The sequence below is a fragment of the Solea solea genome, chromosome 15, assembly GCF_958295425.1.
Source record: "Solea solea chromosome 15, fSolSol10.1, whole genome shotgun sequence".
Taxonomy (NCBI): Eukaryota; Metazoa; Chordata; class Actinopteri; order Pleuronectiformes; family Soleidae; genus Solea; species Solea solea.
Genome location: NC_081148.1, coordinates 6,480,717 through 6,602,866, shown reverse-complemented (window position 1 = coordinate 6,602,866; position 122,150 = coordinate 6,480,717). Strand labels below are relative to the sequence as shown.

Genomic DNA, 122,150 nt, shown 5'->3' with positions numbered 1-122,150 from the left:
GTATGGGGATGTATTAAACATACTTTGGGTCCATTTTAGGTCCTGACCTACTGGTGGTGTAAGAAGAAATGAGCAGAAACTGAGACAGAGAAACACACCATGAGGAAGGCTACTTGTCACAAAGGGACTGTCTGACAATTTTAATTGTTGATAGGTTTTGTTTTCCCTTAAGCACAACCAGCAAACTGTGCAAAAAAGAAAGAATTTGGGTGTGACTAAGTGACGGCTTTGTGGATGATACAAGTTCATAATGTGAGTAGGATAATAAGAGAAAGATGTGTGAGCTTTGTCCTATAATCACAAACCCCCTCCTCTGTGTCTATTGAAGGCAGCTGCATTTGCACAACAAGCACCCCAACAATTCAGGGGGAAAAAAAACACAACAAAGCGGATCAACTTGTAGTGTGACGCTATGCAACGTCACCTGGCAACAGACAGCACCGCAGTTGTTTAAACAAAAACACGAGCACACATTCCTGCCTGATTGCTTCATAAGACGGACAATTCCGCTGTTTATCTTGAAATCAGTAAAAATGAGGACAAAATGTTTGACAAAGCATGAGTTGTTTTTCTCAGGGTTTTTTGCCTTTTCACTAAATTTGAACAATTATTTAACTGTAGCAGCACACCCTGCTCTAGCAGATTGTTGATTTATTTTGTAGTTGCTCCTGTCAGCTCTCATCTCAGATACCTTTACTTCCTGTCTGCCTGATTACCTGCCCCGCCCTGATTAGATGCACCTGTGTCCCATGAGCACACGCCTGTGTATTTAGTTTCTCTGCTCCTTGTGTTTTCTGTCAGTTTTGCTTCTGCGCTCATGTGTTGCATATATCTCCGCTTTTTCTCTCTAGTCCTACCTTCTGCATTACTTGGCTGCAGTTCCGTGTACTGACAGTTGCTTGCTTGAAAAGCACATCAACTTTTACTCTAAATGGTTTGTGTATAGTTGACTTCTATGTTTGTGACCAGCCCTAAAAACTTAAAAATCATTACATCATTAAAGCGGTGTGTGTAATGTAACACACAAACAATTCATAATATTTACACTCTCAGTTCCAGCTGTGCTCAGTAAGGGAAGAATTCGAAAAGTGGGACTTTTGGTGGAATACCTTTAAACTGAAACCAAACTGGCACTTTTTTATGTATGATTTGAGTTTGATTTACAAGTTGTTTCAATGTCTTGCATCAGTTTGTCCTCCCTGTCAACAAGTTTAGCACCATTTAAGATGTTTCAGTACACAAACACCATATGACTCTGGTGAACTTGAGCTTTATGTCTGTCTGTCTGTCTCCCCCATCGTCCCCACGAGGCTCTATCTAATAAAGCAGAAATGGCAGAAAAATAATCTTCAAAACGTTTTAGTCTATATGTGCTCTGTACTCCGGCAGATATCTCAGTGCAGTCCTATTCTGTCCCAGTCGACAGATTAGTGCATCTTATTGTCTTCCAGCTATTAGCAGCAGAGAGGGAGAAAGAGAGATTATAATGAAGGGATTATACGGGCACAAATTCTTCCCTCTCTAATGGCCTAATCTCATATTTTGCCGACCTACCCTGACCTCTTCACACAGCTCCCCACAAATCAGCTCAAACAAAGACTCAACAGTGGTTTTTGGCCTTTAGTTCACATCCTTTTGTTTGTGTTTTGCTGTTCTCCTCATGTGTTTTCAATTTTTTAGTTGCCTTTCAGGAATTAATTAGTGTACCATCCTTTATTAAAAATGTACAGTGAAGGAAGTGTCGGCTCTTCTATAGAAGGCTATGGAGAGCCCCATATCTATGTCCCTATAAACTAGTAATAAACCAAAGCAAACAAACCACAATTAAAATCTAATACCAATGCGATTCTGTTTTGCCTCCTATCTCACTTGCTGCTAACCTTGTTGTTACTGTGTACTATGTAACTACTGCACAATAATGCACATCCATGTCTCTATGTGCAAAAGGGCCAGGATTTAAAAATGCACACTGATGGATCAACATCATTCTTGGACAGAACTTGCACTCACTTTCAATAAAGAATTAGTTAAATAATATAAGACTCGTCATGTGTGCACTGATTTTATAGGCAGCGGCATCGTGTGCTGCCTTGACACATGCAACTGCATCACAACCAAGGTGAAATGAAATGGAAGCAAGTAACACTTTTTGAGTGTTTTCGACAGCCTGGCCCTGAATCTACAACCCTTAACTTCTGTGTTTTTATTGTGCCAAACACATTCAAACAAACACCTGAAAAAAGTAACATTTTGTGACACTTTCACAGAGAGAGCAGTACTGGTGGCTGTGTTCAGCTTGACTGTCCCAGTATGACAGTGAACCAGCATGCGCTAGACTAGGACCCAGCGTTTTCCTGCTGTGACTTGTCTTGTGTGAATAAAAGGCCTGTACCGTAACAGCTTACTCACATGTACACAATAACATCCTAGAGTCTTTTTGCAATGACAAATAAGGGTATTCTCCCAAAAACAGCATTTCCTCCTTCACAGACCAACGTCTTACCCCTCCCCTTTTATCAGCAACAGGAAGCATATACACAATGTCTTCTGAGGTCTGTTAATGAGTGTTCATCATTGGCAGGAGGAAACACCCTTCCTGGTATTCACTTCAGTTGCTGACTACATGTCTGTCTCAGTTTCTGTCCCCGTCCCCAACTCTCTCTCTCTCATCGGTCCACTTATTCTTTCTTTTCTGCCTGACTGTGTCTCTCTCTTCCTTCACTCCTTCATTTTTCAGCTTGAATTCCAGAGCTGAACCTCTCAAGGTGAAAACCACACCTCCTTCTTTAAAAGTCTATTTCTGTCTCGTGTCTATCATGACTGTTTTTTTCCCTTTTCTCACCTTCTCTTCTTCACGTCTCTTCTTTTTCCATTCCCATCACTCTCTTGAAACCTGACCTTAAAAAGAGATTTAGCACCTTATAAGAAGGTGAGAAGGACAAACACATTAATAAACATGGCTTCAACTGTCGAAATCTTGCCTTTTAAATGTTTTACTGTTCCTTTAAAGTCAGTATCAAGCAAGTGATTATGTGTAAAGGGACAGGACTCTTTGCAGATTATCAAGAAAATAAGATGCAAATGTCATTTTTTTCATCACTTTTGTTTATGCTGATAAATAGTCTTAGGATGTAGACTTGCTAATATTTCATTTCAAACAGGCACCACGCATTCAAGCCTTATACACAGTTTATAAATAAATTATCAGTTGCATCTTTCAGAGGTAGGATGAAAAAAAAATGACACCCAGCAATATCTGTAATTACATCTGTACATTGTCCACAGGCAACAGAGTGAGGGAGTGTGATGGAGGAGCAGAAACAGACAGACGCAGAGATACAGTTGTCATTCTTTGGGAGGTTTTGTGACTGGCAGACAGGTCTGACCTACTTTAAATGTACCAAAGGCTAAAGCAGAGAAACAAGTCAACAAAGACTTCATAATCCTGGTAGTCGCTGAAGGGTCGGTGAAGATTCCACAATGAAAATCTGTGAAGTTTGAAAAATATGTCTCCCCTTTGGTTCAGCTGTGATTGTCTGAATATACATCATGTCCTCTGTCTTTTCCTCACTTATATGAATGACTGGACTATATAACTAATACAAAATGTATGTATACGTGACGGTCAAACAGCGACACATGCAGAACAATCCTCGACAGTGGCGCCCATGCCAAAACAATTATAGGAAATTGCACAGGGGAACAACTGCTACTTATAAGCTGACAGAAAATAAAATGGTGGATTTAGCTCCATCTGGATTTTGGCAAAAGCCAAAGAATGATAGGTGTGCTGGCTGGTGATCTGTTCTTCATCCAGTCCAACACTTTGGTTTAAAGCAAAATCTTTCAGTAACAACTAGACAGCTTACATCACTGTTTGCTGTGAATATGGACAGTCCCCAGACCATAATTCCTAAACTGGTGAATAGACAAACAACCAAATATCTAGGTTTGCACAAAACATCAAAGTAAATTCAGTATGTTTTGTCGTTTATTGAATGACTTGACATCCTATCCTTCAAGGCTATCCAAGAGGATGATCTTTGATGATGTTGATGGTAACATGACCTTTTCTCAGGTGCCACCTCCACCTAAAAATGTCTTCTCCTGCATAAGAATGTATCCTGTATAATGGCTGTCATTACATTGCTCTAAGCAGAACCAGCATACATAAATATGATGATTCTTCCCACAGAACCATTTTGGTTTATAATTCATAATTTACCACTGTATCGTTTAAAGCTTCAAGTATAACAAACTCATGACCATGATAGCTTACACTTCTTTATGAACACACTCACCCACTGCGAGGAACATCAGTCTTTGAATTGCAACATAAAACCCAGTCACAGCAGGGCGTCTTTGACACAGTTTGACTTCTTTACTTTTAACTCAACTTGGCCTAAATTCATAGGTTGTTTGTTTGTGTATTTGTGGCACTGCAGGAAGTGATTCCACTGCCTCAAATCTCTGATGTTTGACAGATGCATAGTGTGGTGTGCTGTCGAGATTAAAACAGGTTTAATCAAAGAGCGGCTTCTAACAATCTGTCTGCCAGCAAGACAAGAACTGCCACTTGTCACCAACACACACACACACACACACACATTTTAGTCAACCGTATTTTCTTTTACAATCAGACAAATCCAAGTTTCTTGGTGATACCAGCTTGTTTTAAAGGTACAGTAGACAACACATTTTGGATGTTATTAACCACATCCTGGAATGACTCCTGGTGAGGATATGTTTCTGTAATGCGAGGGCATTACAGATCAATAATACCATAGTAACCTTTCAGTATAACGTTGAGTGATCACTTGACTTCTGCATCTCCTCTACGCTGTTTCCAAATTGACCAATAACACAACAGTTCAGAGAGAAAGGGTGTTCCTATTGGCTGCTGTTCATACAAGTCATTCAGAGGAAAGATTGCCAATAAAAGAAACACAATGAAAAGGTTGTCAATATCAACGCAGTTTGGTAAAATAATCTGTAATTTAATAGAGCTCTATTAAAATTTTGCCATTCATCAATTCACACCCATTCACACACATTCATCTATTATTATTATTATCATTATTATTATTATTATTATTATAATTAAAAGTATATGCTATTCTGTCATACAAATTCAGCTGCCAGGAGCAACTTGGGCGTGACATTTTTAAGCTGATATGATACAAATTTTAATTATAAATATTATTTTTCTTATTATTATTATGTCTTTGTCATATTGTTCTGCAGCCACTGTAGCACTTTTGCCCAGGACACATTTCCCTGTGGTGAAAGTGTAGAAAATCAACCTTGAATTGATTTGAATTGTCTTGATTGGGGACACATGGGCATATAGAGGAGCGGCAGATTGAACCCCTGGTCTGAATGTTGGTCGATGACCGGCTCTACCTCTGACCCACAGTCACCCCGCAAACTACTTTCAGAAACTGAGAAACTGCCTCGGGTCATCTGTCGAAAGCGTGTGAGTCTGTCAGGGTGAGAGGAGTTCAGGGCAGAGAGCCACGTTCTGTTCCCAGAAATTGATTGTAGTTTGAAGTAAATGGAAAAAAATGTAATTCTGTTTTCCTCAGTGGATTTGACTCAGCGCTCAAACCCAATCTATCGTCAACTATGGAGTCTCAACATAATTACATTTCTAAAGAACCCAAATCTTTGAAACTAAGTATGATGAAATGATTGAACGGAACATTAGAGAGCACATAAGCCACCGACATAGTTTTAATAACTGTTTTTGTTAAGAAACACATGAGGTGCTGATTAGCTCTTGTAAATAGATTGACTTTAAACTCTCAAATAGGTTTTGAAAGCCCTTAACACACCATATGCATTTGGGGGTGAAGTCCAAAGACATTCAGGGTAGTCATTCAATAAATTCTCTTAAAATTATTGATGTTTCATGTTGCTGAATGTTGTTGCAGTTATCTTTTAGTGGGGACATAAGCCCCGTTTCCACCTACGGTCCCAGCTCGCCTTGACTCGCCTCGTTACAGAACGGTTTAGGTTGGTTTTCCACTACAAAATAGTACCTACTCGACAGATTCATCACTGCCGTGACTTCGTTTTACACGTGACACACACAAATGAGTGATTAATTAAAAATGTTTGTTCAATACCTCCATGACCGGAGCACAGACTCCGTCTGACACTGGGCTGAAGGGGTTTGTGATGCGGCTCGCCGGTCGCGATCAGCAGTGCTGTCGCTAAATACGCCAGACTCCTCTGTTAAATATTGAGATTTTAGACATTTCCCTAGTAATTGTTAGAGATTAACCCACGTTTTTAGGATTGCTAAGTCTTTTTCACTCATCTACAGTTCGGCATTGTTTGGCTAGATTCTTGTGTCAGACGTCTTTTCCTGTGACGGCACTCTGACCAATCAGAAGCCAGCAGTCTGACGACGTTACGCTGCTAGTGGAAACACAAAATAACCGTGCCGAGGCGAGTCAGCAGAAACACGCCAATAGTGTCTCCCAGTTCAACCATCCAATGGGGTGTGGGATGTGAAAAGTGTTTTATACTAGACAAAATTAAAACGTATTAAACACAAGGTGAAGTGTGGTATATTGTGTGAAATAGAGAATACAGGTTTGTCAGCTGTAATCAGCGACTTTAGCTGAGCTAACAACACCACAGCTGGACAGCCTGTCAACCACAGACATATATCTGAATGAATGAATGAATGGCTTTAATCGTCTGTGTGTGTGTGTGTGTGTGTGTGTGTGTGGGAGGGTAAAGTCTCCCAGATGGCACCCAAAGGATTTTCCCTGACAGTTTCCTCTCCAGGAATTAGACCACTGGGTTTAGTTGCATCAGTGGCTTTCGACATAACAACCAAATCGAATAACCTCTGTCCCTCAGAGCCATGGATCAAGATCCACAGATAAAATCTGCCGCTGCCAAGATACAGTTCTTGAATTCACACTTGGCAAAATAACAAAGACTTCCAGGACAACTGGCACAAATAACAGCACCACACATTATATGAATAACCCTAAATAATAAGATCCCCCATAAAAAAATCTCTTAAAAAGCAGGTTGTGTAATTACGATCAGAATGTGACAAATTAGTAAAAGAATAACTTGTAATTGTGTAACCAGGAATGTCTTCAGCTACACAATGATCACACTCAGATTTAATGTGGGTCATCAGCCACACCAACTTAACTACTAACTTACCAATAAAAAAAAATAAAAAAAAAATAAATGAAAAGCTTTTAATGCTTTTCAAAAAAGGACAGGGGAAAACCTGCTGTTAATTTTTTTTCTGTCCACAGATCATCCCGTATCATCTTAATGGCCACAACTGTCTGTCTTCAGCAGTGGCAGTCCAGCCTCTGGGGGGTAACAGCGCTCAATTACAGCATTCAAATCTACACTGAGCTGTCGGACATCATTGGCATAACATATGTGAACAGTGACGGGAGCTGACAGCCTGCCCTTAAAGGGGTTATAACCATCATTTCAGGTTATTTCTGTACCTTCTCTGTGACAGTTTGACCGGTATTCATGAGCGTTTCACCCTGGAGTGACTGGGAAAGTAGCCTGGGGTGATTTTATAAATGTACTGTATTTAATTTTTTATTTTTTAATGGTTGTGAGGAGCATCGTTAGAATATTTCCTTCCAGCCAAAAAAAATGTATATTCCAACCCCTATTGGCTGAAAATTAAGATTGTGGATGTATATATACATATCAATATATTTATATATGTATATATATATATATATATATACATATATATGTATATATATACTTAAGCACCTACTGAGGTGTTCTAGGCACATACAGACAACATATTATGTGTAGTATTTCTCTTAAAACATCATCAACCTAAGCTAGAATCAGAACAGAAAACTTACCACAGAGAAAGTGAATCCAAACCAGCAGGTGATCAGAGAAGACCAAATCCCTCAAGGTGCTCCCTTGCTCGGGCAAACTGTATTTGACAGGCTGTGGTTATAAATTAGTGGCTGGTAGGTGGTCGTGAGCTCAACAGAGGGTAAAACCGCCTACTGATTCTCCTACGCCTTCTTCTTCTTTTTGTCAGCTGATGTTCCCGATGAAAAAGAGAGACAGTAGCAGGTGATTTCTGTCTCTGTCTGATTTTTGTCCCCCAGGTTTTTATTCAAAATCCTTCTCTCCAGAGCAGATAATAAAGTGGGTGATGATGATGACACCTCTGTCTGTCTGTCTGTCTATGACAGACTCTTGGAGAGTCAGGAAAGAATAAAAAGCAAGTAATCAAAGTGATATATCACCCTGTTCACTCTCCTTTGTGTTTATTTTCCCAAAAAAAGTCTAGACTCCAGTCACTCCAACTCTTCAGTTTTTATCCCAAAATGTTGCTGTTGGTTTTTTCCTCCCTCAGGTTCTTGAGGTTTTTCTTCAGGTAAGAGTCCAAGAGTTTTCAAGTTCCTCTCTTTTCTTTCCCCCCTGTCACCTCTGATGTGATTTTCATCCACTGGCCAAAAGTGTTGAACGGCAGCTGTGTGAACACAATCCTCTCCCATACAGGTCACTGCCCACTTCCTCTTCCTGTTATTGTGATCAGTCCCCTTTGCTGGTGCTCCTGTCCTGCTTGGTAAAGCACAGAGAGCGAGGTATGGAGAGGTATGGGTTTAATGGAAAGACTTGGGAAAAGGAGCAGAGACGGAGCACATATGTCAAAACAGCTCAGAGACGCTCAGAGAGGCAGAGAAAGCAGCCGGCTCATGTTCATGAAGCAGATGGAATGAGAGTGTGAGAGTGAAGAAGAGAGGGAGGGGTGATGGAGAGTTAGGTGAGAGAGGCGTTACTTCTCAGTCCTTCTCAGGGAGAGGGAGAGAGACGGAGAGTGGAGGAGAGATTTATTATTCATGTGTGTGAGATAAGGATTAAGTTAAACAGGTTATTGGGGATAATCCTTCGAGATTTCCCCACATGAGGCTAGTAAATATTTCAGAGGGCTTTCAGAGTGTGTGTGTGTGTGTGTGTCTGACAGAGAGATTTGGTCTAACCAGTAAATGAGATGAGAGGGGGCTCCCCACACACATAAACTCCATCTATCTCACCCCCCTCCCCTCCTCTTCGGGGGGAGTCGGTCAGTGGTAATTTGCTGGATTGGACAGGAAAGCTGCCTGGGTGTTTTTACATGAAACCTCTCCTGTGGCAACAGCAGTCCTGCCTTTCTTTACACTTCTACTGCTGCTTTTTTTCCCCCCTTTCTTTTCACCCTCTCTGTTTTGCTTCCTCTTATTTGCAATTGTTTTCTACATACATCCATTTGATTATATCTGGGAGTAGCATTGCCATGTTGACAAAAAAATAAACCTTTATCTCAATGTAGTAGTGGTGTGTGTTGAATCAAATTTCTCCCTTTTCAACTGGTAATTCCATGTACAACGCTACATCTTTGTCTACATGCAGATTAGTGTCTCCTTCACCGCTCAGATGCTGCTCATTAAAATCACAAACATGTTTTCTCTCTGTTCTTTTAGCAACAAAGTGGATGATGTAGAAGCAACTCAGGCAGACGTTCAACACCTGGAACAAAGTAACCGTACAGTGTGTAATCATCAGGATGTATCTTGTTAATCACTCCAAACAACGCTCCAAATAAGCAACACAAGACTAGACTTTGATGGCCTTAGTAACCCTAAACAAGTCACATTTGACCTCCACAATACCAGGACACAGCATGGTGTGTCAGAGATATATACATGTGTATATGGTGAAACACTATGGAGATCAATGGTGCTCAAGTTGTAAGGACTATGTGAACTATGAAACCCTAACATTGGAGCATTCATGGTTCAGATTACAAGACTTAGATTTTTCTTTACAATGAGGTTTCTGAAATAAGTAACCTAATAATAGTAAAATATACCAGTATGTGTTTATTCGCTCATGACTTACCAATTTCTTTGTCAATGTATCCACTGATACACCGTTCCATTCCCTCTTGATGTGATGTGATGTGTGAGAGAGAGACAATCATTTTTTTTTAAGTACTCAACACAAATGGCCGCGCTGCCACACACTTTCATGTGTGCGTGCATGTGGCATTAGTAGCAGTTCCACCTGAGAATAGCGCTCCCTATAACAAACCAACACAGCGGTGCAAACAAACAGTGAACAGCTGAGACAAATACTAGTCCATCTGCATATTAACAACAGAGGATTTAACCCTTAGAACACAGAGCATTTTGGCTGCTTTTTTTCCATCACTATGTTAAAAAGTACAGGCTATAAGAATGTGCAACATAGTGTGTCTCATATATCCTTTTTTTCACCAACTATATAAACACACCACAGCAGAAAGTACTAATCGGATAGTATTAGTGAAATTTGGAAATATGTCACAGTTTAGTAGTTTTATGAACAAAAATAAAAGAAAAAACGTCTTGTGACTGCTGTACAATTATTGCAACTCAATATCACTACAAAAAAATTGATATTAAACGAATCATAACTTTGACTCAACAAAGAATGCATTTTTTAAAGCCAGAATATGTGATCTACAAACCCCCCCCCCCCCCCCCCCCCCCCCCCCCCCATGATGTCCACGTAAGGATTTGTGTATTATTCTGATGGCAAATTACCATGGGTGTTTACCATTTGTTTAATTAGCTTTATTAGCTTTAAGTAACATTCCAACGATGCCTTAAAAAATTGGCTTACAATTTTGATCCAATTTAGTATACAGAGTAAAAAAGAAAAAAAGAGAAGCAGAAGGGAATAAAAAAGAAAATCATGTCACCTGTCATGTACACAAGTGACGATTGTCTCGTGCTCAAACAACCACTAATGTCACAAATGTGATGGAAACTCTCCTGTTTACACATCTCTTTTTCTCCCCCCCTCTGTGGCTCTCTGTCATTCTGTCTGTCTGAAAACCCTCGTGCTCTTGGCCTAGTTTTCTAAAAGACTCTGTGGCACTAAAAATCACATCCTCGCTCCACTCATGACATGTTAGGAAAACGGGTGATATTCCCTCACCAGTGGTTTGAGTGGAAGAAGACCACTGGGAGCCTAAACATCAAGAAGCTGAGGACTGAGACAGAGAAGAGGAAGGAGAAAGAGACAGGCAAATGTCTAACATGACAGGTTTTTTTATAGAGACCTATATCTGCCTACAGGATCCACTTTCATCATTTAGAACTACAGCTCTTTTGCCATAAGCATGTTCAGGGGGCAAATAAATCACCACATCAAATCCTGGTGGAAAGGTAGGTCATATTTCACTCTTTTCACATTGCTCCAAAAACCCTCATACTGTATCATATCCCTTTAAGACCTAAGCCTTTTTTAAGGTCTCTGCTCGAAAATGTCATACTCATAATAAAATGAGTATATCTCTGCAACCACAAGGTCTATTTGAATAGTTTTCAATGTGTCATAGTAAAGGGAAAAATTGTTAAAATGTGTAAATATCAGTGTAAGTGTTACTGGTGAAGAGTAAATGAAGATGGCACACAAAGTAATTCAGCTTCGCCTAAAAAAGCATGAATATCTCTTTGGAATGATGGACAATAAGCTCTAAACTCACTCAAATAAAAGTACAACCTGTGAACATAATCTCTGCAAAGTTTGAGTTTGATCAAGTGAAGCAGAACAAAATTAGAGAGGTTTTAGTGCAGAAATTACAGGCGAGGACTCATTTGGCACATTTTGGAAACATCTGTGCCATTTGTATTAAAACCATATATTAAACTACTTTCTTCACTTTTATATAACTATTAATGTTCAATAAAAAACACCAAATGGGTCCATTGAGACTTGTCTCTCTTTGCTGGCCTGTATCTCAGCGAGGGAATGGTCTATATGAATGGACCACATCTCATTGGCTTCCTTACAGCCAATAGAATGACACTGTCGTTTTGATTGACAGCTTCTTTAGCCAATGACACGCCTGGCTGCTACCTTAGGATAGGGTAATGCTTCCCAAAGGGTACTTAAGTCAGCTAGAGAGGCCCGGACTGTTTTGAATGTAACACAGGAAGTCTGTCTAACAAGAGAGAGCTTTGTTGGCGCTGAAAAATCCATTTTTCATGGATAAACATCAAAGGTAAGAGCAATTTTACAGTTGTCGTTCGGTGAACTGGTTTCTGTTGTCTGTATTCTTTGGCTTTCATCTCCGTAATGCTTTATCGTACACTGCTTTAGCGTACACCGTAGGAAACAGCGGGGTCTCGGCTTTCATTTGAAAGTGTTTGATCTGTTTGATCTGAACTGTTTGATACTTATTCATTGAGGTGTTATTTGAGCTGTGTTTGTCACATTTAAAATAGCCTTGTAGCCCAGATTCCGCTGTTTAATTTGATGCTTCAAAATATTCTCTCAAAATTCATTATCGAAAATAGGCTGCACAGACTCTGTCAGGGTTCCCTAATTGGGGTACCTTCAGGTTTAATGGGATATGACTGACTTTTTTAAAAGTGAACAAATGTGGCTAACTGACACTACTACATGCTCATCTCCAGAGCAGCAGGACAGAGATTTGTCTTTTTTTCCAGCCTACATATCTGACCAATCACTGAGAGATATTTGTGATCACATGACATTTGTTACAATTTATAGTGCGTTTCAGATTTGCCTTTTCTCTAGTTAGCATGTTAGTGTAACATGCTCAGTGATAGTGGCAGAAAGTACTTCCAAGTGTCCGGCTGACGTTGATCCTACCAAAGAAACCCATTCTCCTCCTGGACTCTGGAAGTCATTCATGAATAAGTCTGTTTGTATGGTCAGTTTATGTGACACGCATGTATGCATGCAATCATGTTGCAGTTGTATTAATCTGACATGCCAGTGCTCAGCTCTGAATTTGGCTCCTTTAAATCTGTCAATAAAAAAAATATGTTTAAGATACTTTTTTATCGAGTTGTGTATGGAAACGACTTTTAAGAGGAATCTCTAGAGTAGATGAGCTCAGTTTTAATGACATCAAATGTAATTTTTATGTCACTAAATTAAAAAAATCATACTCTAATTTGCAGTGACTGTGTCAAACGTGTAGTCCTGACCGAGTGTTTGATGATGGGGTGGAAAAGGTGCACATTGAAGAGCAGCAGCAGGCTGCTGTTATAGGGTGATATGCCCATTTGTCATGCCTAACTATTACACAGAGCTTTGGTAAATAAAGTCATTACAGTGTGTGACGCTGAAATGACTGAACTGTAATTTCTTGCTGCTGTTAGGTCAGTATTTACATCATCAGTGTTTGAATGAACCCTGCAACCACTGTGAGATGGTTCCTTCAAAATTAAGGAGAGGCACCAAATCCTTCATGTCCTTGTTGAAAGTGAATCACTATGCTAACCAAAACGTCACGTTTGAAAGCATAACTAATACAATCCAATGTAAGCCTTGATAATACAACATTTTATTTTTTATAATTCCACATGACACTCTCTACTTCAATAAGCAATTTCAATGTCAGTGCTCATTAGTGCTCAAACAGAGCCGTACACAATTCCAGCGTGTACTTTAAGACACAATCCAGTAGTCACGCTGCACCACATTTGCTGATATGTGATAAGACATTTACACATTATGTAAATGTCAGTCAGTAAATTTCAGTGTCGTTATCTGAACGGTTCAATGCTTCTGATTTCCTTACTGTGACGTTGCATCAGGAGCATAAATCATTTCACGCAAGGGTTGTTAGTTCTCTTCACTGTAGAACAGATCGTTAATGGGAGTTGGGGTTTATTTATTTATTTATTTATTTATTTATTTACTTAATTAATTAAATCAAACTTGTTGTTTTGAAAACCGAGGACTCATTGTGTTGTTTAATTGGGAGTCCTCTTAGGGAATGAAAGCTTGGAAGTTGTAATAATTAATTTTTCAAATAAACCCAGTCCTCTGCTGGTGGCTGATTTGACACAGTCGGTGTTGTTTTGTTTTCTAAAGACGACATTATTTTACATCTAAAGTGAAACTTTAGCACCGTATGCCTCTATGCTGTGAAAATGTTGTGAAAATTGTGTTCATGGCAAACAAAGAAAAACAGCTAACTCTCCCATGACCTCACTTCTGAAACATCATTTCAGCTTCATCTGCTTGAATTGTTACAAAACACTGATTCAGGGATGGGACATTAGTCTCTACTGTGTGTGTGTGTGTGTGTGTGCGTATCACCAAAAATCCCAAAGGACAAACGATGAGGAGATGATATCTTGTGAAGTGTGCCCTTTAAAAATAGCAGGGTCGCTGTCAACATTACTCCACTCGAGATGAGCTTTCTGTCTCTGTGTGTGTGTGTGTGTGCGCGCACACGTGTGCACACTACTGCATGCCATGACGATCCCCGTGTGCATTGTTGTGTGTATTCGACCACATGTGCTGCTTCACTGTATTTGCCCGTGTGTCGACAAGCAACAGCTATTAAGATCTGTCATCACGCATGACTGAGCTTTTCATGCCCGGTGTGTGTGTCTGTGTGTGTGTGTGTGTGTGTGTGTGTGTGTGTGCGTGCACAGAGGTAGGAGATGCATGTAACTGGAGCTCCTGTGACTGATGTAAATGCTAATGTGAAACACTGCCTCAGGGTGACACAGACAGAGAGAAAGAGAGACAGATAAAGGGTTTGGGGCGCTTTAGAGGAGGAGGATGAAGTGACGTAGGGGTAGTATGAAATAAATAGTTTCATATTTATTTTATGTATGTCTTAATTCTAATCTTTTCTTAAGTGATTGCCTTGGTGTATTTTCATTTTATGTTGGCAAAGTATTGGAGTAGAAACAATTACTAAAACTGTGCAAAATGTTGTATTTTCAGTCTGTCTTTTTCAACACTATGGTTATACTGTAGTTACCTGACAGGTGATGATTCAGGCTTTGGCACTCGTTCCTAACTTGCTATTTTTACATGTTAGTTAAGCCTACAGAAGACCTATTAGTGTCTGGGAAAATTGTCAATCAATTTCAGAATGAGTGGTTGGAAGCCTGATAGTTTTCCTAACTTTCCAAAGCAGACACTTTCAAATATTTGACGACCGTTCCAACTTTATGCAGCGTTTGGCTCTGGAGTGCACAGTTAGAGAAGTAAGGCAGCACTGGAAGAAAAGAAAAAAACTATAATTATCGCTGCATGGTTGTAGGTTACCACCGATCATTCAAGCTGAAGTACATAAAGTAACAATTTCCTCTACTATTCCTAAGAGATGCCCCAGAATAAAGTCTACAAAATACATTTTGAAGACATTGCTGCAGAATAATAAATGAAGTCACGGTGATGCTGGGCTTTGGGATACAATAACGCTTTCACTGTTTGTTAAAGCCTGTTTGAATTTATAAAAACTGAACAGCGGAATGTTGTAGAAATTCCTTCCAAGGAATCCTACATGATGTATTCACAAAGAAATGTTTAAGTTCACAGACCATCAAAACCAGATATGTGATTCACATATTGGACAGACAGACGTGGTGATACCCAGAAACATGTTGGTCAGTCAAACTCAAGCTGTCAGATTTAGCTACATATTCCTGGCAATGTGAAACAACTTATTTTTACTTTTACTTTTTTACCCCGTGAGCATAGCATTGAAAGACAAAAATATTGGCTATATAGATGACTTTCCAGAAGAGTTAAAAATAATAAACTGCTGGTGTCTGATACACCATCGACCTCACAGATATATATAATCAAACAGATACTGAACCACAGAATTGTCTCACCTATACCTGATGCAAGATGCCCATCATCATCATCATCATCATCACCACAAAATGCATCCCTTTTCAAAAAAAAAAGCTGCCACCCACACATTCTATTTCAGTCTGGTAAATGAATGTGGTTTGAAAGGCAGTTTAAAGGGTTATTTTTAAAGGACGAGATTACTTGTAGAACATTTGAAAGAAATATGGAGGCATAGAAGGAAAGGTGGGGGTGGGGGGGTTAGAGGAGTGAGGAGGAGCTGAAGGATAGAGGTAACTGTCTCCCTCACACACACACAGACACACACACTGAAGATTTATATGCAACACACCCATTAAAATCCAGAGATAACGACCTACAAAATTCTCCCAAACGGACTCTCCACCCTGCTGCCTTGTCTTGTTGCACTCCCCCATCTCTCCTCACCTGTCTGTCTCTGATTGCATCTGTCTTTCATCACTCTCTCTGTTCTGTGGTCGAAAAACCTATCAGAAGGTTGAATCAATGACGAGATGTCTAAGGATGTCTCTGCGTGTCTTTGGGTGGGTATGTTAGATCTCAGTGAGAGAGAGAGAGAGACAGTGTGTCTATGCTTTTCCAAATTGTGGAGAGAAACATATGTGAGTGTATGTGAGTTTCCTCCTCGTGATGGAGAGAATATATTGTTATTTAATGTCCTCTGCTCGCCTCTCGTCTCCGTATTTCATATATCCAAAAGTGTAAAAAAAACACACTATGGGTGCATTTCTTTGAGGAAGCAAAGTAGTCTATGCTTCATAATGCAGCGCTCTCTGAATGCCTCTTCTCCCCAAACAACATCCTGATTAGTCATTTGGTGTTTGAAAATGTTAATGCTTTTAACACAGTCACTCCTCATTCCCATCAAACTATAGGAAATAACAGAGACAGAGCTGGAGAGGCTCGCACATGGAGTTTACACAAACATGGACAGAGTCAGAGCCAAATGCGACGTGATGTACTCGCAGAATCTACCACAGACGATGTATGAATGTAGATGAAGTACGGAGAAGTATGTACAGTCCAAAAAAGTTTGGGAAAGTGAAACAGTCGCTGAAATACCTACTCACAAAAAGAGGCCAAGTTTGTATGTTAATGTGGGAGAAAGCAAATGACTTAATTTATCATGAATTATAAATAGTTAGTCAGAAATTCTCTCCAAAGATTATTCTCTCAATCTTTTCGAGATTTTCAAGCTTGTTCACTACAGCATGATGTTAATTTTGTAAATTCTGATCCAATAAAGAACACATTCAATCCATCTTCTACCAAGGTTTTGTAAAAACTATATGTTATCTATTAATAGGAGATATAAGGGATGATACCAATGTAGAATTTGTATTTTTTCTTCTATGTCTATGGGTGAATATAGACAAAAACCAGGAGAACAGGATGGAGACAGTCTTGGATTTTGGTATCAGTTTCCATGACTCATGTCTTTTCAGGGTTATTACGGATAAAAACATTCAGAAAACCACATGGTTTATTGGAAATTTGATTAAAGTGTTTTGCTGTTGTTTTTAAGAAGCCTGTTGACATTAGTTTGATATAATCAAACAGTAATTAACCACAATAATTGGATTTTGTTCACTCACTCACTCACTGGTGCCAATCCCAGCTGACATAGAGCAAAGATTGTGTTGACATATAAGTATAATAAAAACGAAATCCATTGCTGCATGTTACAGCTTCACAGCCAGAGCAGCTCAGCGCTTTGTTTACAGGCAAACGCAGCGATGCACGACTTCTAACATGAGGCAATAGAAAACCAACTCACATCGGAGTTAGAGAGCATTAACATGCAGAACCGTGAAAACCGGCATGTGTTTTATTCCCCCACCCCCAGTTCAGCAAACAAGGTGAAAAGAAAAAGCTCTCCTGACTTAACCAGACCAGAAAAAACTGACAGAGAAAGACTTTATCTTTTCAAATGACTGAATTCAAATGAACTCATGGTGCAAGAGAAAATGTGTTCAGTTTCAACAGCCTCAGGCAGAAATGGAGAAATAAACATGCACCACACACTTCACTTTCTTTTGTGTGTGGTGCATGGTTTGGGGTAGAAAATGGAGCATCTTCATGAGGTTTCTAAATGCTACGTGTGTGGTTATGGTATATGCATGCTATATTTATATTTTTATTTACTGGATGTGATATTTATTTTTAGTTATTTGGTTATTACGAGTGTCTCTGGGATCCCTGCTCTTGGATTTGAATGTCAAATGTGTTCAAAGATAAAAATGTAAATGATTTCATTTCCAAGGTCATCACACTGTGTGATTTGCACTGACACGCAGCTGTACAGCTGTGATGCGGAGTATCAAGGTTAAACTGTTTTGATGTTTTCAGTAGGTGATCTCTCTCTCTCTCTCTCTCTCTCTCTCCTTGTCTCTGATGATGCAACCTTCCCTCATTCCTTGCCAGACAGTGCTAACTAGTGCCCAGACTCCAAGACGAGCTCCCATGTGCATTTACTTGTTTTTTCTTCTTTATTGGTATTTTTTCCCCCCCCGTCCGCGTGAGATTCAAATATCGTCTCCCCAGAAGCACGCACAACCAAGCCAAACAAATCTGACTGAGTTGTTTATCACAAGCGCTTGAATGTCAACTTGGCAAAACCTGCAGCTATAGCTGCTGTGTGGAGAGGAATGAGAGTAATTACACAGACTGACAGACGCAAACACACATAAAAAAAAAGCTTGCAAGAAATGCAACAGTGCAATCAGAGACACAAACACACATAGGTTTTTTTAATAAACAGACTGAGGCGATGCTTTCATGTTGTCTCAGTTTACTGTATGATGAAGCCATTAATTCTCTCTGTCTCTCTCTTTCTTTATTTCATTCTTCGCTGCCTCATCCATGCAATCCCCTGTTAACTCTTGCCCTTCTGCAGTCTCACCTATTTCTCTCTTACCCCCTTTCCCCCCCTTTTTTTCCTCATTCTTTAGTTCAATGATGGGAGACGTTAAATTGCCAGTGAATTTCATCATGAAACCCCACTCTGCTCTTATACTGCCCTTGTTGCCTCCTGCCAAACACACAGAGACGTGCAAGCACACACTCAAGCTCATTCTAACATGCAGTATATACCAGAATCCACAATTCAGGGGAACCATCGACTAATCCAAGTCACAAAGACAGAGGGGGCAACTCGGGGGGGGGGGGGGAACACAATGAAATGTGCATTTTTTTGTATGCAAATAGTAAAAAAATATATATTGAAGCATCAGCTGCACACAAATCAGCAAAAGTACACAGAGTGCGATAAGAATTAGTAATGCAAGTAATGTGTTTGAAGCTAAGTTATCTCCCTCCAGCTGCAACTAACTACAACATGCATATACACAACCAAACTGACGTGCAGTTGTAAATGCAAAAGCACAAGATGGAGCTCAGTGTCACATTAATGCTGAGGGGCAATACGGCACACTATATTCACCATCGTCTGGCGTCTCTGTTTGATAGTGTCATGACCAAGAAAGCTGGTCGTGTTTAGTTTTCTTATGTGAATGTTTCAGGGAACTTGCCCCTTCCCCCCTGTGTTTTTCCCACCCGTCTGATTGTCTTCCTCGTCCTGATTGCTTCCACCTGTTCCCCATTACCGTGCGTGTGTATATATGGTCTGCGTCGTCCTTTGTCTGTTGCCAGTTCATCTTGTGAACCGGCGTAAACCTCTGTGCCGTCGTCTTGTCGTGATTTGCCAGCGTTTGCTCCGTGCCCCTGACTCGTCAGGTTTTGTACTTTTGTTTGCTACTTTATCAAGCCCTTGTTTTTGCCAGTAGTTTTTCCCTCATATGAGTGGTTTTTCATTGCACTTTCAAAATAAAAGATTGTTTATTTTTGTTCACTTTGTCTCCCGAGTCGTGCGATTGGGTCCACGTCCTTGTTCAGTTGTGACAGATGGCTTACAAGCTGAAATGCTTTCAATCACCATTTTGAATTTTTAAGGTTTTTTTTATGCAGCCAGCCATTGTCAAGTTCTATTATGATCACACCATGAGAAAATTATACCGTGTATTGTGAATGGTTGATTTTTGAGTGACTACTATTGTAGTTTCTCTGTAATTGGATGAACCTTGGATCAAATAGAACAACATTGTTTAGCTGTAAAATCTTTATGCACATGAGGGTCAATTAAGGTTGATTTAACTTGACATTATAAAGGTATTTAATGTTAAACATCAGTGAAAATCTCAAGCCTATCTGGTGTTACTTAAACTCTAACCCTTCATCCTCTGGAGGGTCCAAATGTGACATTTATTGTCTAAGCTGGACAGTTTAGAGAATTTTTGGTCAATTTTCAAGTGCAAGTGTTTCTCAGATAAACTAACAGACCCCCGCCTCCACAGACACACGGTTCTGAAAACTCCGCTTCAGTTCTTTCATCCTACAAGTGAGGTCACCTCATTGTTGTACTGTGTTGAAGGATATTGGTCACAGAGGTGACGCAGACCTTCACAATTGAGTAAAATGTCACGGCGGCTTCTGTCACAGACTGGTCAGCTGACCGTCTGCTATCGTTAACTCATGCTGTTAGATTTCCATTGAGGGAAATGACATCAGAAGTCATGTCCATAAAAGCATTTTCCTCCCTACTCGCGTTTGTGTGCGTGTGTGTGTGTAAACTGATTTCATCTAGCCAATCCTTAATCACGTCTCTCCAGTCTTTCCCCTAGTTTCCGTAGCAACAACCCTTAACTTCCTTCAAGTAGCCTCTAATCTGTGTGTGTGGGTGTGTCTGCATGTGTGTGAGAGATTGTGTGTCTTAAATTCACTGTGTGTTCTATATGTTCTGTATGTATGTGTATACATAAACTTTAATTACTGGGTTAAAGAGTCACTGCATTGCAATGGCTTTTGATATTGTACTTATCTTATATTTATGGTATTTACATTTTTTGTTTACCTTTTCCTGTTACCGTTATTATGTTTTATGCTCTATTAACTTGTATTTTGAGCCTGTTTAGCATCCGTTCCCAGCCGTGACACTAAATCACTTCAAATTCAACAAACTAACCAAAGTGATGCATTTTCGGAAGATCTCAGATGTCTTAAATTAGGGAACTGAACTTGAGTTGCTGAATATCGCGGTTCCCGATACAGCAGTGTGAGAAGTGTGGTAAGCTGTTTGCACCCTTGCAGAGTTTTTTTTTTACATTGAAGTTTAAATGATGCTTGTCCAGCTGTGGACCGGTCAGAAGTTTCCACTGGCTCAACAGGAAGAGAAAGGTCACAAGGTTTCACAGTGCTTTGTGTATGTGTGTGTTGCAAAGTGCTACTGTTTCAATAGGAGGAAGTCAGTGTGACCTATAGGCAGCAGAAGAATTCCTCGCAGCGGCACAACATTCCACTCATAGTCACTGATTTGTTTTACATATCGCTCCTCTTACGTCACTCGATTGATGCAACATATGGCACACTCACATTTACTGCACTGCATGTGAGCGGCTGTTGGTGATTCACGTAAGAAGAATTAGCGAGTGATTCACTTCGATGAACTCTAAGTGAGGCGGCGTATGATCAGATGAAAGCCGTGTACAGACCTGCTGCCAAAAGCAGAGGAAATGATATCTGTACTGCCGAGAACCACAGGGAGATGCACAGAGAATATGTAATCAACTGAAATAACATGTCAAATCAATGAAAAGAGAAATCATATAACATACAAACATATCAGCGTGTGTATAATACTAATAATCTCAGAATTGGTGCTGGCATTAGTGTGAAAACTGCACGGAATTATAATTCAAGTCATAAGTTTTAGAATTAAATTGCCCAGATATGATTCAGTCTTAATTATAATTTTGATGATTTGATTAAATTAGACTGGAATGTATATTTAAATGCCCCTAAAACACATTTTGAGTTTAAGGAGATAAAAAAAATACTGTGTGAATTAAAAGTTAATTTCTTATCTCGTATACTGTCACTATCTTCCGTGGCTTTTAATGCCCTTATGACTTGTGTTCCCTCTCTTGTCACTGTTTCTTTCACATCGTCTTTTTCCCTATCATTTGCAGTTTCTCTTCTTTATTCAGTGAACTTCATGAATATAATCAAAAGTGCTGAGTTGTACCTTTGTATTCACTGTTACCACACTACCCAGAATGAGCTGAAAGAAATGAAAAAAAATGATGTGTGAAATTGTCTGCGTGTGTGTGTGTGTGTGTGTGTGTTTTTACACTGAAGAATCTCTCAGCCTCTTCTTATGCACAGATTATCTCATTATGTTTCAGAGTCAGTGGCAGCCAGAGTGATTTCAGCCATGTACGACTGATATGGTCCAACAAGATGAGTCAAACAGGATGCCGTTAAGTGCCTTTCAGTTTCACACCATAACTTTCTTTTTTGTTTTATAAAAGAAAGAAAAAGTCAGACTCCTCTTCTATTAGTTTAAATGTAATCTTTGAATCTGACCATGCAAGCAACATGGTTATTTTTGTAAAAAACAACATTGCAGGGTAAAAACATGTTTAAAAAACAAAACAAAACAGCAAGATACTATGACATTTGCTCTCAAATTGTTATCTAATGCTTTACAGCCATGTTAGACACCACCACCTTCTCCTTTTTTCATATATGTCACATTTTGCAATTTCTTATCCCCAAAGTACGAACTGAGCTGCATGGCAAGAAAGCATTTAGATTTTCAGCACCTAATACATGGAACAAATCTGGTGAAATCATTTCAGTCTAGTGTTTTATGTAACTTTAATGTTATCTGTGGTTTGTTGTTTATAATGTAATTATGCTGCTGAACCTCTTGGCCAGGTCTCCCTTGCAAAAGTGATATGATTTGATCTCAATGGGACCAACCTGGTTAAATAAAGGTTAAAGAAAATAAATCAAAATATAATTAACAACTGCATTACTTTACAACATTTGAAATGACACTAAGGAAACAATTTGGCCAAACAGTACACTGTTGCTTCTCTGTACAGAATGTACAAATGCAACATTTTTGGATGTACAAGGTCCCAGCAGGACAGAGCTTGCCCACTCACATAATCCTGAATTTTCTTTCGAGCCATCATTGTTTTTTTCCCCCACATTGACTCTTTCAACTGTCAGGCCTCCCTGGCCTACTGTAATTTTCCATTAGTGCTATCATCAGGTTTTAGGTTTCAGTTTCTGAAATACTTTGTTAAATGACCACATGCAATACCAGCAAAGGCAATAACATCAGGATTTCTATCAGTGCAGGTTCAAACAGTGTAGTGCAATACCTGTTGATGATGATGATAATAACGATAATAATTTACCTATGATAGTCATATTTTCTATTGATTTAAAAAAGGTAAATTACCATTTTGAAATCAAGAAGAAAACATGATATATTGCGACTATATGGACCACAAACAGCCAGAGAAAAATACGTTTTATTTGGAGCATGAATATTATTCTGGTAAAATGAAGTTCCTACCAAAGAAAATACAATAAAAAAATACCAGAACAAATGTATACTCTTCTATTGCCTCTATAAAACACTCTATTCAGTAGGTTTTCTTTTCACTTTTATGATTTATTTTCCTTGCTAATTATAGGCAACGTTAGCACATAAGCATGTGTTGTTAATAGACATTTTCACTTTCAAACCCAGGTGTAACTAATAACATTAATAGTGGCTCAATGAGGTGAAGCCAGCTCCAAGGATCCCCTCATACTAAACTGGCTCACGAGCATGACTTCCTGGCACACTCGTATGGAATGGAGCAACCATTAATGTTATTAGTTACACCAGTGTTGCACCTTTTTCCTGCTATAATGAGCCAAGATACACAAAGTGATTTTAATTCAATCACATTTTCCTGAACAAATCATGTGGCAAACATCCTGACTTCATAAGTATAGGGTTCTCCCAAACACTGGCTGACTCTGACGCGGTTTCACCTCATCTGTTATTAGTTTACTTTGTAATAGCAGCTACATTTATACCCCCGTGTTCATATTATTCTTTGCCGTTTTCCTTCGCTTTACAAGACAGCTCCATGGTATCGACACTGGTATCAGTAGATCAGGTGATGCTTAAGTAAGCAATAGAGTAATTTATTAAAAATGATAATAAAGAGGCAGCCAACGGCCCACACAGTGTCTGGGTGTGGTTCTAGGACTTCTCTTTCCTTTTCCTGATCCACAGCATCAAGGAGTTCTTTTGAAAGGAGCGACACAGCTTTTACATGCTGCAAATCCTCTTTCTTTTTACACAAATCCTCACCTCTATCTCTGCCTTTACCCCATCACCCCCACTTAATACTTGTTACTCATAGAGGCTTTGCGTTTATGCTACCACGGCAATCCACTGCAGACTTTGATGTGGTAAATGTGCAGTTGTAGTTGGTTTGGTAGAAGTCAGTTCAGTTGGCCTTTCCTTACCTATACATGCAAGTTTACAGACAGGAATCTACAGTGATAAGTGCAAGTATTTTCAGATACTTTCAGATTCCAGTCAAGACTATTACAATCTGTGAGAGAAGAAACTAAAATACATTTATAAAAGGTCCCAGTTGCACACACAGTTCAAAAGAAATCACTGAAGTTCTGCCAGATTGAGCAATCCTTCTTCCTCTTCCTCCTCTTCCTCCTCCTCCTCCTCCTCCTCACAACATCTGTGTAACAGCAACAACCTCAGAGTTCATGCACCAGCAGCAGCAGAGAGGTCTGTCATGACAACGCCACTCACTGGACACAACACTGACACAATGTAACCCGTCTCCAAAGGGTGTGTCAAAGAGGTGGAGGTGTGAGAAGCAGGGCTTGTGTTCATGTGTGCTTGTAATATTATTGACTGCATTTTCCAAGTCAAGGATCAAAAGTTTGCACGTGAGTGTTAAGAAGATGAAAGAGGGTTTGTTTTTCAAAAAGCTATCATATGCATTCAGTGCACTTAAGTGATCAATCTTTCATTTTAACTTAGTATTTTTGTTTTGTTTTGTTTTTATCGATAGGGACAGATGCAGTGACAAAATAAAGACCGCTGTCAAAAATGCCAAAAAATATCATATTACTAACAGCAGATGGTAATTTGCAACATCCATCTCCAGAGGGGCTCTTATGAAAATATTAACAACATAGTACAACAGCTGAATAAAACATGATCTGCTGTTTTTCTTAAAGCTGGTGAAGTTTGCAGTTTGCAGTGAACTCCAGGTGCTCAGGTGGGACAGAGCTTTGCTCTTTAAACAGAGAGAGTCATCTGAGCAAAGGGTTTTTATTCATTCATTCATTCATTGTCTACCACTTTATACTCCATGCGAGGGTTACGGGGAGTTGGAGCCAGTCCCAGCTGACATGGGTCAACACCCTGGACAGGGCCAACTTATAGAGATGAACTATTCACTCTCACATTCACACCAAAGGTCAGTTTGGAGTGGACTGTGGGAGGAAACTGGAGAGCCTGGAGAAAACCCACACACAAACACAGGGAGAACACGCAAACTCCATACAGAAAGGCCGCCAAACTGTGACCTTCTTGAGAGATGAAGCTACTTAGTTGAGCTCTGTGTTTGGATATATTTACAGAAAGATTGAAGAGCAAGACCATTCAAATATTTAAAAGCAGACTTAACACAGTTGAACTAAGTTTGTATTATGCAGCAAAAGAAGCACCTTATTTGCTTTTTTCAAGATTTTCAAGTCCAGATCATATTTCTTTTGTCTTGCATTTTTGTATTTTGTATTTATTTGTTTGATTTCTACAAATTCATAGCTAAATGACTCTCACACAAGGGCCATATCATTCACTTCCAGCATTTTCTCTTTATTTGTCCATCTTGTTTTGACACTGGGTGGGCTCGGTGCCTCCCAAAGGACATTTAGCATGTGATTGACACAGGTCAGGGGTCACCTTAGTACCACCCATTCCACTTATGTCTGAAAAAATAAGAATCAAGCACTGCAAAATGTACTGTGTACTACCTTGACATTTTACACCAAAGACACCTCTCTGATTAATCATGAGACCAAGTGCAGCCGTTACAGCACCATTTTTTTCTGTAGAATCAGTCTATATTTTTCTTTACTAGACTGGGACACACCCTAAATGTACTCATGCGTCATGCAATTTAGACCGTGAGCCTTTGTGGGTTTCAGTTTTGGTGTCATGTGCACACAGTTAACATTTGGTCCCGGGATGACCTCATTCATTTCTTGAAACTATTATGACAGCTGTCAAGATTCCAAAAAAACAAGCAAAAATACTTTTTGAGGCTTTTTGTTATGTTTTTTTTCCCCCTGCATTATTCAAGATCTGTGTAGAGCATCACAGTCCCAGTCACCGCCACCATGAGAAGATCAGACAAAGCCTGCAGGTAGAAGACAAAAACATCCCATCATGAAGTCAGAGGCTTTACTCCAGGCGACAACAGCATCTGGAGTGAGTGTGTGTGTGTGTGTGTGTGTGTGTGTGTGTGTGTTTTAATCTTAACAAAGTGTGTGTTTAAATGTTAGTGGGATGATCTTGCCTCATATCTGGCAGCAGGGGGAAGGAATGGGGGGGTGGGTCTAAGCTTGTTAATAGAAACACCAATCAGATTCTCTGGACAGGGACTGGAAATCCCTCTCTGTTTGTGTAATTGTCTCTTTATCCCTCTCTCTCTCTTTGGATTTGGAGCCTGCACTCCCCCACACCCATCTATCTTCCATCACCACTCCCAAATGTTATAAGCGTCACTTCCCAGAAAGCACCAGAAAATTGATTGTGATAGGTTTAAGCCAGTGCTGTTGTCCACACTCTCAGAAATCCCCCTCCTCTTCCAAAGAAACGGGATTAAAACAAAGTGCAGCACAAGCTGAAAGACCTGCTTCCTGTTTTTCATCATCTACAGATGAAGGGATTCATAAAAATATAAGAGGTGGACATAAAGACGACGTTGTTAATCCCCAAATCTGCTACCAGCCTATGGACAAACCAAAACGCCTGCAGTATTTTTCAGAGAAAAATAAGTTTGACAGAAACTAATTCTGATTTTGACCTCTGTACATACTGTACAGAGAATACTTAAAAGTATGTCTTAGTGACCACTAAATGTACTTTAGCAGAATATATTGTTTCCCTCAAATTGATCCCAACATCTGGAAGATAATTTGAGATAATCTGCTTGTATGCCTTTTGTTTTCACTAGTCTTCACTTTTTTTTCCAGCTCTAGGACCACTGATGATTAACTTTTTACTTTTAATAATACATTGTTTTACGTATTGTGATGAAAATGAAGAAGATACAAGTAGCTCTACCAAATGCACTATACAGATATTTCCCTCTTAAATATGTGGGTTAAACTCAAACTACTAAAACCATGATGTTTGCTGAAACTCTACAATATACTTTTTAACCGAGACAACTTTTGAACCTAAACTTCACCAAAGCTACATAAAACTCATTTTTAATCATTAAAAGTTGCGAAAGGCACAGTCAAATTATGCCGCCTTGCCAAATAGTTGCAAAATTAAAAATACTTTTTTCATTCTTGGTGGAACGAGAGTTTTATCATCAGGGACAGCTCAACAAATACAAGACACACACAGAAACACACTAAAGAAAGGAGGCTGTAGCTGCTGAGCTGGAAACTATCAAACTACATAAACGTGAAATGGGGCAATGCTGAAAAAGAGCCAGCGTACCACTCAGTCAAACAAATAGAGGATAGCAATAAATAAAACAGAGCTAACAGAGCAAGGAGGAGATTCAAGGCCAGAAGGCAGTGTTTACATAGCATACAAAAGCATGACAAGTTAACCTAGTGGGTATTTCTGGCAAAGCAGCTCACATCGCAGGCGGAAGGATTGGATTTCAGTGCCAAGGTCCAGTGTCTCTGGGCTAAAGGCTAATCGGGCACAGGAGATGATCAGTCAGCCGTGTTGAGAAGGTAGACAGAAAAAAAAAAGTGAGACAGCGAGTAACAAAAACAAGGGAGGATTTTTTTTTATTATTATTATTATTATTTTTGGCTGCACACGAGCCCCATGCAGACACCCAGGGGGGATGAGGTTTTAGTCAGTGGCTGGGGGCAGCAGTTGAATTTGATGCCTGATTAAAAAAAATTAATCTGCAGTCCCACTCAATATGGATTAATGAGATATAAATAGCTCTCATTAATCTTCTACAGGAATAATGACATTAACAACATTAAGAGGATCTGCATAGTTAGCGTCACTTGAGTTTAGTAAACCGCCGCCAACTGTGCGTGTGCGCGCGCGTTTGTGTGTGTGTGTGTGTGAACATGCGTGCATGCATGCGGTGAAAGTCAAACCCACCCAGTTCAGATTTGAAAAGGTAGAACAACTAAATCACATAAAACCAATTAATTCATAATGGAGAGTAATGTTCACGTGTATTGTTGAGTGTGTTTCTCAACATAGTTCACAGGAAGCCATTTGTTTTCTGTCATGACAGATGGAGACAATGGCGACATTTGAATAGAAGAATGAAATGGCTGCAAACAGGCCGGCGTGTGACTGGAAACACAAAGAAAGACCCACACAAAGTTGCTCCTGCACTGCCTCTACAAACTCTCCCTCCCTTAGCTCTGATAGTATTGCTTGATTTCAGATAAAGGATTGAGCATACTGTAACATTCTGTTCACAAAGACAGGTAAAAACTGATGTTTATGTGCTAGAGAGATGGAATTTTGTGTGTGAGGACTATTTCAAGATGTATACCTTCAGATGAAGTGTTTGGACAGTGAGGACAAGCTCATGTTTGGCTTTAACTGCTCTCACATTTCCTGTGACTTTATTTTCCAGAGACCTGATTGTCTCCTCCCTGCACACCTTTCCCTTATTATCCAATCAGCCACCTGGTTTATATACTGGTCCTCCATCTGCTTTGCTAAATTTGCCATTGTGTTTTTGTCTCCCTTGCAACCTGTTGGTAATCCCACTTGGTATATTTATTGTTTTCTTTACCTGGCAACCTCTCTCTTTTCCTAAAATGCAGTGTTTTATTTAAATTAGCAGGAAGTCACTTTAAGATTAAAACATCGCTTACAAGCTTAAGACCTGGTTTGTTAGTAGCAAACATGGAAATGACATTGCTCCACAAAGTAGGAATTACCCCCAACAAGTCTATGAGCCATAAATGCAGTAGATTCCACTCATTTTTTGCAATTTTATTATTTTTCCTTGCTTATGTTTCTGAATAGTAAGATTTCTACAGTGGAGAAAGCGACTGCCATTATTCTTAGATGCAGAATTGCCTCATTGTGTCACATCCTACTGCGCTGAAAGCCTTTGTCTCTTTGTCTTTTCTCTGATGGACCTTTTTCTGTATGTTTTTATTACTTCAGCTCTAGAAGAGCACACTCTGCTTTTTTTAATCAACATAACAAAATAAAAAAGCTGAAATGCCAGTGAACTCAGTTGTAACGTTACATCTTTTTCTTCACACGTTATTTCATCGATGATGAAAATGGACCTAAAAAAATCTAAATGCATCTAAAGTGCATTGTGTGTGTGTGTGTGTGTGTGTGTGTGTGTGTGTAGAAGGAATATTGAGCAGAAGATAAGGAAGTAGGAAATATGAAAAATGAAACAGTGGACCACTTAAAGCGCACACTCACATCAAAGTGACATGTAGGCTACATGAGAAACACATTTCTCCACAAGTGAGCGCCTGCACTCTCACTGTTGTTCCAGCTGTGCTGATCACAGCCAGCCAAAATGTAACATGAGGAAAAAAAACACACATATACATGCGCATGCACATACTATTGAAATGCAGCATTGTCTTCCTCTGGATTATGTAGGATATAGACAGTGGTGTTTGCGTGCATGCCAATTTTCAAAGTCAAAAACCAGAAATGAGAGAAGATCAGACTGAGTCAGTGATGTGGAATTGTGTTAGATGTGTTTGCAGGACAAAAAAAAAGAGGTTCAGCTTTTTAAAAGCACATTGTCCCTGTCCCTGCAGTCTTCTTCTGTCTATCTTTGGTGCCATTCGAATTAAAGTGGGAGAAATTCACTTACCTTTTCAATAAAATGTGACAACAGCACCCAACACCCACCGACCCTAACCAGACAAAGAGTATGTTCTGCTTTCTGCAGACTGGATCGAGGGCAATCGTAGACCGCTGAGGGGTATTGTCTATGTGTGTGTGTGCATGTGTGTTTAAGGTCTGATGTTAATAGGTTGCTCATTATGAACAACCTCTAATCAGTAAAAATAGCAATGTAGGCCAATGTTTAGTCTGCGTACACATCCATGAAGTGCAACACACAGACACACACACACACATTCTTTATGTTTCACATGATCATTAAATTTCAAGGCACATATGTGCTTATGATTACATGGTGCTGGGGTCTCTGAGGCCACTTAAGCCCTATGGTCACAGAGGGCCTCCACACACACACACACACACACACACATGCATTGCATGCACACTGTCAGAGTGAGGTCATTGAGGAAAGAGTGACAGCTTCAGGAAATGAAACACACCTCAGATTACAGCTAAACAACATTAACTAACATTTAAAACATGTGCCTTCGCATGACTTGCTCTCTCCACCAGAGCCGTGTGGCTCTTGATTGAAACCTTTTCCCTCTTCGCTTGTTTTCACTTTAAATACAAACAGCATAGTGTGAAAATGTCACTCTGAGAACACCCATGACTTTCTCTCCTGCTCAGATACAGTGGTGGTTTTTAGTTCTCACTGCCATAGTTTCTTCTTCTCCTTCTCCTTCACATTTCTCCTGCTGGTGTCTGCACAGGGGGAGATATCAAGGCTTATTTCCCTTTAGAGGAAGAAGCCATCTGCTGCTGTTTAATATTAAAGTCAAGTTTTAAAGTTAAGTAAACTATCATAGAAAAGTTTCTGTTGGCTGTCTCCATACGAACACACAAGCATCAATTGACTCTTTGCCTGCTGCCAGTCACGCAGCATCACAACAGGAGTTCTCCACCAGGAAATCATCCTTTTAAAACCTGAGGATGCCTCACATGCTTTGTTGTTACATTCATGCAGGGTTTGCACTGGAAGATAAAAGGTTTCTTAACTCCAAAGCAGCAACTGCACAGCACACAGCCTCATGTTCATGACGGCTTTATGTGTGTCAGGCATCTCAATATCTCGATGGTCTCTTTAATAAAAAAAAAAAAATCTCAAGGCCTGAGCCCTTTGTAGGGGAGAGTCTTCTTTTATTAAGACATGGTACTTCTTTGGAGAATTACAGTGACAATGTGTTGGTTCAGCTAGTCTAATATCCTTTTGTTAATCATTTCTCCTCTCTGCAACAGCCCTTTAATGTAAAGTGTCTGCTGACTGTCAGCTAACACTAACTCTGAACCCAAGACATCTTAGGTCCACTTCACAAGAGTTCACTCTGCAGTGAATTTCTATTACTCTGCGCAACGGTGTTGTTTTTGTGCCTCGTATTTGTGTACTGGGATTTACCTAGCTACAAAATAATAAGGATTATAATTTAACTACAGAACATTTTGGATTAATTCTGCCTATAGAGCATTATTAGTATAGGTCCAACTCTCATGTGGAAAGCAGGACATTGTCCAACCTCTAAGTGATGCACTAAATTGGTACAGCCCATTAAAAAAAAAATCTGCTATTTTATTTTTAATATTTTTAAAGATCATGTTTCCCATACATAAAACAATGAATTATATGGTTTACAATGCTAATGAACATGTGTTCCGCCCTAATAATGAGGCTTTCATGCTGATATTTACTGACCAGTCAATGTTTCCTTTTTACAGCAGTATGACACTCAAAATAATCCAAATAAACTATGACTTTAAAAGGTTTAATGTGGTTTTAACTTCCATGATGTTACTGTAACAGAAGACTGCTCAAAGATGAATCCCCTCTCACCAGTTTGCATCTCCCTGCTTTTTCTTTCAGCTTGTATAAGTAAATTAAACAACAAAGATCTGATTAATGAAATCATTATTAACTGTCTTCAGATAAAACAAATTACAGGCTACACTAATCAGAAAAAAAAAACATCCTGTGTTCTTTCATAAGCCGGTGGCTTTCATTACAACTTTGCCAAATTGCCCATGTGAATGTGAAGCCCTCAGACTCTGCAGTGCTCAGAGGTGGACATTAAAAGTTAGTGGTTTTCTCCTTCACTGATAATGGAGGCTGGGATCAGTTGTCTATGGTTAAAGTGGATTCCAGCAGTGACAAGCTGTCATGGTGGAGAAAGTATCAAAAACCGGCTCATATGAGATAATCCACTTAACTGCCAGTCATCCGTGGACTCATTATCCTCTAAACACTTTTGCCAGAATGTGGCTAAATGCGCCACTTCCATCTCAGTTTACACGTATGACTTTGTGGCTTAGACACTGATTATACTGTAAACTAGACACAGGCTGTTGTAAATGGATCACACTGATGCTAAATGACTTGTTTGAAACAGCCAAAATAATGGCTGCATGGTCCACAACACCAATCATAAATCATCTTTGGAGTTGCTGACTGATTTACAGGAAAGCCACATTTCAGGCTCTGAAATTACCAACAAACAAACAGGGCTCTAATCCCTGTGCCTGTGTGTGTTTAAAGAAAATGGCAAATGGCAAATCTGCATCACAGGAAAACCACACACACACACAGGTAGGCAGCGTCATCTCAAGTGTGTCTTTGTTGGTCTTGTCTCCAAAAATGATGCTCTCACATCTTATTTACATGCCTACAGACAATAATGTTTGCAGTTTTTTTTTTTGCCATGTTTAAGGAAATAAAGGTGATGATAACCATGGTTGTGGGTATGGTTAGGTTCAGCCACAAAAAGCACCATTTTGGAGTGTTTGTCCTCATAATACCATAACAATGGACAGTAAAGTTGTACCGGTTTCTTGGTGTCAACAGTAGTCTGCTGCTTGGCAGAGCTATCACTTTTCTTTAGACTGATATGTCTAAAGAAAATTAATCTGGGAGAAAATATGTTCTTTACCGAACATAATTCAGATTACAGTGTAGCTGTGTGAGATAGTTTTTTTTTTGGAGGCAGCCCCCCCCCGTATAATGGATATATGAAATATGATTCATTAAACAAATTCATTTAATTGATGTAATTTTGTCCGAAAAAATTGTGATCATTCCGTGAGAAGAGTAGTTTGGTTTGCTCATTGAAAGCAGCTGCCCACTCATAGTTTGAGTTTTTGTTCATGCCATGAGTGTGTAATGTGAGTGGAGGAGGGCAAAGTTGTCCGTTCCTCTTTTTTTCCGGCAGCTCTCTCGTGGCACCAAGCCTGGGCAGGATGGTGGTAAATCACTGTGTGATTGTGGAGGGCTGGTACCATGATATGTTTTGGAAACGCAGACACTCAGCCTTGATGAAATTATGATTTCGAGGGTGGAATGATTCTGCCATGTCCAAATACATTCTTTAACATTCGGTGGATATGCTTAACACATGCGCACGCACACACACACACGCACACACAGAGCCTCATCTCAGGCTCTGTCTGCCTCGGGCCTTCATGGATATTATGGAGAGTGTCCCTGTGCTTTGACACCTGAGAAGTCAGGCTGATCCTATTTATGTGAATTAGATTAAAGATACAGTGGATCACTGCATCAGGAAAGCTCTGTCAAATTGTTTTTTTTTTTAAATGTACGTATGCCATAAGCATCTAACCCAACAGACACAATAAAAACTATCTCTCTCTCTCCCCCTCTCTCTCTTGCTCTCACACACACACACAAACTCCAGATTATGCCTCATGACTCACTCTGATATTCAAGCTGTGTAATTATCACCCTCCGGTTGTATTGTCTAATCTGACACTTCACATCACAGCACGTTTACAAATGCATGTAGCTCACACACACAAACTCACACTAAAGCAACCACCCCACCAACCACACACACACACACACACACACACACACATGTCTGCGTGAGGTCTTTTCACTGAATCTCCATGTATCAAACACCTGCCTGAAACCAACAGTACAGTGACCAAGGTTCAGTTTGAAAATGAAGCACATAACAGTGGGCTGTTGTTCACTCACTTCACATAAATAACAAAGTTAAAAAAAATAAAAATAAATAAAGCATCTGGTCAGAAATACTGTATGAACATTTAAAATCGAAGCACATCCAAACCCTTCTAGACGATAACAGGAAGCTCATCTGATTGTATTTGCAAAGCCTTTGTTAGGCTCTGCTCTGCTGCTAATGTATCTATTACATGCATGGCTCGACAAAACATCACCATCATCATCATCATCGTCATCGCTGTTTTGGCCTGTTTTTGCTGCATGATTGTTGTGAAGTTTAATGTGGTCCATATGTGATGATGTGGGCGAATTCTTGAATGGGGATTTTATTCCCTCTCCGCCCCTGCCTGCAACCAGTGCTCAGCCCAAGTAGAAATAATTATGCTGTTTGCAGTTAGACTCTGCTGCTCCACCCATTTCTCTATGTGATGTTTTTTGTTTTTTTGTTCCTGCATGTTTTTGCATCATAGTCCAGCATGCATCAAGACACTGAATTATAACCAGTGCAGATATAGCTGTGTTACACACAGCTCAGTGGCGCAAACAGGTTTAGAAAAAGTAATAATAAGAAAAAATAATAAGATTTGTATTTATTTTATAGTTTTTTTTATATCAATGCAACAAGACAGAAACTGACAATTAACCAGCTCTCTGAACTGAAAATATCCCAGTCATGAAGCAGCAATTCAGTTTATTGAATACATTATATAGCCAAATATATATGCAATGGTTATCGAGGTATTAAAACCCTAAAAGACCAAGCCTCTGCATCTGGAGGACTCTTTCCTGTCTTAGTGCTGCCATCTCATGGAGGAATTTAGTAATTACAATGTTCAGAAAGAACCACATTCAGTCGACAGTGGACTCAGTTTTCACACAACTCTGATCATTTATATACAGTTTGAAAGAAAAGTCTGAAGTCTCCTGAGTTCAGCTGCCCCTTTTTGGATCTCTATATCACTGCAACAATTACTTAGACAAAACCAAAAGATGGGCCACTCCTACACACATTTTTATTTCAAAACTTATATTTTTGTCCGTTTTCTACACAGAAATCAGGGTGTCTTGTCCTGTTATGTTTGTTTGTCAGGAACAGCAATGATGTTTTCGATGCACATTTATCCAAAAAAAAATAAACAAAAAATAATAACAGTAAACCCTATTCATATCTCATTAATAACTCCATTACAAACATTTCCACCACTATTTTTTGACTGCCAGGCCAGATTTACCCAAACAGTATAACTATCTGTGATATAAACATTTAGGGGGTTGGAAAATATGTGAAATTAACCATTTGCATTCTATATGTTGATTAAACTAATTAAGGCAAGCAGGAGAAGTTTCATACTGAAAAAAATACTTTATTACTTAATCTTCAAACTTCAAAATGGGTCAATTTGTTAACCAAACAAACACATTTACTATATATTGTATTTACAAAGCAAAGCCCTTAAAACTACTACCAGTGGACCAGAAATACCCTAACCTATTGGACAGGGCATACACTATACACTAGGACACTATACTCACAAATGTACTCATGAATAAAATTAAATAAACACGTTAAGATGAATAACACATGCAATGCTGCTCTCAGTCCCTGCCCTGTGTCGTTATAGTTATCCTTACACAAATGCAGTGAAGATATGGAATACAAGCATGTTGATGATGAAATCTAAAGTGGTTCAACGTGTCACTGGACATAAACAGAACACAACAAGCTCTTATCTTCTGGCGGGCGATATGGCTGCAAATACAAACTCGATTGCTTTAAATCTATATTGTGTCATCCTCCATCAGCATCCTAAATGAGACTCCAGCCAATAGAAGAAAAAGAAACAGCTGTTTTTCATGTGCTGTATGTGTAATGTGTTCAATATGTTCTTCTTAAGTAGTTTTTCTTTCACATTGATAGCTTTTATTTATTCACTGTGATGTATGCAGCACCACTGAGTCTAAAACCAACTTCCCTGAGGTGACAATAAACTATATTGCATCATGTCATATTGTATTACAAGGGATTTAAAATGTTATTTCTCAGGAGAGAGGGTTGGTGTGGGTGTGGATAATGACAGCTTTATCTCACAGGATAAACAAAGTTCTCACTCTGCAATTGTAAAGAAACAAAATCGAAACACTGCACTGACATTATATCAAAATAACACATCATCTGCTTATGATGTATTACCTTACAAAATGTGAATAATACACAAATAAAGGAAGAAATAGACCTCCAAACAGCGAGTGTATCATGGGGTTTTTTAACTTCCCAGGCTTTTGGTGACCTGAGGCTTCGTGTCATGTGATGATACCTCACAAATGACACTGAACGGCCACTTCTTTTTCATCCTTCTGTTTATTTCTCTCTGTCTGCTTTCTGTCTGATGACCTCTTTAACTGTGCAGGCACTGGTCACTGCAAATCATCATTCATGATGTCACAGGTCCCGGAAGTTTAAAGGTCAATGTCTGACCTCGGAGGAAACCCAGAACTCGCGCCGTCTATTAAAACACATGAACTGCTCAACTGGAGGGCGATCAGAGGTGATCAGACATGACCATTGAGCTTGAACACACACACACACGGGGGATTTTCTCACAGACTTTAAATACTATGCCATTCTCACCTCTGCAATGTACGTTTGTTGTCTACACAGACACTGTTGAACCTTTAATCAGTAATGATTTAATACTATAGCCACAGAGTTCTAGAAATAATTGAAATCCATTCTCAAACAACAAAAAACACAGTATGTTGGGTTGAGTGACATTTATTTTGGAGTCAAAAACAGTCAAAAAACTTGAATCACATCCTCACCATCATTATCTTCACATAATGTGTTTGTTATTTGTACAAGGGAAAAGAAACATCTGGATGTTTAATCCATGCCAACATCCCTTACAAGTCTCTGGTGAAAACAGACAGAGTTTAAATGGAGCACCACCTTCTGAGAGCAACCACATTGCACAGCAAAACAATTTACAATGCAAATTGTGAATAAATAAGTCTAAGCCTGTGTGTCAAGAGGCTTTTACCCTGAGCCTGGCACAAACTCCCTGTAAGATTTGGGAGCTCCAACATCTGGAAATTCAGTATGAGCATCCATATTTTGTCTCAAAAGTCTCAAACCTGTGATACATAATGTTATTATTGTGGAGAAAAAGTTCATCTTGCAGAAATTATTATTTGGTAATACAATACGTGTTGCTCATACTACTAAGAATCTTTACTTTGACTTTAAGATACTAAGGTACCTGCACTGGTGAGTAAAGTCATCACTTATGTGCAATTGTCACATCTTAGTCCTTTAGGGGACTGATCATTTGAACTCTGGTCAGCAGCAGTTTACAGCATACAAGCAGGGAGAAAAATGGGAAGACGAGGAGATGATCACAGTGTGTGAATACAATTACTTTTAATCTTCTCGGTGCAACAGAGAGGGAATGACAGACAAGAATGTACAAGATGAAATAATACACAAACAGACAGGGGTATTCTCAGTCCTTCAAGAGCTCTTGCCCTCAAAGTAGGACTGTTCAACACGTCTGCAGAACGACAGCAGGTTGCTGTTGCTCTTGATCCTCTCTGCCAGCTCAGTGCTGGTCAGTCTGGTTGTCAGTATAGTGAAAAGGTGACCAAACACCAACGCATCCAGCTCTGTGGGCCTGCGACAAACACAGAAACACACCCAATTTTTATTCAACATGAAGTTATTAAGAGTATTTAAAATATTGTTTATCACCTGTGGTAGAAACGTGTACCAATAATGGAAGGATTTTAAAGATCTCTGCTTATAAAACATTGGACATGTTCTTCAAGGAGACAGTTAAAAGATCAGAAGATCAGGATGTCATGATACAATTCCACCACCAGGTGGTGCTAATATGCATTCTGTTTCAGTTGCCTCCAAACATTTTAGTCCTTTTTGGCTATCAATATGCAATCATGTTGCTGTCTTGTCACTGAGTTTCAATGATAAATGAATTCTTCAAAAAGATAACACCATGGACATGCCTTCCAATTTTACATAATTTTTCTTTTATGTGTACTATAGCATCAATCTCATTGAAGTGTATCATTAATTACGCCACAATTATGTTGGATTTGAGCTGTAATCTGTAAGACTTCACTCAAACAAAGCATTATCTATAACATTAAGCATAACCAGTTAATGCCTAACCTCAGCCAGTTTTGGTATCCATGAGGACTACTGGTCCTGACAAGGTCAGTGTGTATGCCAGAAAGGGTCCTTAAGAAGTAACAAATACAAGCACACACATAAAAAGAGAACGAGGTAGATACGTACTGTTTATTAAAGAAGTATGGTTGTGTTCCCAGCCTTTGAGAGAGAGCCTGACAGCATTGACTCACATCTTCATAAACCTGAAAAACATGAGCAGAAAAAAATCTTTTTGTGAATTTTTTGCCAATATTTTATGAAACTAAATAAAAACAAAATCAAAAGTGTCTATGAAAACCTAAAAAAAAAAAATAATAACAATTTAAATGTCCATTCCTATGTGGTTTCTAACCTGCTCCAGGGTTTTCTTTCCCCAGCCAATGGCGTTCATCTTCCTGCGAACCTCCAACTGCTTCTGATAGGCGAGGATGTTATTCAGAGGCCACGAGTAAGGACTGCTGTATCGAGGGCGGGAAATCTACACAAAACAAGACTGTGTGATTAACAGGTAACGCATGACTTCTGAACATATTAAATAGTGTATTGAACACACCTCATTAGCTGTGGCATCATCACACCACTGAATGTACAGCTGAAGACAGGAGAGAGGAACAATTAAAGATTGGTTCATATTATCCTGAAATATTGATATCTTTTTTGTGTTATTGTTCCAATACTACTCTATAATCCATGACCTGTGCATGTGCGTGTGTGTATTTGTCTACCTCAGCAGTAAGCAGCATGTTGTTGACCAATTCCATGTATGCTTTCATTTCAGCTCTTTGAATATCGTCCAAACCATCGCTCAGAGAATGACCCTGAAAAGTCCCGACACACAAAGACAGATGAGTTCTCCTCCAAACCTGAATGCATTATAATCTCTGCTACACAAAGAGGCAAGTGATGTGAATTCATTTTATGGTAATCCAAGAAAATGACTTCTATATTCAGGCAGTGAGCAATCCAGTCACAATATCAATGACAGTTTTTGTGGTTCTCACCTTTGCTTTGGTGAACTGCACGATTGGCCCAAGTTCAGACACCACCTGGTTCCCTACATGGATAAAGGGGATTTTACCTGCAGAGAGAGACAGTAACAAAGAAGCAAAGAAAGGCAGGCAATTTAAAATCATTACACTCACTTTCACACCTATAGTCTCATGTTTTCTAAAAAAAAAAGCTAAATATCAATTTCCAAATCACTAAAATGAATGAATATAAATATCTTAGGCATTCCTATGAACATACTTCAACACTCAAATGTGTCAATAAATTAAGCTATTTTAAGCTAATTAAGCAACTAACCAGAGGGTGACATGTATTCAGCATTTGCTCGGCAAACCACCTGCACTGGTAAACCACACATCCTGAGGTAGGCCTGCACAAGAGGGGGAAAAAGAAGCAAGATCATGAAATTGACAACAATGTGATGCAATTAAAATAGTAATGAGGGTTTGATTGATTAAGCCATCTATAAAACAGCATAAACCTTCATAAAGTGCTATATAATGCCAACACACACATAAAATACACTGATAGAACTGTCAATTCTCCATGATGCTTGGAACAAACAACCTGCCAAGCATCTTGAAAACTGTGAGCAAGTGACCTCAGGTGAAGTGTTATGAATAATTAATTATTTGTTTTTATTTTTACTGCACTTTGTATGCAATTAATACTAATCATGGTAGTGAGTTACCCTCACTTGACTCTCAGTGGCCTAAAACCTTTACAATGTTTTGAGTATAAAGATGTGTTTAACTCAAATGCACTTAAACAGGACTTCACCTGGACAGCGAGAGATGAGGCACAGTCTGACAGTAGAATTTGATCCTCTGAAAATTAAACAACAATGAATAAATGCTGCAAACAACTACATAAAAAGAGGCAATTCATTCACCATTGTGTCACCATGTCACACTTACCCCTCAAGGGCTGGTACAAGGTTGCATTTTCAGGCCAAGGCTCAGCAGCTGTCAATGTCAACACACACGAATTAAAAACACACCTATGATTAACTGTTGACTTACAAACAGGTACAGACATATTTTATATCATTGTAACTAGCCCGGTGTTATTCACAAATTAAAATAAACCAATTCACTGTAGAGGTCAATAATTCAGTACGGAAAGAAAACACGATTTATCGCGTTAAAATGCAGGTATGTCCCTTTAATTTCTACAAATCACGCGCAGATTCCAAAATGGCACTTTGTTTGTCCTCTCATCCAGAGGACAGCTGCTCGAATCTGCAGCCCGTGTTTGTAGTTGAATTCCACATAATTAAGCAACATTTCCTTGGACTAAATGTGATGGTTGTCACTTAACAACAGACGGCATTCCTCTGAACAGGTTTGTATTTCTAACACGAGTCTTTTAGCGGCGCTGTTTCTATGAAGATGTGTAGGACAAACGTCAGGGGTGTTAGCTGGTTGGCTAAAAGGTAGACAGGCTAAATAAACAACAACAGAAGCACCGGGCAAAGTCAGCGCGTTCTTTACCCGCCATCTGCGACACGAAGGCCTCTGCCGCGAGAGACATTGTGCTGATGTGATATCCTAAGGACTGCACAGCGGTTATGATGCGAGTTCAGATCAGATCCACAGCAAGTTTAAGGGCAAGTGCTTCTTCTGCTCGCAGAGCGACCGGTCCTGCACGATTAAACGTCCGTGTAGAAACGGAGCCCGAGCGGACTTTAGTTCCCGTGTTGGTGAACTGCTGTGTTTTCATTTACCAATGCGCTACTTAAATACTTTACAAAGTGTGTAAGAGTAAAATATACGCACATATAGTCTTATATAGATAGACATATATATATATATATATAGATAGATAGATAGATAGATAGATAGATAGATAGATTAAATTGGGCGAAAAGCAAATGCGTTCATAATATAATGTTTACTGCCATGTCTGTAACACGTGATATTGTGTTGCACGGCTATCTCCATTATACGTGTTTGATAACTTAATTTACGCATATACTTCTTTAGTTGTGTTTACTTTGTTTAATAAATGGATGAATAAATAAATAAATAAATAAATAAAGCGAGCCATCTTTGCTCCTATGGTCTATGACTGGAGACTGATGCTGTTTTTTTTGTCTCTTTCAGGCTGCGGTACTTCGTTCAACCAGTTGGGGGCATCACTGCTTTACCGCGGTCAGACTGTAAAGAGGCAGGTAGGTTTGAGGGCGCAAACACACACACACACACACACACATATGCATCCCTGTAACTGTATAATATTGAATGCCTGTGAACAGACATAAAAGAGACTATTTAAATGGTATAACCAGACGTTTGCATAGTTGGCAATTTTAGTACACGCTCTACCGCCAGTTTTATTGGCTACTTTGAAGATATATGGACAGAATAGAGAACCGAGAATTAAGGATTTATAGTTGGACATTTACTGTGGCTGTGCTGTGGAGCTGCAGAGCAAAACAAGTAAAGCAGCCATCTTTCCCCGTCTGTTTTTTTGGTGTATATTTTCAAGTTGCAGACACACACTGTCCCTTTAGAGGCCTTGCAGTTGGTATGAGTGGTCATCTTTGTGGATGATTGGTTGCGCAACATCAGACACGCTATGCCTTTCCTGCACATTTAACCACGTCTCGGCCGGAAGCCACCAATTAATGGCTTCCTTTTACATCCTACACACATACACACACAGGTTAAATGAGGAGCTGTACCGCTGTCTATTCAATCTATGCCTTCCATGTGTGATCTTACTAAAAGCTATGCACTGTGTTATTTTGACATTTTTACATTCAATCAATCTTTATTTATCAAGCACTTTTCATGAAGAGTGTATCACAAAGTGCATCACATAATCCTCCACCCTCAGCCCATCCCGGCGACTTCACAGGAAAAAAAACACATGATACGTATCCGTTTATCCCGTGTTAACTTCACGGCAGCCCTTCTGTCAACCTCGCAGACGGATGGCTCTCAACACTGGGACATTCGGCTACGATGTCTCTGTCTTGGCTGCAGACCCTGTAGCTGTAGCCGCTGATGATAAAATGTCCAGGATCGCAGTTTATCTGCGGGAATAATTCAGAGCACATTGTAAAAAACCTCCCATGGGGAGAAAATGGTCGTTTAAGTAGCGCCTCAGTTCAAGCTGCACGCACGGGGGATTTGTCTTAAATGATAAGTCTAACATAGATCGTGTGTAGGCTACAAGACAGAGGTTCACTCCGAAAACCACCTTTAGCCTGTTCCTGTATGAAGAAACGCTCAGTGGATGACGATTCAATCCTTTGTTTGAGCTGAAGATGTGTGTGTGCGCGTGTGTGTGTGAGAGAGAGAGTGTGTGTGTGTGTGTGTGTGTGTGTGTGTACTTGTATTTGTTGCCTCTTTAGGACCTATTCTGTAAGGGCCAATAGGACTCATGGAGACCAAAATCTGGTTTTAGCCTAATTTCTGAGTTTCTGGTTATGTTTGGAGCTTAGATTTGAATTGTGGTCAGGTTACGGAATGAACTGGTTATGTAAACTCTTAATTTAGGCTGTATATAGACTGTTTATAGTGTCCTAAAAAATAGTGTGTGTGCGCGTGTGTGTGTGTGAGAGAGAGAGAGAGAATTTCAGAGCATTTTTACTTTTTATTAAAAACATTTGCACATATAAACTTTTTTTTATTCACAAACATTTTTGTATTTTTTTTTTATCCAAAAAAACGAACGCGTACAAAAGGACAGAGACGATGTTTGCTACAGGAATAAAATATGTATCTAAATGATACAAAAATAAAAGTAAGTACTGGCGTATAAGCTAAAATACAAATCAATAGCATATTAAACTGGAATCAAACAGAGAACACACTCTTTGAAAATGCAACGTTGCCCTTATTCAAAGAGATTTAATTAAAGAAGAAAACAAACTCTCGGTGCTGGTTTAAACTAGAACATTTCAGAAAGTTGTACATGTTAAAAACCCTGTAACCCTGAGAACATATGTCGGACCTACAGTCACTATCGTACATGTAATAAACCTGTATATCCAATTTGGCTGTGTTTAAGTCGATTCTATAGAACAAATAGATGTGACTGCTCCCCTAAAACACTTGTTTACCTTATGGAAATAGAAATCTGAATATGGCTACTTGTCCTAATTAATGCTTTGTTCTCGAAGCTTCTCTATATGTACAAAATAAAAGCTAAAAACGTTATTGTCCAACCAATCTGCAGGTCAGCATTTTGGTGTTTCTGGTCATTTTTTTGTTATTTCTTTTCGCCTTCTGTGGAGACAACATTTTGGTAATGTGCATATTCATAAGTTAGTCTATTTTATCTTTAAGGTATCTATTATTTAAAAAAAAAACAAAAAACAACAACCCTGTATTATATTTACCCTGTCGAAATAAAACCCTGTTTTCTCCAAAAGACACAATCTACCTTCATTCACCGCAGATGGAGAGAGTTTGGTTAGACACCATGCCTCCGTGTGCTGTTTGTGTCTAAACTTGAAACACTTTATTTAATTGCACCAGGAATGTCAGACCATTAACAACTTCCTTTAATCATTTACTACGAGCAGGAACATAATAATAATTTGACTGTATTAATAATAATTTGGTTTTCTGACTTTCAATATACTAAAGGGTTAATTGATTAACTGAGGGGAAAAATAACTGATAATAAAATAGGTTAATCATTAATTGCAGACTCAAGTGAAAGAACCAACGACTTTCTCTTAATGAATTAAATCTGTACAGTAGAAAAATAAAACAAATCGGAGGCAAAAATACACTGACGTGTTTTAAAGCCTTTGCTGGTCTATGGATGGACGCTTTCAAAGCAGTTAGGAATTGTTTCAGGACCAGTGAGCTTGGATGAATGAATTCAACATCAGTTTTGGTGGGTGAAGGTGCTAAAATGGCTGACTCAAGCGGCCAAACAGGCTTTTTTTACACAGTTATCACCGCCTTCAGGACACTGCTGCTGCTGCTGCTGCTACTGCTACTACTACTGCTGCTGCTGCTGACGCTGCTGTCACTGCCGCTGTTGTTGTTGCTGCTGCTGCTGTTGTTGTTGTTGTTGTCGTCCGTTGCTCTCTTGTTTTTGCTCCTTCCTTTGGTATTGGGCAGCTTGTTGTCCTTCTTCCAGCGCATGCGCCGGTTCTGGAACCACACCTTTACCTGGCGCTCGGACAGGCAGAGCGTGTGGGCCACCTCCACGCGGCGGCGGCGCGTGAGGTAACGGCTGAAGTGGAACTCTTTCTCGAGCTCCAGCACCTGCTGGCGCGTGTAGGCCGTCCGCAGCCGCTTTGGCTCTGGTCCCACGTGGTTTGGATTAACTATATGGACAAAATAAACGAATAAATAAAGACATAGGCAAATATTAAAGTAAAATATATAGATTCAAATATACAAAATGACCTGGTTTAATTAATATACGCTATTCGCTAAATTTAAATATTTAGAATGAATAATTAACGCATTTGAATATCAATGACAGTTTTTTTTTCTCAAATTGTGAATTGACTGGGAAGAGATCCAAGAAACAATTTTACTCTTAACTTTTTTGATGAACTGCACTCACACTCACACACACACACACACACACACACACACACGGAGAGAGACACACGCACACATAAAAACAAAGCAACACACACACATTCACGGCGAGAGAAACACACACACACACACACACACACACACACACCATGGCAGGGCCATAAAACTTTATAGGGGCTGTAATTCTCTCTGACTCTCACTAAGCTCATAAATTACTCGACAACAAAAAATGGTCCTCACAAATGGACAAAAGAAAGAAAGAAAGAAAGAAAGAAAAGAATGAAAATAAAAGGAAAGAAAGAAAGGAAAGAAAAGAAAAGAAAGAAAGAAAGAAATAAATAATGCCAGTTGCAGATAAAAACATAAACGAGAGAAAATTGTCAGACTTGGACAAAGTGATGTGATGGAGATATGAAACGCAGAGAGAAGGATGGAGGATGAAGAAGATGACAATCTTGAGGCTGTATCTCTCACCGTGAGCGATGTGCACTTTCTTCATCCACGGGTAGACAACAATAGGCGGCTTGTCTTTGCTCTGGCAGGCCGTTCTCCTCTGCACCTGAACGGGCTTCGCACAGGTCATCCAGGTCTGGCACTGCAGGTCACCCACAGGGAACCTGTCCTTCCTGGAGGCGTCTGTCTCTCTGAATCCGGGGAAAGGCGCATCCTGGTGCTGCGAGATCTCCTCGCCATCCTCCCGGTGCTGACCCTGCAATGAGTGTTGATAACCGGTTTGTTGTGGTGTGTATGGAGGCGGAGGGGGCTGCATGGGTTGGAAGCCCCTTCCATAACTGCCACTGTCCTGAGGGTTGTTATAATACCCCCCTTGGTCACTAAAATTACTGTAATCTTCTTCACAAGGCGGGAACTGCGGCTCAGCATATTTACAGCTCACCACGTAGGACTCCATGATTGATTTATAGCGAAGCTGGTAGGAGAATACTAATTTTTCTTTCTCTCCCCTCTCTGTGTCTCTTTTTCCCCCTCTGGCACCAAGCCATCCTGCGGCTGTCAAATAGACGGACGGCCGCACGGGCCACGTGACCCTTCTGCCAGCCAATCAGAAGCGGCACTTTGGGTTGTTTATGTCAGACGTAATGGGATAATTTGACGGAAGGGGGGGCGAAGTGTTCATTATGGGACTAATGAAGATTTGCCTTAGTGGGAAAATAGTTTGAAATAGATGTTTGTGGACTTATAAAATAAGGTAAAGAATTAAAGAGTGCTGGATATCTAATCCTGTCGCTTGATGTGCACACTCCCCACCCCCTCACACACCTATTGAAAAGGCAGGGACTGTAGATTTATGACTCTGGGCTGACTGACTTTTACCCCCACAGATGGCCGGAGCTGAAAAATTAATCTCGGCCATATTGACGGACCGCGGGGCCATATTTGGCCTTGTGGACAGTCAAAGGACGGACAACAAAACGTGGCCGGTCAGAAAGGCCTCTGATAAAAGAATGGGAATAAAAGGTTCCCAGACAGTGACTAGTAGTTGGCTTTGTTCGTGCTGGGGTCAGCCCGAGGTGCCCCGTTCACCACCAACAACTCTGCTTAGAAAAGGATCGAAAAATGCATCACTGGGCTTAAAAAATGATTCCAGAGAGAGAAAAATGCGACAGGTCTAAAGAAAAAAAATGAAGGCAAATTATGTTGGGATGCAAAATCGAAAAGGGGTGAAAGAGATTAATGTGCTAAATATAAGCCCCCACACGAAGATAACATCATATTAAAACGATGCGGCTATTCCGCGCGCGCCGCGCGAGTGAATATTTTGTCTTTCATTAAAATGAAATCGTTTCTGTCGAAAATGCAAAATCACAAATGCCAAGTTTCGCAACAAATCATCTTTGCGCCGAGGAATACGCCATAAATCTGAGTTAGATCCACGAGGATTTTATGAGTTTTCCCTCTGAGGCTGCAGCTGCACTCTAAGGATGCTGAAGGTCTGATGCTCAGCCAAAACCTCTTAACAACTCCTGTGATGCAGCCGTACCATTACTTCTGACTTACTTATCCTGTAATGATGCTCTAATAAAGAGCGTGAGGGGAGTAAATGCTTTTGCTTGGCTGGGGATTTAAAGGCACCCATGTGCAGGTTTGCAGGAGATTTTGTCATGGCTGACAGAGTCTAAGTGAGCTAGAGATTATCTATGCTTAATCTGTCAGATTGTATGACTCATTTGTTGAGACTAGTTAACAATGATTGACAGAAAAAGTCTTACTTTGTGTCATTTTTGTCACATTGTGGTAGTATACCATTTAATAATACAGCTTTTTTTCCCCCCTTTGGATTCTTATTATACTCAAAGAAAGCTACATTTAAATTAAGGAGGATGCTCCGCCTTGTATACTTTATTTCCCACTCCTATTTTCTATCAGGCAATAAATCAGTGTTCATGAATATTTGTTTCCATTTGAATGGGCTGCAGAAGTGATGTAGCTCTGGTAAATCCTATATTTCATTTTGATTAGGAATCGCAGGCTTCCCTGTGTTGTGTTGTGTTGTTGTTGTGTGCTTGTGATGCAGATTTCACTACAAAGTTGTTTGTGTAAGTGTATAATGTAGCTAGCTTTAGCCTTTAGGGCAAGGGTTGTGCTTTAACAAAGTCTGCCATTCTGCACCACCATGTTCCTACAACAGCACAAACAGACATTTTGAAGTTGAGAGCAGCTCCACTTTTATGCATAAACCAACAAACAAGAACAACATCTGTTGTGAGTGACAGTTGAATATCTGTTTTTTTTATTGTTGAAATGTGTGACCATGTTGTTATGCTGCCTTCTTGGCCATGTTTTTGTTTCAATGAGGCTTTTTCCCTGGTTAAATAAAAGACAGATAGTCAGTGACATCTGGATTTGGAGCTCCAGACGTCATGTGACTCACTTTGCTCGCACCACCATGCTGGCAGGAAAAGCCTCGTGAAAAATTGAAAGGCACCAGTGCCAGTTTCCAGCTTTAAGAGTTCACTGTGCACAGAGATTGAGCGATATATCACACAACCTGACACACTGACTATATCTGATCTTCACAGTACCCTGGGGTGCTTTTCACGAATATATGGAAACAGCCGGAGTGGACGTTATTCCAGACCTACAGCGTTACAACATGCTCAACTTTCTGATAAGACTTAACATGGTGAACTGACAGTTTGTACATGCACCTTTGGCGAAGCAAACAGCACAGTGTTCAGTGTTTTTCCCCTTCACCTTCCGTGGACTTTGATGGATGGTTAGTCATCGCCCATAGACTCCCCTAGAACCCAATCTGTGACTGAGGCAGCTCCACACACATTCGGTTCTACAGGGTATATATAGGCGACGGCTGACTTCACGGCTGGCTGCTGATGACTTCTTTTGGTCGTTGACGGAGATTTACACTCGCGTGTTCTCACTCTCGGAGCTTATTTGTCTTTGAAGACACTTGTGTCTCTACCTCGACATAATTACAGTATCCAACATCACTATTCATCCCGGCCCCTCGTTTTTTAAGAGGTGCATGTTTCCTTGTTCAACATGTGATGCATCAGTGTCACTGTATGATTTATTGAAACCATTAATGCTTCTGTATAGCACGTAGCTCTTTTTTTGCATCAATAACTCATTATGGGCATTGCACATTAATTCTGATACATATGTGCAATTACTGCATGTAATTGAGTCTATCATCTAAATGGCTGCGTGTATACTATTTTAACAGAGCACCGTGGATGAGGTGGATGTCCAGTTGTGAAATCTGCATCAAATCTGTTGTGTGTAGCACATCAGAAGTGATATGCAGAGTAAAGCAGGTACTAGATGTGCAGCTCAATGAAATATGGCCAGCATTATCAACACAGAGTGTCAGAGGCATCAGCTATGATGTCACAGCTACGTTCTCATTTGTTAGAAATCAGAAATACTGCAATAAACTGAGCAAACTTACTATCAATCTCTATACTGCTTGACCACTTTATTATACCCCATTCCCACACGGTCAAAAAACCCATTAACCTTCATTGGGAATGTGTTTAATCAGCATTCAGTCCTGTGTCACATGACTCTGCAATGCAAACGTACAGTTTTTTTTTTAACAAGAGTTCTCAGTTCAGCTCATACTGACGGTTGGACTCCATTATATAGAATTGTGTTCCTTTCCACCTCATTAGAAAAACATCAGAAACACGTCTCTTTGTAATGCAACCCAGTTCAACTCCACTGCAAATCACAGCCTCGTAAATACACAGTTAAAACACGACATTCACAGAGAGTGACATTGCATTTCTTTTTATCTTTGTTAAAGGTGGAATTTATGGCGTATACCTGCTGCATTGGAGTGCATTAGATTTTACAGGTGTGCCTAATCAGTGAGGGGCACACATCCGTGTCACTACACGATGGTAAAAATGTCACTGGTGTAAATAAAATTGTAAGAAACTGTTAAGGAGAAAAACCTGAATTAGCATTAAAATGTCAACACACTTTGATGACTGACGGGGAAATAAAAACAGTTTACAGGCCTCAGCAGTCTTTAAATACGAGTCTTTCAGTAGTCGTGTGGGCTTTATGTGGATGGAACAGGACGCCTTCAAGGCAACTGGTCACCTGCCAAAAGTGCTGGTAAACAAGCTACCAGTCGCAGTGCAGGCGTGATGTGAATGTTTAATGGTGAATAATGGGAGGATTCTTGAATTCTTGATTCTTAATCAGGTCCTGCTGAAACACACTGATGATGGTCTACAGCTCCCATAGAGGTTTATAATGCTGCCATCAGTGAAGCTAGTTACAGATTCTGAAGATTCTGAATCAGACAGCAATGAAAGGCACCTATTTAATGATATCATTTGGCTTCATATCACCTTTTATGTCTGATACCGATATCATAACTGAGACAGTTGATAGTACTGATAGGAGTGACACTGATACGTTTTATATCTTTCAAACTACTAAACTGTACATTTGTGTTTATGCATTTAGCAAATTAAGCTTCAGCTGTGTAACAAATATTTTACATTTTTTAGATTTTTACAATCTCACGTTTCTTTTTTCCAATATCTGATCCACTGATTTGACCTGTATTGGACTGCACTGACAATTAGCAGGTCATCATTAAAACAACAATAGGTATTCATTTCTGATTGGTTACACATTAAATAAATGGGCTAAATTATATGTATATGTATATGTATATATATGTGTATATGTATGTGTGTATATATATATATATATGTGTATATATATATATATATATATATATATATATATATATATATACATATATATATACATACATATACACATATATATGTATATATATGATGTATTGATTTTCATCCTCAATCAATGTCAAGGCAACATTTTCCTCATCTTTTTCCATGCCACCATTATTCACACACTCTAATTTGTTAAACGCACTGTTTACGGTTGCTTGCAACATAATGCACAAGGAAGATGTGTGTATTTACTATAAATGTTACATTTCTGTTTCCATTCTTGCCCTGCAGTGCTCTGCAGTGTTCTGGCAGAGACTCATTTTTTTGGTTGTTTACATTTACTAAGTTCCCATGGCCATTTGAGTGAGTGGCTGGTGAAAACTCTGCTCTGAACCATTTGTTCATGAAGTTAAAAAGCCTCAGTTTGCATGGAGGGAGAGGAGCTTTACGTGGAGGGGACGGTGAACACAAAAAAGCATTTAAGATCTGAGCTAAACATTGATTTTTTTGTCTGACATCACTGATTCATTTGAATAATGAAGGTGTAGTATTTAGAGCATCTTTCTACACATGCTGAAAAATACAAATGTCAAAGTGTCTATTCAGTTCAGGACTATTAATCCAAGTAGAAAGAAGAGGACTTTGACCTAAAACTTTCATTTTTCACAATTATTCCTGCTGAAATTCTTCTGCTAAATGGGGTTTGAGAGCTGGAGTCATTAGCTCGCACCTTTTGAATGGGATTCTGCTCTGAACTTTAGTGGACGCCTTTTAGAGGCAACACCAACAACAGGAGTGATGTTTCGCTTTTTGAAAGAGCATTCTTCTTTTAAGAATGTAGCCTAGCTGCCGTCAGGTCGTCAGAGGGTCAATCAGAATCATTGACCGCTGCTTCACCGTTTCATTAGTCCTGGAGCTGGACAGGGCCACGCAGGGGCTCGAGCTGGGGACCATACAGAGTTCACGCGGACTGCGGGAGTCGCGAGCCCATTGTTCCAGCGGTTTCTCCCTCTCCGAGATGATTGTTGTGCAAAGCCAATGGCCAGTGCGAAATTAAAGGGGCTGAGAGCGACAAAACAGGGCTCTTTTTCAGATATTATACGTGTGATGTGTTGTTTTTCTTCGTTTTCCTTTGTTGAATCGCCTCTCAAACTTCAATTTATTAATGTTTTTTTTTTGTTTTTTTTAAATATAAGGTTTTATTATTATATTGAATTCATTCATTTGCATGTAGACCACGTTCTTTCTTCTGCATCTCTCTGCCAGACACATACTCACTCATGTCGTATACACATTTTATTACCTTTCTTTTTTATTAATATTAAATTAATTGAAATCAATTCTCTTCTCGTCCCAGGTTGGGTTTGTCATATAAAGCCATTCAAATGTGTCTTTTCTCTCGGGGGTCGTTTCACTTTTTCATCTTAGACAGGCTGACCGCCGGCTCACCCCTCCGCCCCCGGCCTTCTGCCGGGTCAAAGCCGAGCTGAGAGCAGCTTTAACCCGGTTTAGACATTAACTTCGACCTCAAGCCCCTTCATGGGAACCCGCATGCACCGTCACGGACTGACCGGTCACTATACGAGCACGTGGACACTGCGATCTCTGACCGCAGTGTTTTGAAAATAAAATTGAAATCAAAACAATTGAATACAAATTTAAGATTGTGGAATATTATAATGTCTTATGCCCAACGCTACTGAACTTTTGCGCACAAATGTATTCATCTGAATAATCACAATGACATAGACTAATTTCATATTATATAGGAAACTACACGTAATTTTCAAGTATTATTTTCTCACCATAAAATCGAAAGTAATGCAGTAGAGTAGGAAACACATTTATACTTTTAAACTACGAACATTACAAAACAAACCCGGCACAGATGTGAGCAGCTGTGTAAGAAAAAAATACGTGGACTTTTCTGAGTCGCCTTTATCTAGAACATTAAAATAATAATATTGCTATAGTTTTTATTTCTCCTTTCGAGTCACAACCTAACATTCAGACGTCTGTACTAATAAAGCCCAAACTACCTGCTTTATACGAAATAAATATTTTTGTAACGTATAAATCCTGTGCCGCTGTGTTTTTAACCAGTCAAGTTAAATGCGATGAGGTTGTTTTAAAAGATTGATGCCACCGTTTTAATCTGCCAAGCAGTTACGGAGCAGAGTGTCCAGCTGCGACTATAATCATAATAAAAAAAGACTTTCTCTTTGTCATAAAACTGTTGCTGTATCGTTCTGTGTCTGCTCGCCTCTGTTTATAGGCCGCATAAAGAGGGAGCCTCGGTTTTATCAGAGGGAGCTGTAACCTTAGTGCCATAACTCTTCATAACTCAGACATTGTTTACATATACACACAAAGCGCTCTCCATCTGTGTGTATAACAATCTCCACTGTGCCGTGTGTAAACCTAACGAAACGTTTTACTGATCACCTGAACACCTACAAAGAATTATTATTACTTTTATTGTAATAATATTATAATTAAAAGGTTTAGTTAGTGACAAAACCAGCCTATATTGTGTGCTAAAAATCTAAATATCATCTTAATTTAGAAAATGTGTCGTCAAATAGGAACACACACATACTAAGGGGCGCGCGCATACTTCCAAGGGCTTTCTTTACATAAAAAAAAAAACAGACGCCTTTTCAAAAAATTAAATCAACATTGTACTGATTTTTGCTTTACAAATAAATGAAGTTATATAGGTTATTTTAATTTTAATTAATTAAATTGAAATATCCCTGCACCTGGTAAGACTCTCATCTTGTATTAAATAGTTGTGATTATGAAGACAATAATTTAAGTTAACAAAATTAACAATTAACTATCTTAACAAAACATTTAAAAAAAGCCAGCAGCAACAAAATAAGAAATTGTATTTAAACCTGTGTTAAGTCTTACCCCCAAATGAGCCTTGACTTTGAGCAGATGTGATTGAAAATGCTGCCACTGTCATGTAAAAGATCAACAATATTAGTTTAAGTGCATTTTCACTGAATCAATAATCTGCAGAAATGTAATTAGAACAAATGTGTACTGGACTACAGGTGAATTTCTGGACCCATCACACCAAGAGGCCCTTGGGCGGTCCCCGGACCATCGCTTTAAGTCTGGGTCCACTCCTCCCCACACCACCACCACCACCACACCTGGCCCCCCTCGCTCCTAACTGTCATAACTTCATATCTGTGCCAAATATGAAATCATCACACACTTACTTGTTCTGGCCTGATCTCGCGTGAAGACACGACCGTTCGTTACAGTAAAATCCCGTTGGAGCGGATGGAGGCTGATTACTGCAGGCGCGTCCGTTGTTTCTCTCAGCGACACAAAGAGCATTCTGTTGATTTCGGACAAATATCAGCTACCAATCCCATCTGGCCGCCTGTCGGCTATTCTCTCTGAGTTATATTTTGGGGCTTGTCAAACCACCGGCAATAAAACACACTTTATTACCGTCACGTGCTCAGCTTTTTTTTTTTCCTCTACTCCCACGCGGGTTCATAAATTATTAGGTGCTGCACCAAGAGCCACTTTATTCGATAATGGCGCCAAAGAAAAACACACCCTTTAAGCTCTGGATTGTCTTTCGTTGAAGATTGCTTTATGTGATCGAATGCATGTGTTTAAATCAAACAATTGGAATGATCGCAGCTTCTTTTTCTGCTTTTATTCTGCAATTCTCAATGTTATTTCTATTTTTTATGATTCCTTTAGGATTTTTTTTTTTATCTTTTCTGTAACTGGAGTATCTTTGGTTGCTATAATAATTAAGGACAGACATTAAATAAAGTGTATGCGTAATAGCACTCGGCCTATAGTTTTTGTGCGTAAAACGGTGAGACTGTGTGACGCTGTCAGCCAGTCGTGTTGCTTTTCACGGCGCTGCTTTCCTCCTAAACAAGCAGGAGACTACACGCAGTTTGCATTTTTCCGGATGTTTCTGGAATGCTGTTTGGAGCATTTGTTTCCTGCTTTGATTTCCGTAAAAGGGGAGCAATAAAACCATAAACGGGCTCTGTGAAAACACTCTGTGTCTGTGTGTGTGTGTGTCTGTGTGTGTGTTTGTGTGGCTGTGTGTCAAACTGGACACCGCTTTGCTTGCTTTAGCAGCTCTACGCCTGCTGTGAACATTCAAGTGTCAAAATAATCTATTTCACCAAAAACCTGTACATCCTAAAATATTTTAAATATTTCAAATGATCATTTAAAAACAAACAAACAAAAAACATACATTGGCTGATTATAATAATGAAGAACACCTTTTAGAATTAAACACATGATTAAAAAAAGAAGCTTTGGTCTACAATAATAATTCTTAAATTGCAATTGTAATAAAAAAACGTTTTCTTGTCTGTCTGTAACCAACGTTTAACCTTCATTTATTCATGCTGGTTAAGAATAAATACTGCAAAGAAGCCAAATTGTTCCAGAATCCAGTGTAAAACCATCCTAACTTTACTTAAGAAAATATCACCGCTGTGTTTTTGTTTGAAAAAAACACAACCCACAAGCCTCTGGAAGCCATTATTTATGGCTTCTTGGCTTGGCGTCCTGCCCAATAACGCCTCCTAGCTGCTGTAGGCGGGAATCACGTCCAGGTCTAATAAAAATTAAAAAAACTATCCGGGGACAGCAGAGGGGATGAAGTCACTGCACTGATTTGAAATGTATTCAGGGAGACGGAAAGAAGAGAGAATCCCCTCACCTTCCAGGCTGAATGGAGCTCAGAGTAAATGGTGTCGTTACTACATGATTCGTCTCTGAGGCTATAGCGCCATCCAGTGTTCACAAGAGACACAACCGTGAATAGAGGCAGACATGAGTACATTATATCCATCCTTCCATCCATCTTCTACCGCTTTATCCTCCACAGGAGGGTCTATCTATATTAAAATTTACACATTTTAGTTATTTGTGACACATTATGTGTCACTACTAAACCACGCAAATATGAGTCCAGAAACAATGTAATCGTTTTGGGGTTTTTTGTTTTGTTTTTCACATTTCTTAAATGAATCCAGAGAGTTGTAGCTCTCGAAGGATTCTGTGAAAGGTAGAATATTCTTGTCACATCTGCAGTGTGCGCCACAGCTGTGCAGGCCTGACGCCTTAACCTGACCGATAGCACCCTCTAGTGGCTCATAGCAACAACTGCACTCTGTTATAGAAAATGTAAAAAAAAAAAAAAAAGATTGTTTAACCATTGCACCAATGAAAATGTAAAAAATGTGCTGCAAAAAGTGCTGAAACATGCTTATTGTATCTCATACAACACTGTTCATTGATGCTATGTAAAACAGGGTCATTACTAAATAGATCAATTATTTGTTCAAAAAACTGTTTTTCCTTTTTATATATCTGATGATAATGACCACAGTCCTGAAGCGATGAGACTTCTGGACAATTAGTGCAAAGGTTAACATGAAAGGTTAACCAGACAGACAAGCCTTTAGAACAACAACGATCATCTATCCTTAAATTCTGTTTAGTTTTTATTCTGTGCCTGTGTGATTTAATAGATTCCATCAAGTGATGTTAGTAAAAATCAGTCTCTTTTAGCTTTTAGGACAAACCTGCAGGATGTTTTCTTCTTTTCTTCTTCTTCTTCTTCATAGGCGTCCAGATGAACCTGAGGTGTCCTGTGTGAGAGACAGAGGGACATGTTGTTTTGTCTGTTTCTGTCTTTATTCTTGTCCATCTCCCTGTCTCTGTTTTTGTCTCTTGTGTGACTTTCTGTCTGTGTCAAGCTTTAATTTAATGTTTTCTCTCATTCTCTTCATTCTCTGCATCACTGTCTTCCACATCTCCCTTTGTCTCTTTGCCCCCCCCCCCCCCCCCCCCCTCCACACACACACACACACACACACACTCAGAATCCCTGCCGCATTGCAGTAGGTTGTAAATACTGAGTGCCAGCTGAGTTCGACTGAGCAGCCCCAGTGAAATACTGTCTTTGTCTCCCTCTTTCCCTCACACCCCGCCTGCTGCTGCCCTCTTGGGAAATATAAAAAAGAAGAGAGAAAGAAATGTAAAATTCAAAACAGGGAGAAAATACTGTGTTTCAGCCTCTTTGTCTCTGTCTGACACTGAGGCTGCCCTCCATAAAAAAAGCACGTCAATGAAAACAAAAACCATGGAGGAGAGGATTTCTCCTGTCTCTTTCTGTCCATCTGTCCAAGTAAAAGCAGAGCAGAGACAGATAATGTCTCCTGAGAGGACAGACAAAAAAAAGGATCAGCAGCTTTTATTTTCTTTCACATTAAGACACACTAACCTATACTTTCATTTTATCTTATTGCTCAATGAACCTCAGGGCTACGCTTTCCTTCAACTTGCATGAGTTAAATTCTTCATGCGTGTGTTTAAACACTGAAGGACCTTTCATTTGTCCTCAGGCCTGTGATGGTGATCACACATAATTGTCTTATTGAATCACAAAAAATGTACTGCTCTTGTTTTTCTGCTTAATTATAAGCCTTTTACCAGGAACCTTGTGCTTTGTGTTTGGAGCATTTCACACTCAACACACACACACACACATACACATATACCTGTTTCTAACTATTCATGATGGATTTGTGTTTGCATTTTTTTTAATCTAACCCTTAAACAGACACACAGCAGTGCAGACACAATGGAGCCTATATTTATACATAATGCATGATTACAGTTACAAATCCTGACGTCATACGATTCACAGTTAAAAAAAAGCCTCCGTTAATCTATTATTCAACGTGGAGATTAAACCCCATCGATCCACGGACATTAATAACACCCCAATCCCAGCATATTCACACACACACACACACACACACACACGCAGCAGTGATTGGCTGTCACCTTATACGTGACTGTTGGTGCAGTTGACATGTTCGGTGCTGGTACCTGATAATATGGGCAGTCTGCTGGACTCCATGTCCCTCTGCAGCATCCTGTTTTCAACTGAAAACAACATGGAAACAAAATATCAGCACAAAAAACACAAAACAAATCCCACACAGACACGATCGAAAAGACACAATTTTTCCCCTTGTGAACACTTTTTTCATAGCTTGTCGATAATACATTTTAGTTTGTCTAGGATGTGACTCAAATGTGTTACTTTGAACTGTTCTTTAAGGTTTAACACTAAATATTTGAACGAATAAATATTAGCATTACATTTTTTTTTGTTCATGGATGGAGAAACTAGAGAGAGAGAGATGAGGATTTGTTTACCGTACATGGAGGCGCGCGCGGGTGCCGATGAGCCCTTCTGTGCTACCGAGAGCGCGCGACTTGAGGCTGGCCGTGAGGGTATCCACTGTGCGCGCACACATGACCGTTAGCGGCCAATGGCGAGCTGTGTAGGCTCATAAAATGGTTTTATGGCCTGTGTACGTGCGGGTGTGTGTGTGTGTGTGTGTATGTGTGTGTGTGTGTGTGTGTCGTCAGAAAGGGAATTTATGGCAGCTGCACTCAAGAGAACGCTGTATTTCCAAATAAATAAACACATACACGTTTGCACAGCTATTCTTGTGAGGACACTGCATTGAATTCGATTCAATTGAACACCATATACAAAGTGTTGTCCCTAACCTTCACTATAACCAGTTAAGGCTTTATCCTAACCTTAACCTAATCACAATTTAAATAGTGTCCCTAAACAAGACCTATAACCAGTTCCTCAGAAATAAGGTTCTGCCCTATTAGGACCAGATTTTGGTCTTCTTGAGGATATTGGACCTGACAAGGTCAGTGTTTACGCCAGAAAAGTTCTCTCTGCTCTCTCTCTCTCTCTCTCTCAAACACACACACACACACACACTTTCATTTCAAAGGCCTTTTGAGCATTTTTGGTCAGTGTCTGTTTTGTCGACAGCCATGATGATGATGCTGCTGCTGCTGATTATGATGATGATGTCAAATATGTATTGAAACAGCACCAAAATGGACGTCAGTGTCATTTGCGTCCTACAAAAACAAAAGAAAACGATCCAGGCCGGCTAAGGAAAATCGAGGCCGTAAACTCTGAAATGTCCTCGACTCCTCTGTATCTTGTCCACTTGCACAAACATGGAATTCGGATTATTTTGTTGCTTATTCGGGTTCTATTTCCTTCTCAGATGTGTATATGTATATATATATATATATATATATGTATATATATATATATATATATATATATATATGTGTGTATATATATGTATGTATATATATATATATATATATATATATATATATATATATATATATATATACATACATACATAAATACATATGCATGTATGTAACGATGGAAACAATGGATTCATGTAAACTAAAGCGGCTGCTTGTATTTTCCGACCCTGCAGTACCTTGTATTCTTAGGAAATATCTATTCTCACAAAATACAGTAATAACCACTCACTCAGTACTGACACTCATCCATAAGAAGACTATTTCTTTTTTTCTCCGTTATCATTGTTTTTCCTTGCACTGTGGTAAATACAGCGTGTAATAAACACTGGGTTCGGGTTTCTGTTGGTTTTTCTACGCTCGAGTTTCCGTTTGGTAATCTCAATGCTGTCTGCAGACAATTTAATGTAAAGGTAGAATTCATCCTTATTTTTATTTTCTTGTTTTTTTTCTTATTTGTTCCCAATATCTCTGCCCCCTGTGGCCACTCTGCTGTGCTGCAACTAAAAAATAACAAGCAATACGGTAGTCAACAGTGGGTAGGTTGTCCAGTGTCTTATTGGGAGTACTAATCAAAAAAAACAATAATAATTAATACATTCATACGATGATATTTACCTTCAATAAGAGGTTGTTGTTGTTTTAAAAAAATGATGTTTCTCACCTCACAGCCGACTGCATTATTAATATTCCTAAGTGACTTTCGTCACGTATTATACCTAAGTGAATATGGCTGTGATAACACAAACTGCAAGGCTGTGTCATTTTAATTTCACTGGCATTTTAATTAGTGTTGCCGACCCCAGTTAAAAAGAATAAAAAGTATTAATTTGAATTTTAATAAAGAGGTCAACTCAGGAAAAACGAAAATAATTTTGCTCAGCATCTTGGATTTTAATTGTTCTGCAATGATTTAATTGAAACATTTTTATTCCTTTAGTCACTGCATTCTCTGATTTATTTTATGATATATATATATGTATATACAAATATATACATATAAATATAAATATTTATATATATATATATATATATATATATGTACATATACACACATACATATATATGTATATTAAGGGTAAACAAATGTTCAAATGTCTCTCTCTGATGCAGCTGCAGCGTCGTTGTTTCCCCTCGTGCGTTTGTCACCTTGTCCCGAGGAAACATTGTGTGACATTTATGACGGACACAAACTGCAGCACTGCTACATGGCTGCTTGGAACAGAAGATGGCAGCATTACCTGTAAAACAACCGATTAGGTGGCACTGCTGCTGACAGTTATAGTGAGACAATATAACAAAGGGGTTGTGTGATATTTTCATGGCCACAAAGAAAACGCTCAGTCGATGCTGTTATTTTGTTGACTTGTGGATTTGTTTTTACATACGATCAGAAATATCTGATGACATTTTAATGTTAAATGTTACTATTTACTTTGTTTTTTTTGCACACATTATTGACTCCAGGCTGAACACTGAATTTCGCTGTGAGGCTATTCCCCACAATCCAGAGGCATAAACTAATCAGTCCTGCTCCATCCTGACTCTCCGTATGTTTAGGAATTGATTGTAAGGGTTTGCTGATTACTTCTAAGGCGTTTCTGTCACTTACATTTATGGCCTCTCAAGATCATATGAACCAATGTGAGTCTTTTATCTTTTCAGTGGCCCAGTTGAAAAATAAAAGGCTTTTCAGTGTTTGTTGTCAGGCCCCGAGGCTCAGCAATGACAGGGAGGATCAGCATGGAATGAAGCTAATGTTATCAATTTAAACACAGTCTTTTTTTAAATCACGTTGTTTGAGTTTTACTTGATTTGGTTTAATCCATTTTAATCTCATGGATCTGATTTTTAAAATGTTTGTTAACAGCTTCAAACTATAGTATCTGAATAATTAATCAGTATTGAACTATAGTGACATTTGATTTTATTACAATGTTTTATTATAAGTTAATTTCAAAAAATGAAATAGTTTGAGTTTAGATGCTATGAGACTTCTCTCTATGCGGTTTTGTTTGAGTTTGTCCCTGAACTGATTTCAAGGTCACGATTGTTAGGTCAAGATGACTGCACGAGATTTTATTTTGAAGAGGAATCAGAAAGCGGATGTGGCATCACACACCCCTCTGAGGACGGCCATGGTCTTAAATGCCAGCAAAGTGTTTTCAAATGTAAACCTGTTTGCAAGATATGTCTCTTATTCAATAATCAAATGTTCATTTAAAGGCTTTTTTATCCATCATATTTACCAAGTTAATGACTTCAACTAAAAGTCTAAATGTATAATGTATTTTCATTTTAGATTGGATTATTTAATGAATATATTTCACTGGTCTATTGACTATTATATCTAGATCTTCACAGACAAATATAACTGGTTAAATATCAATATTTTACATGTCTGTACAATAAAGTTTTTCATTCATTTTCACTTGCCGAAAAAGAATAAGCAGCAACATCGTGTGATCCTGAGTGCTGTCAGACAACTGAAGCTCATAAAACACAACACCGCCACCCAGCGGACAAAGTTGGTAACTACATATATAATTGTGATGTCCAAACCCAGAGGCGTCACTCTGACACAACATAATCAGCAGGCTCGGATTTTCTGATTAATAATCCGACTATCCCTTTTATTACACTTTGAAACAAGGATTGACAAATTAAATAACCCACATGTTAAAGCGTTAATCTCCTAAAATGAAAATGCACAGCTGTACAGTGTCGTTCAGAACAAACGTTGAATCACGGAGGGAAATTCGTCCTTCGCTATGAGCTGCTGACTTTGTATGTGACCCTCATTTTGTTGTCACTGACTTTGTTATTTATTTATTTGTTTAATTTTTTCTTCAGAAAATGTATCTATAAAAATATTAATAGAGACCAAAGGACCCGTAGTTGTATTTATGTGTTCATATATTTATTTATTTAGTGACACATTAAGTTTTCTCTCTTACTGCGCTTCTAGCACACGTGTGTTGCACGCACATCAATTCTCATCAAGATTGAAAACCCTTCTTATTTTTTTGCTCAAACTTTATATATTTGAAAGGAAGCCGTGCTCTTTTTTTAATTACTGTTTTACGGCCATAATTAAGAAAAACATAACATAATACACAATAATAGGCCTTTATACTTATATATATATATATATATATTCTCTTTCTTTCCGTCTCCCTCGGCTGTAATTGCAACATATTCGTAATAGTAGTTTTGCAGTGCTCCGTTTTGTAGCAACACGTAAAAACTTTTGTTTTCTTTTTTTTAATTGTAGAACTTTAAATTAAAAACTAAGAGGAAATAGAAGTATTTATATTGCGTGTTTCTCATTTATTCAAAACTGGTAATTTGTGGCCTTGTGGCGTGTTTTTTTAATTTTTGTTTTTAAATATTTGGCCCTAGACTGCTTGATGTTGAATTATCTTCTCTCTGAAAAAGGCAATAATCGGGTTTTGTACGTGTAGACAGGCCTGTGTTAGGGACGAGAAATCCAGACTGCAATGCTTCGTTTTCGGGCATGAAATCCTTTTGTTTTACCTTTTAATTCACCGAATAATGAAATTTCCTGTGTGCGCTGTCTGGTCTCAGACAATGACTTTAACATTTAGAAGGACACTTGAGGCTCCCAGGGAGGAAGAAGTGTCCAATAAAACCATATAGCCCAGTCAGGATGACTGTCTGGGCTAAATTACTTTATGGTACCTTTCTATCTCTCTTTCTCTCTCTCTCTCTCCCTCACTATGTGTGTGTGTGTGTGTGTGTGTGTGTGTCTGTCTTGAGTTGGGGGAGAAAGTCACGTTTATTCTCCAAATGCATGCTGTTGGTTTATGACCCTGCAGGATGAGCACTGAGCGCATTATATGGCCGCAATAAATGAGGGAAGCTACGAGGCGCTGCACTGACTTTGACGAAAGCAGGAGTCAGAAATGTCTCTCTGTGGACTGAATCCCTGAGACTTTACATGGAAACAGTGAAACACCTTGACGTTGGAATAATCATAATAAAAAGCACAATAAAGCATTGGTGAACCATAATCCAGTAAAACAAAAACAAATATGACATACTGCTCTTGTTTCCTCTAGGTGGCTCTAACCATTACATGTAAAATCAAACACGTTTTAACACTGTGTGTTGTTGTGGCACAATGCAGTTGTTTAGTATTCAATACAAAGTATGAACGTTTTAAAAAAAAAAAAAATAACAATAATAATAATAAGACAACGACTTTTTTATGAGGCCAGTGTAAAATAGGTTACTTATCATATAGTGCGGTAGTTTTATGATTATTATGTCTGCGTAATATCATATAAATCCGCGCCGCTGCGGCCTCTACAGCTATCCCGCTATTTCTAATAGAAATGTCATGTAAAAGCCTCCCCACTCCCCCCCAAAAAAACGATTACAACTAAAAACTATTCCGTTTCACAAAAACACATCAATTCAAACACAACGGAAGACTCACAGTGAACAACAAACAGTGTTGTAATTCGTCTTTTATTTCATTAAAAAAAACCACCACGAGCAGCATATTTAGCCTACATGAGCAGATGAAGGCCATTTTCTTTTATCACATCTTGCCTCCAGGTAAATCACAGCACAGACTAACATAGCCTGTTGTGTTGCTTTTTTTCCCCCTCTCTCAACGACCATGTGTTGTTTGTGAGTCAAAGCTCATCCTCGTGAAAACGAACACAAAAAAACGAACAAAACTAAATTACCTTCACCATCCTCTTCCTGTCTATCTGTAATGGATTAAAGTGGTTGTTATGCTACTTTACATTCCAAGGTGACACTGGGTTGTGCGCTGGTCACTGTATGTAAGATGTCTTCTGTTGATTGCAGCTGTTTATTCGTACAGGAAACAATTAAAACAACCACCAGACTGCTGCTGCTGTCACACCATAGCTTAGCCATGACTGGTGTGTGTGTGTGTGTGTGTGTGTGTGTGTGTGTGTGTGTGTGTGACAGACAGAGAGAGAAATAGAGATAAAGGAATATTGGCATGACCATAATCTGCATATTAGACCCACAGGAAAAACACATACACATATAGCAACAACAACAGCAACAACAACAACAACAACATTAACAACATATATATACACATAAGGCTACATGCACAGTTTATAAAAAATAAAAAATAAAAGACAAAAAAACAGGAACAAGAAAGGAAACTTTTGCTATTTCAAGAATAAAACAATTCCATTTTGGATATAGGGGAGACCAGCATTTGTTGTAACACGTGACTGTCAGTCAGTTCCAAAGCATATGGAGACAACACTGCTCACACCTGACAGTTTGTGTATGCTCATCTATTTTAGGGGTGACATTTTTTATTGCAACCCTGATATAAGTTTAATTTCTGGACATTTAATTAACACTTAATTCATCCTATATCTTCCATGTGAAAGTAGCCAACTTAAAGCTGTAGTAAAGTAATAATCTGTACGGTTATAGACAGATTTATTTGAGCAAATATACAAAACTAAAGGAGGAAACATGAGTATATCTGTTTGAGGTCATGGACCAGATCATGACAACAGCAACTGAAAGTGCACTCGGGAGAGGAAAAGAGGTCAACATGGCAGAGTGTTCAGAGTCCCTGTGTTGTTGTGTTCATGTCACTCACAGCCTGCAGAGAGAAAATGTCCATGATCAATATGTTGTGTGATGTTGGATGTTTCACTTCAAAGGGAAGCGCTCAGGGACTTCCATTGAAACATTTGTGTTTGAAGACCATCACAAATGTGGAAGAATGCACATGGTTCATCACATGTGGAGCCGCATTCACTCGGACTGATCTCAAATATAGGTATTTGTTCTTATCTGGGGTTTTTTTTTTAATCATGTGAAAAGAGCAATTTCACATGTGCTTTCTTTTATGGCGGGAGCAATGGCATTGTTGATCAGAGGCAATGAGACTGAACAGCAGCACAGCATGTGCTGCCACACTGAGTGTGCTTTGTGTCTCATGGTCCAGTAACAGTAAACCGTGCAAATCCTTTAAATTAAAGCCAATAAACCGATCAGTGAAGTACATCAAACTCTCATGTTCGTGTTTCCATCAGTTAAACTTCCCCCATCCCTTCCCCTCCTCGGTTGTATCTTCTTCTATTGTCTCTTTTGGGTCATTATTGTCATAAGGTGTCAGGTTTCTGTTTTCCACGAGTATTTTATTGTGAAATTTCTTATAAATGGTCTGCCACTATATATTTTTTCCAAAATAAAAGACAGGAGTTCAGTCATTTATCTCTTTATAGTTGAACAGACTTGCCTGGCACACTGAAAGCAATTTTTATGAGGATGATAGTTTTAGCATTAAATCATAAAACACAATACGCATTTGGCAGACAGTACAGACAATTTATGTGAACGCAAGTATGTGTCAAGTATTTCCAGTTAGGACATGTGAGATATACAACCTTATCGAAAACAGATGTGTCCTCAAATGAGTTAAGTCTTTGATATCAACTAGTATGTTTTCTTGTTTCAATTTATGGATCTCTCTGTAAAAGTGTAGCGTTTCATTCTGAGCATTATTTACAACTATATCCCAGATTACTGGACGATTGTGATTTTTCTAACATGCGACTAAAGGATTGATACAAGATGATGAGGTCAAAAGACATTGATTCAATTTTTTTTTTTTTTTTTTTTTGGAAGTGTTACAACACATCTCGGTCCTCCCTACAGAATTTCACCTCTGCAGTTTTTTTCCAAGGCAGCCATGTTGGCCTCACTGATCATGCCAGTTGATGTTAGAGATGTTAGGAATCTTGGAGCACAGCGTCTCTTTTATCAGCTAGAACCTCACCACCTCCTCGCCTATGCTGGGGTGAAGAAAGAACCCCAGCCTCCCTCTCAGTCCATCATTCATTCATACTCCTCCTCTCCCTGATCATCAGCTTCTTCATCTTCATCCGTCTGTTCTGGAACCAGATTTTGACCTGTCTCTCTGTTAGATTTAAGAGTCCTGCCACCTCCAGGCGCCGGTCCCTGGTCAGATACATGTTGTAGAGGAACTCCTTCTCCAGCTCCAGGGTCTGGTGTTTGGTGTATGGACACCTCTTCTTCCGGGTTGACTTGGCATGGATCCAGCTGGCTGATGGATTTTCTGCAGAAGAAGGAGAAGAGACATTCCAGTAATGTCACATCGGAATTCCAAGGATAAATTTATTATACTTCAGCTTTTATCTCAACACAAAGTGCCACAAAGAAAATGCATAATATTATTTTAAAAACATAGCAAAAACAACACATTCCAGCTTTACCCTTCCTTAATTTTTATAACCCTATAATGTGATTTCATGTTAGCTTATATCTATGTTTTCGTTCAGGTGATAATGCTTTTAGGAGAACAGCAAACACAAAAAGCTGCATGCAGACTACACAGTCTACATCTCTGTCTGGGTTCAGTGCTGATGAACAGCCAGACGGAGCCTCATTTCTAGAATTATTAAACTGCAGTTGGGGAGGGATATTTAGACCTTTGAGTGATGTGAAATGTTTTATTGGCCACTTAAAAAAAGTAAAGCATCCACCAAGCTGTGAAATTATAGCTAGAGAGACCGCCAGCAAGACAGCAACAAGTATTTGGTTTGGTAGAGACACATAGACTCACTGCCTTCAAACACTGAGGGTGGGGGGGGTGGAGCCAGTCCCTATTCATTATTCATCTATTATGGAGTGGATTTCAGGTTGACCAAGAAAGAATACATCTCTAGTTTAAATATATTATCAAAACAGTATACTGTATAAAAGTGCATCATTTGTCTTACTCAGGTTCACATTTTAACAATAAAGCAAACATGAACAAAGTCATATACTGTAATGTGAGGATGGAAATTGTTCCAACATAAAGTAATAAGTAATATGATAGTAAAAAAAAATTGTGAAATTCCATTGTTAATGTTATTACTATTGTTGTTGGCCCAGCTGCACCTTGTTTTTTTATAATTCAAATTTCCCAAAACTAAAATGTATTAAATAATAACAATAACAACAACACTAAAAATAAAAAGAATAATGATAATACTACGAACAACAATAATAACAATAATAGTAAAAATTAAAACAATAATAATAATAATTGCCAAAACGTTTAAGAGATGCTTCAAGTTAACATGCACATCTTGTATTAATTATTGAGGATTTAAAATAGACCCGCATAACAAGTTGTTTTTTTTTTTATTATTTTTCAAAATAAGTTTGGAGTATTTATTCTTGAAATAAACAAATAAAAAATAAATAAACTCACCCTAGTTTACTTCCTGCACAAGTTAAATCAACAGAGATGGAGTGCAAGTCTCTACCTGCGTTTTCCCTTTAGTGACAAATTGCTTAATAACAGCAATAGCACCTTAATTATTTTAATGGACAATAAAGTTTTATATTTTACAGTTTACAAGACATTTATAGGCCTATAAAAGTCACACACACTTACTTAGGCCGCATTCTCCCTCTCGTTTACACACTGACACACTCACAGAAACACACACACTCACAGAAGCACACACACACACACACACTCACACACCTGTGTAATGCCACTTTTTGGGCGCTAATAAACATTCATGAGTTTGGGAGCTTCTTTCTGTCCTTACCCGGGTCAAACTGCTGCTGTGTCTTCCTCTCCTCGTCCTCTTTCTTGGGCTCGGTCTTCCTCCCCAGCTCTTCCACGGTGCCGAGCCGCTCGAGGACCACCTCAGCCGGGCTGGCGAAGCTGGGATCCCCGGGGCTGTCGTGTGGCGGCGGTGAGTTCTCGGGTTTGACCGCCTCGTACCTGGAGCTCGGAGTGGAGAGGTCACCCTGAGCGGACAGACACCCGGGGAAAGTGGTCGGTGTTTGTGACAGAGCGGCGTCCGTGCTGGGAGTCACTCCCTCCCAGCAGCGGACGAACCTGCTCTCCGGAGCTGCCGAGGATGCGAGGTGTTCGGCGGCGTGGCTCTGCGTCTGTGCGCCGTAGTAGGGGTGGTGATGGCTGAGGAGGTGATGCGGATGAAAAAGACCCGGGATGGAAGCGCCGGGGGCGGACTGCAGCTGTGGGGAAGGAGATGAAGAGGAAGTCGATGTGTTTGTCCAAGGGGAAAAGCCATTTAAACTGGTTTGTTTGTTGGAAAAATGTGAAAAATCCGGAATGTGTGAGCCGGGGGTCCCCTCCTCCTCCTCCTCCGTTCCCCGGGCTGACTTTGCGCAGCCAGCCGTCGAACCCTGCAAGCTTCCCGGGATGAAATGTGCACCGTACGGCTCCTCGGTCTGAAGCCCCATCATGGAATAATAATTCGTTAGCGACATGTTTATTTTATTATTTCAATAAAAAGACACTTAAGTGCGACTGTAAAACGTTAGATGGGCTGGTATAGTGGCTTACATCCTCCCCTAAAATGGTAGTAATTTTTTTCCTGCCCTTACCTTCTCCTCGGCTGCCCATTGGTTACACTGTGGACCACATGGTTAGACTGTATTTACCCAGTATGGGAAATAAATCAAATCATTCTTTTGTCTTCAGAAACGCGATAGAAGGCCCACAGGACTGTTGCCAGATGGAGCTGAATGTAGCAGATATGTACATATGTTTTTAAAAAACTGGGGACCCGAACCACAGTTTTACAAGCGAAATTTAAAAAAAATAGTGGCAAGGAGCCGTTTATGAGCTCGTTGGAGGAGAGAGTGAGAGAAATCTAATTCCTGCCAAACCACTGTCTCAGTATAGGTCCACAAAATGAGTGGCTTCCACTACATTTGTAATTAGTGACTGAAATGTTCTTTTTCTGGCACGTCTTAGGACGCAATATAGTGTGATTCTCCAAAAAAGTCAGGAGAAAAATCTCAAAGAAAGCAATGGCTGATTTCAGTTTGCATCTGCCTGTGTCTGATATCTCTTTGTTTCAGCCGCCTTGTCATTTTTTTATTATTTTATTTATTTATTACTCGTTGACCTATATCCTACTGCTCAAATGAAAAAAAATCCCATTGATCTATCTATCTATCTATCTATCTATTTATCTATCGTTACATTATTTAATCAGTAGCCTCACTGAATATTTTTTGAAAAATTTAAATGAAAAGAAATTGCTCTTTCAAAGCCTCTTCTCCAGTGTCTGTGTTGGTGAAAGTGATCGTCCAATGGTCGGGGACACAGACAGACTTTCTTCCTTTGGGTTCAAGAAAAAAGAGTCTCAACCTTCTAACGTAGACCTTGATCGCTGCCTCCTTGCGCCATCTGCTGGATGAATGAGTTCAGAATCCAGAGGGAATCCCACAGTCCCAAAACTATTTGCTTATTTGACCTGAGTACTTCCATTTCATGCTACATTATGCTCACCACCTTTCAAAATGGTGGCATTGTATCTCCTTTTTTTAAAATTTTATTTTATTGCTCCATCACATATAGTTAGAAGCTTTATACAGTGAAAGCCATTTCTTGTAAAACTGCTGCTTCTTTTCTGGCACACACAATGTCCTTTTTGTTGAGTCTTTCAGTTGTAATTGAATCACTGTCAGGGCTTATTGAATTATTTCTTATTAAATGCTACATATTTTCACTGTAGTTTCACATGTTTTCTAAAGCTGTCTAATTCAACAATGCAGAGTCAAAGTGATCGTCACTAAAACACCCAATAAGCTGCTGTGGGCACATTTGTTAGAATTACATTTTTATTCAAAATTCAAAATTTAACAATCAATTATTTTATTTGTACTAGTATTATTATTATTGTTATTATTATTGTTATTATTATTATTATTATTATTATCATTATTATTATTATTATTATTATCTGCAGTGATGAATTAGACTGTTAAAATATGTTAAACTACAGTGAAAATATTAAATAAGCACAAATAGTGATTCATTTATAACTGAAAGACTCAACAAAAAGAAATTCACCTATTCAACAAATAAATACTCCCCCATTCTGGATGTTCAAGGTGTTTTTTTCTCTCCATTAAAAAACAAACACACAATGTGAATAACCACCATAAATATTGAATTTGGGAATTTCTCTGTGAGATGAATAAAGTATCTATCTATCTATCTATCTATCTATCTATCTATCTATCTATCTATCTATCTATCTATCTATCTATCTATCTATCTATCTATCTATCTATCTATCTATCTAAATATAGTATACATTATTCTGCAGTTCACAGACTGACTTTAATTTGGCTCAGTATTTAAATATACCCAATTCCAGTGAAATGTGACATAAAGAAGGGTGGGTGGCGCCTGTTTTTATTCTTTAGCAGATGCCAGACTTATGTGTATAAATTGTAAGGTAAATATCCCATACGTTGTGGTTTTGTACTACCTAGTTCCTCTAAACTGTTCCACGCAACATTGATGTTGAATATTGCACATTTTCCTTATTGGATAAAACAAATCTAATAACGTCTCCTGCTTCAGCCCTTGTCCACTTTTCAGCACAAGTATTTAGGATGCTAACCCACACAACCAGCCCCACCATGCCGGACACTTTAATGCCTTTTTATTTACCACATGATCAAGTTAGTATAACCACTGGCAACGAGTTTGGGAAATAAAATAAATAAACACATGAATCAACAGTCATGATTAAATCTAGCCAGACCTGAAGGGTTTCAGGTATAAGTCTGTGACTGAGCGAAAGCTTCTGTGAGCCGCCTTTAGGTGGCGGTGTCATCATGGCTGCTCTTTGAGAGTCTGAAATGTTTGCAGTGTGAAAGTCATGCAGACTTGCCATATAAATGTATAGGACAGGCTATAAGAGGAAATGGAAAGACTCCAGCAGCATTTGCCATGAGCAGAGGCCGGCGAGCATTACGAAAAGCAATTAGTTTATGAATGCATTTACCACTATTACTTCGACTGTTACATTACTGCTCTGCTGTTCCTGCTGCAGCTTCACTGTTTTTAATGAAAGGATCTAGATCTAAGCTGCTGTGGGCACATTTGTGAGAATTGAATGTATATTCAACATTATTGCAACTGTATCATCATTAATTATCTTTCCTTCCCTTGTGAGTGGCTCACAGCAAGAGTCATATTGGTGATATTAATTATATAATAAACTATTTATTGTGTAGAGCTCACTAATACTAAATGACAGGGTGTTACATTTTTTCCCATTTTATTCTATGCACTGAAAAAAGGCAATGGTTAAGTTCATTCATTTTTTTCAATGTAGGCTAATAATACTGTATTTGAATATATTACTGTATTGCATGTGCTGTTAATGCTACATCTACTATATGCTAATTGAGTCTGAAGACACTATCAGTATTGCAGTGTCGTGCTGCAGCTGTCACTGTTTCTCCTCCCACTGAAAATGCTGCTGCTGATAATATAATCCTACACGTTCTCACTCCTGCGAAGCAATAACTGCATAAATGCCATCGCTACTTCCTTTAATATGTGCTAGACGAGGCTACAGTATTGTACGTTCTTCATAACGTGTGTGTTACTGCAATGCACATTTCTTTAAGAATTTAAACAGAAAAATGTAAAGGTAAATTCAGAACAATAGCACATGAAACAACATGCTCAGGGGACAAACAGGCTTGTCGTCTAGTTTATTGTGGGCCATTAGGGTGAATGCCTTTAGTTCCAACCAGAAACACAAGCTCTCCTTTCATCTCCCCGTCTTTCTTGACGTCACACGCACACAAACAGACACACACTCGTGCACTGTCCCACTCACACACAGGGGACTTGAGTGAATGTGTGAGACAAAGAAAGAGGGAGCAAGAGACAGCAGACCGTCTGTATTGCCCCAATAAAAGTCATTGAGGAAATGGTGGTTGTGACGGTGTGGTGTGTTGTGGTTACGCTGCGGTTCAAGGTTCACCAGCAGCCTTGGACTCACTGTTTTCTGCTGTCTGGGCCCATGTTGTTCAAAGTCTGGGTCGAGATCCCAGTGTGGAAAAGAAAAAAGAGAGAACGAGAGGGAGACCACAACACAGAGAACCTCCTTTCTCTGCTTTTTCTTATTTCCACCTCAAGTTTGACACTCTCTACTTTTTTTTACTGTGGCAACGTTACATTTTGTAGCATTTTATAGCATAGTAACCAGAAGGCATAATAACCTGCTTTTCCATTTGTGCGGTTGTGTTTACGATTTTGGGCCACGGCTATCTAAAATGTAGGCCTATTTAAATGTGCTTCTGGGTGTACTGTGTTTTTGGTTGCACATGGAAGTGATCACACATGACATTCATTTCATTTTATTGCTATATTAACATCACCCTGTATATGGCTTCAGATGGCACTGTACACTTTCATGAGCTGTATATGCCCATTTTTTGTCTAAATATATCCTTTTTCATTGATTTGAGAACCATCTGAACTGATTTGTGCCTTTCTCGATGTGACGGTATAATTAATTACAAAGATTTTACCCCTAATTTAGGATCACACATAAGCTTGTCAAATATTGTAATATAGGTACATTTTTAAGTGATTGTGTAATGAAGTACAATAAATATTTGATGCAAAGATAGATAGATAGATAGATAGATAGATAGATAGATAGATAGATAGATAGATAGATAGATAGATGCAGCAGTGCAAATAAACAAAATAACGACAAAAAAGTCCACTGACGTGTATATAAGGGGCTACTGTACATTTGCGTTTGATGTTTCCCTGTTTACATTTTTCAAAGAATGTACACAATGAAGGTCCCATCTCAGTATTTACAGAACATGACAGCCAAAGGCAGAGAGAGACTATTCATTTCTTCACAGTGAGCCGCATGACTTCAGAGAGAAGATGAGTCCAAGTAAGGCCAATTTTAAACACTTACTTGATTCATTGTCAAGAGAGGTATGGGACTGGTTGTTTAAAAGGTTGTTTAAAAAAGTCTCTGATGCTGTAACAGGGTCTAAACCTGAGATTTTGAGTTCTGTACTGGAGTACTTTGTTTGTTTTTCCCCCTCCTCATGTCTCTATTGGCCTGCATATGTGACTGGAATGAAACGACGTTTGCAGGGTTGTCCCTTTGGGAATGTGCTCATCCATCTGTCAGAAAAGGTGGTATTGTGTGTAGTACTGCAGTCTTTCTCGTTTCAGTTTCTTCTCTTTCATTCTTCTGTTCTGGAACCAGATTTTCACCTGTCTTTAAAAGGGCATAGCACACAAAAGGACGTGCTATTATTCCTTATCATGTGGTCATAGAAGAGTTACTTCTATACAGTATAAGACATGATCATGCAGGGACATAAAAAACAGAATTGCAGAATTGATTTAGTAAAAAACAAATATTTGTTGGTGGAAAAAAAAAACGTTTTCAAAAATTCAATTCATTTTCTATCCAATGGTGAATTGATATTTTTATTTTAGGGAGACACAAAAACAGTCTAGCATGGTGAAAAATACTTTTACGGTGATATGAATCAAATAAACACATAAAGTCAGAAAAAGCCACATTATGGGCGGCGGAGCCACAAAACGTTTAATGGCTTTTGCATGAAAATGACATGGTAATTTTATAGCTCTCACCTATTTGATTCATCGTCTAACTATAGCAGATATAACTGATTATGCCACTGAATTAGTCCGAGTTTTGCCAAGATGAATATGTCTAAGCTTTGTTAACATTGTGTTTTCTCCTAGCAGCTAAAAAAAATAAGAAGAATATCTTCTTTAGTGTTTGTAAAATAACAGATGAAGGCTATGGCTGCTGCATTTGGCACTGCTGCAGTGTATAAGATTTTAATGAGTGTTTCACTGCAGCCATAGGCTTAAAGGGCCTAAATAACACCTGGTGAACATGTATCACTTTAATATAAACCCTAATAATATTACAACATGCACGCACCGATCTGTCAGGAACAGAAGGCGGGACAGCTGCATCCGTCTGTCTTTGTTGATGTAAATGTTGAAGAGAAACTCTCTCTCCAGCTCTCTGATCTGCTGCTTGGAGTAAGGACAACGTTTCTTCCTCTTTAGTGAAGACTCTGCTGAGACAAAGTAAAAAAAGACAAAGAAAAACAATGCAGTCAATACCTGAAATGGAATAATATTACTATACTCACACTTACATGATATAAAAAGGTCAAGTATATAACAAAATCTAGTCATTGGAGAAAAGGTCAGATGAGGCCCATGTCTTCCAAACATCCAACACATCAGCAACACATTTAAAACTGACCCACAAATTAGATTGAATTAATTGAACGTTTGAATTAAAATTGTGAATGTCAAGGTCCAAGTTGAAACAATGAGTTCAAAAACCCTACTGTGATCTGCAGTAAACACAATGCTCTTACACACGCTAATTTTAGCCTCTTTTTTTTTCCTCATGCATTTCTTTTGATTTTCAGTTACAGAGGGAGAAAAAACATGGCCCCACAGGCATGGTTGTGACATCTTCACATTCCATCAGCCATGCAAATAAAATTACAACAAACAAACAGGGATAACATTTTGAATTTTAAGTAACTTTATTGCTTAAATTGATTACAATATAACACATTTACCAGCAAAATTGCAGCGGTAGAATTAGTACATTTGCAGAATACATAATCAAACATAAAAAAGAAAAATATTCTATAGAATTATTTCAAATCCTGTTTATTTTAAGCAAATTGTATTTGTAAATGTGTCATATTAGATTGAATAAAGGCATAATAAAGCCATTCATCACACACAGGTTTTAAGTAAGAAGCAAAAGGGCCACCGGAAATCTTTTAGTTTTTAATTGATGATGTGAAATCAATATAATGGGTTTGATTTTTGATCTAATTAAGACCAAAATGAAGACCAACGATGGGCGAGTGGATAAAGAATAGTTAGGTCTGACTCGTCACTGAAAATAAATCAAGTGAGTTTGTGTTAAACCGTAGCCTACACTTTAGGCCTAAATCGCAGGGTTTAGGACTTCTTTAATGATAGAAAAAAAAACACAGGAATGTAATATTTTTTGTTGATATTACAGATTATTAATCATAGATAATGACTCAGTTGTATAAATGTTATCATATGTCTAGTCAGGACTCCACAAACTGTTGGATGAACTACATTTATTAATACTAATATGAAAACAATCACTCGTATTGTCTTGATAAAACAATGACTTCCACTTACTCTGTGTTCCGCTGGATGAAGACGGCGCCTCCTCCTCCTCCTCCTCCTCTTCCACGTCCTCCTTCCCCGCCAGCGGTGACTCCGACACCGGCCTTACCTCGCCGCTCTCCCCGCTGCTGGCGCTCAAACATTCGGTCCTATTATTCGCCTCTTTTTCACGTTGGTCCCCTGCTGCGTTGACCGTTTTCGGGCTCCTTGATTCGTCTGTGTAGTCGGTAAACTTGTCGAACAGCGGCAGCAGGAGTGTACCGCCTCGGCCTGCCGCCGGGAAGAAGAGATGTGACTCCGGGTTGTAGGTCGTGTATCTGCAGTGGAAGCTGCGCGGGTTACCTCCGGCAAACGCCTGTGCGTGAAAACGGGGGGCAGACGCTCCGTAGAGCGCCCCGCCACCCACAAAGCAGTCCTTACTGCCTTTGAATATGGCTTCCGAAGGAGATGGGATTCCCTGGTACTCGTGATAAACAGCTTCTGCAGACAGGTTGAAGCAGGGCGGCGGTGGAGAGGTGATGGGCCGGTTGGACTGGTAGAAAGTCCACTTGGCCGCAGCAGCAGGAGGAAGAGGAGGAGGAGGATACTGTTGCTGCTGCTGCTGCTGCTGCAGAGGCTCATGATAGCAGCAGCCCCGGTACTCCGACAGTCTCCTCACTGATGCGTTATTGTGCTCCAACAAAGCGCTGCCAGTCTCCGGTAAAAACGGTGACGTGACGGAGCCAAAGTCAGACTTTGACGGGAACGTGCAGCTCGGTAAATACATAACACGATTTCAAATTTAACAAGCTGTTATTTGGTCGGCGTCCAAACGATGTCTAACCCTGGTGTATCTATTTCCACACGAGGGGCAGCGAACCCCACACAGTCATAAAATCAACCTATAAACTTCATGTAAACTTAGCTCTGCACTGAAGCACTGGAAGTTTAAGGTGTGTGTACGATAGAAATAAAAATAACAAAAACTCCGAGCACCTCGTTTCTTCATTGGAACCCACGACCACAGTGGAAGCTGCTCTCAGTTTCCTTTAAGTCAGGAAAACATTGTCTTTGACCTTGTGCCTGCTCAAACTGAGTCTACTGAGAACAATTAACTCGACGTAAAGGCTGTGCTGCATGTTTTTGTAGTCAGGCCATGTCAAATATAAGCCGTGCCAAGCTACACACACACACACACACACACACACACACACACACATACACACACATACATGCTATAAATATACACCACATGCATGCAGACACAAGCCTGTAAGACAAATGAAAGTCCACACACAAACACACACACACTATATATGTATATATCCTATAAATATACACACACATATGCAGATACACAAACATGCAAACACATACTGTATACAAATATATAGTTTGTACACACACAAACACTCTTTTACACACACACACACACACACACACACTCACACACACATGCAAAACCACATGCAAATACTGCAGTTCTTTTAGAAATCTAAATCTAAAAAAAATAAATACAAATACATTAAATTGTGATGAAATGCTAAACTAAAGCTTGCAGGAAAAGTAGGAATCCGTCATCTTCAGACATTTATGTATACGTGCTAAAGAAACACATCCCTCTGGCATGTTGATTGATGATCTACATGTGTGTATACATGCCATAAGATTTAATGGATAAGCTTAGAAAAGCTTAGCCCAGTGTTCCAAAGCTAATTTCCAAGAGCCTAAAAGGATAGTGGACACAAACAGGTCATACTAAAAGCTGGAAAGCCCATTAGAGCGTTGTTGATGGAGGCCTGTAAGCTTTAACGTCCTTGGCTGAACAGAAAAAGCATTTCTAAGGGTTTTCTATCCTCTAAAAAGATGCTTCTTTGTCTGTATGTGGCCAGACCGAGGCCATTTAAAGGAAAACATCTCAACAACTGAGCTTTAATAGGAAATGTGCTGCTCTGTCTCAGATTTGTGTTCTTTTTTTGAAGAAAAATGTGGCTTTGCTTGCATTGTTGTGTCCTTTTGGACATTCTACATATTCTACAAACACCAACATAATAAGATCTTTTGTAGAAAATAAAATAAATCTGTGTGAGGAATCTTGAAAAACCTTTTGAAGACATTGTACAAAAGTCAAAGCCGATATGTTATGGAATCCCAGTGTTGCCTCAAAATTGTATCTTTAGCATCAAAAGTGTTGTGTTGTATAGTTTTTACTCGAGTTATTGTGCTATACACAAGACATAACTGATTTAAGCAAAGTATTTAAACCATAATAAGTCTTGAGATCAGTATTGTAAACAATGATACATAAATATAGAATATATATTGTGCATGCAGTGATTAAAAATTAAGAGTTGAAATTCATGAAATCAATCTGTATATATCTACCTTTGTATCTATTTTTATTATGTTTTGATTTCTACCTCCTTCTCCGGCAGTCCATCACTCTCCTGTCTTGTGAGTATAGTATACAGTAGCAACAGTAGCACAGCCAACACTTGTAATAAACAAGTAGCTGACCAGTAGAAACAGAATTAGTCAAGCCAGTCTTTCTCAGATTACATCTCTGACATTTTCCTATGAAGTGCATTATTTAAGACCTCTGTAAAAAGGGGAGAGAAAAAAACCCGTGCTGAAGGGGATTTTTTTCCCCCAGTTATTTACTGCCTAATGCATATATGTGTGAAATCAAAAGATACTTCCCATGTCATGCATTCACTCATCATGATGGCATTTCGCAGAAACGCATGTGTTACCCTGCTGGAAAGGTCAGTGGCTCTTTAATGCCTTTAGTTTTTTTTGTCTTTTTGACGTATACTTGCTGTATATATTAGTCTGACCCACCCTTTAATCAGCTGCTGATATCATTAGTGTTGTGTGAACTGAAGTGACTGCAGGACCAGAAAGGAATGACTCACTGAGGTTGTTCAAGGCCTTCGAGGATGCATGTGCCACACTGGTCTCCAAGAAAATGTTGCTATTTACTTTTTCCACAAATGGGAGCAAGAAATGTCTAAAGTTTTGGCAAATGGTTACATCAACGTGGCATGTCAACAAATATAGTGATATAGTTCATAGTTCACATCGTGGGCCAGGTGGAGGGTTTAGTAGTGGCCACACAGTGGGTGAGAGTGAGATGTCCACTAAGCAGCAGACCATAGGTTGACACATCCTCCTTTTCATGCAACAACACAGCGTGTTTTAATTGATTGTAAATGTGATGATTACATCCTTGTGAGTTTTACTTTCAAACCTGTGTCACATTGTGTTTTTCTTTGAAGAGAATCTTGATTCCTGTACAGTTATAGCCTTAACCAGCTGCTTTCTGTACCAATACTTACCCATATTAATTATGAGGAAATTGCCAACATCACTGTCACTCTCATTTATTTTATGCCAGAAAAGCCACAAGCCTTAGAAACACTATCACGACATATAGACTTATATGTAATCCACCAGCCAAGTTCCCATCTGAGCAAAAGTATGGTATAGCTGGCTCATCATATAGACATCAAACATAAAAAACAATTAATAAAAACCCAATATAAACTACAGCACAGTGTGTACGTATGTAAACATATAAAAGACATTTGTTTACAAATTGTAGCTGCTTTTATCTTAATTACTCCTGCTTCTTTCTCTTCTCCTTCCAACTTTTCAATTTTCCCCTATTGTACCTTTTAACAATGGCAACATGCGATCCTATAGCAAATGGGTTGTGCACACACACACACACACACACACACACACACACACACACACACATGCATACACACAAAGGTTTGTGCAGCTATTTTCTGAGGACACTGCATTGACTTCCATTCATTTGCACAGCCTCAACAAAGCCTTATCCCTAACCTTCACCATAACCACTTAAAGCCGAATACAAAGCGTAACCAATGCAAATCAAACTCAACTTAACCAGTTCCTCAGAAATGAGGACCTGCTTCTTTAGGATCAGGTTTTGGTCTCCATGAGGACTACTTAGGTCGGTGTTTATGCCAGAAAAGGCCTAAGAGGTAAAAAATACAAAAACACAAACTCACACAGACACACACAAACAAAGGTATGTGCAACTATTCTTCTTAGGTCACTCCATTGACTTCTATTCATTTAAACAGACTAAACAAAGCGTTATCTCTAACCTCAACCTAACCACAATTCAAACCGTAGCCCTGAACATTACCAGTTCCTCAGAAATGGTCTGCCTCATTAGACCTAGGTTCTAGTTCTCACTGAGGACTACTAGTCCTGACAAAGTCAGTGTTTATGCCAGAAACACACACACACTCACACACACACACACACTCACAAGTACGACGACAATGTATTTGATACTTAAAGTCACAATTTATAGACAAATGTCAGGCTGCTGCCAAAAGGAGGAAACAGGGAAAACCCACCCTTCTCCCGCATAGAGCTTTAGGCTCAACCATCACAGTCCATAAATATCATCAATAATCATCTGTACTTCACAAACCATAATTATTCATGCCAGAGGAAATTATACCTGCACAACTGAGGTTATAATTTCCCTTTTAACATGCTGCAGGAGTGCACTATAAAAAAGACTGCCCTCCTGCCCTTAGCAAAGACAATTAATGATATATACCTGACCGCAGTCAAGTGGCAGAGTGCAAAATTCTATATTTAATGATCATTTTAATCATTATTGACTTCTAAATGCAGATAGATAAATATCCTAATGAAAGTACTGTCATTTTGTCTCTAGCTATTTTCTTTACAACTGACATCAAAGCTCCTGCCGCAGCATTGCTGGATATCCCCTACCCTTACATGCAAACCAAGAATACTTTTATTTCCCCTTGTGTCACTACAGGAACTCTGTGATGTAGTATCACATAATATATACAGTACACAAGTGAGCAGCTCACCCTCCCCCTTTTCCTCTTTTCCTCTTTTCCTCTTTTCCTGCATGCATTCATTCCCCTGAAATGTCCCGCACTGGATCTGGCTGATGTGCACAATTCTCAGCTTGTTTCCAAGTTGTTATTTATTTCAAACAGATCACAGAGAGTGTGGTAGTACTTGGAACAAAGCTATGGAACAGAACAATTCTGAGTAGTGTTTTTATTAGATACACAGTGCCTCCATCATGTGACAAATGACTTCACTGGCTGCATACTCTGGACTCTGCTCTGTCTTCAGTGATGCGTGCACATAAGGGAGACTTTGACATCATGTGGAACACAATTCATAGTGAGAGACTAATGAAAGGAACCAGAGGAGGGTCATGACAGTGGTTCTCCTCTTACCTGGAAGTTTGTTTTTTGTCTTCATCCAGGATTGTAAATGTTAGCATTGGATATACTCTGTAGCCATGTTTATTCTCACTGTACATGCTGCTCCTTGCATGTATTATACATGAATATCAAGAACTGGATGGCAGAAAATTTGGTAATTTAAAAAGAAAAAAAATCTTGATCTATGGTCCAACAAACATTGGCTAATTTAGCACCAATGTCAAGTCCATGGCAAAGAACCTGATGGTAACCTTTGATAGATCTATTGAACCGCAGACCAGAAATATCAAGGTTGTTTTTATCTAGTAAAACATCGAGTGAAAAAAAAAGAAGAAAAAACAAGAATTTTTAAACCCAGTTTTTTTATGACACATAAAAAGACATAAACATTTTATGTCATCACACCTGGACAACTCTCTATTCACCCGCCTAAAATCCCACTGACTCACATTCACTTGCAGCCAGACAGTTAACTGTAGTGGGTCCTGTCATATCCCTCTCTAGTTTTAGCATCACTGCACAATGGCTGCCCATTAAGTTTAGAATACATTTTAAAGTTTTATTAATCACCAATAAAGTCATCTATGGCCAGGCCCCTGGGTATATGAAGGAGCATTTAACCCCACATCACAGCCGGGCCTCGACTCAAGCTGATCAAAAACTTCTAGCTGTCCCATTTAAAAAGTGAAATCGTATAAGGTGTCTGTGCATTTTCAGTTATGGCCCCTCATCTAAAGAAACTGCCTCTTCTCAGTGTGAGATCGGCCAGCTATATACTGCAGCGTCCTAACAACCTCCTTAAAAGTTTCATTTGCAAGTCGCCCTTCACTTTATTGTTTCCCTTCCCTTTTTTACTGTTGTTCAGTTATGTTGTTGTGTTTTCTGTAATACCATTGTTTTTACAAATCCCAGCTCTTTCATATACATATATTTATTATCAGGATAATAACAATAACTACATTTTCAACAGCTAATGTGGATCTATAAAATGTATAAAATGTTTATTTATATTGCATGAGAACATCTTCTTTCCGTTGTTATATTTTTTATAATTCCACTTATATTTTTAGTTGCATTTATTATTAATAATATTATTATCTCATCTAATCTTAATAACATATCACTGATGTCGTTAACCTCTCCCCTCCATTTCAGTTTTCAACATATTTCACAAAAAAATGTATTGCACCTGTGTTGGAAATGTTAAAAAAAAAAGATCCTTTTGATGTGCTGTTACATGACTGCACACCTTAGTCACGCATTACAGCATGCATGGTAGTTTTTCATGACTGTATTGTTATATACAGTATGTGACCAATGTACCTGCCAGCTTTTAGGCCTCTGTAACAGGAGTCATTCTGTTACAGTAGTTAAAGCACAGATGTCAATAATAAAAGTGTGGCTGAATTCCCTTTAGCTGCTTTAAATTCAGCATGTTGTCATTGGTCATTTGGCCTCACTGTCATAATATAGCTTACACTTTGTCTCCTCAGCTGAACAGTGTGCTCGCTGTGTATTCTGGTGTGCCATAGTGCAATAGAAATGGCCACAGTGTCTCAGCCAGTGTCTGGTGTGCTGTTACACTTCACACCTCCATGTCTGAGAAAGTGGTGGCAGTGATGGCTGATTTTCTTTTTTTTTTCTTTTTTTTTAAATGGTCTCCACACCTTTGAGGTGAGGACAGGACTGGACAGTGTCTCTCACAACACAGCTGTTCACAGATGCTTCCCTCACCACATAATAACAAATATACTGAAGACAAACATGTCATTGCTTGATCAAAATGGCTGAACTGGTCTTGGTTTCAGTTACAGCTCATAAATGCGGGTAATGTGAGAGTCATTTAAAGCGACCAAATCAGTGAAAGCACTGTATGGATATATAATGGCCTAAAATGTGCATTAAAGCTACATTCAGTGCATCGCTATAGGCAGACTGGAGTCTTAAGCAGCAGCGGAAACTCAACACAGGTCGGTGCAAGCGGATTTATCCCATTTATTATATAATAAATAATTCTGTCTAATGTCGAATTAAAGGACTGCTCAGCACGAGGACGGATGCATGAAATATGCACTGTCCTAATGGAAAGGTCATCTACTTCACTTAGACTGCAACAAGTCTCCCTCCTGGTTTTGATCTTGATATCCTGAACATGTTGTGCTCTTAATTGGGACCTAAAAGCTTTAATGTTAAACATCCCACAACACACGTGACGGTAAACCTGCTCCACTCTACCTCAGCGCGTGCGCCCATGCGTATACGCGCTTTGCTTGTGAGTGCCGCGGCCTACATCTAACAGCCTGCCTCTAAAATTAAAAACAGTTTTAAAAATATGTTTTCCTTTTTTCTTCTTCTTCTTCTTTTAATTATCAAATATGATTGTAATATACTCACGCCACGCGGGGACAACCTGCAGTTAATATCGCACAATGTTCTAAATCTAAATGAGGGAATGTTTTTAAGCAGATTTTTGTTTTATTGATCTCCTTGATCGGTTATTCCGAAATAATCAACACGACAATAATTATTTCTAGTATATTATTAATATGATTATTTACAGTGGAGGTAATGTTAGTGGTGCAGTAAGGCCTACAATTTATTCAAGGGCATCTCTAAAGTCAAAACACTATTTTGGGCCAAAATCCTGCCAAGAACCGTTTTCCTCTTTGAATTTAAAATCATACTTTTTATTAATTTAGCACACATTGGTCCAATTTCTCTGCATTCGTTCACTGGCGTGCCGATAGTTTTAATTTTTGTACATTGGTCGACAAAGCAGACAACCGCATGTTCTAAATTAAAACCCAAGTTTAACCGTTCTTTTAGGACTCGTTCCTCCAGCGGTAAAATTAATGTATTTAATTAACCGAATAAACGAACCAATTTTAACAAAACATGACGTCAATGTGCTTATTTCCCTACAAGGACAACAAGTAACAATTCAATTAAAACAAAAAGATCTCACTCCAATGATTCCAACAAGGCAGAGCAAAGGAAGATAAGAACTGGAAAATGCATACAAATGAACACATACAATGTGTGCGGAAGTGTATACAGTACATTAATAATATATGCGTTAATAAGCAGAGGGACGGAGGTTTACCTTGTGGCATGAATGAAAGGCCGAGCAGCAACATGTCCAGCATGGCTGCGCGTCCACATGGACATCCGTCCTAAAGCAGGTGTCTCGCTGTTTGGACAGACAAACAGTGACTGTCAAGTCCAATAAACGTGTGTGTCACTGTCTACCCATGTGTCGTCCATGTGAAACCCAGCCAACAAATGGTGGCTTGAAGGCCGTTCACTCTCACCGCAAACACCAACGTGGTTTCACTGGAGACAGTCATATTTAGTAACTGTTCCTTATATGCGCCACAATCTCACCCGGTTGTATTCATATAAATGAGAGATTGCGCATGAAAATCAACCAAGAAATCGAGATTTTATTGAGATTTGGTGTGGGTTTATCGCAACAACGAGGCTGTTATTTGGACTTTTGCGCAGCTTTACTGTGGTATTTAATTTCTATCATCCCTATCATCCATTTACCTCACATTTCCCCACACTACGAAATAAAGCCTTCAGTAAATACACTCATATGTCTCATTTTAAATCTGATCAGCGCAGTGTGTATCAACAAACGAATGTGAGTTTGATAAGTCTAATGAATGAGACGCATCGTCTTTTTACAATATCATCATCTCATAATATATATTATATAGTCTTATCGCCCATAATTCCAAATCGATACATTAATGCACATGATCATCTCTATTTTCATGTTCCCTCACTTCAATATTTTATTTTGTTTTATTTTATTATAGATAATAAAATAAAACACACACACACACACACACACACACACATGTAAACGCAAGCCTATAAAACATGCATGCAGATACACGCAGGATTAGGTTTTGGTTTTGATAGTAGTCTGTGTGTGTGTGTATGTGTGTGTGTATAAGAAATGTTGGCTGACCCTCACGTTGTCACCCATTAAAATGGCTTTTCGGGGGTTAAGACTTATGTATAGGGTTAGAAATGGGTTTAGGTTAAGGGTTAGGCATTTAAATTGTTTTAATTAAGGTTAGGGTAAGGGGCTAGAGAATGCAGTTGTGTCCTCACTATGAATGCTGCGCAAACATTCATACATGTGTGTATGTGTGTGTACTTTGGTTCTTGAGGAACAGTATTGGGAAAAATCCCTGCTGTTCATTCAGAGTGATTAATTTATTACGGGTTAATGAATCGGAAATAACATCAGCATCTGGATTATACTCACCAGCTATAATATATACATCAACAACATATCGTGTCTGCAGAGTGTGTGATTGTACGAGAGAGAAACAGAGAGAGAGAGAGAGAGATAGACAGAGAGAGAGAGAGAGAGAGAGGGAGAGAGAGAGAGTTTTATTAGGCTCATAACTCTTCAAACTCTAGAGGAAGCTGTGCGCATTAAAGCTGAAGGCCAGCTCTCTGCACACTGCAGCCTAATCTGAAACAGCTCAAATGGGAGTTGAGAATATGCTGCTGAATATTCGTGAGATGCCACAACATCACAACACTGTAACCACTCATTTGAGGGTTTTGAGGAGCTGCAGGGACACTGCTTTGCTTTGGTGCATGTGTGACCTTCTGATTTTCTTGTGAAATTATTCACATAAGTCCATATTAAATGAAAACAACAATAACTCAAATTCTAAATGTAAATTTGAGCCCCTAAAGGGCTAAAGATATACCTGTTTTGACGAGGACATGCCCATTAATGCCAGCGTGACTACATCCTGGAAAGGAAATACTGTTTTAAGTGATGACACTAATTGAACTTACTCTAATGGTTCCATAAAAGACTCGAAAGCTCCTGATCAGAAAGCATATAATGTATGCATACAATACACTGTGCTCTACCCCGTGGCTCCGCTCATATTTGCCCTGAGCTCAGCAGAAAATGAAGAAAGGCCATGTTAAATAATGAAATTGCGACATCTAGGGGTCAAATAGTGAAATGGAAAACGCATGAACCTGCAGACACACATGATATGTTTACATATTTGGCATTTAAATGTATTTTAAAATACCAAATACACAACTAATAAATGTATCAAAGTAAACTACAAAATACAGCAGCCACATGTATCAAAATAAACGACTGTATTTTTGTAAATACATTTTTAATGATTAAAAATCACAACATAGAATTTAACTATTCTATACTATGTTCCTTCTGATTTCTTTTTTTGTGAATCATTGTTTGTATTTTGTAATAGGCATTCTTTTGTTGTCGTGGCCATTTGTTATTTCATCAGATTTAGTGTTCAGCATCGCATATTTACATTTACAAGGCATGAGCAAGGCAAGTAAAATATTGTTACACGTTTTTATCAAAACTACTTTAGTTAATAAATACGCAACTGCAAGTTATTTCGACATGTAATGTATTTAATGCGACGAAGAGTAGTTTGTATTGACTACAAAAAGACTACAACGCGAAGGACTCTGGGTAAGTAAGTCCACCTTTGCCCCTAGTGACGTCATCTCTATGTCCACGGTACGTCCCTTACGTGTTAACGTCGCGGCAAGCTTCGCTCCAGTAGTAGAGAAGTACAGATGTCAGTGTAGAGCAAACGTCTGCTGTTAGCTTCTTTCAGCGTCAGTCAGACTGAACAGAGACGCGCCAACACTGCACAATGTAAGTATTTATTTCAGCGTATGCTGATTACAAAAGTCAAACAGAGATAACTAATATTAACAGGAGTCTGTTGTTGATGTCAGTGCTAGCTTCTCTGTGTGTTGGAGTAGCTCACTGGATGTCAGTTAACAAATACTAATAGCGTGGTGTGTTTAACTTCACAACAGATGTATTTTGCATGTTTAAATTAAGTTAAATACAAGTATTTCTGTCTAGCATAGTGTTTTTTGTTTGTTTTTTTACCTTTGTTTGCTTGCAACGGTATAGTGTCGTGGTTTGGTAGAGGAGCTAACGTTAGCTTCATTGCTATCAACATGAATATGTCACCATTCAATTCTCTCATTTATTAGATAGATAGATAGATACTTTATTCATCTCACAGAGAAATTCACAGTTCAGCAGCTCCAGAATATGTTACAAAATAGAAACATAAGAGGCATGCAAGTCTATGTACAGTCTAAATATAAACTGAAACATATGTATAAAAAAAGAAAAAAAATATAAAAAATATAAAGACGTTTAAAAAGAATGAAATGTGTGCTTGCGTGTATGTGTCATGTATGATGCAGGTTGAAGAGTCTGATAGCATGGGGGGGGAATGATCTCCTCAGTCTTTCTGTGGAGCAAGAGCTAAACAGAAAATGATTTACTATCCTGGAGTTCTTAATCATTTTTTTGATATCATGTGCGTCTACCCTGAGACCATAAACATAAACCGTATTCCTCTTTCACTTACAGATGTTACAGATGCAATTTCTAACTCAGTGTTTCCCAATCCTGGTCCTTGGGGACCCCTGCCCTGCATGTAAAATTCAAATAGTCAGCACATCATCAAGTTCTGCAAAAGCCTGACAACCCACTCATTTGATCAGGTGTGTTGGAGCAGGGAAAAATCTAAAACATGCAGGACCGGGGTCCCTGAGGACCAGGATTGGGAAATACTGATCTAACCGATACCTTGTTGTCAAGAAATAAACTCGTAATTCAAAATTCAATTCGACACATATCTAGTCATTTGAGGTAAATGGTAACAATTTCATTGCATATTGCCATCTAGGGTATTTTGGGTTGATTCCTACATGACTTGCTTGTATTTTGTCTCAAATACACATCTGCCAAAAGAAGGGACACTACAACAATTGTGAGTCAGCTTATATGGTACACTTAACTTAATACAAAACAACACATAAAAACCCAGCAACAATAAAAATAACCCTAATGCAGTATGTTAATCGATTTGTTTTTTTGGTCTAGTGTTTTATTTTAACAAACCAAAATTATTAAGTTGTTAATGATTTATTTGTGATATGGAGCAAAGGAATAATGTTATAATATAGCAAAAATATTAACATTTAACAATATTTTCACATTATAATAACTGGATATAATTACTTATAATAACTGGGAATATGTCCAATGCATTATCTCTGTGTCTAAATATACTTTGAGTTTAATTTTTGCACCAAATTGAATTTATAGGGACATTTCTGCAATCAAAAGATTCAGCAGGTGCAGAGGGAGGTTTATAGATGTTACAGATGAATAGATGGAGCAGTATTGGGAAAAATAGATAAAATGTGTCCTCGATGAAACAGTTGTTGAGCAGCTTTTAAGTAGATCAAAGTCACAGAAGGGATAGACTTGGCTATGTATATTATAGCACACCCTAGGACTTAGTGGTGTTATATATTGTGTAACTATAAGATCATGTGCGTTGATTGTGTCATACTCATTTAACAGAGACCTTCTGTTCACAGCCGTAATTACCATCATGGGGGCACTGATATCTCGATGGAAGGTATGTGGATTACTGAAAAATAAGAGGCACACATATAAGAACATTTTTTGAAATGGAGCCGTTAACGCTGCAAAATGAAACAGAATTAATTAGAAATAAACCATAATATAGCAGTTATGAGAAGTTGGTATAGCTTTCAGAAAATCTTAATAAACATTTTACAACAGCAATTACAACTACTTTATTTTACCTTTTTACTATATCATTAGTGCATAACAATATTCTGCACGATAAACAAACATTATCAAGAGTTTTTGCTTCAAAGGTCCAGTGTGTATAAAAATCTGACACACTTGGGGGGTGTTCAGCTGGAACTTTTAAAGGCAAGCAGTTTTTTTCTTTAATTGTACTGAAAGAAGGATTTGTATATTGTTTATATTGGACGACAACAATATTTTTGAGATAATTTGTGTTTGTTAGCTGTCCACACACTGATTCCTGTACCCAGGCTAGATGGAATACATATGCTATTTTTGGACATACTAGAGAAGTCAAAGGTTAAGCAAGGTCACCTGACACATAGGCAGCAAGAGAGGGATAAAGCAATAGAAAGAGAAACCCGTGTATCTACCCCTTTTTTATGTTTTAATTTTTCAGACAGAGAGAAGGAAGTATATACACACTGGGATATTCATAGGTACAGATGTAGAGAATTGTGATTCGCTTTGGTTTATATGTTCACGCAAGTCGAGGGTTGGCTGTTAACTGAGAGATCAATTATGTGTTAAGTTCCTAATGATTTACTGATGTTTATCCTCAATCAAGACAAAGCCAACCACAGTGGAGCAACTGGAGATCCTGGACAAGGTACTGGTTAAACACTGTATAATTTAAGCACAGTTAATATTTCTATAAGTCCAGTTTGCAGATTGATATTTTTTTAATGGATAGTATTTTATTTATTTACTTAACTCTAACTGAATCATCTGATCGTTTGAGAACTGCTGCACTGTTTACATAATCTTTGACCTCCTTGCTTCCCTTGTAGGAGATTAAAGAGCTGGAAGAGTTCAGAGCCAAAAACCAACGTCTGCGAAAGGTGAAATTGCCAAACATCAACAACAATGCGTTGTCGTTTCATATTCTTCATCACTGTAATTGTGGGACTCTGTCTGCAGCTGTGGGTCGGCCGGTTGCTTCTCTACTCGTCAGTCCTTTACCTCCTGACCTCTCTGGTTGTTTACTGCCTCTACCTGCCTGAGCAATGGTTGCACAGACTGGCCATGGCGCTGCCTTTCTTCATATACCCTGTGCTGTGAGTGCCCATGTTGTTTGCTAAGATCCTTCTTAATCTTGTACAAATGTGTCACTATTTGTATGTTTGGTATTTTTGCATTTTATTTGATTATGGTTGTGAAAACATTTTCACTTGGCTTCTTTTTCTTTTCCACCAGGGTGTGGTTTCTCAGGAAATTACTGATTTTCCTCTTTTACAAACGCACAGAGAGAAACAGTAAGTTGACAGTCTGTATCTGCTCATCTGTCTAATCATTTAACATCTAACAATATAAGATCTTTGTCGAAGTTACCAAATTGCATTCCTTGAATTTTGGAAAACTCTATTTTCGTACATTTGTTACGGTAGTAAACTGTTTTGTTGTATCACGTTGAACAGTATCATTTGAAACTACATTGATTATTGCCTTTCATTAAAAGCAGTAATCGATTAATCAGCACTGTAAAAATACAATATCTCTAATAAACCTTGATGGTAATAATAGTACAAACCAGTGAACCTATTAATTTATGTGTCCACCACCTTTAAATATGTCTGTCAAAATAGATTTTCAGGGATTGATTGAGGATCAACTGGGATGACTAAAGTTCATGTTTCTGTTTTTCAGATGATAAACTAGAAGATTTAAAGGATTTCAAGAGAAAGATTGTAAGCTTTCAATTTGTCAACATTTCATTTAAGAGTCATTGTTGTGACTGAGTCTTAACTAAGTGACCACAACTCATTCTGCGTATTACAACGTACGTTTCTGTGGTTTGTGTTTGCAGCTGGAAGAAGTCATGGAGACAGAGACATATAAAAATGCCAAACTCATCCTGGAGCGCTTTGATCCTGAATCTAGGAGGAGGGCTGTGAGTGCTGTTGTGTACTTTAGTTTTTGTTGCAGCTGTATGTTTATGTTGTAAAAGTTGTGTGTTTAATCAATCTGTTGTTTAACTGAGTTAGCTTTGTTTGCTGTTGTTTGTAGGAGCTGGAGTTGACTCCAGTGCTTCCTCAGATGCTTCCCAGGGCAGGGCAAGGTGTGACACACTTCATATACTAGACATACACATCAGAAAGCAAAAGCATTACATTTTAAGGTTAGAATGGTTGTGTTGTATGGGCCAGAGTTTCACCCAGAGCTACACTGAGGTTAAAAGTATCACTGCGTCTGTAAACGATCAATCCTGTAATGATTCTCTCTCCTCTATGCAGAGCTCAGACAACGGGTTGCAATTAGACCCATGCCAATGGGTACATCAATGGGTACACCAATGGGTACACCACTGGCTGCACCAATGGGTACACCACTGGCTGCACCAATGGCTACACCAATGGGTGCACCAGTTGCCATGGCAATGACTCCACTACCTGTAGCAAGGACCCCATTAGGACCAGGGGGCACACCTGTGGGTAAGGGGAGATGCAGAGATATTTACTATGAAGTATATTTTCCAGTAAATGTTACAAGTGGGCGGCCTATGGCCAAGTGGAGTCACTGGAGGGTCGTTGTTTACAACCCTGAGCAAGGTACTCAATCCTCATTGCTTCTCCATGTGGTCCTCAGTGTCTGTCCACTGCTCCTGGTTTCTTGGAAAGTTTCTTGTAGGTAAAAAAAAAAAAAATGCAGAGGAGTAAAATTTCCCCACAGGGATTTAGAAAGTTAAAATGTCAAATCTCAAGCTGCTGTCCGATCACAGCAAGTGACTGGAGTTGGTTTACATTGATTTACATTTGATGGATTTTATTCAGACAGTTTCTGGGTGTGTGAAAGGTGAACAATGTCAGAGAATCAGGTCTGGACATTTTCTGGAATGAGAAAGTAGTTTTTGTGGTCTCTATGAACTTGGGCATCCAGGTCATGATCATAGTTCTAAGTCAAAGGCAGCTAAATTGGACTACAAATCCAGGTACCTTTGACTTCTTTTAGACATTAGTATGTCTTTATTACAAGTTGCTCTCCTGACAGAACCTATCCCTCTCTCAGCTCCAGGAGGACCACCCGAGAGATCTGCTCTGTCTCCCTCAGTTCTACAAGGGGCAGTACCCAGGATCCACTGCTCTCCAATACCAGGAGTGGGTAAGTTGTAACGTTACAACAGTCATCATAAATTTCAGGCTACTTGGGTTGAAACGGTAAATCTATTCAGAGCATATAGTTCCTTACCGTTTGGACTGTTTCTGCAGGCATGCACCCTCCAGGTCCTCCACTAGCAAGACCTATTCTCCCCAGAGACAGAGGAGCTGTAGATCGAGTCATTGAGTACCTGGTAGGGGACGGACCGCAGAACAGGTAAAGACCCTTTTTCTGCCTTTCATGCTCACGATAACTAGATACATTTAATAAGTCATGATGATTTAAGTCCAACATGTCAAGGGTCAACCTCAATGTGAAATTATCATTTACTGCAAAAGCCCTTTGTGGCCTTTATTCAATGCTATTATTCAGGTACAAAAGGGGAGATTTCATACAGCTTGATTGATAGAGGAATGCAGCCATGAGGTGGTAATTCTACTTAAGATGTAAAGCACTTTGTGGACTGGCGTAGTCATTTATTGGTTGTGTGTTGTTCAGAAATTGTCAAACCAGGTCTACTACAGGTGTATAGGATTGTGAAGTGATAGCAATAGCAATTTAGCCCTCTAGCCTTTACAAAGTCACATAACTCTTGAATCAAATTGTCTCTCTGCCTCTATTCCACTTTCTGTCCTACAGATACGCATTAATCTGCCAGCAGTGTTTTTCTCACAATGGCATGGCTCTGAAAGAAGAGTTTGAATACTTGGGTAAGGACACAAACTCACTAGAATTATACTGTCATGGGGTTCTATCTGTTACATTCAAACCATTGTCACCCGAGTCTTGCACTGCCTTGCTGCTTTCTCGCACTGCTCACAGGAAGTGATTTGTTTTATGCCAAGACAAATGTAGGCAACAGCAACACGGTATTAGTAGAGACAGACGGCTGAAAACAGGTTGGTGTGTGACAGAAAACACGCTTAGGTGCCCACGAAAAGATTCAGAAGTTAATTCTACTCCTCAAAATTTGACCGAGTAAATGTTTCTTGTCCATGTCTGCCCCTGTGTTGCTGGTGTATACACATGAATGCTCCCTCAGTCAGGTCTGATAGCATTGCTTGACAGTGCCTGCTTTCAGATAAAGGAAGCAACTTTTAAATATTTCATGGTTTTTGTTCACAAGGCCAACAGAGGCAGAATAATAACATAAACAACACCAAAAGTTACGGATTGTAACTTTGTACTGCAAAGGGGATTCACACATTTTGGAAATGTCCTCACTTCACACAATTATATATTTGTCTCGGTCCCTCTCCCTGCAGCATTTCGTTGTGCATATTGCTACTTCCTGAATCCGGCTAGGAAGACGCGTCCTCAGGCTCCAAGGCTTCCAGAGTTCAGCTTTGAGAGGAGACTTCGGTCAGAATCACATTCACCTGGACCAAGACTGCGTTCTGCAACAGACACAGAGGAGAGTGCGCCCCCCTCTGGAGGTACAGACAAGCACACACAAGCAGCAAACCAAAACTCTTTAAGTTTGTCTTTAAGTTCAGGACTTAGAACTGATTCATAGAATAAAAATCAGACATTGTTTGAGTGAAAAATAAATATCTGAAAACATAGGAAAGTAAATCAGGTCTGATGAATCACATGATAACCTCTCATGATAAATTGCTTCTTAGTAGAGTGCTTCACTTAACCATCTCATTTGTTTGTGTTTGATTATTTTCTTAACTTAAATGATGCCAACATTTATCCCTTTGTCTTTTATGAAAAAGAGCCAGCAGATACAACTGGAAGGGAGTTTATGATGAGCGCGACCATCTCTATTGTTCTCATTATTTTTTAACCAAGTGAAACAGTTAAAAAGTTGTACCCAGTAAACAGTTTTTACTGGGTACAGTCACCTTTTAATGATTATTGTCATTGTTGTCCAACAAGATTCAACTAGTAGGAAGGAAATATAAACATATTAATTTCCCTGTTGGCATTTAAATAATTGGTAAATATAGATCTAGTAAATAGGGGGTATCATTTGAAAATTGAGTTCCAAAAGAATTTGTAGTAGGGCTGCAACTAACGATTATTTTATAATCGATTAATCTGAGGATTAATTGAATTCAAACCTGTCTTGTTTTGTCTGCAAATCAAAGTCTTAATGATTTCTTTGGTATATGAAGCGAAGAAAGTGGAACATATTCACATTTAAGAAGCTGACCAAAAATAGAACTTGTTTTAATCATAAAAAAATAAAAATAAACCAATGAATCCACTATAAAATTACGATTCAATGACGATTAATTTATTAATTGATTAATCGATGAATCGTTGCAACCCTAGTGTAGAAGTAGAAGCAACAAGATCTGAGCATGTTTTTAGTTCCCTCAACAGTGTCAATTGGTGAAATTCCTCTTTCATCAAAGTTCCACTGCTCATTTCTAGTGTAGCGTCACAGAGACCAGTAGAGGTGTAACTGTGTGGTCTTGCCTCTAGCCAAGGCTCCAGCTCCATGGAATCTGGTCCACAGCTTCTCCACTTTCCAGATCCAGCGTCCAAAGAACCCCCAGACCCGACCTCCGCAGAGTCCAGGTTCCCCAGCCCCTCCTCTTTGTGCAATGTCTGATCTGGCTTAATTAGAACTGATTTAATCAATTTGATTTCTCTTGAATGGGTCAGTTTTATTCACTGTAGAGTCCATAACATTGTAGAATGCAGGCATGTAACTTCACCCAAATTGCTAATTAATCGAACTAAAACAACCATGGAAACGGTTTGTATTTTCTTACAATTTAAGCAAACGACAATGATTGAAAATCAAAATTCCTTACTCTTCTCTTAAAAAAATTCATGTTTCTGTTGACAGTTAATCTCATATTGTCTGAGTTGCCTTGTTTTATGATAAATTCTAACAAATGCCAAAAAATATTTAGGTCTTCCTCAAATTAGTTAAATTTTATATAATTTTCACCAAGCCAAAATTGAGAGTACACTACAGTACAATTTTATGTCTGAACCCTCCTTGTTCAGATGGGATCTATTTCTCAAGGGGAGCTTGAGTAATTTTATTATGAACACAATTTTTTGCCTCATACTTTTTTACTCACTTGTCCCAGGTTTAGTTATAGTGTCGTATGTACTGTCCGTGCTAAGGCACTGATTGTTTTCACATCTAAACTTCAGTTCAGAAAGTTTGACTCATAATGAACCAGTCTCCCCCTGGAATATCATTCCTGTCTGAATGCAGCTCAGATTTTTCTTCTGATCACTTAAATAATCGATCAGGTTTTTTGAATAATGGTTAAATGAGTTGCTGATTTATAGCCTGTGCTGTCTGCACTGTGCAAGATCCCAGCAGACTGGCTTTCACTGAAAACACGACTGTTAACGGGGACACAGGAAAAACAGATTTTAGCCACTTATGAAAGGCTCCCCTAAAGAAATAAATGACTTCTTAAGTGTAAAGCATCTTAATTTGACAGCCTCTGCCGACAGGAAAATTAAGTTTGTGTTGCTCCATAAAACACTTACTCTCATTACCAACAAAACTAACCAAACAAACAGTAGACTGGTAGCTCCTGTGCCCCCACAATCTAACAACACTGATTTTCTCTATGGCCTTTGGTGTGGGGAGTGAGTGTTTTACAAAATGGAACAGACTTCAGTTTCCAGTTAGAAAAGACTGTATAATGTCAAGATAAAACGGCTAACTTATTCATAAGCTTGTGACACTTAATATGGTGTAGATTAAGTCGATTAAGTGGTTTGGAACTGTGCACCTTGATCTGGTGTGTTGGCTCTGTAAGCAGGATAAGTCAATCAAGTCGCTTCATAACAGCTCGAGACAGTGCAGCTCGCCAACAAATTCCACAAAGTGACAAAAAAACGAAGAAAAGTCAGCATTCTGTGTTGTTTCTTCTTGGCAAGTGGCTGTTTATCACAAGAAGAAGACGACAAGCTTTGTTTGAGGAAAGACTGCAGGCTGCACAGAAAAACACGGCTGATGTTCTGTGATGATTCCCTGCTAACAAATCAATCCACTGCAATATGTGTTTGCTACCCCAGTGGAAGGATGCCAAAATGTGGCACGGCAGAGATTGTTTACACTGGTATTCTCCTCAAAAACGCACATAATTGCATGATGCACCAAACTGAATTGAACTGTACTGCTTCGTGGAAACCGGGCTTAGGTGAGGAGGGTGTGCATAGCACAATCAGCCTTGACTTCAACTCATATAATCACATCATACAATCAATCATGTATAACATCAGTGTCTCTGGCAATGTTGATCAGTTCAAATTCTCTGTATTGTGAAAACTGTATTGTCAGTGGTGGCAGCTTTTCTGTTCTTCTCCTTCCAATGCTGCACATTTCTCTGATCTCTTGCTGATTTTAACTCACAATCATTTTATTGTGTTCTAAATCATTCTAATTATGTTTGATACCTTCTCCCAACGTCTTCTGTCTCTTTGCTGATTGCTGTTATTCTGTCTTACCGATATCATCTCTCTTTAGATGAGAAAGAAATGGAAGAAGATGCAGAATCCACTAAAGAAGTAGTGAATGAAAGTCAGTCAGAGGAGCAGCTGCATCAGCAGGAGGAGGAAGAGTTAAATCAGGAGGAGGAAGAGGAGGAGGAAGAAGAGGAGATGGTAGAGGAGACACACCGCGCCCCTTATGAGACAGAGTCTCGACCAGCGTAGGTGCGGGACATCCAGAAGAGGATGATCAGGGGTGTCTGATCAATGTGTCCATGCTAAAGGTGTTGTTGTTGTTGGCCATGACAGACGGGTGACATTTAAAGCAAGACAAATGGACTAGGATAGTTTGATCTGATCTTTCGTCCTTGTAACCAAAAACCAATTTCAACTGCAATTTAGTTATTCATCACAAAAAGACCAACATAGGTAAGACTCTGAGGAGATTATTCTTTACAAATATTTAATATTCAATATTGCTTGATTCATGCCAACATAGCATGGCCTTGACACTTTGACTGGCTCCCTGCAAACATGTTGATGATTGTAGTTTTAATCCTAAGGCTGATCCTCAGTAGTATGTTTACTAATGCTCCTCTGTATGTCATTACATGGTGACAATCTGACTTAGTTTTAATATTTTAAGATTCACATAGGTTTTTTTTAGGTTTTAAGTTGCTGGCTGTTATATAATGTTAATGAAAAGTGTTATGATTTTAGATGGACAAACTCACAATGAAATCTAAATTTCTTCCTGGAACCTTATTTTCACTCCACTAGTTCTCACTGAGGTTAAGGAGAAACAAAGTGCATTTAAAAACAAACCTTGAGTGAATCAGGACATGCTCAGTTGTGTTTACAGTATACGGATACAAGTTTCAAGGTTTGGCTGTAGCTTTTTTCTCTTCCTAGTTTTAATCCCTCAGTCAGACTTTTCGCCTAAAACTTTTACTCCCAAGCACTGATGCTTGCACATATTTTATTGTAATTTCTTGAGTGTTTCTTTTTTATATATATTTGAGCGCCTTCTCTCTGACCAGACGGGCTTTAAATTATATACTAACAATCAACTGCAGTGTGTGCATTTGGAGCAAATGCACTGCAGTTGTGCATAAATCACCAGTAGCACTGTGTCCATAGATAGCACAGTCAAACAGTCCAAATCAGAGGGGGGGAAGTATAGTATAGAAGGCATTTATGGATAAGTGGCAGCAACATTGGGATCTAGTAAGAGATGTTTACTCTGTGCTTGAGTGTGGTGACAATGGTCAGGGTACAATGTGGCTGGATAATGTAGGAGTCTTTTAAATCCAGAAGATGGCAGTGGTGTAACATCATGGATGCAAACTGCTGTGAAACCACATGGAAGAAGGATGACCGTAGCAAAAAGAAACTAGCTTCTAGAAATGGGTACATTGACTATTGTGTTTACGCTTTTATTGTATTACAAAAGTTATAGAACAAATATCAATTTATTTTAGCCATGTTAAATGTCCTACATGCTCATGCATCTGTCTGGCACACTATGCTGATCTCTCTGCTTCAACCAAACAAAAAAATGAAGCCATCCACTGTTGACACAAAACAGACAAGTGTGTGTAGGGCAGAGTTGTTTATGTTTTAAGACTAATTTCCTAATAACAATTATAATGATCTTTATTTATATGGCACTTTTCACAAAGTGCATTCAAAATGAAGTAAGGTATCAGCTTTGAAGCACTGGGGGTAATGCTGCTGGTTGTGGTTGTGTAGAATGAGTCAGGATGAGTTTGCTTTCCTCATCAAGTTTTTGTTTTGCACTTTTATAAAAAAGAAAAAATTTTTTATTTCAGATGTGTTTTTTACCTGAGCTAATTATTACCTTGAGTGCATCAATGTTGATGGACATCACTGAGTGTGAAGCCACTGAATTAACTGTGACAAACATATCAGAACAAAATGGAGCTACAACTGCCATTTTCTCTATTTGGTCATTGCCACTCTTGATTCTACAGGTGATTTTTTTATATGCCAAATGCATCGTTGTTTTATCTGAATTCTCTGACATGAATTGCACTGATTTTCTGTTTGTATTTATTTGGCCATATTTTGTTTTAACCTGTAGTTCAAGCATTGCGCCACTGTTTATCCGGAACTTCCACACTTGGGTTCTGTAGCGTCAGGAAGATTAGCAGGTATAGAAATACCAACATGATAGCTGTGGTGCCATCATGACATTTGCCTGGGTTGCTGCTGATATATTCATTATATCCCCTGATATACCCCTTTGTCGAAGACCCAGAAGCAAAGATTGGTGCTGTGAACAGCACAAGTATCCTTGTTTTTACACATGCACCCACAAAATATGTCCATGTTTCTTTTTAGTGTTTGACCTCTCAAAACCTGCAGCAACCCAGAATCCTTTGGCAAAGATTTGTCAGAAGGATTTTAGACTCTGAATCAGTACCGGGCAGGATTGGATTAATGTTATTTGTTGAGGAAAGACCATGCTGTGGATTACATGTCACCTGCCACCACAGCTTTACATTTGATTTTATTCCAATTGTTTCCTTGCATGAGGCCCCTGTCTCTCTAGCAACAGCAAATGGTTGCATCATGGCACCTTTACCACCTCACTATTGTGTTTAGCTGGTACATTCCTGCCAGTGCTCCTGTCAAGTGCAGGCATAGTACGTCTAATAAAGTTCTTATAACAACAAAATAAAACAATTGCACTTTCATGATTCCAAAATGCGTTATTGTCCATGTCCGTTTCACTCATCACAATAAACGAAAGGAAACTTGTGTGAATGACAAATCCACTATTATACCACTTCAAATGTCTTAATTAAATAATAATTTTTATTTTTCACCCTATTTCACAACTACACAATTTGAAATAGACATACAAAAGACACCAATGTTCAGCGCAATATCAGTTCATTGAACATCACTGTATTATTCAGTGGTCTTGTTGCTCAACTAAAGAAAACAGCTGCAAAATAAATGAAGTTGCCTTCAGCTGGTTGGTGTAAACACATGCAGTAACGTCAAGTCAAATGTTATGGAATTTCAACAATCTTGCTCTGTTATATCACTTAAAGCTGCACAAAAACATTCCTCATCAGCTTTAATCCTGTGACAATGAACCAATTACACCGTTTTGATATCAGGTACAGACACAGGGGAAAGATCTCTGCACATAAAGTCTAATCTAAACTACCTAAAACCGAGTGTTAACAGAAAAAGCCAGAGCCACCGTACTTTTTCAAGGACCAGCACATCAGCTTTGAAGTGGCTTTCTTGGCTCCACATTCACCAGTAACATTGTGTTAAAAAGAAAAAAAAAAAGAAAAAGGGTACAACAGAGTAAAGAGGAATTCACATGCGTCAGTGACAAAGTCCCTGACCCATGAATATCTGAAGTGTTTTTCTTTTTATGAATCAACACTTGCGATCTAAAATTTACACCACATTTCACAACCTTAATACATAAATATAAATGAGACATTTAAAAGTCAGTTGAGTGTCAGGCCAAACACAACAATAAAACTTCCAGACAGGAAATAATCTTGGCGGCACTCAAAGACCAAGACAGTGTTATTATCATTGGCAGTAATTTCACTCAGAGTGATTGCAGCAATAAAACACTGTAGAAAAACAAGAACAATAGACAAGTGGTTAGTGGTAAAAATAACTTCAAGTATGACCCATGTAGATCAACAGACTCATGCCTTTCAGATAGACGCCTGGACTTTCTCCTCACTTTCCAGTTTAAATCCACAAACATGGACATTTGAAGCTGACACCAGAGCGAGAGACGAGACGAGTCAGCTCAAAGTGTGTCCACCTGTGTCTGAGAGACAGAGGGAGAAAGCAACAAAACAAACACAACCTGGACCTGTCTAATGATGGAAACTTGTCTTCTCATGCGTCTCCCCAAATGACAATGCTTTTTTTTTCTGATATCACACGCATTCCTTCATGGGTCAGGGGCCCTACAGCGTGTTGAGCTCAATGAGCCTTCCAGCAAAGACAGCGAGTGTCCCAATGATGCACACAGCCATGAAGACACAGAGCAGGATGTGGTCCAAAACCATGGCGACAAACTTCCACTCCTCCGCCGCCTGGGATAAGATGAGACGATCAGAAATCAGTTCTCAATCAGTCATGTTGTCGGAGCTTTGACTTTGAAAGTGCATGTTCAGTTTCATTAATAAGTGACACTGACTGATGGTACAATTCTGATCCAGTGATAGAGTCTGTCAACTGTTTAGCACTGCCTTGGTTTACCTTGATAAAAACACTATGGATGATGTTTTGATAAGCATTATCAAGAATGGTCATGTTGGTTGCTTATTGACTGTTGCTGATGTGACGTGTTTAGCTTGATGCATGCCAATCTCAGTGTCACAGCTGGTGGCTGTTCTTTGCCACTGGTCTGACCATCATTGGTGATGGGTCCCAGGCCTTGTAGATCAGATATTAATGGGAGATTTTGACCAATAACAGGGCGAGGGCGCTCCTATTGGTTGTTCTAGTCTAACTACTCTGCATACAAGTCCTCTCTGTGGCCTGGTTGTTATTTCAGCACCAGCAAATTTCTACACTGCAAAGAAACCTAAAAAAGTAAAGAGTCTACAAGAGAATGGACAACAGATGCAACAAAGCACGTCAGTATGAGCAGAGAGTTTCAAAGATGAGAGATTGTCTTGCGTCACCTGTCACGCATGAAATGAGTGTGTCTGACAGACACCTGCAACAATCCCAAAACATTAGTATTTCAATGACCCAAGAATGAAACAATTTCTCTGGTGGTGACGTCTTACATTGTTTGATTCCTCGTCTGATTTCATGGTCTCAGCGATGTATTTCACCCCTTCAATGGCGGTGCGAACGTCTGGGTTTTTAATGATAGGAGACTGGTAGGTGACACTCGTGGGGGTGGGGTTTCCTGCAGAAGAGAAAGCAAGGACAGGTTGTAGCTAACATCGCGAGTATTCTCTGAGTACACTGTCTTAATACTCCTGTTATTGACTGTTTTAATTTGTGTGTTTGTTACTTGTCTGTTACATTAACAGGTCAGTAGTCTAGAAAATGTTCCTCCGTAATCATTCATTTAGCGGTGCAGTCTTGCCTGAGATGTCAGAAATGTCCATGTCAGTGGGGAACAGTGTCTTCTGTCTGATCTCCTGACTTGGACGCTTCATTGTTGAGAAGAACATCAAGTTGGGAATGGTTTCAATGAAGACCTAAAACAGGTAGATGCAGCCCCTGGTTACATTCCTGTCAAATGCATCAGTCATGTACAACAACAGTGGGATAAAAAAAAAAGACGAACCTTGCGGATCCACGCAGGCATGGTGTGTGTGCTGGGTGAGCGGTGATGCGTGTTAATGACGATGACGGTGATGATGATGGAGGCGATGACAAACACCATTGTGAAAAGCATGTATTTCCCTATGAGAGGAACAGCACTGGAGGTGGAGGGTATAAGCTCCACGATGACCAGCAGGAAGACAGTCAGAGACAGCAAGACAGAGATGGAGAGAGTCATCTTTTCACCTGGACACACACAAAGACAGAGGTTTACATTGCACGTCGTAAAGCCCAAGCCTTGCATGTGCAGTTTTGCAAATACATACTAACTGGTGCCCCAAAAAGCATCTACATACATTCCAAAAAATACACATTTAACACTGATTTACTTTATATTAAATTCATTTTTCCTCCAAATCCTAACATGAGCTACATACCAGAGTCAGTAGGCAGGTAGAAGACCAGGCCAGTGAGAAAAGAAAACAGCATACAGGGAATGATGACATTGACAATGAAATAAAGAGGCAATCGCAACATCAGGAAATGGTAGGTGATGTCCAGGTATGGTGTGTCGGGACAGCAGGTGTAGAAAACCCAGTGTTTCCAGCTCCTGCAGTCCTTTAACACCCACTCTCCCGACTCCATGAAGTTACTGGTGTCTGGTCGATCACTGTCCTAAAAGAAAGAGAAGAAGAAAATGATGCAGCGGTGATCATTTGTGCTAATCTGTCACATTTCATTTCAAAAATAACACTCACTGGGTTGATGACGACCAGCAGTCCATCATACGTCCAGGTTCCCAGCTTCATGCTACAGTTCTGCAGGTCGAAGGGGAAATGGAGGACAATGATCTCACAGTAGCTCTTAAAGATGGCAGGAGGGTTCCATGTAATTAGGCCAGTGTACTCCAGCAGGACTTTAGTTTCGTGGATGATGGCAAAGTCACCATCAGCACTGCAGTGGAGAAGAAGAAGAAGAATAGGAAATGAGCAGCATGACATGTCAGCACAGCTGTAAATGTAACGTGTTCATCTGACTATATACAAGCAGGGAACGTGTGTGTACTTGTTGTATAGCACCAGGTCAGGTTTCCATATATCAGTTGAAGGTATTCTGATTTTTTTAATGCCTCCATAATCGTCTGGATTCCACTTCAGGTTCACATCTATCCATTGCTAAGGGGGAAAAAAGAAATTAGATGTACAAATTCATCTACTGTATATTAATCATTTTATTTGAATTCATAATGAATTACATTTCTGACTCCATTTGAATGTGTAATTTCGATTTTGTGCTGTGCTATATAAAAGGTAATTATTAAGTATTATTATGATAATTGCATTTTAAAGTATTTTTTTATTTGATATGTCTTTGTTTTTTGAAAGTAGTTCCTTGTTCTATTCTATTCTGTAGACACACAATTATAACAGGCTGATTTGATTTTACTGTGTTAGTGACAAAAAACAGTAAAAGGAGCCAGTGAAGTAAATAAATTATAATTATTGTAAGCTATTTGCCACTGTTATTGTGGTGGAAAGTACAATATATTTTCAAAGAAATAAAGACAGGGAAGGTAGAGTCATAATAGTCAATATTCTAAAAACCACAGGTCATAAAAAACATTAACCAACTCAACAGCAGGCTGTAATTTATTTGTTATTATTATATTATTTTATTCTCTTTTCAGTAACAATCACATTTACCACATTTACCTGTTTAAGGCGGACATTACTGGTCACAATCTGGTTAACTTCATCCTGGAGAAAAGTAGAAAAAGACAAAACATGTTATTGTAGGAATACAGAAAAATGATATTTAGCATGTTGAAACTGTAAAAGCAGAGGCAACGTTTCCCTCTGTTCCTCTGTCACGTCAAAGTTGGGGCGCGCGCGCGCGCAGGCGCTCTCTAATCAACGGTGGACTTAATTAGCGTCAGGTGTGTTCTCTGTCGCGTGGTCTCAGAGGACAGTAAACCACCTTGTTTCGAATTGAAATGAACGAACACAAGACTGAAAACAAAGATAAAACATTGAGGTAACAACACATTTTTATTCAAACTGTAATTTTAATGGAACTAAAAATGGCCCAAGTTATAAGGCTTCTGTTTGTTTGTCTGCTTGTTCACTAGCTAGCTACGAAGTGTGGGAAAAGTGGACGCTGCAGAGAAGACGAGAAGAACTTTCCAGCTTTTAAAAGAGGTTCAGACTCGTCAACGGAGCTGTCAAGAATGGATTCGAGCGGTGAAGGCGCAGAAGGAGAGCTACAAATAGTAAGGGCGTCATTGTTTTTTTGCATTGAGCTGTTTGTGGCTGTTGTGCGTTTGGTTGTGACTTGTCGATTGATATGTGCCGTGTGCAAAGACAACAGGCCTCACGCAAGAACCAGAAATTAACCAGATTTATCACATGCATAATTTCCTTAGTTATAAATTGTATTAAAATCAATCAGTGAATCTGTCTTTTACATTAGACATGATTCAACAGGTAAAGCACATGTGTTTGCTGATTACATTAATGATGGCTCAGTTCATGTAACTCAACACTGTGACAGTAAGCACCATGAAACCGAGGAAACTAAATGGAACAAATAGTCTGCCGTTAAACAGCCCGCTGCATAATTATTATGAAGCAATTGCTATGTTATTCTACAAGTCAACTTATAACTCAGACTTTCATAATGCACATGAACACTACTTTTACACCTCGCTTCCCTTTGACCCTCCCTCCTTTGTTGATATCAGTTGTCTTCCTGTGGCAAGGCGTTCTTTTTTTAGAACACATTTTCATATCAAAACAATTCCTCTTTATTTTCGTATCAGAATGACTCACAGGCGACATTAGATTCTAAAGCAGAGCGGTTGCTGACGTTCCCTGTCACTTGCCTGAAGTTTATATATTTTAATTCCATTGCCCTCTGAAAAGAGCAGACTTTTTCTTTGTGAATCCTCAAATCAAGACTTAAATTTAGTTTGCACTCTTTGATGCAATTTTCAGGAAGAACACATAGGGCAGGAAGTAAGCGTAGACTTGTATGTTTTTTTTTTAATGGGGCCTGTAGGATAATTTACTATTCACATCTGTCATCTATACACTTAGAAGCACTTTGCTGAATCTGATTTGCCATATGAAAAACTGAAGAAAAACATTTAAGATAAAACAGTTCTTGCATGAGAGATCCATTGTCGAGGGCATCACTTGTGCCGTGCTTAAAGGGCATCTTTTCTGTATTGACTGACAAGGTTGTCGGTGCATTGCTTTATGTGATCATTGGTTGAGAAAAAGGTAAATATTGTCATCATTCACTTACTAGTCAAAGAGTCACTTGCATCCCTGAAAGGCATCTTCATTGACCAAAGCTACCAGATGCAGGAGGAGAGCTATGAATGATAACAGCTGCTTTTTATATTTTTAAATGTGCTGTTTCTGGTTTTGGGCCACCGTGCCATCGCTGAACGTAAAAAGTTGCTTTAATAATAATAATAATAATAATAATAATAATAATAATAACGCTTCTGTCACTTGTCGTCTTGTTGCTTTGCGCTCTTATTCTCACACGTCAGATTGTTGTGCATTGTCTTGGCTGTCATATCATCATGTGGTATAAAAGCTGTGACTTTGTTTGCATTTGACATTTCAATATTGATATTCTTTGAATGTATTGCAGAATTGACCACTAGGAAGAAATGCACATCTTCTGTTATTTCACATCACTTGGTCACTAAATAACCATGATCCTTTTCTGTGACACTAACAAAGTTCTCTGACCTCCCTTCAGTTTTAGTTTTTTTTATTTATTTCAGTATCTAATACTGTGACGTAACTTCATATTGTTGTGAGCCATTGGTTGTGGATTTTTCTCTTGTAGGTGGGACTTTCTGGTTCCACAATGTTGTTTTGGTTTATAATTTCAGGCTTTATATAGCATACCTGGTATCTAATACAACCTAGTTCTCAAATTTCTTGATAAAACCAGCTTTATCTGATAAACCTAGCATGGTCGGCTGCCTTAACACAATATTGAATAGCTTGTCTGTAGCTGCGAACACTCATTCTGTTTAAGCCATGCAATATGATGAAAACATTTATGTATAAAAATATTTTTTCCACCTGTAGTTTCATATCTTGCAGTACATACATCAGTAATGTAACACACTGCAGTATTTTTTGTTTTACAGATTATAACGGATTATAGTGTTGAAAGTAATGAAAAGTTAATGAAAAAGTAAACACCAATCCACTGAACTGCAATAAGCCATGTGCAAAGTAGTACATTTCAAACATGAGCAAGGAAGGGCTGCTAAATTACAGTAAAAACTGTTATATTTTTGTCTTGGTGAGTAACAAAGTTACTGTTTTGTTGTTGTTTAACTTGTGTAGATTAACCCGGGAAGCACAATGGCCTGATGCTTTAATTTATTATAAATTACCTTTTTTGTTTTTGCCTATACTAAATCTCTCACTTTCACTTACCACACTGATGAGCTGTATGAGCTGCAGTCCCACTGTGACCACAACGGCTTCACTGAAGTGGTCAACGGGACGAACCACCTTGTTGTACCCATTAAAGAGGGTTTTTACCAGACGAGTCTCATCTTCTGAGCATATTACTGGACCTTGGACACACAAAGATGTACAAAACATTGGTCAGGCATTCAGACTTTATTTTGTTGTAGTCTTCACTCGATGAATAGCACAACAGGTCAGCGAACATCCACTGACTGATCAAGAACAACAAGAAAATACCTACTTGATGGCCGTGTAGACATAAATTACGCACCTAAATTTTATTGTTATAATATCTGTAGTCACTAATCTATAATTGTACACCTGTAAACTCTTCTACTTGCATTCACTGCACATTTAAATTTGGTCTTACTGTGACCGAGGTAACATAGTGAGTACAACATGTATCCTGCTCATGCCAGTATCCTCATAAATGTCCTTCACACCGGAACTGAAATCACAGCTGAAGCAAGTTTGAAGCCAAGAGATCACTTACAACTGTGATTCACACACTTGAAACTGCTGGCCTATGATTAGTAACATGAGGCCTTTACTGTGACTCAGTGGGAAAGGGAGAGAAAGAGAGAGAGACGGGGACAGGCAGACGCAGACAGATCAACAGCAACAGCGGTCGAGTGAGTGACATTTCACATTGGTGAAAAGCCTCGACACTGAATGTCCCGTGCATGTGTTGTCTAAGCACCGTGATCAAATGTGTTTCTGTATAAGTCATTGGAATGAACCTAATCAGAGTGCAAAGAGGGTGTTGGAGAAAACCAGACCAGGCCAATCCACTTGACACAAAGTCTGGATCAGTTACAGTTTAGAATAGATAACTTGCATTTAACACCTCTTCATACAAAAAGCTGTATTTTTTAACATACCTATAATGTTCTTGTGATATACTTATTAGGGCAGCACAATATATGAAAATATGTCTTTATCACATCAATTTAAACAAAATACAGACCCAAAGACTGCTTGGAGTGTGATTAACCTTTATTGTTCCTTGTGAGTTTTGTTTGGCCAACTATTTGCCTTTTTGGTAAATTATTGTTTTTTTGTTTCTTCTTTTCTCCAAACATTGTAGCCTAGCACACTTAGCTCTGTATTTAAATACCCTGTTCCTAACGCAGCACCCCTATACCCCAACTTGGTGGGCAGGAAAATCAGTAGAAAATTGCTTTGACCAGTTGACTGCTATAAGAGACATCAGTTTATGGAATTTGTAATTGTTTCAAATTGAACATGTTTTTGGAATGTAAATAAATAAAATGTTTTCTTTTTTTTCAGTTTTTGCACAGATTCATTCACTGTCTGAGTCTGTTAGTCCGGGTGAACCCAAAGCAGAAAGACATGAACTCACCTTACTAAAGTATTTGTTTATTTATTGCAAGTCATCATCATAGCAGTAGTCAATACCGATCAACCACTGACACTTGAAGATGTTTGTCTGCATTCAGTTTAACATTTATCATTTATAAGTGAAATTGCCATACAAGTACTTTAACCATGCCAACATGTCTTTGTCAGTCATGTGTTGGCACTATCACTGTCTTATTACAGCAGGCATGTCCAAAGCCAATTGCGGCCCAGATTTTGTAAGGCCCGCAGCTTTGGTTTTATAATGTATTATTTATGGCAGGGAGGGACTTGGACAAAAAAATCGCCCTTGGTCACGTGTCACCCCCATTAGCTCAGCTGGTAAGGAGTTGCTCTTTGAAACCAGAGTCCTGGGTGTGAAACTGACCTGTGACAGATGGCTATATGCACTCATCTCATATTATGTTATTTGACTCCACATGTGAAAGTTGTTTTTTTTTTTTTTTTTCACTCCTGCGTGGCTTAGATTTGGTTACATTGCCATTCAAAAATGATAATTGTGACAATGAAAATTCTATTTTTATAAAACATTTACAAACATTTTTAATTTTGCATGGCCTAATGATGTTTTTACATGAATCATAAAACGTTGTCATAATATGACACAGCAGATTAGCACAGTGCTACAGCCACATAGTGTGCCAAGTTCTTTGCATACATCCTTTGCATGTTATGTCTGGAATCTGCTGTTGATCCAACCTCAGCCTGAACTGAGCACATGCAGATCCTGTTTCATTTAGCCAGCAAGAGCAGAGATGAAGGAAAAACAAAGAAACACAGGTTAGCACAACTAGTATATATAGTTTACTGCGTTAACTTCCATTCATTTGGAAAGTTGAACCAAAATTGTATCCATAACAAAACCATTTAAAGCTTAACCCGGTCTTTTACCTAACCCTTAATTCACATCTTGACTCTAAACTTTATCACTTCCTCAGAAATTAAGATTCTGCTTCATTAGGACCAGGCTTTGCCCCTCCTGAGCACCACTGGTCCTGAGGAGGTTGGTGTTTTTCCACAAGAAAAGGTCTTTAAAGAAGTAACAAGGTTGCACACATACACACAGTATGTCAGTTTGCTTTCATGTTTGGGATCTTTCTCGACAATCAGTATTGGGACCATTGCTGTGTACAGGTGTTGATATATACATCCATGGCCTCTGACATCGTCTCTGTCTGCCTCTCTGTTGCTGCTTGCCTGTGTGTCTGTTGTCCTGCTTGCATGCTTTGATCTGGCCTCATACAAAAATAGAAGGGAGGTGGGACAGAGGAACCACTTGGAGTTGTCAATCTATGCCTACTACTGACTCGGCATGATACTGAAGTGCCACTGATGCCTTGAAGGTGAAACACAAGAGAATCTTTCAAAAAGGAGAATCTCATCTGTGCGTCCATAACTCTATAGTATGTTCACTTGTAGCAGTTTGCAATGGATATCATTGTGTTTACTTGATGATGCAAAACTTCCTAAATTTGTAAATAATAATTTTAAATTGTGAAATATCCTGAAAGTGTGAAACTCTTACATATCTTATCATATAATAGTTGTGCATTGTGATGTACGACACTTGATAGTTTTAAGTATTGTACCTCAAATTTAATTACCATGATTGTCAAACTCTGTTTAATCGTCAGGTGATTTCATATTTATCATGATAATGAATCATTACTGAGTGACGTTCATTTTTACAGGGCCCAGCTGTGTAGTACCTTTTCTTGACAACCAATAAAAGGTAATACACACTTCACAATGCTATCACATCTTATTAATATAATGCAGATGTGAACAGGGCACATGTTGGCATTCTCTATATTTACCTCATTCCTTTGTATTATATATTTCAATGTCTATGGTATAGTGAGATTGAGTATTAGTTGGTTGTAGATTTCATTGATTGTAGTTTTACATTTACATTTGTGAGTTCTTTATGTGTTTGACACAATGGCAAAGGTAGACGTGACCTCATGAGTAACTTTCAAATAAACAGAAGATCTTCATTGTAAAAGAAGACAAAAACTAATACATTTGGCAATTTCCCCTTTTGAAAGAGAAATATGGTGGTAAAGCTATGCTGTCTAAGGGTCTTGATTTATTCAGCCTGAGACAGTGCAATGTTTTGAGGCTGAATAGTCTGTTTGATACACTGGCATACAAGCTTCAGCCAGTAAATATATTTTCAAAGTTAACACATGGCATCTGGGAATAAAGTCCCTCAAATGATTTATTAAGCTCCATTTTTACTGCACATTTGCAGTGATGCAGATAATGTCCAAATGGCTGCGTATAGGCAGCATCCATTTCGCCTGACGTGCCACCTCTATCTGGCCATCCCATCAATTTGTCACCACTGCTTTATGTACCAGTTCTCAGATGACTGAATTAGAAACGATAAATACAATTAAAAGACTGTAATCTCTATGATGCAGGCACTGTGTGCAAAACAGGATTCTAAAGCTGGAGTGATTAAAAAAAGAAGTTTGAAATGGTCAAAGCTTTGCATATAGATGAAACAAATACAATACAGCAGGGTTACTTGAGTCTGTCAATTACAGTTGTAATGTTGTATCTGAGGACAAATAACCTTCTCAGTGAGTAGATCATGTAAATAATTAAGTGTTGCATGTTTTCAAACATTAAAGCCATGGTCTTCATTTGCTTTTTCACATTGTCATACTGTCTTTTCAAAGCAGAGCTTTTAGCATACGTGAACATGTGTATACAGTTTAGGGATCGGAGAATAAAGTCACACACCGGTATATTTTTAGAAAGCTAAGAAAAGGACACAGAAATATGGATTCCTTACAAAGCTTCAGAAATGTTGTCAGACTGTCCACTACTTGAAAGGTCACATATGTAGTTTACCCAAGAGACATTGTGTCCATCAACAGGCATGTGTTCTGGCCATGTGTCCTTGGACAAAGACACTTATCCATACCTGCCCATTGGTTGTAAATCACTCTTGAGGAGAAACCAGTGAATGTCTTAAATTTAAATCCAGAAAGGAATGCTGACAATGCAGAGCTACTTTTTTTTTTTTTTTTTAGGGAATCATGACAACACACTATTCAACAGGTGCTCTGCACTAAAAGCAACACGGTGGCTAACATATTTGGAGATTGCTTTATGGAAGTAAGAATACTGTATCCAAGGATTCTTCAAAGATACATTAAAAAGTCATCATACAACACACCCACACACACATACATATATATATATATATATATATATATGTATATATATGTGTTGTATGATGACTTTTTAATAGCTTAAAAGAGTACAAGCATATGGTATTATGTTTGTCTTTAAAAAAAAAAAAAAAAAAAAAAAAAAAATAGACCCTAAGGATCAATGACACACACACACACACAAAATGGAAAACTTACCGGCAAATAAACTTAGAATCCATGCCAGACAAATCTGGATCCTGGAAAGATTCATATCTGCACCAGACCTTGGTCAAATCAGCCCTGATTGACCAATTAATCGCTCACAAGCAAACCTATTCACAGACCTGACTCAGAAAGCAGACATATGTGCTAATGCAGTACCAGTCACTCTGGAGTCTCAGTAAGTAGTGGAGTGGTGGGTCAGCCAGTATGTGAACTGTGAGCTCTTGTTTCTCATGGCGATCTCCATTCCACCTCCCCCACCCAACAACATCCGAACCTCTCAACACACTTCAAGGCACAAGAGACAGCTGGGAGTCTGTGTGTGTGTGTTGAAAATACTCAAATCAACACTAGCCTGTACTGTTAACTTTTACAAATTGTTGTTGAAGGAGCTTTTTTCTTAACACAGAGTTAAAAGAAGGTGACGTGTTGCCATTCCATGGGAATTTACTCTGCATTGCAACATAAAGACTTTTGAATCTGAGATATGATGTGTAACACAGCACATGCCAACTATCCCCGTTACAGAGATGCCAGTACAGAATGGTGAGGCAGAATAAAAGGCACAACACACTTGCATTGGGCAAACTGCTGTCATCATGACTAGTGACATTTTATATTGTAAAGATGAGCAGAGATGGCAGTGAGAGGTATAAAGAGTGTATGCATGGGAAAAGAAGGAAAGGCAAAACCGATGGACGGACAGAGCCAGAGAGGACAGCTGAGAGTGGTCACTGATGGAATGACAAACATGTCTACACAATCTGCTACCCTGTAACACACACACCCACACCCACAAATCAGTACTCACCACCCTGGCAGCATGCATGCCATGGCAGGAAATTCACGAGTATGTGTATCTTACTGAGCAACTGACCAGTTCCTCAGTATGATGCAAACAGAACAAAGATTAGGTAACATCTCCAATTACTTCCATAGTCCACAGTCCATAAGTGATTTATATTGTTGTATTTACATTTGATGGTGGGGGTCATAAATACAACATAAAGGACATGTTTTTTGCAGTTTCAAAAGGAAAGATAAAGTTATAATATAGAATTCTGTCTGATTTTATAAAAGAAGTCTAGATGGTTGGGGAAATATCAAATAGCTAGAACCTGTGTAAGCACATTGTTTTGTTGTCTATCAAGACCAACTTAACAGTAGGATGTGTATGGGGCAAGGAAATCTAAAATGATATTTTGGCTTCAAAATTGCACTAAATCATATTGCAATTTTGATTAATTGTTCAGCCCTTCTTAAGACTACCACAATACTGTATTTGTTTAATAAAACCCCAGAGAAGCTTTAAGTTCCATTTGTAAGATTAAACATCTTAACATAATCATAACGGTTAACTTAGCCTGTCCTCACTTTTGATGTAGTATCGTTTACTTCACTTAAGGCACTTTGATAGTGATGCATATTAGATGACGAGCTGAGAGGCAGGAACACACTTTGGCAGACGGTGGCAACAGGAAAAAACACATGCTGGAACTTGCAGTAAGGTAATGAGAGATGGCAGACTTCACCCCATTCACGCAACAAGAATCTGGCCTTTATGTGTCCACTCCAAATCAGAAGGTTGCATGTTCAAATCCTGTCATGGTCAAAATTCTTGGTAAATGTACATAAACATGTGCCTGGTGCGTGTGTCCATCACAAATTCAAACAAGCCTCTGTCGGCCTCTGTCGCTCATATTGGCAAGTGTGGAAGCACAGACAGACACACAGAGCCACCATAAACAATACTTCACTCGCTCTCCGTGGGTGAAGTAACAAAAGAGAACTTAAGAGCAGGAACGTACGTGGATGACCAGACTTGTGCGAGAAGGGAGATGCGCGTTTCAGGTGAAATATTTTGAAATATTTTAATCCATAATCACATATTTCAAGAATGTGTATATGAACTGTCAGTGAATTGTTAAAACACATTATTTTTCTTCTTTAAGCTCTTGTTTAAAATGCAGGCCCATTAAAAATAAAAAGGACCTCTTTACAGGTACAATATGCCAATAACTGTATTCAAGCCTTTCCTATGAAAAAATGAAAATAAGTTACGCAAATAATTTCTTGAGGCAGGAAAAGTTGTATTTGAAACAATCTAACAATTGTCATCAAACTACTGGATGTTAATTGCTTTTCATACTTTTGATATTAAACTAAAACATAATACAAGAATGATTATATATCTGCTAATGAACATCTTAAAAAGATAGGCCATTGCCAAGCTTGTCATTTTACTTTTAGCCACTGGATGGCAGGACACTGTCATCCCCCGCAGCCCCGAACAGAAGTTGAGAGCTCCAAGCCAGGAACACATTTTATGACAAATTCAGTCTGCTAGTTGGTTTTTTTGTCAGATTAATGGAGTGAAACCAATTGGATGCAACATGTATTAAACTCTTTCAGATAGAAATGACATGTGGAATGCTTCTCAAGCATATTAGTGGCAGTCTGTCTATGCTGTGATTATCTAGCTGTATTCAGATCAGACTGGAAATGTGTCTTTCTGCCCCCCAACCAACTATTATATGTATAATTTATTTTATATACAAAGTAATAAGGAGTGAAGAGTGAATACAAATCTGTGAATACTCTAGTCTTTGGTTTAACTTTACAACAAGCTTTGTAGTAACTCAGAAATATTATATTGTAATGCAATATTACTCTAATAATAATAATAATAATAACAATGTAGTGATTCTGCTGTTCCCCCAGCTTACACTATGGGCTGATGCTGCTGTTCACCCAATCTTGTTTTGATGTTGATTTGATTTTTTTTAATCTCTTATCCGTCACTGACTTCTTATTGGGTTTTGATGGCGCCAGTAAGATTCAAAGATTACACAACAGTCAATGGAATCGGTTTAAATAGATAAAACTGAATTAACTGCTGTCCACACTAGATGGCAGTACAAGTCTGATAAATGGTGGCGCAGGGCTCAGTGACATAATGGTCGACACTGGAGTGGATGTTTAAATATAAGTGTGTGTCTGTGGACTCAGTCTGTTTCAGTCTGTTTGCCTATTTTTCCATCTGTCTGGCACTCTAAGGTGGTGATCATCAACTGGCGGCCTGCGGGCCACATCATGCCTGCCAAAGCTTTCCCATCTTGCAGACAGAATATTAATGAAGTAAAAAAAACAAAAAAAAAACTGAATCGAACAACACAGATGGAAATAATAAATAAGTACTCCAGATATTATAAAGCCAACTTTAAGGTTTACTAGTAGCTTAAACAACCAGTCGGTCCTACCTCACTCATAAAGGTTTGTTTGTTGCTTACCTTTTCACTAGACTTAAGGTTTCATTTTTTTATTTATTTCTTCACATGCACAACAATGCGAGTTGTAAAAAAAACAACTCAAAAAACCAAAAAATATCTGAAAGGAAAAGCAACAGGAGAAAAACCGGTTTAATTACGATCAGCTGAAAAACAAAAGAGCATGGCAAATGTCAGCCTTGTGTGACAACAGTAAATGTATAAACAAACAGGCCTAATTTGACAGAAATGTTGCTTTTAAGAGTCAGTGGACTGGAACCGTTCAAGTGTGGCTTTCTGCATGGCATCTTTGCATCAAATAAAACATTGAGTCAACCATGTCATTGAGCAATAAAACCCCATGAATACAATCCTCAGGCAGTTCCCCTCTGACACCACCTCTAAACCCCAGACATGACTGGTTTGTTTATTTACAAGCAGTACTCCAAAGATTGGTTAAAAAGTGGCTTCCTTGTGTTTTCATTGTGCTCATTTCTGAAAATGCAGATTCACATGCATAGGTTGACCTTAACATGTGGAAAACATACTGTACATAGCCAGTAAGTTACTGTTGCAATCATCTGTCTTACTACCAAGATTATAATAGCTTTGGATATTTCAATAGTTTTTAGTTTTGACTTTTTTTTTTAGAGCGAGTTTGATAGTTTTGATTTTTCGTAAATGCTTAGTTTTAGTTTAGTTTATATTATATTTTATATGGAGTATTTGCAGGTACAAGAAGTATTGTGTCCTAAAAACCCAACAAAAAATGCTATTTTAAATGTTTATTAAGACAGAAGTGCAAAATGTGCGTCATCCTGCTGAGGTTGGATGGAGTTAGTGTGCCCTCTAAAAATCAAATCACCAACAGACTACCGACACACATGAACATAACAACAAAAGTAATAAAAATAAATAAGTCCTCATAAGACACGTCACATTGTGAGCCGGGAGTTCAATTTGAGGAAAAACATGGGCAAAATTAAAAAAAACAATAAACCCCTAGACTAGAGGTTTGATTCACTTGGATGAACCAACTCAACCCAATTAACTACATAACCAATGTTGTGTTTAACTTTGTCCAACCTTATGTCCCACATTGTGAACAAAAACAAATTTTAAACATTTTACAATGAATGACTGAAAATACTGTCTCAAATAAACCTTTCACAGAGAGAAAAACTAAGCAATTTTTCACTACAATTTTAGTTTTATTTAGTTTGGTAAACACAATTTAGTTTCAGCTAGTTATCATTTTTTTTTTAAAAGATCTAGTTTAAATTTTTTTTACAGTTAAAGGAAATGTTTTTTAATTTTAGTTTTCGTTTTGTTAGTTTTCATTACTATAATAACCTTGCTGACCACCACATAATGATAATGTGTGTGCAGTTTGAGTGTATCAGTGCTTTACTGAAATATCTCACTGCATACTTTTTTGAAAAGAATGCCGTTTTTAAATTATGCCTTTTTAAGCTCTTGTTTAAATGTACAATTATGGCAATACTGTGCCAGCCTTTGCTATAGTCTGAACTGACATTTATCCTTTATTAAATACAACTAAATGTCAAGGAAGAAAGAGCCAAACTAAAGTAAGGATTTTAATAAATTCTTATTTGAAATATAAAATCTTATTCAAATGTATTCCACTAAAGTCAAAATTATTTTAACACAAAATGTTCAGACTACTACTTTGCAGCTTATAAGTAGAGATGTTCCGATACCAGTATTGGAATAGCCGTTTATCTTCATCTTCATCTTACTCCGCTTATCCGGGGTTGGGTCGCGGGGCCATTTATTTTACAACTTAAAATAAACAATTTATTCCTTAGTTATTTCAAAATGTGAGTTTAATTGTTACCCATGCTTGAAGTTTGGCAATGAAGTTTGAATATTTTGAGATGAGGAGTAATGTCCACCTGGCTGAAAGATGCCTGGTAAAGAGCTCATACTGCACTGATTGGAATAGATATAAACGTTCACATTGAAAACCACGGTGTGTGAACTATTTTGTGCGCATGTAGCAACTCTTCTGTCCTAATATGGAGCGAAACTTCCTCAAAATTTGACTTGCATTTAAGCGATAACTAGTTTGTAGCGAGTTTTGCTGGAAAAACCCTGGATTTTAACTTCAGTTAGTGTCCTGGAACCCGGTACGAAATGCCAAGCAGGTCGAATCTTAACAAAAAGGTGTTGGTCAGTGCAGATTTGGTGGCATTAACAGATAGCTGGACCTTCAGAGCAACACAGAGCTACATGACTTGCTATCACTTCTCTTTTTTTACACTGAGTTTCCAAAGACTGGTTATTGTTACATTCATACTGTTAATGAATTATTTAAATTTGACAATAAGGCCTTAGTGTGGTACATTACAGACAAGAAGAATAACAAAAAAAGATTAGAGAATCAAATGGGAATTAAAAAATGAAACAAGTTATCATTACATAAAACCAATGATCTTAGAATAAACTAGACAAGTCTAAAAATGGCAGACCCATCTTCACTAAAAGAGAAAAAAGAAAATATCAAAAATCAAATTGAATCGAGGCTTTGGGCGAGTCTTGACAAGCCTATTTGAATGAATGTTCACTGAGGAAATGGATGCTAATTTTAAGTGCCAAGGAATAAAGCAATGCATGTACTGTATGATGTCTTTGGTTTATTTGTTGGAATGAGGAATGATTGATAAGAGAGACCAGGTAGCCATAATATGCCAACGGGTAGCCATAATATCAGAGAGCCCGTCTGGTATAACTTCCGGTGACGTCACAGCCGACCCAGATTACCACTACTGCGCATGTGTGTCACGGACAGAAAGGCAGACGCAGCAGTGGAAGGTGCCGCAGCAGTTTTGAGAGGGGAAACAAAGTTTTTTTTTAAAAAAAACGACGCGTCGACTATTAAATTAGTTGTCGATGATTTTAATAGTCGATATAATCGTGACTATTACTATTAGTCGACTAATCATAGCAGCCCTATTAGAGACCATTGCCATTTAAATCAGCAAGTTATTTTCATCATGCAAAACATATTTAGGTTTTTTGAAACCTTTTGGAAAGGAGGACGTTTCTCTCATTTTTTTTTTTATCACTACAGTAATACATTTATGAATAAAACAGCCTGAATGGAAGGATTTACTTAGATCAGCTTTATACCTGGCATTCAAATATATATATATATATATATTTATATATATTGTTTGACTTCCGTTTTTGAGTTTTTAACTACTTAGTCAGGTGGTGTTTCAGTAACACGGGTAAATATGATTCATTACTTTCCACCTCTGTTAGAAACTGCAAATGCCCTTTATTTTGAGTGTTATCTTGTTTATATAGTTTGTCCCTTATGGACATTTGACAAATTACATTCTACAATCATGTCCATATGTTGATAGAATATATGTGATAAAGAGAGATGATGAGATTATGAAGACGGTGTCAGGTCTTGACACAACCTATGTTTCATATTTAATGTTACAAATATATCATTGCATCTGCAGGAGAGTGTACCACATTTGTTGAAATACTGTGAAAGAGCCACTCTCTGGAAAACATTTACATATCCAGATGCATCATCACTTATGGCTCGGATCCATTGTGAACTTGGTAATGTTTGTTTTTGTCTATGTTTTGTATTCCAGAAAAATGAACATTGTGTGTTTTGACAGCTGAACTGACGTCTCTGCATGGTGTATTGATTGTAGCACGGTGTAAAAGTAGGAGACGTGAGTGAATGACATACAGAGAAAGAGGTGTTATTTGATACTTTGCGAGGGTATTCCTGTTGCCCTCCTCTTCTACTGCATTAAGTTATGTGGGGTTGTCTTCTCTTAAGCAGTAAAAGGTCTGACCTGAAAAAAGTCGCTTTTAAAAAAGGAAATAGACACACCAATGTCTGCTTTAACAGGCCCCAGGTGAGAGATGATAACTTGGTCCCAAAATGATAGAGTCCTACTATATTTTAATTAGCCTGGATTCTTGGTTGAGGTAATACTATATTTACTAGTGTTAAATCCTTGTGACTGGCTGATGGGTTTAAGGTTTGGTCCCTGGTGGACAAGAGTGAGTCTGTCAAATTAGTAAGGAAGTGGGGTATCAAACCAAAGTCCACCCCCCACTGAATGCCCAACGTTGTGCGCAAGTAATCATTAGCAACATGGCTGAGTGTGCTGAGCTACTGCAAGCTTGCCTTGTTTATTTTCCTAAGGGATGCCCATTTCGCAAAAGAACAAAAATGCAACACATGCACATAGAAACATGTCTTTCTCTTCTTTCTCACACACAGACGTTGCATACACAGTGTCTATCTATCTAATCCATAAAGTACACAGACCTGCCACAGCAGGATTTTCCCTCCCACAAACAGTCACAGCGAAAGTCAATGCGTGACCTGTGTTTAATGGGGTCACGCTTTCTCCATCCATGTGGAGGACTCATCACTGGGCTCTGTGCTGAGTGTGCCTGACAACCTCATCTGTTTTTTTATTTTTTAATTAATGACAATTTACCTTTTGTTGGTTTTGAATACATTTAAATTCATATCAACATGAAAAAATATTTTTATTTCAAAATGAAAACATTCATAATGAACAAAAAACATTTAACTTTTAAATACTCTGTATAAACTGTATGGTATGCTTCACATTTTCACTACTTGGCAACAGTGACAAAATGCCAGTTTAGATTTTGATGAATGTATAAAAAGTTGGGCATTCTTTGCCATAATTATGACTGCAGAGTGAGTTTCATCTGAAATTATGTTAATGTAGTTGGCTGTGGCACAAGTAAAACTGGGTGTATAGGGACAGCAAACTCCCCCATCAACCACTACTGTATATTGAGGTTTAGCCATATACCAGAACAAATACTTTCTCTCTGCTATTATTGCTAGGTGCTGGGTTTGAATGTGTTGCTGTGTGTGCTCGCAAGTTAGAGAGAGCTACCCCTGGCTCTCACACTCTCACACACAGGCAGCCAGAGAGATTCTGATTATGAGGATGGAAATATAGCTGAACCATAGACACATGTATTACTCAGAATCAGAATTAGTCATATAAAATTTAAGATAACTTTGAAATTACAATATTGTAATGTTTTTCAGCACCCACTACTTTTCCACATTTTCTTTTATACTTTTATATTCTCTCTGAAGCCTTGCTTTTCACACCTTATGAACCATATCATACTGATCTATTGTCTTTTTGTACAATTGTATCCACTACATTTGTATCTCTTCCTCTGTTGCTGTTGTTTTTTTTCATGCCCTGGCAGTTATTTACAACTGTTAACCGAATTAATTGCAAAATTGGGTTAAATTTCTGATTTAAATACTTGAATAAGTACTTATTTTACTAAAATGCTGTGGTTTTTGAAAGGCAGGCTCCTAAACTGACTTTATTGATGAGGGAAGTTATTATACATCACCAAAATGTGAAATATTTCCAAAACCAGGGAGGAAAATGTATATATGTTTTTTCTGAATGATCACATAATTTCATGAAACTTTTGAAAACTTGAAAACTTCACCTTCATAAAATAACATTCAGCTGGGAAACAAAAGACAGAGGGTGGATGTCAGGGCAAAAGAAAGAGATGTATGTATGTGTTTCAAATGCTTTTGATGTTTCATGCGGATGTCTTTTGATGTTCCTCATTGTAACCTCACCTCGACACACCACCAAGTCTAGTCTCCTGTCAGTCTGTCTGTTCATCTGCACATCATATTAGCCTCATTCATAAACAGTGCGTATGTTCAACTGAGTGCTTAGCCCACGCATATGTAATTTGACACAGAAATCTAGGATTCGTCAATATGTTCTTACCTAATACAATCTTCAAGTATACCACATGAGTTAATATCAGAAGGTTCATATTGATCCTGCATCATTCTGGTCTACCAGTGATAGCCTAATTGTTTCCAACTAGTTAATACAGCTGCTATTTCAATTAGAGCTAGCTGCAACTAACTATTATTTTCATAATCGATTAATCTGTCGATTATTTTCTCGATCAACCGATTAATCGCTTGGTGTTCAGAATATCAGAAATCCTTAAAAAATGTGGATCGGTGTTCGTCAAACCTGGAAATGATGAAGTTCTCAAATGTCATGTTTTGTCCACAAACCAAAATGAATAACTTTAAATGACTTCTTTGTTATACAGAGCAAAGAAATGAAGAAGATATTCACATTTAAGAAGCTTAAACAATCGGAAGTCTTGTTTTAATCGTGAAAAAAGCTTCAAACCAATTATTCGATGATCAAGATAGCTGTCGATTAATTTAGTAATTGATTAATAATCGATTCATCGTTTCGGCTCTAATTTCAATTTCTTTTGTTCTGATTCTTAATTACAAAATACACATGTATTTGCAGATATATCAATTATGAATTATTAAAAATGCATCTTCTGTGTACTTCTGTGTTCAGTGTCCTTATATAGAGACAATTAGACATGATGATGTGCAGATTAAAGTGAGTTTACACATTCCTGATTCACAAATTTATGTAAAGTAGGATTAGCTGGAGCACTGACACACTTTGTCTCATGCCACCCTACCTCTCCATCTTCAAGGCAAGAATGCCACCTTAAATACCGATGAACTGTAACTTTTGTGATATGTCAAGCAAAAATAAAAAGTTCCTACAGTACAACACCAAATTCGCTCACTCATGGCCAGACTGCCAGCAGGCATTTTGTGCTTATTTTTAATAAACCTCGAAAATGGTGGTTTCTTGGGAGTTGGGGAATAGGAAGTCTCCTCACTATCAGGTTTTCCTCTAGGCCTGGTCGCAACAACTGGGGTCTCATCCGGGATGGTACTTGTGTGTTGTCTATGATCTCATCTGAGAGGTCCTGGTGAGAGATCTGAACAATCTGAACATCCATGAGGTGAACTAAATGTGTGTTTTGTAAAAGTTAAGTGGCTTTTTGATGAAAAAAAAGTGAGTCCTCTTCTGTCAACCACTCTCTGTTGAATCTTGTCAGAATCCATGTGCCTTTTCCCTGCTTAGACCTTCATGGATCATAATCTGATTTGTGCTAAAAAGATTCTGAAAAGATCAGAATTTGGTCACTTGCACCATGGAGCGTAGATGCAGCCGTCTTCTGTCAACAGCTGGAAGCTGTGGGGCTAAATACTGTGTAACCTTGAGGAGTTTGATGCCAACGTTATGTATGTCTTCACCCCCACAGTGAGCATAATTTAACTAATTCCCCTGGAGCACATTAGCAATGCATAGCAGGTCAGTTCATTTGACCAAAGCCGTCAGACGAGCAGCATGTGGCAAAGAACCAGTAGAAAAACTCGGTAGGAAGACAACTAAAGGCAGACGAGAGTGAGACTGAAAGGGTGAGGGAGAGAAGAGAGACGGAAGAAAGTCTGTCTTACAAGTATAGGGAGAAATCAGTCAAGGCCAAAGACAACAATGTGATAAACAAAAAAAACTTGGAAAGATGAAGGTGTGTAAAGGAGTGAAAAAGAAAAATATAGATAAATACTGACCAAATAAAGAGATGTAAAAAAAAAAAACCCAAACAATTGGACAAAGCACAAGGAATGGTAGAAAAGCAACAGATAATTGAATTGAACCTCAAAACAGAAAGGGAGAAACAGGAGTGATAGAATGATGGAGCTGTATGTTGTGCCAAGGAGGATGACAGACAAAGCAAGAAATGAGAAAGGAAAGAGAGAAGAATTTGTATCCAAATACACAATATCTAGATTATTGTTTGTGTTATTACACTGGCTTTGTGGTGGTAAATCTGGCAAAACCTAATGCAGTTTATTCATGAGGATGATGTTTGGTCTGAGAATGATTTTTTTTCTTTCTAAAAGTTCTTCTATTTTAAAATCAACCTTTTGCAAAGATACCATCTGAAAGCAATCACATTTTTTTCCTTGTAAGAAGTAATTGCAAACTGCTTTTAGATGTATTTTCGTTATTTTGGGAAAGGACGCAATCAAGCTCCAATCAGGGTTACAACTGTTTATCCATGTCAACCCTTGTAGTGTGTTATACTCTAATGCTTGTTCCCCCTGTTGCTATCAAATTATGTCCTGGCTGTAATGTTCTTTGGCTTCTGAAGCTCACTGTAGCAATCCTCAGAAAACCCCCATTGTTCATCTTGGGATGTGGAAAAATCAGCTACTGTATGAGAAGCTCTCGGTTACATCATGAACAAAATTGGTCTACCTCAAAAGGACGTTTGCATGCTGCGTCGGCTCATTAGGTTGGAGAGAACATGAGCTACACTGAAACATTTTAAGTTTTCAATAGCACTAAGTTTAGTTCAAAGCATCATGATCTAAGCTTGTGGAAGAGCAGTGCTTCTAACAAAGTTATTGTGACACATGGATTTACACAAAGCAGCATTTTAGAGTGGTAAAAGTCAACGTACTGTTTTAGCGGCGAGGAAACACTGAGTGAGATATTGAAGATTATAAACATTCAGTACTCGTTTACAAATTCTTCTAACAAGTTATTTATTAGGAGCATAAAACATCCTATACCGAAACATATGACTTTCAATCATTTGAACCATTAGAACAATCCCCTACTTTACTTCTCCTGTCAAATCAATATCTGCCTTTATTGCTGGCTGCCATGCCAGCTGTTAAGATGTCATGTGATTGTTTCTTGCATTTCTTGCGCCAGTTTTAATAAATATTTTTTTTTTATTTCGCCTCAATACAATTCTTTTGCATTAATCTGATGAAAAGCTCCTCAAAAATGTGTGTCATTGCAACACAATTACTCAAGGACCTAATTAGAAACACCTTATTGATGCTGAATAAGGCATCTTTTTACTCTCTTATGCAGATTTAACACATCATATTGATCCTGCTGATGCAACTTCAAGACTCTATCTGCAAGGCTGAGCAGAAATCCTGGCCACATTTAATTCATCTTCTACAGTCCAATTTTGGTGAACTGTCTGGAGTGAAACCTGACACCATTGTTCTGCTATGGTAGTCCGGCAAAGCTCAGGTGGGATCATGTGTTTTGATCCCAAGACTTAAAGAGCCCTTTTTTCTGGTTCACTGTGGCCTTTCTTTTATGACTCCAACAAGATAAGGTGTTGCTGTTTGCAGAACTGCTACTCATTGAATGTCTGTTGTTGTATGCTACATTGAGTAAACTGATGAATATGTATGGAAATCCCAGGAGATCAAGAGAAAATATTCAATTTGGCTTGCCCGGCACCATCACGTCACCAAGATAATTTTTTTGGCCAAGTTCAATGTGAAGATGACCTGTACCTGTACCTGTCACGTCACGTCACGTCACGTCACGTCACGTCACGTCACGTCACGTCACGTCACGTCACGTCACGTCACGTCACAAACCCACCTCAACCCCCTGTAAATACAGTGGGTTGACGTGGGTTTGTTGAGTGTTGTTAATGGTTGCAGCTAGTGATGCACAATACCACTTTTTCATGTCCGATACCAATACAGCAACTCTGAGCCGATACAATACTAATCAGATACTGTCCTTTTCCCACTCTTAAACAACTGAGCAGTTCATATGTAATACATTTTCATGGATGCATTTATTAAAACCAGCCATATTCTACTCATGTGAAGAAAGAAATACATAGACCGCAAAATGACTCAGTTCTGCAATACTGCTGCTTTCTTTTAATTCAACAGAGACATGGACATTTAACAACATTTTTATCTCTTAGAAGAGCACACAGTACACTTTTAATTTCCTCCGTCAGCTTGAAGTAGGTCCACACCGCAGACATGTTTTCACCACTGCACACAGATTTCTCTCACGCGTAGTTCACGTGCAAACCCCTCTGTGAGTTCCTGTGCCAACTTTACGGCATGTCGTGCATGGTTTAAGAATTTGTGGCACAGTTTAGGGAGCTTAAATGCTGGAGCAATTAGGTTGGTATGTGGCCGATACCGATCCTGAGTATCGGATCGGTGCATCCAAAAGTTACAGCATGTATCATGTGCAATGCAACAATGGTTAGGTTTGTCTTTCTTCTGTCTTTCTGATAATTTTAAAACTGGGGGGAACATAGATACTGTTTTTGTTAGTGCCTCTATAGATTAAATATTCTCTTCTTTGTTTCTCCTTTTGTCTTTTA

At 38.7% G+C, this 122,150-nt stretch overlaps 7 protein-coding genes and 1 long non-coding RNA gene across 10 annotated transcripts in view; 1 reads left to right on the top strand and 7 right to left on the bottom strand.

The window, feature by feature from the left end:
- Window positions 1-819, bottom strand: part of cdh5 (cadherin 5) — an 18,527-nt gene extending 17,708 nt beyond the window's left edge. The window contains exon 1 of the mRNA XM_058652140.1: window positions 717-819. Within this exon, the coding sequence (XP_058508123.1) occupies window positions 717-819 (103 nt within the window). The remainder of the gene's footprint in view (window positions 1-716) is intronic.
- A 35,576-nt stretch (window positions 820-36,395) lies between these two features.
- Window positions 36,396-40,495, bottom strand: mtx2 (metaxin 2). The gene is made up of 10 exons (XM_058650837.1): window positions 40,323-40,495; window positions 39,747-39,794; window positions 39,610-39,656; window positions 39,127-39,199; window positions 38,823-38,899; window positions 38,547-38,639; window positions 38,375-38,413; window positions 38,174-38,299; window positions 37,948-38,024; window positions 36,396-37,306 (listed from the first exon to the last, which is right to left on the bottom strand). Exons 1-10 carry the CDS (start codon window positions 40,360-40,362, stop codon window positions 37,147-37,149), a joined length of 780 nt encoding a protein of 259 aa, XP_058506820.1. The 5' UTR covers window positions 40,363-40,495; the 3' UTR covers window positions 36,396-37,146.
- A 1,938-nt stretch (window positions 40,496-42,433) lies between these two features.
- LOC131473559 (homeobox protein Hox-D4b-like) lies at window positions 42,434-45,468 on the bottom strand. Its single transcript, XM_058650836.1, has 2 exons — window positions 44,823-45,468; window positions 42,434-44,125 (listed from the first exon to the last, which is right to left on the bottom strand). Exons 1-2 carry the CDS (start codon window positions 45,256-45,258, stop codon window positions 43,737-43,739), a joined length of 825 nt encoding a protein of 274 aa, XP_058506819.1. The 5' UTR covers window positions 45,259-45,468; the 3' UTR covers window positions 42,434-43,736.
- Window positions 45,469-52,458: 6,990 nt separating this feature from the next.
- LOC131473561 (uncharacterized) lies at window positions 52,459-56,866 on the bottom strand. Its single transcript, XR_009242186.1, has 5 exons — window positions 56,780-56,866; window positions 56,447-56,503; window positions 55,135-55,200; window positions 52,777-52,898; window positions 52,459-52,507 (listed from the first exon to the last, which is right to left on the bottom strand). It is a non-coding gene; the product is annotated as an uncharacterized LOC131473561 (long non-coding RNA).
- A 7,651-nt stretch (window positions 56,867-64,517) lies between these two features.
- Window positions 64,518-68,227, bottom strand: LOC131473558 (homeobox protein Hox-D9b-like). The gene is made up of 2 exons (XM_058650835.1): window positions 66,322-68,227; window positions 64,518-64,832 (listed from the first exon to the last, which is right to left on the bottom strand). Exons 1-2 carry the CDS (start codon window positions 67,010-67,012, stop codon window positions 64,588-64,590), a joined length of 936 nt encoding a protein of 311 aa, XP_058506818.1. The 5' UTR covers window positions 67,013-68,227; the 3' UTR covers window positions 64,518-64,587.
- A 2,014-nt stretch (window positions 68,228-70,241) lies between these two features.
- LOC131473557 (homeobox protein Hox-D11b-like) lies at window positions 70,242-75,038 on the bottom strand. Of its 2 annotated transcripts, none has more exons than XM_058650832.1 (3): window positions 73,785-75,038; window positions 72,517-72,658; window positions 70,242-71,814 (listed from the first exon to the last, which is right to left on the bottom strand). In XM_058650832.1, the coding sequence occupies exons 1-3, from the start codon at window positions 74,536-74,538 to the stop codon at window positions 71,721-71,723; spliced, it is 990 nt and encodes a 329-aa protein (XP_058506815.1). In that variant the 5' UTR covers window positions 74,539-75,038; the 3' UTR covers window positions 70,242-71,720. The 2 variants fall into 2 exon arrangements, with proteins under 2 accessions (XP_058506815.1, XP_058506816.1); XM_058650833.1 differs by having other exon boundaries at window positions 72,517-72,655; window positions 73,785-75,037.
- Window positions 75,039-84,552: 9,514 nt separating this feature from the next.
- lnpk (lunapark, ER junction formation factor) lies at window positions 84,553-96,944 on the top strand. 2 transcript variants are annotated; one of them, XM_058650831.1, is made up of 16 exons: window positions 84,642-84,701; window positions 86,459-86,499; window positions 87,265-87,306; window positions 87,488-87,538; window positions 87,618-87,754; window positions 87,894-87,952; window positions 88,344-88,384; window positions 88,504-88,587; window positions 88,704-88,755; window positions 88,931-89,128; window positions 89,703-89,795; window positions 89,903-90,008; window positions 90,432-90,502; window positions 91,058-91,228; window positions 92,229-92,324; window positions 94,249-96,944. In XM_058650831.1, exons 2-16 carry the CDS (start codon window positions 86,473-86,475, stop codon window positions 94,434-94,436), a joined length of 1,416 nt encoding a protein of 471 aa, XP_058506814.1. In that variant the 5' UTR covers window positions 84,642-84,701; window positions 86,459-86,472; the 3' UTR covers window positions 94,437-96,944. The 2 variants fall into 2 exon arrangements, with proteins under 2 accessions (XP_058506813.1, XP_058506814.1); XM_058650830.1 differs by lacking the exon at window positions 92,229-92,324 and having other exon boundaries at window positions 84,553-84,701.
- Window positions 96,945-97,024: 80 nt separating this feature from the next.
- Window positions 97,025-108,976, bottom strand: chrna1 (cholinergic receptor, nicotinic, alpha 1 (muscle)). Its single transcript, XM_058650829.1, has 10 exons — window positions 108,778-108,976; window positions 103,979-104,121; window positions 101,222-101,266; window positions 100,575-100,684; window positions 100,268-100,463; window positions 99,947-100,184; window positions 99,532-99,755; window positions 99,328-99,442; window positions 99,020-99,144; window positions 97,025-98,317 (listed from the first exon to the last, which is right to left on the bottom strand). Exons 1-10 carry the CDS (start codon window positions 108,830-108,832, stop codon window positions 98,189-98,191), a joined length of 1,380 nt encoding a protein of 459 aa, XP_058506812.1. The 5' UTR covers window positions 108,833-108,976; the 3' UTR covers window positions 97,025-98,188.
- Window positions 108,977-122,150: the final 13,174 nt, after the last annotated feature.

What these genes read in the sequence shown, in the direction of transcription:
- mtx2 (XM_058650837.1), bottom strand. Translation starts at nt 40,362, where the DNA reads ATGTCTCTCGCGGCAGAGGCCTTCGTGTCGCAGATGGCGG. An exon ending in ATGATGCCACAGCTAATGAG is followed by an intron (nt 38,300 to 38,374) that starts GTGTGTTCAATA and finishes TGTTTTGTGTAG; the next exon opens with ATTTCCCGCCCTCGATACAG. An exon ending in GAAAGAAAACCCTGGAGCAG is followed by an intron (nt 38,025 to 38,173) that starts GTTAGAAACCAC and finishes CATGTTTTTCAG; the next exon opens with GTTTATGAAGATGTGAGTCA.
- LOC131473559 (XM_058650836.1), bottom strand. Translation starts at nt 45,258, where the DNA reads ATGGAGTCCTACGTGGTGAGCTGTAAATATGCTGAGCCGCAGTTCCCG. An exon ending in GAAAGTGCACATCGCTCACG is followed by an intron (nt 44,126 to 44,822) that starts GTGAGAGATACA and finishes TTGTCCATATAG; the next exon opens with TTAATCCAAACCACGTGGGA.
- LOC131473558 (XM_058650835.1), bottom strand. Translation starts at nt 67,012, where the DNA reads ATGTCGCTAACGAATTATTATTCCATGATGGGGCTTCAGACCGAGGAG. An exon ending in ACAGCAGCAGTTTGACCCGG is followed by an intron (nt 64,833 to 66,321) that starts GTAAGGACAGAA and finishes CTTCTTCTGCAG; the next exon opens with AAAATCCATCAGCCAGCTGG.
- LOC131473557 (XM_058650832.1), bottom strand. Translation starts at nt 74,538, where the DNA reads ATGTATTTACCGAGCTGCACGTTCCCGTCAAAGTCTGACTTTGGCTCC. An exon ending in TTCATCCAGCGGAACACAGA is followed by an intron (nt 72,659 to 73,784) that starts GTAAGTGGAAGT and finishes ACTTTGTCTCAG; the next exon opens with CAGAGTCTTCACTAAAGAGG. An exon ending in CTTCTGTTCCTGACAGATCG is followed by an intron (nt 71,815 to 72,516) that starts GTGCGTGCATGT and finishes GCCCTTTTAAAG; the next exon opens with ACAGGTGAAAATCTGGTTCC.
- lnpk (XM_058650831.1), top strand. Translation starts at nt 86,473, where the DNA reads ATGGGGGCACTGATATCTCGATGGAAG. An exon ending in GCTTCCCAGGGCAGGGCAAG is followed by an intron (nt 88,756 to 88,930) that starts GTGTGACACACT and finishes TCCTCTATGCAG; the next exon opens with AGCTCAGACAACGGGTTGCA. An exon ending in GAGTGCGCCCCCCTCTGGAG is followed by an intron (nt 91,229 to 92,228) that starts GTACAGACAAGC and finishes TCTTGCCTCTAG; the next exon opens with CCAAGGCTCCAGCTCCATGG.
- chrna1 (XM_058650829.1), bottom strand. Translation starts at nt 108,832, where the DNA reads ATGAATCTTTCCAGGATCCAGATTTGTCTGGCATGGATTCTAAGTTTA. An exon ending in GATTCTAAGTTTATTTGCCG is followed by an intron (nt 104,122 to 108,777) that starts GTAAGTTTTCCA and finishes TGTGTGTCCAAG; the next exon opens with GTCCAGTAATATGCTCAGAA. An exon ending in TCATACAGCTCATCAGTGTG is followed by an intron (nt 101,267 to 103,978) that starts GTAAGTGAAAGT and finishes ACTTTTCTCCAG; the next exon opens with GATGAAGTTAACCAGATTGT.